At 35.9% G+C, this 135,248-nt stretch overlaps 2 protein-coding genes and 1 pseudogene across 32 annotated transcripts; 2 read left to right on the top strand and 1 right to left on the bottom strand.

Annotated features, from left to right (window-relative positions):
- The first annotated feature begins 35,717 nt into the window (after positions 1-35,717).
- On the top strand, positions 35,718-80,910 carry MEE44 (Nucleotidyltransferase family protein). Of its 29 annotated transcripts, none has more exons than XM_039028657.2 (24): positions 35,719-36,700; positions 42,900-43,436; positions 43,514-43,639; positions 43,756-45,729; positions 45,809-45,922; positions 46,029-46,211; positions 54,182-54,244; positions 55,913-55,984; positions 56,076-56,339; positions 59,804-59,923; positions 61,561-61,620; positions 61,891-61,931; positions 62,121-62,198; positions 62,333-62,417; positions 63,004-63,158; positions 66,882-67,014; positions 74,084-74,490; positions 74,771-74,862; positions 74,967-75,057; positions 75,151-75,197; positions 75,358-75,398; positions 79,845-79,888; positions 80,024-80,151; positions 80,429-80,910. In XM_039028657.2, exons 1-15 carry the CDS (start codon positions 35,885-35,887, stop codon positions 63,124-63,126), a joined length of 4,656 nt encoding a protein of 1,551 aa, XP_038884585.1. In that variant the 5' UTR covers positions 35,719-35,884; the 3' UTR covers positions 63,127-63,158; positions 66,882-67,014; positions 74,084-74,490; positions 74,771-74,862; positions 74,967-75,057; positions 75,151-75,197; positions 75,358-75,398; positions 79,845-79,888; positions 80,024-80,151; positions 80,429-80,910. The 29 variants fall into 29 exon arrangements, with proteins under 29 accessions (XP_090172304.1, XP_038884585.1, XP_038884577.1 ...); XM_039028649.2 differs by having other exon boundaries at positions 79,842-79,888; XM_039028663.2 differs by having other exon boundaries at positions 79,842-79,915.
- Positions 47,587-51,081, top strand: LOC150038239 (uncharacterized; annotated as a pseudogene).
- Positions 80,911-83,253: 2,343 nt separating the features above from the next.
- On the bottom strand, positions 83,254-90,638 carry LOC120081985 (Polynucleotidyl transferase, ribonuclease H-like superfamily protein). Of its 3 annotated transcripts, none has more exons than XM_039037193.2 (6): positions 90,223-90,638; positions 89,764-89,823; positions 89,544-89,656; positions 89,404-89,472; positions 84,037-84,096; positions 83,254-83,924 (listed from the first exon to the last, which is right to left on the bottom strand). In XM_039037193.2, coding segments are annotated over exons 1-6 (594 nt in total). In that variant the 5' UTR covers positions 90,514-90,638; the 3' UTR covers positions 83,254-83,923. The 3 variants fall into 3 exon arrangements, with proteins under 3 accessions (XP_038893121.1, XP_038893103.1, XP_038893111.1); XM_039037175.2 differs by having other exon boundaries at positions 84,045-84,096; positions 90,223-90,636; XM_039037183.2 differs by lacking the exon at positions 89,404-89,472 and having other exon boundaries at positions 84,045-84,096.
- Between the last annotated feature and the right edge of the window lie 44,610 nt (positions 90,639-135,248).

The raw sequence follows: 135,248 nt of genomic DNA, 5'->3' as shown, positions 1-135,248 counted from the left end.
GATGCTCGTAAGTACAGCTGGGCCAATTTACCGTTTTGCCCCTGTAGTTACATTTCACTCCTTAAGTACCACTAATTCCTCTAATGAACAATACAAAATAGTCCAACTATGTGTGAACACCTCTTGGGCCAAGAGAAGGTGTGTGGTGCCACATGTTTCAAGCCCTGGAATCAGCCCTTTAAGGAGCTATCTATCTACTTACCACTGCCTTGGGAAAGGAGTGAATTTCATCTTGTGTAGCTGAGTTCCCAGCTCCCAAATCAGACGAATCCTCAAAATGGTAGGTTTGAATTGGCGACCTGGCCACTCGTACCCATACAAATCAAAAGACCTCCCTCAATGGCAGGAGTTCTCAACTCACTTAGGATTGAGGTCATGTTACCTCTGGTCATCCTAGTGAAGTGAAGTATCAGTCATGAACAGTGTTATATAACGAGACGTTAACACTTCGTGGTAAAGTCTTATAAAAACTCTTTGTATAGGACGCCCCCGCTCGCATGTTCCAAACATGAATGATTAAGATCAGACCATCTACGATAAGTCACAACACTTGTGACCATTCCACAAAGCGGGCTGCATCCGCAGCGTTACCAGGATAAGGTTTCCCTCCTATATTCATATACTACAGACTATTTTGGTTATCACTCAAGACATGATCTACTTGTATATCACCACATACATGCTTGATTTACATATAGATAACCAGGGATTTTGAGTTTATTGGTTTGTGGTAAAGCAAATAAAACATGTAACTGAGCAAAAAACAAGATGTGAAGTAAATATCATATATTATATAACACAAGCATTCGTACAAGCTGTTTACAAACTACAGGACACGAGACTTTAGGGCATTAACCCCAACATTTTCAACTTTAGCCTTATACTCCTTGAATTTGTGAAGAGCTTCAGACTTACGTTGCATTAGATAGAGATACCCATACCTTGAATAATAATCTATGGAAGAGATGAAATATTCATACCCATCTCAAGCTCTAACACTTATCGGACCACAGAGGTCGGAATGTATAAGCTCCAAGGCTTCCTTGGCTCTATAACTTTTTCTACTAAAAGGTCGTTTGGTCATCTTGCCTTCAAGGCATGATTCACACACCGACAAGGAGTTTTCTTTTAAACTCTTTAGAAATCCACATTTCACCAACTATTCAATCCTATTGAGGTTGATGTGACCTAACCTTAGATGCCAAAGATGGATTTTTTCTTTCGGAGAAACATTTAGTCTCTTAGCTGTTGCCGCCGTACTGAACATTTCAGTATTAAACAAGGCTTTTATGACTAACGGCCTTAGTACATACAAGTTATTTTCCATTGAACCAAAACCAATCTCTATACCATTATTGAAAATAAACCCTTTACTCTCAGAAAGAAGTCAGTATAGCCTTGTTCAATGATACAAAAAACCAAGATTAAGTTCCTCTTGATATGAGGAACTACAAAAACATCCAGTAGCAGGTAGCATTTCTTGTCCAAAAATAACTTCAGCCTTCCCACAGCAACAGCTGAAACAACCTCATCAGTACTAGCTCGAAGAGTCAACTCTTCTTGTGGCAATCTTTTCCAGGAACTAAATCCTTGGTAAGAAGAACTAACGTGGTTAGTAGTACCTGAATCAACTATCTAGGCAAAATTATCATTATCTACCAAACACGTCTCTAAGACAAATAAATCACATTTACTGTCATTAGACTTCCTCTTCTTTTGGAGAGTAGTGGGATCAGTATCAGAACCTAAATAATTTCCAAGCTCCATTTTAGAGAACACTTCTCGTCAATGAACTTCAACAGAGTCAGCAACACTTACTTTCTCTTCCTGGAAGTTATCTTGGAAACTGACACTACTAGTTTCTTTGTCATCCATTCCTCTGTTCTAAAAAATTTAGAACTAATGTTCAAACAATTCTTGCAACGAGTGCATGATCTCACATGCAATGACCATGTTCTCAACCCTTTTGGCCAAAACATTAGGTATTCTAGCCAATATGTGAAGTCGAGCCAATGAATTAGCCTTCATTCACACCTCATATGCATTACGAATACTTCGCGATGCATCAAGGGTTGGGACTTGAGGACACTCCTCAACCATGACAAACTCGAGGCGTTTACCATGAAATATGTTTTAACAGACTATTTCTATTGTATGAAATCGATCAAACTAGAGGAATTTAACGAAAAAACATTCATGTTGCTGAAAAAGAAACACATCGACCTATGTTAAGTTTTAAGCAAATACTCGTTGAAAAACATACAATATTCAATACAGTCTAGCAAAACTGAAATGAACCCCGTGTGACATCTAGTTTTGCAATGACACTTCAAAGGTTTAGGATAAAAGCTGCCGAAGGGTGGTCAATTTATCCCTCCTCTAAATTGAGACGATCTCAACCAGTCATTAATACCATAACAACTCTTGCTCCTATAATGACTAGCCATCATTGATTTGGTCAAGAAATCATTAACTTGCTTAAAAATTTCCCATAAGTGTGACCCGCCACTTTAGGCCCTAGAGTTTCTCCCCAAGCAGTCAATCCAAAGGGAAAAAATCGAATTGGGGCAAAAACTAAAGTAACCTTATCCATTTTTAAAATTCACCTAGATATTGACCAACTACACAAAACCCATCCGAAGGGGGATGCTCATAGGGCGCCACGAGGGAGTGCAAGAATGATCTCACGGTGCAAACCAATGAAGGAGATTGCAGGACGTATTGATACAAACCCTTCACCCACTTACTATAAATACACTCTCCGTCCACCTTGATATTGACTCATGCAAACACCATTCGAAGGGGGATGCTCTCAGAGCACTATGAGGCCAAACATGATTCTAACGATGTGAACATTCAAGGAGAAACATGAGTGGAATCATTGACATATCATATACATCTCTTCCTCCCACTGAGTATTTTATAACCTAGGGTTTAGTTTACTTAGAAAAAACACGACTAAGGATTTTAACTAAGTGACTTTTTAGGTTTGCCCAAGAGTAACTTTTACCTTGGAAAGTTGAATAGCTTTTGACCATCATTCATTAAACTCTTTAACGAAGTCTTTGATCAACTATCGTATGCTTGCAGAAAATCTATTTAATTCACCTTTCCAGGTAGGTGTATTTTGTTTCCGTCAGCTTAAGTACCCCATTAGACAGAACCCGCATTAGACGAGAGGTCCCTTATAGATAGATTTAATATAAATTTAATCTTTTATGCCAATCAATTTAATTCTATTAAACCGATTCAAAAGATTAAACTTAGGTTGCTAATCTTATTAGAATCTTGAACTTAGGTCTATCTCAATTCAATTTTAAAACATGAGTTCACCTAAGTCTACATGCAACTCTTTCTTATTGATTTTAGTTCTAATTTCCATTATAACGCTTATAACTGGAAACAACCAAAACCATACACAATGCGAAGCTACACATACAAGGCATTCATAACGCTTATAAATTAGCCTAAGTGTCATGTTTCATGCATTGTTCATTCATTGCTACTTTTATATAAGACTTATACAACCAAGCAATGAACAAAGCAAACATGCTTCCATTCACCCTTATACTATAATGCTTATAATTTGAGGATGATGCAGGAATATACTTACTGCATGCATAAATATAAATTTTATATTTCTTGATGCATGCGCATGCACTATTGTAATTTCATCATGCCAAAAACTATGTTATAACACTTATAATATATAATACATGAATAATTGCATAACTTAAGGTGGGTTTCAAATCTATGTGTTATACATTATGGCATATAAACCAACATGCATCACATGTATATTAAATAAAAGTTGATGAACCGGGATAATTAGCCTCAAATCCTCAAAAAAAAAAAAAAAAAGCTAACTATTACAAATAGCAAAGAGTCTTTGGTTCAAACACGCGAACCGGGTCTTGAACTGTCTGGGCGAAGAAACACGTCTCCTTGATCGTGTACCAAATCTGAGTGATCGCCTACACGATAGAGTAAACTACTTACTCAATCGTTTACCAACGCTTCCTGAGCTAAACGATCGTGTACCTTTATTATGCGATGAAGCATGAGGTACACGATAGTGCAGCACGCAACAAGCAACGCAAGCCTTAAGCGATCGACTAAACGACAACGATGTGGTGAAGCACAATCGTCTAAACTATCGTTGAGCAAACGTGAGGTATCGTATACCAGGGGATCGTGTAGTTAGTGACTAAGCGATAAAGCATGCTAACTACACGATCATTTACTGCGCACGCCTTTTATTAAACGATGGGCATCATATGTTATACGCGATCATTTACCTCCAGCGTCCACGTGATCGAGCAATTAACGCTATGCGATAGAGTAAACGCTTTACCCCATCGTTTAGCATTAGTTAAACGATTATTTAGTAAATACTACACGATCACGTAGAACTTTTCTACACGATCGTGTAGCCAAATGTCAACTATCGTTTACCTTAGGCTACACGATACGACCAACCTTTGGTCTTCTTCCTCGATGAGAACTACATCTCCATGCTTCGAAACTATAATCACGAACGACTCAACAAACTTAAACACTTTGAATTACAGACTCGTTACTTATTAATTATACCAAAAAACGCATGAGCCCTTATAAATTAACACTTTGTAACCTTTAAGAAAGCTTTAAACATAGGCAATTAACCCGTAAATATTTATCAACACATCCACAAACACATTTAACTCTTAAACGTAATACAAAAACTTTAAAACCCACCACAAATATAAAAGAAGTTCAAAAATGAATTGGGATTTGGAATATCAGAACAACCTGGCTCTGATACCAATTAAAGGAAATTAAACATGAGAATTTCCACGAGCAGCAGAAGGATCGTTCCAAATTCCATTGAAGTTGAACAAAAAAAATTACACTACAAGAACAATAACTAATAGGTCATGCACAACAAGAAGTTACAGCATGCTAACAAGAGTATCAAAGGATAGGGTATGCATACCTTTGAAGAAACACTCTTCACGAATCCCTCGATCAATCTCCAAGCGTCCAAGATCAGCAACGCTCGAACACAACGACCGGTGCACAGTACAATCAATACACCTTGGATCTTTGTTTATTGGATATGAGTAAATGCAAATAAAATAACTCTTATTTTATTAATAACAATGTGTACAAAGATTACAAACTACGAGACTACGGGAGAATTAGGACATCAATTCCAACAAATAGATGTTTCCCCAATAGGTTGTTGATGGCATGCAGAAATGCATATCATCTTAGGTCTTTTATTTAGAATTATGAAGGCTATTAAGCACAATATGCGGCAATTATGTTAGGAATTTATGAGAAAATGAGCTTGCGGCGTTCAACATTGAGAATCTCAGCTAACCCGTTATTATGCGCTTAATTATCTGTTTTTGTAGCTAATGCAGGAGGTGGACGAAAACGTGGAAGTCGGACTACCGCATAGACAACCGCATGCGGAGAAAATCTCCCTCGCAAAGGCGAACGCATTTGATCGACGCATGGATGTTGCGGTAATCAGCTGCATGCGTCCATCGCATAGGAGTTGCAATCGTCAAGCGGTTGCGGTCGTCATGTAAAAGTTGCAGTATTAAACGAATGCGATCACTACATGATTGCGGCTACACGATAACGCATAATAAAGGGATCACGCAAGGTTGGTGGAATGAACGCATTAGCACATATCTCAAGGAAATCAAAAGATGATGTTGACATTTCACCTACCACGCCGTTAACAGCAGAGATTCAGAAAAGGACTAACGCGCTGCGAATGTCGGAATCAGAGCAGTCCATTAATGTTGTCGACGATCCAAGCTCTATATAAGGAAGCTGATGAGCAGAATTTCAACTTATCTGGGGTTTTCACCTGAGCTTCGCCTTAGGGCAGATCCAGGGTTATCCCTATGATCCAGACAAATGTGTGAGAAGAAAGCTTGAGAGTTCTTCATCTCCCTCATCCATTCCGAGTGACGACTGGAGCCTTCGATCGGAGCTAGATCTCGGGAGAGTCAGCTCCATCACCCATCAATGGCACCACCGGCAGCCTTGACGCACATCCGCTAGAAGTAAGTCATTGCTTCCAGCTGGTCATTTCATTTTCTTTTCTTTTCTTATGTTGTATTGTATTACATTTTGTCATTAAGGAATTAATACATTATGTGTTCAATGCATTTCTGTGTTTCATTTAACAACCTTTGTAAGATGGAGTAATGGTTGCTCATCCTCACTACTGTCGTCATCTGTCATTTGGGTTGTCAGATCCATACTAAATGATTTTGCAAATCTCCACGATGTTCTCCATAAGGCAATCAGATTGTTGTCGTTCAATTGCATATTGGGGTACACTACGAGGTTTTGTACATTTGTTTTTGTTTACTACAACTTTCTCTTTAAGCAAACCCTGAAACAAAACAATTAAATAATATTATACATTGATCTTTTTCCTAAAAGAAGAAAAAAGAAATGTTTGAAAGACAACTTACATATTTGTTTTTAGTGCTTTAAATCCTAAATTGTTGGTCCAAAAAATGCAACTTGAAATTTTTTTTTTTTTTTAAAAAAAACACTAAATTGCATTGCAACAGTCAGAGTCAATATAAAAATAATATCCATATATGTGATATAAATATTTAAGCAAATTCTCACAAGTATATTCATATGAGTACAAATTCACAAACATGGCCACATATGATACATTTGTGCAAATACATACATATACAAATACATATTGTGCACTACGTTAGTGCAAATTTACATAAAGGCCACTAATTCTATGTTAGTACGAATTCAAAAAATGGCCACAAAGAGTATATTGATGTACAAAAAAAAAATGCCTACATCATGCTATGGCAGTGTAAATCAAAAAATCAATAATCATAAATCCTATATATAATTAGTGCATACTCCAAAAAATCCTACTAATTATACGTTATCACAATGATATGCCTTCACAATCATCTCGTGCATAGTTACGATGTTCAAACTCCTCATCAATTTCAACAAACGTTATGAATTAGCCTCCAGCCTCAAACTTTGTATCCACATCCCCATCATAATTTTCTAATTCATGAAATCCTTTAGGGAGTGCTTTTAATAAAACATACTAGTTCAAAGTGTCATATTCTCTTGCATAAAATACTTGTTTCGCTTGTGATGCATGAATATATGACTCATTCTCACATTGACTTTGATTTTGATGTAGATTAACAAGCGTAAATCCATCTCCAAATTTGACACCATTATAAACATTTGCTCGATCACACTTGAACAATGGGATTCGATGGATGTAGCAATCTAATAATATTATTTCAGTTAAGACTCCATAATGTGTAACCATATTAACAATTGGAACTCCATCTTTAGCACCTGATCTACAAGTAGTCACATCAATAGAAATACCACTGTTTTGAGTTGTCTTTTCAACACTTTTAGTATGGAACCTGTGACCATTTATAATGTACCCTGAATATGACATTGCAATCTTGCAAGGTCCATTTGCAAGCCATTTTAGCAAATTCGAGTGGTTTGTGTTAGAAGAATCTAGCTGAATTTGTTCGATTAAATAAAAGACATACTTTAGATTAATCAGTGATGCATATTATTTATGTAAGTCTCTATAGAATTATCACCTTGTCTTTCAACCAATGTGAAATTTGTTCAGTGTGAATCTTCATTAAAAGATCATTATCACTTGAAAGTCTTCTATTTGAGAGCAACAACTCATTTTTATGCATCCTGAATGACAGATGTATTATGAATAACATTTGAAACTTAATTTGTCAAAAATATGCATCCAGTCAAATAAAGTACTCACTCTATATATGCTTCCACCTCAGTCGTGTTAAACAATACATATTGATGTGCTAGTGCGAGTACGTCGTCGGATATTGTAACAAACTGCCCATATGATATGGGATGACCTTCAAGAATAACATCATTGTTGAACTCATCATTTCAAGCACCTTTGGTATCAAATCCAATTATTGAATCTTGAACAAAATTCTTATAAAAGTGAATGCATTCGTCAGCCAAATAACGTTCTGCAATGCACACTTCCGGCAGTGATTGATTATTGATATATCCTTTTAAGATTTTCATGTATCTATAGACATAATAAGAATTTGTAAGAATTTTTAACAATTTAATCTAAATATCCCTAAAAGTATACAATATGATAATTTGGATACCTTTCAAATGAGTACTTCCAATGAAATTGAACTGGTCCACATAAGCGAACTTCACATCCCAAATGAACAACTAAATGTGTCATGACGTCAAAGAAAGAAGGAGGAAAAAATCACTCAAACAGGCACAATATATCAATTACTTTTTTCTCAACTTCTAACATGTTTTCTCGATCAAATACACATTGGCAAATTTTATTAAAAGATGTGCATAATTGTGTTATTGAATGTCTTGGGCCCTTCAAAAGCATTACTCTAATGACACCAAGTAAAATTTGTTGCATTAACACATGATAGTCATGAAACTTTAAATCCATTATCTTGCATTCTTCCAATGATACACAATTTGAAATATTTGAACTGTAACCATTAGGTAACTTCAAATCATACAATCTCTTGCAAAATAATTGCTTTTCAGATCTTGATAAAGTATGTGGGGCTGAAGGAAGGTAAACTCGACCTGTACGCTCTTCAGGGTGCAGATCATGTTGTATATTCATGTCTTATAAATCTTTACGCGCATTGTGTCCATCTTTTTACTTCATATTAAGGTCTAACAATGTACCTATGGTACTTGATAACGTAGAAATACAAGTTACTTATGCTGCCTTATTCAGATATTGCGGCCAAAAGAGAAGGAATATGCATCGATTGTATAAAAATTAGCTCATAAATACAATAAATATAAATTGTCACAATCACACCCATTAACATCATTAAGATGATAGAAGAGGATATTTATACTCTGTTTTGCAAGAAACCAAGTCACCGCTTGAGATCAAGGTTTAACGAGAAACTGAACAACGCATCTCTATTACATTGCACCCGTCAATCAACAATGAAGAGACGATTAACGCAATGACGGCATAATGCGACAATCGATCCCGAGCTGAATTTCAACCGCATGTGATAATAAAAACAACACCGCATGCGAGCAACCGATCGAAAGATGCAGCTGAGCAACGCAAACACGGAGGATTGTGACATGTGTATAACTAACCGTTGTGCAGATTTGACGGTCTGATTGCATAACAGAAGGAATATTTATTCCTCCATCTTCAGAATTTCCATAACAAGAAGTGAGGTCCACAAGCCAAAAGTCAAAGCTTTTCACCTATAAATACCCCCATAGAATTCAGAGAAGATATACTTGATACGAGGGCTAATTGATGCTAGATCATTGAGAGAGAGGCTGAGCTGAGTATTGATTGGAAGAAATCCGAGAAGAGAAGCGACAAGGCCGAGAGGTAAGTCTCAGTGTGATTCTGCCAGATCCCCGCCGTGAAGCTCTGTGCTTAGATCCCTGCTACCGGTTGAGCAAGCCTGAGAGAGAAGCTCATCCTTCCGTACGATCCATCCACGCCGGCAAGCAAATCTCCATACAAATCGGCGGTAAGATGTTGGCATTTATTTATATTTGTTTCTAACTCTATTTCATCAATTGTATTTCATTCTCATAATCTCTTCATTCACAAATCATGTATCAGACGTTAAATAGATTTATTGAATGTCTCGATCACTTTCATTTCCACTTCTCTGTCTATTTCCGTTCCTCCATTAATCGTTTTCTCCATGAAGTTTTCTTAATACCTTGGTAATTAATATGGATTAAACGAGTAACTTAATTTGTGCTAAAAAGATAAATGCGTTTAGTTAAGGCATGCTAGACGACATCTTCACTTGTGAGAGCAGAAGTGAATATGTCTTTCTGATCTGTTGAGAGAAGGTTAGAAGAATGCCTTAACTAAAGCAAGTAGTACTTCCAGAGATGGAAGTAACCTTGCATTCATTATGTTCGTCACTGTTTCACCACAGAGATGTGGGAACGCGGTCAATCACCGAGAGGTGTATGCCAAGGGAAAAGAGGAACCGTACTTATATCTTTAACGCAATTAAGGAACTTGCGATGTTTGTATTATATAACACCATTCATGACTGAGACTTCACTTCACTAGGATGACCATAGGTAACATGACCTCAATCCTAAGTGAGTTGGGAACTCCTACCATTGAGGGTGGTCCTTTGATTTATATAGGTGCGAGTGGCCAGGTCGCCGACTCAAACCTACCATTTTGGGGATTCATCAGATTTGGGAGCTAGGAACTCAACTTCACAAGATGGAATTCACTATTTCCCCGAAGTAGGGGCAAGTAGATAGTAGCTCCCTTAACGGCTGATTCAAGGGCTTGAACGATGTGGCGCCATACACCTTCTCTTAGCCCGAGAGATTTTCACACATAGTTGGACTGTGTTGTAGTATTCATTAGAAGAATCAGTGGTACTTAAGGAGTGAGATGTAACTACAGGGGCAAAATAGTAAATTGGCCCAGCTGTACTAACGAGCATCTATGAAAGGTCATCGTACTCATGATTGGTTATATCTGATGGACACAGAAATATATCTGTGGTAAGAAGAGTTCAGTTGTTGGTCTTTAGTGGAATGTCTAGCAGTTAATGGATGGTGGATCTCGTGGCTAAAGAGTTTAGTCAGCTATTCACGTACCATTGGAGCTTCGAGCCACAGGTCCATAAGGTCCCCTAGGTAGCTTGGATAAAGTCGAGAATAAGTTTTTAGGTCAGTTTGAAATCTTCAAATTGACAAGAGGGATTTCGATTATATATGATGTAATCGAACTGGTTAATTATATATGATATAATTGACTAAATATATGAGATACATTATTTTGGAGGAAATTAGATATAAATATGATTTATATCAAGTGGGGGAGAAATTACTATCGTAGATATATGATATCAAACTATAGGGTAAGAATATAATATGATTGTATTCATTTATTAATTAATTGGTTAATTATGTGATAATTGGACGGAAACTTCTCCTCAATCGTGTGTTATTGGGAAAATATTATTTGGTTATTGTAACTGAAGAATAAAATGAAAATTTATTTCATTTTGTAAAGAGTTCGAAAAAATTGCTCAAGGTGTGAAAATGTTTCGATCGCTTAGTTGATAGCCTATACGATAGTGCCCTATCACCTAAACGATCGCACGCCTCGCATACTAAACGATCGCATGCATTGTCTAAACGATGCTCAGCTTTTCTAAACGATCGCTTAGCATGCCGAGTTTTCTAAACAATCACGTACTACTTACTAGGCGATCGCTTAATAAAACCTACACGATCGTGTAGCTTTCTCTAAACGATAAGAATCCGCTATACAATAGCGTTCTCCCACTTGCTTGTCGTTCTACACGATCATACCCTTCCTCCTTCCTCTACCAAATCCAACAAAGACCACTCTTTAGATTCTCACTCCGAGAATACCAAGAGCTCTGAGTGGTGGTGTCGTCCTCGCTCCTGCTTGTTCGTGCGTTATCGTTCGTGTAGACGATCCTGTTGCTGGTAGTCAACTGTTTGTTGAGCGATAAAGAACGTAGAGGGTTGTTTCCGCTAGGTTGAGTTCATTGTGAAGACAATCTTCAACTGGTATGTGAACTCAATCTCTTGTTATTTATTTGTGAAAGCATAGCTATAATTAGTGCTAAGTTGCATAGCAGTTTGTTAGAATGTGTATGTGGTAATTCAGTCACAATGAAATAGAAAAGATCCGAACACGCTCATGGATACTCTTGTTTAAGAGTTCCTACAATGACAACAGTGAAAAATTGTATACCTTCCAATATGGCAAGTCAAAGAAGATTGGTTGTTTCTTCCACATTTCATTTTTCCCTTTATGTTTTATTCTCTTTTTCTTCTTAAATTTTCCCCAACAGTTTTGGAATTCCTTAAGTCGAGCATAGATTGCATTTCCATTCACGACTCTATGACTTTGTCATTCTTTAGTTTTACAATCGAACCATGACTTATTCCTTCTATATAGATATGATGGTGGTAAAAATCGTCTATGACTCATATATGCCAATTTCTTGCTATGATACAACCATTGGGAAGTTCTGTACTCCCCACAAATGGGACTTGCCCTTTTCCTTATGTTGTGCAGCCAACAAGATTTTCGTAAGTAGGAAAATCATTGATTTTCCACATAAGCAAAGCTCCCACTAAAATTTGATTTGCTTACTGCATCATGAACTTCCACCCCATTCCACAAATATTTCAAGTCATCAATTAATGGTTGTAAATAGATGTCAATATCATTATTACTTGGTTGTTTACGACCAGGAATCAATAGTGTTAACATTGTATTTCCGTTTGCCATACACAACCATGGAAGTAAATTGTACGTCACAAACATGACTAGCCAACAACTATATCTACTACTAAGGTTAGAAAATGCGTTAAAACCATCTATAGCAAGACCAAATCTTTATGTTACGTGGATCGCTAGAAAAATCTAGACACTTTGCATCAATAGACTCCCATGAAACACAATCAACTAGATGATGCATCTTTCCGTCAGTACTTTTATGGTATGCATGCCATCTTAGTAGTTTAGATATCTCTTGGCATTTGAAACATTCTTCTCGGCCTCAAAATGAGTGAAAAATATCTCAAAACTTTTGTAGGAACACCTCGCTTCATTCGTTTGGTTTGTTTATCCACCTTCCGTCGAGAATGTGCACAAATAGAACAACTCTCCAAGTCTTTGTTCTCTTTCGTAAATTAACAACAATCATTTACACAAGCATGAATTTTTTCATATCCTAAATCAAATACTTTTAGAAACTTCTTTACTTCATATATAGATCTTGGGATGAAGTATTCAAGTGGCAGCATTTCAAGTAAAATCTCTAAAAGACTTATGAAGCTTTTGTCGGTCCAATCATTAGTAGCCTTAATCTTGTATAATGATACAATGCCTGACATTTTTGTATATTTTGTACATTGTGGATACAACAAAGTTTTGCATTCATAACCTCATCGCTTAGCTCCCACAGGAAGCTACACGATCGTGTAGTCCCATTGCATAGCAATACAACATATCGCTTAGCTCCCGCAGGTACACGATCGTCTAGCGCCCAAAACCTAAACAATCAACACCCGAAGCTACACGATCATTTAGCTTTTGTTCACATCGTCTAAGGCATGAAGCTAAACGATCGCTTAGCTACTGAAGTTCAATGACGATATGAACATAGGCTGATTTTCCGGAATCTGCAACTCAACCTCTTCACTTGTTTCTTCAAATTACAGCTTAATTTCAACTCTAATGACTCCAAATAAATTAAAAACTCTTGGGAAGACATATAAGTTCATCAAACAAGAGCCAATTACAAATTTAATTGAGAAATTAAAGAGAAATTAAAGGCCAAATCCCTTTGAAGCATGCTAAAACAGAGTATAGTGGGTTTAAAGAACATACCTTTGAAGAACCGTTGAAATCTCTATTTCCAGCTGCAAAATACTCAAAATCTTTGCATAGACCACCACAATATCTTCCCTACTATTCTCTTGATACTCTAGATTGAGTTGTGGGACTCAAAATAAGCTGAAATCAAAGGGAATTTGGAGAAAGCTCACAACAACAACCCATATGAAGAACATCTTCTTCATCCGAATTTTTCAAAAAAAATCATCCGGTTGCCTCAACTCAACTTCACTCCAATCTCTTCAATATATTGCAGACTATCATGCAAAGAGATTTGCTGCATGAGATGCAGTTCATGCTTGGAGTTAATGAAGGTTGAAGAGGTGGGTTCTTTGTAAGCTAGTTGAAGATGAAGATGAAAAACGATTTTTTCCTTTTTTGTGTAATTTTTCTATTTCCAAAATCTATTTTGATTTTAAAATCATATTTTATTTCTGAAATAAAAATTTATTAATTTTAATAATTAATTTCATAAATTAGTTTTTTAATAAAATTAATAAATAATTATTTAAACAATTTAAATAATTCTAATTAATTTAATATCTAATATTAAATCATATTTTACACAAATTAATCTTCATGTATTTAAATTATATTTAAATATATATTCTCCAATTCTGTTTAATTCTAATTTGAACGTTTCAAATTAACTTATCACGCTACTCTAGAGCTAATCAATTTTCGAGCTATTAGGGGGACCTTGTAGACCTACAGATCATGGGTTCCAACGATCCGAGATTAATCGACTAAACTCACTAGACCGATCTAACCCCATTTGTTAACTAATGGGCCACTCCACGAAAATAGTTGAACTCCCCTCACTGTAGATATATTATGTCCACTCGATGTAACCATGATTAGTAAGTCAATCCTTCACAGGTTGTTCTTAATAACGGCTGGGTCAAATCTATGTTTTACCCAAAAAATCACCTCTTATTCCTTAAGTTCCCACTAATTCCCTAATGAACAATTGTTTTGTGATCCAATCAACAAAACCGAGTTCCCCTGAAATGGGAGTTTGTAATCCCCTAAAGTGGGTAGGAGTGAATTCCATCTTGCACCCTATGTCCCCAATTATTTATCTAGTCTTACCCCTGAAATGGGAGTCTTATTAAGTTAACCCTGTTGAACCAACCCTCACCCATACAAATCTAAGGATAGTTACAAATAAACGAGAGTTTATAGTTAGCTCAGGATTAAGGTCAAGTTACCTAGGTCGTCGTTTTGAAATAGTCCATCTTAAATAGTAAACAGTGTTGTAAAGTAAGAGTAACTCATTTGTGGTCCGATCTCGTACAAGCCCTTTTGCACAATGACACCCCCACTCCTCATGTTCAACATGAATGAATTAGGATCACTTTGTTCGTAGCACTTTACAACTTCTTGTAATAACTACAGAGCAGACCGCATCCAATAGTGTTACCAGAATAAGGTACCCAACCTTATTCATATACTATAGATCATTTTGACTATTTACAAGAACCTGATCCACTTTTATGTCTCCACATAAAGTTCAAGTACTCATTCAATAGTCAAGGGACTTTCAAGTTTATTAGATTTCTGTTTAAACAAAACATCTATTCAATAACACCTTTATTGAATTTTTCAGAATAAGTTCTATTGTTTACATACCACGAGTTTTAGGACATAAAACACAACAAACTCCCACTTGGACTAAAACTCCAGTGGTAACTTATATATCCGATATATAAGGCTGAGTTTCTAAGTTTTATAGAGAAATGCAATAAATAGGGCATCTCATACCCATCTTTTACCATTCGATATCTTTATACCCGATATTTCTCCCACTTGCCCTAGGTTATCTGGTATTCCTAGTCCTACTAGGTAATTCTCAAACACTTTAGTCGAGAGAATCATTGTAAACATTGTTTAGTATACAATAGGATTTTGAATAAACTATATGGGGATTGTATCTTTTTTCTCAATAATGGCTAGGAAGTACAGTTTCCTCCCACTACATTGAGGTACTCTCAACTCTTTGAGTAAAGCGCATCTGACTTGTTTCCACGACTCTTTGTTAATAATCAGATCTAAAAATCTTGTAAACTTTCTATACTTTGATCTAGCCATTTAAATATCTGAATATTTATAAATGATTTTTAACAATTTGATTATTAACAGAAGTTGCTAGAACAAACATAATTTTTGAAAATGAACATTTCATTTATCACAAAATTATATATAATTTGTTCTTTACAAGATTTACATTAACAGTTAACATCAAGCAGTAACTTCTCCTACTGGATGAGCTGAGCAAATGGTCCCAGGGATAAGTTAGTCTGATTACCTTTCTCTGCTCTCTTTTCGACCAGATACTGAGGGCATTATCTCCTCCAGTGCCCTTCTTCGTTGCAGTGGAAACATTTCCCTTTGCAGCGTTATCTTTGCCTTTATTTCCAGTAGGTATATTTTTCCCTTTCCCTTTACCCTTCTTCACAGGAATACTTTTATTCTTTGAAGAGAAGGGAACACCAGGCTTAGAGGAAATTCCTCTCTTCTCAGTAGTAGTAACATTTATTTCTGGCACTAGACCCTTTGTTCACAACATTGTCTGGTAAGCCTATAGCTCATTCAGTAGAGTAGTCATGTTGTATTCAATTTTATTCATTAATGCATTCGTACAGAATTGCAGAGAACTCTTCGGAAGAGATTCTAGAATAAAACCAACTGGATTTCTCTTATCTATGATAACATCGTTTACTTCTGCCACATTAAAGTAGATCATCATGTCCAGGACATGTTCACGGACATTGGTCCCCTCTTTCATGTGACTGTTGTAAACGTACTAGATGGCATCACGCGTCAGAGTGAATGACAGTTGTCCAAACATCCCTCGTAGAGATTCCATAATCTCTTTACTAGTACTCATATCCTATTTAACAACACATCAGATAAACAGGCAAGGATATAAGCACAGGCTTTATCATTAGCTCTGACCCATCTGTCATATACATCCCGAACATTTCAGTTTGTGCTAGAGCTAGAAATGGGAGGACAATCCTCAGTTAAGACAAACTGCAAATTGTCAGTCCTAAGTATCATGTTCAAATTTGATTTCTAATTCACATAATTATCCCCGACGAGTTTATCCGATGCCAACACTTATATTATTGAAATCGTCATTCTGAAATTTTAAATCCAATCAAGTTTTAGCAATTTTAATAATGTACCCAAGATTATTCTTTTGTAACGATACTACATCAAGAAATTCTTGACTAAATACTACCTCCAGAATAACTCATATTACGATAGTCATTTAGATACCACTTTTGGTCAGAGATTATTAACACTTAATAATTCGGTAAGTGTAGACCCGCCGTTTTCAGACGTCAGAGGCCACTAAGACCAAAGAAATCCTACCCATTTCTGGAGTTTAAGTTGTTTTGAATCCTATGTTGCAACCCTCCGAGGGGATAGCCATCGTTAAACGACTAGCAAAGGGCCGTTTAAAGCTAACCAGCAGACGCAACATAGGAATCTCATGGTCCAAACTAACGGAAGAGACCGCAGGATACGTTGATACATCTCCTTCACCCACTTACTATAAACTACTTCCTTCGTTCACCTTGATATTGACTCATACAAGACACTTTCCGAAGGGTGGTCACTCCCAGGGTGACAGAAGCGTTATATGAATCTCACGGTGTGAACTTTGTGGAGACGTGGCAGTTGAAATTATAAACTTGATTTCTGTTCGAACAATTTCCCCTTATTCACCATAGTCTAAATTTAAGTTAAAAAATACTTTCCGAAGGAGGTCACTTCCAGGGTGACACAAAGTACTGCTTAAATCCAGACTGTGAACTCTTAGGGATGCGAGAGCTAAGAATAATATATATGTATGTTATTAATCTCCCGCTAAAGTTTTCTAATAACTCTATCATATAGAAGTTATTGACTACCACTGAAGTGTTCTAATTTTTGGGTAAAATTATACTTAGGTTATTTTTCGGCTAATAAAAACAACCTCAAGTCTATGTGGTTTATCCAAATATAACTCTTATAAATGGACTTAAACTTACAATGTCTGGGTGATAAACCCTTTTATTACCTCACATCGGTCAGGAATACTCATAAAACTGGTTACCAACGCTCAATTATTTGACCATGATCCTCAGGTAAGAGGTGTTCTGTAGACCGTCAACTTAAATACCCCCAGCCTTCGACAGGATTATATGTTGGTTGAGTTTGTAACCCTAGTTTTACAAGTTTAACGACCTATTTTAACTATTAAAAAAGTGGTTAACCTACGTGAGCATGCAACTGTTCTTCATTATGAATTTTAAATGTCTAACTCAATTTTATAACAATTTCTAAAACTTTAGACATGCTAAACGTCCACAACATACAAGCATTCAATATTTAATATAACACTTATATTAAATACAAGAAACCCTAACATGTATACTATATATTATAACAAGTTATAACATACTTTCAATGCATGTTGCATGCTTCCTATGGTGGGATTTTAAATCTAAATGGAATACTGTATGCACATACAATGTTTATTTAATTATAACATACATCTAATGCATAAATAATTAAACACAGACTGATATGGTTTTAGTTTTGGCAAAAACAAGCAAGCAAAAGCCTAACTATTACAAAAACAACTTCAACACTGCCCAAACTTCTCCAAACCGCTTGAACCGGACCATTAGAAACTGAATCGGACCACCCAAAACTATTTGAGGCTGCACCGGACAGACCTCAAGAGAACCGGTCGAACCAATTGCACTTGCTCTCGCTCAAAATCTCGCTAAGGCTGGTCATTTAGCATTGACAACCATCGTCATGCGTTTTGCCTGATCGTTTAGCAACCAACGCATATCGCTTAACAAAGCTACACGATCGTGTAGTGTTTGCCTTCTATCATATAGAGTCATCGTCTAGTGTCAGAGGATGCTACACTATCGCGCAACTCCATCGTTTAGCACAGACAATTTACTACACGATCGTTTAGCACCATCGTTTAGCATCGCGTCTTGATCGTTTAACGCGCACACAAGGTAAGCGATCGCATAATGCTATCGCATAGCTCTCGACGCATCGCCCAACTATTGCTCAGAGGTAAACGATCGCTTAATGCTATCACTTAGCATTTCAACACATTGCTTAGTTGCCGCATAGAGGTAAACGATCGATTAGTGCTATCGCTTAGCATTTCAATGCATCACTTAACTCGCAATCAAAGGTAAATGATCATGGTAAGCGATCGCTCAGCGCTAACGTATAGATTTTCACCTCATCGCTTAGCTCCCACCCAAAACTACACGATCGTGTAATGTCATTGCATAGCAATACAACGCATTGCTTAGCTCCCGCAGGTACATGATCGTCTAGCGCCCAACACCTAAACGATCAATGCCCGAAACTATACAATCGTTTAGCTTTTCTTCACATCGTCTAATGCATGAAGATAAACGGTCGCTTAGCTACTGAAGCTCAATGATGATATGAACATAGGTCGATTTTCCGAAATCTACTACTCAGCCTATTCGCTTGTTTCTTCAAATTACAGCTTAATTTCAACTATAATGACTCGAAATAAATTACAAGCTCTTGGGAAGACATATAAGCTCATGAAACAAGAGCCAATTACAAATTTAATCGAGAAATTAAAGAGAAATTAAAGGCCAAAACCTAGAAAACTATATCACTACAATAGTATCATATTTTCATATAAAACACCCATCAAACCAAAATTAAACCGAATTGAATGCTTATGTGATGCTCTGATACCAATTGTTGGATCGATACCAGCACGCAGTGGAAGAAAATAGGATCCATTAGCACTCTAATTGATTAATTTTGGCATAACATAAACATGCTAAAACAGAGTATAGTGGGTTTCAAGAACATACCTTTGAAGAACCATTGAAATCTCTATTTTCGGCTGCAAAATCCTCCAAATCTTTGTGCAGACCACCATAAGATTTTTCCTACTATTCTCTTGATACTCTAGCTTGAGTTGTGGGACTCAAAATAAATTGAAATCAAAGAGAATTTGGAGAAACCTCACTACAACAACCCATATGAAGAACATCTTCTTCATCCGAATTTTTCAGAAAAATTCATCCGGTTGCCTCGACTCAACTTCACTCCAATCTCTTCAATATATTGCAGACTATCATGCAAAGAGATTTGTTGCATGAGATGCAACTCATGCTTGGAGTTAATGAAGGTTGAAGATGTGGGTTGTTTGTAAGTTAGTTGAAGATGAAGATGAAAATGAAAAAATGATTTTTTTCCTTTTTGTGTATCCAAAATCTATTTTGATTTTAAAATCATATTTTATTTCTAAAATCAAAATTTATTAATTTTACAAATTAATTTCATAAATTTATTTTCTAATAAAATTAATAAATAATTATTTAAATAATTTGAACAATTCTAATTAATTTAATATCCAATATTAAATCAATTTTTACACAAATTAATCTTCATATATTTAAATTATATTTATCTCCAATTCAGTTTAATTCTAATTTGAACATTTCAAATTAACTTATCACGCTACTTTAGAGCTAATCAATTTCCGAGTTAGTAGGGGGACCTTGTAGACATACAGATCATGGGCTCCAACGATCCGAGATTAATCGACTAAACTCACTAGATCGATCTAACCCCATTCGTTAACTAATGGGTCACTCCACGAAAGCCCATAGTTGAACTCCCCTCACTGTAGATATATTATGTCCACTCGATGTAACCATGATTAGTAAGTCAACCCTTCACAGGTTGTTCGTAATAACGACTGGGTCTAATCTCTGTTTTACCCCCAAAATTACTTATTGTTCCTTAAATTCCCACTGATCTGTTAATGAACAAATTTTTTGTGATCCAATCAATAAAACCGAGTCCCTCTCGGGCCAATGAAAGGACAGGGCCCCTTGTTCAGGACCTAGAATCAGCACTTAAGGGAACAACCTCTCTACTATCCCTAAAGCGGGTAGGAGTGAATTCCATCTTGCACCTTATGTCCCTAGCTATCTATCCAGTGTTACCCCTGAAATGGGAGTCATATGGAGCCGGCGCTGTTGAGTCAGCTCTATCTTATGTAAATCTAAGGGTAATTCCAAATAAACAGGAGTTCATAGTTAGCTCAAGATTAAGGTCAAGTTACCTAAGTTATCTCTTTGAAATAGTAAGTCTTAAATAATAAACAGCGTTATAAAGTAAGAATGACTCATTTCGTGGTTCGATCTTGTACAAACCCTTTTGCACATGGACACCCCCACTCCTCATGTCCAACATGAACGAATTAGGATCACTTCGTTTGTAGCACTTTATAACTCCTTGTAATAACTACAGAGAAGGCCGCATCCAATAGTGTTACCAGAATAAGGTACCCAACCTTATTCATATACTATAGATCATTTTGTCTATTTACTCAAACCTGATCCACTTATATGTCTCCACATAAAGTCCAAGTACTCATCCAATAGTCAAGGGACTTTTAAGTTTATTGGATTTCTGTTTAAACAAAACACCTATTCAATAACACCTTTATTGAATTTTCAGAATAAGTTTCATTGTTTACAAACCACGAGTTTTAGGACATAAAACACAACAAGATCCATGTTATTTATAACCAGATGTTCGTAAACGATACCAAAGTTTTGATGATTCATGTTTCTACATTTCTTGCATGGACATGGAATTTTGTCTACCTTAACCAACTTGCTCTCAACTTGTTTGACAAAGTTCCATGATCCTTTCAAATATTCGGTAACTCTATCAAAGAATCAAACGCAACCAATTAATGTTTGACATACTCATGCTGCCTATTTAAGCTAGTAAATAACTATCATCTCAACCTAGTATTAAATTTCATTTTTAACATACTCATACATGTTCAGGTAAATCCAATCTTTCTCAAACATTCTTTTCAAAACTATTGCTATGGGTAAGCAAAGTTTGTTTGTTTGGTGAATTTTACTAGAACTAAAGCATCGACAACCAATAATTAATGTTCACACAGTAACTTAAAAGACTAAAAACAAGACATAAAGTAAGACGTGAAACTTCAATGGTTAGCATTTACCAAACCGAATTTAAAAAAAAAAAGAAAAAAAAAAAAAAGAAAAAAAAAGTTAAGTCGAGAAAAAGGAACTTTGTCAACCCCTATCTCTAACAAAGGAGAATTCGAAAAGGAAAAAAATAACATAAAAAGTTCCTAAAAGGTATCTAATTAACACTTTGACACTCAAAACAATCTAAAAATGTGTAAGTATCACTTTCACTCTCAAAACCAACCTAAAGGTTTCTAAGCAACACTTTGACTATCAAAACAACCAAAAAATGCTTAAATGCCAGTTTGATTCCAAAAGCCAACATAAAAAGTTCCTAACAAATGTATAAGTGACACTGAGTCTCAAAATAACCTAAAAAATTACTAAAAGTCATTTGGGCTCTCAAAATCAACATAAAAATTTTCAAAAAGATTGTTAGTGACACTTCAACTCTCATACCAATCTAAAAATGTCTATGTGCCACTTTAATTCTAAAAAAAACTCTTAAGATTGACATCATTGAAACCATTGATCATAAGAACCATTGAAATCATCTAAAAATGCCTACATGCCGCTTCAACTCTGATAAGATTATACCATTAAAACTATCGATCAAATTTCAAGTCTAGTCTCTTAAATTTTCAAAACTTTCATCATTATCATGAGAACCAAGTCTACAAAAACAATGTTCTGCACCAAAAAACATTTAATGAGATTCCCATCATTGTTTCTATTGAATGTTTATTCTTATGCATTCAGCAGATATTAAAATTCGAAACTGCTGTAAATCAATTTTATATGCATAAATCATCAATAAATTTTTTTTGTTCTAAATATTAAGTTACCCCCAGTTTAACAAATAAAATACTTACTTGAAAGATAAAATGTTTCTCTTTTGCTCTGAACAACCACCATACATGTCCAAACACACTATTAAAGTCTATCTTTCTATAGTGACAATGAAGAAATTTCAATCTAGATGAAAAAATTAAAGCAACTGAGAATTTTGATTGAAGAGAGAGTGGGTTAATGAGTGGGAGATCAATGGACATCAAAGGGCAGCTTGAAAGGAGGTGGGAAAAAAGTGACAGATGTGACATTTGGGCATCAATTTCATAAAAATTAAAAAGAGACAGAGGGAGAAACTTATGCATTTTTTTTTCAAATTTTTTTAATAAATTTTTCACTTAAAAGCTATAAACAAAAAGAAAAAACTATTAAAAGTTCTATTGCTTGTAGTGCGCACCTAACATATCTGCACAAGAAAATAATGTGCAACGAGAAGTGCCTAGGACTCATAAAAATCTCAATTACATGGTGATTTTGCGATTTTTTTTTTTTAAATAATGTTATTTTAATATTTATTTATAAAAATATGACTGATTTGAAACCATCGATAAAAATAGGGTTATAAAATCGTGGATGGATCCACAAGTTTTGAGTCAGCAATTAATAGTGTACCCTGTCCACTATTTAAGGTTATATATTTTTTTTCACATCTTCCCACAACTTCTATTTCTTCTTTTATTTTTTTAGCATTTTTTCATCTTTGGATAATATGTGAAATTTAAATTTTCAAAAGCCTAACGTAAAATAAAAATTGAATCAAATTTATTACCACGAATTAAGGCTATTTTTTTTTTCACATTTTCTCTTTTCTTTTCTTTTATTTTTAGTATTTTTTGTATTTTCGGATAATCTTTTACTGTGAAATTCAAAATTTTAAAGGTAAAATAAAAATTGAATCAAATTTCTAGCAACGAATTAAGGCTAAATCTTTTTTTTTTTTTCACATTTTCCCCAACTTGTGTCTTCTTCTTTATTTTTATTTTTATTATTATTATTTTTTTTTTGTATTTTTGGAGAATTTTTTATTGTGAATTTCAAATTTTTAAAGGCCTACGCTAAAATAAAAATTGAATCAAATTTTTAGTCACGAATTAAGGCTAAATCTATTTTTTTTCACATAGATTTGTTTTACCGTAGATTTTTTTCACATAAATTTGTTTTACCATATATTTTTTCACATAAATTTGTTTTACCATATATTTTTTCACATAAATTTGTTTTACCATATATTTTTTCACATAAATTTGTTTTAAGGTGAAATTCAAATAGATTTGTTCCACTTTGTATCTAATTAAATCGAAAAGCAATAAAAAAAATAATAATAATTTGGAACTCGTAGACCCTCCACGAGTTCGGTAGTATGGTCATATGCTAACATGGAGGTTTAACAAAAAAAATCGTCTATCGGGTACATGATGTACATGATTTTGCTACCTTATATTTGTTAATACTTTCTCATTCCACCTTACTTTTGTAATTATTTTCTATATATCTTATTTTTATCATTATTTTTAAAAAATACATTATTCTTGAACTTACTCTGATTTCGCCAAATTCATAGCAAACATAACTAAGCAATTAAAGAACAATATATATAAAAAAACACCAATGAAAAAAGATATCTTCAATTGTAAAGTTAGTCATACAATTTAAAACGCTTAAAATGATTAGATATAACAAAAGAAATATACATTCATCAACATTTGTACAAAACTAGTGTAACTTACAGGATGGTTAAGATCAACATGCATGGATAAAAACTCTTTTAATTATCCAATGATTGCCAAGCCTATAATTATCCATGAAGACAATGCAAAATATCAACAAAACTTAACAGTTAATGATTACAAGTTGCTTTGCTTTCAAGCTTCTTGTTTTTCTATACCAAGTATTAAGTTGGTGATCTCAGATTAACAAACAAAAATACTTCAAAAATAAAAGTTTTCTTGTTTGCTTTGAAAAACTACCATTCCTATCCAAATACATAATTAAAAGTCATCACTAATTCTTACAGTAGACCCTTTTGGCCTTACACTTTTGGAGATAAAACCTTCATTAAAAAACATACAATCACTCTTCACAATTTAAAATGAATACTTCATTTTGAGCATTGAGAAACTAAATCTATTCAACGCTTCAACTATAAAACCTTCAAATTTTTGTTTCCTTATCGTCATTAACTTCGAGAAGGAAAAAAAGTAAGTAAAAAAAAAATGCCTACTCTACCATCGAGAAAATAACAAGAAGTTTTCTCCTATGGGGTTATACCAACAAGTCCAGATGATCAAATGTAGAGGAAAGTCAAATCAAATCAAAGGAAACATTTAAAGATCGTTTAAAGTAGAATTGATAACTTGTAGAAATACAAGTTATTTATACCGTTTTATTTAGATTATGCGATAAAAAGAAGGAAAAGTTGTGTCGACCACACGAAAATTGTAAAGTGTCATAAGCACACCTGCTAACCCCATTGCGATGGTAAAATAGAATGTTCAAGTCTTTGTTTTGCAGGAAAATAGGTCACCGCATGCGACAACCGCTCGAGGACAAAAATGAACAACACATCCATATTGCATGTGGCAATCGATTAAGAACGAAAAAGAACAACGCAATTGTAGCACATGCGACGATCGATCATGGACTCAAATGATCAACACATTTCCACCGCATGCGGAAATCGATAAAAGATCAAACCAATCACACCGCATGCGGCGATCGATCGAAGATGTAAAGAGCAACGCATTCGCAAGGACTTCTGATATTGTACAGCTTTTCTGTGTACGATTCTGATAAAGTGAACGTGGAGCAGAGCGGACATTTCCACTATGCCATGGTAGGAATTATCAATTTTTCAGAGTGGGACCACTAATGCAGAAGGAACCAAGATCTATAAATAGCTACCTCGAATTCAATGAAAGGAGGCTGGTCTGAAGAGACAATTTAGGAAAAATCCGGGAGAAAGATGAGACGAGACAAGACCGAGAGGTACGCCTCTGGAGCAAGCAACTATTTCCATTTCCGAAGAAGAAGCTCTGTGCAAAAGGTCACTTCTACTTGGAAAGCAAGCCTAGAGGGAAGCTTTCCACTCTATTTCTACCACATGTCGGCAAGCAAATCGTCTCCGACCGGGATCCGTGTTAAGACATTGACACTCTTTCCGTATTTGTTCTTATTTTCTATTCATCTACTGTGTTCATCTCTAATCTTTCATTCACCATCTGTAATAAACGCTTATCCTTAGATTTTAATATCATTATCGTATTCATCGTCATTTCTCTGCTCTTCTCCATACATTAATCATCAATTTTCTTCATCATGTGTAATTAATCCCCAGGGTAAAGGGGAAGGATTAAGTGAGTAAATTAATCTTTGTTGAAGAAATCGGCTAAGTTTAGCTAACGCGTGCTCAACGGCATCTTCACCTGTAAGAGCAGAAGTGAAGATGTTATTCCACCTCTCGAAAGAAGGTTGGAAGAATGCATTAACTAAAGCGAGAAGTATTTCCATTTCCAGAGATGGAAACAATCTTGCGTTCATCACGTTCATCCATGTTTCACCATAGACATATGGGAACGCGATCGTGCACTGAGAGGTGTAAGCCAAGGGAAAGAGGAACCTTAGTTGTATCCTCAACGAGATTGACGAACTTGCGATATCCTTTCCCTCAACCCGTTCTCTTTCCGACTCATTTCACAAGACTTGCCAACGCATTCATCAGATTATTTTGTACAACTTCACAGCCAGTTCTCAACTTGTATATTTAAATGTTTATTCATTTACTTTATTACCACAATTTTATCTATCACCGCAATTTATTTTATCATTGCTTTATTTTTATTATCGCAATTTACTCCTTACCACATTTTACTTTCAAAACCCAATTTATTATTCTTTATGTTTAACCAGTCGCATATACCACATTAGTATCGCATTAATCACAACAATCCCCGTGTTGACCTCAGATCATCTGAGAAACTTGCATTTGAATTATACTTGGTTCCAGCATAAGAAAACTTGTGACACGCGTACTACACGAATGCATACTACGAAGCATATCATTATCGTCGCATACATTTAGAATGTAGTATCGCATAATATTATTGTCGCAAAGTGCATATACATACACATACATATATATACTTCGTCAGCAACCTAACGAGTTGTTGACAATAAATTATTTATAACAAGTTTTTGGTGCCGTTGCCGGGGACGAAAACTTGAGTCATAGCGCATAATAAATTTTCCCTTACAAGAATCATAAGACCAAGCTCCATAAATATTTATTTCCATCTTGAATCATATAGAGAAGAAAATGGTAGTGAGAAATCACCTCGCTCTCTTCCTTTCTCTCATTTTTCTCTATTCTCCTTCACTTTATTAAGGTGAAGAAGATAAGCAAGTGGATTAAGATATCAAAGTACTAGCAACAAAACAAATATGTTCCCTTTAAAACTACAACTCTATGTGCTAACATAAGAAACAATCTCGTGAACGTCAATCACCATAGCAAATTAATAATCCATAACCAACAATTCTAGAACACTAGGTCACTCACATACAAATCCAAATACCTGCTGAAATTTTGAACTCCAGTAGATGTATTCAAGTGCATTAATCAACGCTCTAAGCTCCTCTCGATCTACATTGACATGATAACCAAATTATAGCCACACACCAAAAATAACTTGAAAACAAAAGACCAATTAAGCTAACAATTTACTTTAGTGATTGAAATACAAATTGTGTCACGATAGTCTATAAGAAACTTCTTATCATCTCGAAGATCTAACTAATGAAACATCAACGTCATTGTGATAAGTTAATCCGATGGTTTATAGGAATTCAAATCCATAGTGGTCGTCTAGAGGAAGAAGAAGAAAACTTGTCATCTAAAATCATGTCATCAGCCTCACAAGGAATACATAAATCATTAAAGACCAGTTGCTTGCAATAACAAAAGAGAATGAGCTACACTTGGAAGACTTTTTGAATAAATCTTGTTAGTTTGAGCAATGGTAATCTAAACCAATCAAGCAAAGAAACTTATCATCTTGAACCAATAGTATGTATTGACATGAATTAGACTTCAAAAATCACAAGACTTCTCTAGCTACTTAGAAATTTTCCTTTTATTCCTAACTCATTGCTTCAAAAAACAAAAACAAAAGAAAAAAAGAAAAGAAAAAGAGGTAGGCTATTAAAGAATCCATCATTCCTCTATCTTCAAACATATAGAGCAGGACACCTCCTATTGTACTAGTGAGTCAGTTTGAATTAATGTTATATTGCATCATCTCACTTTCATCCAAAGATCTAGAGTGCTAGCAAACCCAGAAAATGATTGTTTTGGGGAGGATGTTTTAGATGCAGAGCTTGCTGCATTGACGAGGAAATTTTCATCTCAATTGTTGTTCTAACCAACTAATGTATATTCATGTATGTGGAGCATATTGTGTTGTCATTACATTAAACCAAGAGATTTGGCCACCAACTATTTAAGAAGTTCAAGCTTTCTAAAAAGAATTTCAAGGCATGTCGTTGTTCAAGCCATCTGTGGAAATCATAAAGTAACTAATCAATGTATGAATCAATCCATTTTGGTTCAATTTTAGAGACAATCAACTTCTCAAACTAAAAACAATATTGGACATATAAACTATCACGAGGCTCGTCATTCTAATCTTACAATCAACCTGTTATGTTCTAAATAATAAATAACATTTTGCAGCACAAAGTAAAGAAAAAGGTTGATATTGAACAATTATCCTAAACAGTTTTGATTTGGGTTTATACTAGCAAAAGAGAAAGAAACTATTGGGAAAATAAGGTTATTCATAGTATACATGGAAAATAAGCAATGATCTCGCAATCTCTCCAACAACGAATAAATAGACAACTATAGACTCAACAAAGGAAAAAAACTGAAAAGGAAAAACAAAACTAAATAAGAAAGAGATACAAGAAAAATAATATCTGGCATAAACCCAAATTAACTTTAAAAAACGCGTTGAAGCTTGAATTATGTAGTCAATTATACATAGAAACTAATTACAAAAACTTGTGAGTATGTAGTTGAGAATAATCCAAGTAGTAGGTCATAGGATTAACAAACTCTGCAATCAAATCAAAATATGCAAACTACCAATCTACGAGGCAAATGCACTAAGTCAAGTTTAGAAAATGATCTTTTAATTTCTTTCTGAAGAAGACTAAAAATTATAACTCAAATCATCAAATAAGAAACGACTATGAAACTAAGAATGGAAGACTAATGTTTTCTTCTCAACTGGATTATTGAGCTACTGCCCAAACCATTTAGAGCGAAGCAGGTAAATTATACTTCTAGTTTTGAACTGTAGCTAGGCACATCCAATTCAAACAGAGCAACTAACCATTTCCAACCATTAGATTAATGAGATGGATCTATGTTGAACTTCTCAAAGTTTAGTCAAAACAACAAAATTGAAGCAAAATCAATGTTCTTCTGTTCCTTATCAAACCCAAAACCCATTTCCAATCATAGATATATATCATCACAGAGCCACGAACAAGAACAAGAACAAAAATACAAACAAAAAATAAAACACTAATTAATCTATCACAACGTGTATATTATGATATATGAAAATTTCTTACCCCACAAATTTTTCTCTCTTAAATCGGGTTTGGGAATGTCCTAAAACTCACCGTTCGTAATTTGGGAAACATATTCTATTTATCAATAAAAGTAATATTGAAATTGCATTCTGTTATAAAATCCAATCAATGAACCTATGGAAATACTTTAACTTTATGTAGAGACATAAAAGATTATCAAGTTATAGTATATAGCCTAAAAGATCTATAAGTATATGGATGAGATTTGGGTACCTCGTCCTAGGGATACTATGGATGCAACCCACTTTGTATATTGATACAAACGATGTGATCCCGAAATCGTTCATGTGGAGACATGCGAGTGGGGGCATCCTATGCCAAAGATGTTTGTATAAGACCGGACCATGAAATAGTCACTTTTCTTTATAACGATTGTTTACTGTTAAAAACTGATGATTTCAATTCGATGACCTAGGATAACTCGATCTTAATCCTGAGATAACTATGAACTATTATTTGTTCGGGATTATCCTTTCATCTGCATAGGTGAGAGTAGTTCAACAACACTACTCAATAAGTCTCCCATTTTGGGGATAAGACCAGATAGATAGTTGGGGACATAGTCCTGCAAGATGGAATTCACTCCTACCGTTTTAGGTCTAGTAGATAGGTTGTTCCCTTAAGTACTGATTTCTGGTCTTAAACAAAGGGCCCCATCCTCTCATGGCCGAGAGGGATAGCGTTTATTAGTTGGACTATAAACCAATTGTTCAATAGATGATCAGTGGTGACTTAAGGAGCAAAATGTATTTACAAGGTGAAATGATAATTTTGACCTAGTTGTAAATACGAACGACCTGTGAATGATCGACTTACTAATCATGGTTAAATCAAATGGACAGAAATATATCTAAAGTAAGGATAGTGCAACTATCGAGTTATAGTGGTATGTCTCGGTAGTTAACGAATATCGATTATTTTGGATTAAAGAGTTTAACCAATTAATCTCAAATCGTTGAAGCAACCGATTAATCTCAAATCATCAAAGCTCGTGATTTGTAGTCTCTCTACTAGCTCGTAAAAGATTAAACCTTGGATTAGAAGATCGAGTGAAAGTGAAGTGTTCAATTTTCAATTTAGGGTTTGAGTTTGAAATGTTCGATTTCAATTTAGGGTTTGAATAGTTATATTCGATATAATTAACATTTAATTTTGTTGAAATTAAACGTAATTGGAGAGTTCAAAATATTTAAATATTGATTACATGAATGGGATTCATGTTTGAAATTAGATGTTTTATTAATTTAATATTTGATATTAAATTGTTTAAATTAATTAATAAATTTCTCTAATTAATTAATTAAAATTAAATCAAAATTTTCAATTTTAAATTCAATTTACTGAAATTTAATTTACTCTTAAATTAAATCCTTTTAAATTGAAAAATTGGCATGATAGTGGATTTATCCCAAAAATGGGATTTTTAGTGGATTAATCCATATTTTAACACCTTGTCCATTATCTAAGTACTAATCGAAGTGTCAATTAGCTAAACGAGTAAGTGCTTGCATCAATAACTTGATAAATACTCCATTTTCAGAGTATTGAGTGGATAAAATATGAAATTTGTGAAATTTCTGCAAAAACTTTCATCGACTCCCAAACTCTCTCAAACCCATCTAAATCCCTCTCAATTCAGAGTTCCATGACTCAAATCCAAGGTTGAGAATAATAGAGAAGATTCTCTTGGTGGTCTATTGAAGATTTGAAGGTCAAATTCGTGGAAATAAGCAAGAATCTGAAGGATTCTACAAAGGTTGTAAAGCTGAAACCCTTTTATTTTAAAACCTGTTTTTATATCATGTCCTATACTCAAATTAAGTGTAATTAGAATGCTTAATGATTCTGTTAGCTTCTGTTTTATGAATATTTACCCTATCGGAGTGGAGCACCATTTGAAGAAATAAAGCTTGTTGGAATGATGAAGAGACCTGGAATGGAAGATTTGGAGGAGGAGAGGCTTAAATATCGAAAGAGAACAATGTTGGACGGTTCGAATATATGATTCTGAAATGGTTTTGGTAATGGAAGCCAGAGAGAGTCGATGCTGCCCTTAGAAAGTGAAGGAATGGAAGAATATAGGGAAAATTGAAGAGTTAGCCAAGTGAAGCCATCAACGAGTTACTCTCCTTTTTCATACCCAATCTCTCTTAGTTTCAAGGGCGAGAAGGTGAGAGCAAAAATGGATAGAAAACCTAGAGATAAGAGAAAAACAAAAGAAGAAGACAGACTAGTTAACTTACTTGGTTGGGAACTCCAATTTGTTGTCTTCTTGCAACTATACGCTAGGGTTTTCGCCTATTGATTTAGAGAGAAAAAGACGAGGGAAACGCGTGAAGTGGTAAGACGAAGGAGACGAGAGAAAAAAAGACACTGGGATGACAATTCAACTTTGGAGGTTTCCGCCGTTTTTTCCAAAAAAAAATTCACTTTTTTCTCCAAACTGTTCTCTGCCCTTTTCCATTTTTTTTTATAGTTACTTTTGAAAAACACTATCTTCAAGGGCTAAAAAAGTAGGGTTTCTTGTAGTGAGCTGTTGGTCTTTATCGGAGTGACTGACAGTTAATGGATGTTGGATAATTTAATTAAAGAGTTTGAGTAATTAAATTATCCAAGTGTCATTGGAGCTTCGATCTACGGGTCCACAAGATCCCCTCTATAATTCAACAGAGGTTATTGAGAATTAATTTTAGATTAATTTGAATTGTTCAAATTAATTGAGGGAATTAATTATATGTGATATGGTTAAATTAATTATGTATGTGATATAATTAATATATTGTATTTGATACATTATAATATAAAGTTTATTTGAGAGAAAATAAATATTTGATTATGATTCGAATATTAATTATATGGATTGGACTCATATAATTAAATTTAGTATAAATATAATTTATATTAAATACCACAAATTAATGAGGGAATTAAAAACTATAGGTTATATTGTATTTTATAAAAACAGTAAGTTATATGTTATAACTGATATAACATATAGTAAGGGAGGGAGTCAACTCCCTTCCCTTAATTCTCGTGATCAATGTGGAAGTGGGAAGTTTTTTCACGCATGATGATTTTGTTCGCTTTATCTATCATCTTCTTCACAAACTTTTCCAAGAAAAACTCTCGCTGAATTTTTTCGAGAATCCTCTCTTCCTCTCTCAAAAATTATTTTCTTCCATCTTCTAAAATCTCAGAGCTCACACCCTCATGAGATAATCTCATCCCAAAAGAGAATATAGAGATCTAACTTGTGGTGGTGTCTTTTTTTTTGGATCGTGGTTGATCATCCGTGGAGATGGGGATTTCGTGAAGAAAAATTTAATTCATCAAGGGTATGAAATTCTTATATTCTTCTCTTAAAGCATGCTTTGAATTTTTCTGTTGTAATGAATAATTTAGGTTCTGTAAATTTTGTATTTTGTGAAAATTAATTTGGGGGACCGATTCCCGCTTCCGTGGTGGATCTTAGGATTCCTTCAATTGGCATCAGAGCGTGGTTTTGGTCCCAATTTTTTATTTTTCCATATTGATTTTACATAATTGGTGGATTGCATACTGAATTTTTTCATATGATGAATGGATGTTAATTGTATTACAATTTTTGGATCTTTCGGGATTGGATTTTGGTTTTATTGCTTTATTTTTACAAATTTTGATTTGTAAGGGCCTGATGTTTTAGGCAAGATTAAAGTTATAGAGTCGATATCAATGTCATGTGTCATTCTTGTAGTTATGGTGAATTTCGGGAGAAAACGAGGCCAAATTCGGAGGAGTTTCGAAGGAATTCACAATTGTATAGTGGCTTATGTATAGTAGCATTACAATGCTACAAAAGGCGGACAAAATGTTCTTAGCATTGCAACGCTCTAAGACGGAAATAATGAACCGGTTTACGCGTGGTTCAGTCAGTTTGTGTCCGGCTTGCTGGTTTGAGTAGTTCATGGTCAGTTTAGGTGTTGGACGATCCGGTTCGTGCGGTTCAAAACCTGGTTTACTTTTTTTGAACCCGTTGACTACTAGTTTTGTAATAGTTAGTTGTTTTAAATTAATTAAATTAATATAATTGTTATATTAATTTAATTATTTAGGAGTTCAATCCCAATCCAATAATTGTTTTTAAATTATGCATATAATGTATGATTTATTTTATATATTTATATGTCATAATGTATGCCATGTAGTTAAATCCCAACATAAGTTATGCATTATCCATGCATCATTTATATTATAAATATTATAATATATAGTTGCATGATTTAATTTATAACGCATCATATAATATAAATGTTATAATATGTGGTTGCATGCATTAATAACATAGTCATGCATAATTTATATTATGAGTGTTATAATATATAGTTTTAATGTATGGATGAATATATATTATTAATAATTTCATTACTTTATTATATAAGTGTTATGTATGTTGAGTAATGAAATGAAGTTGCATGAAGCATGTCACTACTTTGTGTTAATTTATAATTGTTATAATTTACCTAAATATGCGTGCACATGCAATAATTGATTTTAAGTCATTTAATTCATTTTATAAAAGTTATAATTAAATGAAATCAGAATTAAAATCAATAATTCAAAATTACTTGCAAACCTTAGGTTATTTATTTATTTATTTTTAAATAGCTTTAAAGCATGATTCACATAGACATGAGATCACATTTCTAATGAGATTATAAATTAGTTTACACAAATTCATCTTCGTATATTTAAATCATATTTAAATATATATTCTCAAATTCCGTTTGATTCTAATTTGAACATTTCAAATTAACTCATCACGCTACTCTAAAGCTAATCTATTTTCGAAGAAGTAGGGGGACCCCGTGGACCTACAAATCATGGACTCCAACGATCCGAGATTAATTGGCTAAACTCATTAGACCGATCTAAGCCCCATTCGTTTAATGGGTCACTTCATCAAAGCCCGTAGTTGAACTCCCTCACTGTAGATATATTATGTCCGCCCGATATAAACCATGATTAGTAAGTCAACCCTTCACAGATTGTTCGTAATAACGATTAGGTCGAATCCCTGTTTTACCCCCGAAATTACCTTTTGTTTCTTAAGTCTCCACCGATCTCCTAATGGACAATTATTTTGTGATCTAATCAACAAAATTGAGTCCCTAACGGGCCAGTGAGAGGATGAGGCCCCTTGTTCAAGACCCATGATTAGCACTTAAGGGAACAACCTTTCTACTATCCCTAAAAGCGGGTAGGAGTGAATTCCATTTTGCACCTTATGTCCCTAACTATCTATCCAGTCTTACCCCTGAAATGAGAGTTTATTGAGTTGGCGTTGTTTAGCCAACCCTTACCTATACAAATCTAAGGATGATCCCAAATAAACAGGAGTTCATAGTTAGCTCGGGATTAAGGTCAAGTTACCTAGGTCATCGCTTTGAAATATTCAGTCTTAAACAGTAAACAACGTTATAAAGTAAGAGTGACTGATTTAGTTGTCCGATCTTGTATAAACCTTTCTGCACAAGGACACCCCCACTCCTTATATCCCAACATGAACGAATTAGGATCACTTCGTTTGTAGCACTTTACAACTTTTTGTAACAATTACAGAGCAGCCCACATCCAATAGTGTTACCAGAATAAGGCACCCAACTTGATTCATATACTATAGATCATTTTGACTATTTACTCGAACCTAATCCACCTTTATGTCTCCACATAAAGTTCAAGTACTCATCAAATAGTCAAGGGACCTTTTAGATTTATTGGAGTTCATCGAACAAAACATCTATTCAACAACACATTATTAAATTTTTTAGAATAAGTTTCATTCTTTTATAAACCACGAGTTCTATGACATAAAACCCAACAAAAGGAAGGTTCCATGCATATTTCTAATGATTAATCGACACATCGCAAATGCCATGCCTCATCCCGCCACTTCCCTCGTGTCAGAGGTTCATTGGTTTTGCCACAAACTTTTCACATCAGCAACCAACTTGATATTTGTTATTTGACATCCACCACCCAAGTGTCTATTGTATTTCTAATCATATTATCTCACCACGTGGAACTATGCGATACTAAGTTATGCGTCAACTTAAGTTCTATGTGTTTGCAGCTGCGACTTGCTTCTTTTCTCGGTTTTCTTCATTCTTGATAGAATCATGCGTCCAACAAGTGACAATTCTTATAATTTTCAAGGATTAACCATTTCGTAGGCATGTAATTGCAGGATATTATTAATTGCATGATTTTTCCATCAAGATAATGCATTTTTCTCATAATTTTCTTAATTGTTCTCAATAAAAAGGTTAAATAACTTATATTTCTACAAATTATCAGCTTCGAAACATCATATCATCCCATCTCATGTTGGACCCCCAAAGAGCCCTTTAACAAGACTAAATCATAAGTTCGAGAACTAATCGAATAAAAATATTCAAACTAAATAGTTCGAGAGTTTTGTTTGTTTATTTAATGGATGTAATGGATATTTGAATGAAAATAATAGGGCAAACTTTGCATTAATGGTCGGAATAAAAAGACTTAAAAAAATTCAGTTACAAGACTTGCATACCAAAGATGGGGGAATTTTGGCATATGGCCAACTTTCACAGTAAATTCCAATAAACTAGAAATGTACAGCAGAGCGATGACGTAAATATTTTTAAGACCCCACAAGGCCGCAACCCGCGAAAATTGCAATCTGCCCGCTATTTCTCAATTCTCACCTCCGTCACTCTCGTCTTCTGTTTGTCTCTGGCTCTACAATAGACAAAAGAAGAAAAGAAAAGAAAAGAAAAGAAGAGAAGAGAAAGAAGAACGGAGGAATCGATCGCATCCAGTTACCGCCGGTGAGTACCTTCCCTACTCGATCATGGCTCAGAACCAGCTTATCGACTCTCTCACCTCCCATATCTCCCTCTACCATTCTACATCCGTTCCCGTCAACCGCGATACCAATTCCAATCCTAGGTCCTCGATCCTTAAATGGTTCTCTTCTCTCAGCGTCCACCAACGCCAAGCTCATCTCACGGTGGTTGACTTCAAATTCGTCCAAATCCTCATCCAAATGGTGGCCGAAGTTCGCAGACGAGGGCATGGTTTCTTTATCCTCCTGCCCGACATTCCTTCCTGCGACCCTCTGCACCTACCCAGCATATGCTTTAAGAAGTCCCGCGGACTATTGTCTCGTGTCTCCGAGTCCAACGAGTCCGAAAGGATGATTTTTGAGTCCAGTCGATTATTCGGTTCCAGGGAAGGCGACAAGCTCGAGGAATGTTCTTGTTCATTAAAGAACATCGATTCTATAACTGTAAGCGAGGATTTTGTATCAAATGTGGATAAATTTGTCGAGGCAATGGATGGAGTTTCAAATGGGGCGTTTTTGAGAGGCGAAGGGGGTGACCTGGCGTCCAATTGGGCCGAATTAAATTGGTTAAAAGCGAAAGGATACTACAGTATCGAGGCCTTTGTGGCGAATAAGTTGGAGGTGGCTTTGAGATTGTCATGGATGAACTTGAATAATGGAAAAAAACGATCGGTTAAGTTCAAAGAGAAGGCTACCGCAACTGGCATGGCGACAAACGTGTTTTGGAGGAAGAAGGGATGCGTGGACTGGTGGGATAAATTGGATGCTTCGTCAAGGGAAAAAATTTTGACTGCAATTCTGGGGAAATCAGCAAAAAACTTGGTAATGCTGGGAACATTTACATGCTGTCCATCTTGTGTGCTTATTTAGTTGAAGTCGTTACATATTTTTTAAGAATACTCGGGTTGCTGGTGCTTAATCCTTTCATTTCTTTACTTAATGTTTGTTGAAGTTTCTGTATCTTCTATTTTACATACTTAATCCTTACTCAAAACATTTAGGTTGATACACATATATACGTACATACATATATACATATACATCCATCCATCCATCCATATACATACATCCATCCATCCATCCATATACATATATACATACATACATATATATATATATATATAATGCACAAGTCAAATGAAGATATTGGTTCTGGAGTTGTCTTAGGATGGTTAGATACTCTATCGTTTTTTAATTGTAATTCGTGAGATAGGATTCTTGGATTGTCCCCTTCATCTTCTTGTTGGTTGGAAGATATTCCGGGTATAATTATATCAAGGGAAGTGGAAAGTGACATACTTGAGGGGTTTCAGGTTGAGAGGGATTATATTTCCTTGTTTTATCTCTAAGCAGTTTGCTACAACAGTCTCTTCTTTTGCTTGGTGAGCTGTGAGGTAGGTTCCTTTCCTTTATTCTACTTTTTTGGATCTTGTTGTGGAAAAATTTCAGAAATGCCTATCCTCTTGCAAGAGAAACCATTTCACCAAGGGAGGCAAACTCACTTTGACATTGCTAGTTTTGAATGCAATTGCGACTTATTTTCTCCCTTTGCTTAGGGTTCACGTGTCGGGGAAGGGTTTGATGTGAGGAAGAGTTCTTATTTGGGCTTGTGGGATGTGGTTTGGTGACCAAGCTATTGGATCTTATGGGTCTAGGCACATGTAATTTAAGGGCACAAAAGAAGGCATTGTTGGCTAAATGGTTGCAGCAATTTCTTAGAGAGTATGACACCTTATGACATAAGCTATTGTAAGTGAACATGTCTTCATTATTTTGAGTAGATCCCTTAGGTGAGGTTTCAAAAGGTACTACTAAAAACCTTTAGAACTCAAGGACACAGTTGTACAACCTATAGAACAAATCCTATTCAAGAAAGGTCGTACTAGAACTCTATGGGAAATAGAAGATATGTGGCCCTTTTATCACTACTAGGAGATTTTTCTATCATTGTAGGGAGAAAAGATTGTTTTATGGTAAATCTCTCTCCCTTCAACCTCTCACACTTGTTGGGGAAGGTTAAAATTCTTAAGAAGGGCAAATTCTTTGTGCAACAGGTCCTCCATAGTAGAGTTAATGCCCGTGATGAAGTCGTTACGTCGAACAGAGCAATTATGTTGTGTATTGTGCAACAGTGTAGCTGTGCATCTTAACCATCTCCCATGGACTTGTGATTAGGATTGCTCGACATGGAGGTATTGTTTGTCATTCTTCTTCTAAGGATGTCTCTTGCCCCTATGATTACGATGAGGACTCGGTTGTTAGTGTAAGTAGCGAAGAATTGGATCTTCATCATTTGGACCCAGTTTTTGAGGATCCATTTTTAGTAGAAGTGTAGAACATATAGGGGAAGCTTTTGATATTTTGTTTCTCAAAGAGATAAGGAAAAACAATGTGTTCAAGATACAAGGTTGAGTACTTCTTCTTTGTCTCCCTCCCAGATAACATTCAATTTTTCTTCACTTGTAGAAAAGCTTGTAGTCTTCAATTGTGTAAGTGGGTTAAATCTGTGGCCTTTCAAAAGGCTCCTTTGTACTTTGTTTCGATTATAGTTCTTTGGGTTGAAGCTACACTTTCAAGGAATATCTCTTTTCGAAGATTGTCGAAGGTTGTTGATGCATCTTTTAGGTTCTTCATTTTCCAGCTTTCTGCCCTCTTTATTCGGTCATTTGCATAGTCTTGCAACATATATTTTTTGTATGCATTTTCTCAAGCTTAGTTGGCGTTTAAGTTCTTTGGTTAAATCTTTGGTTTGAAAGAGTTCATTGTTTTTTTTTGGATAAGTCTCTGATAGACCCTCGGTTATTAGGAGGTATATGAGAAAAAGAAAGAGAAATGGAGAAGGAAATGTAAATGGCGTAAATTGTTGCAAAAGGAATATTAGTTAGTTATGGGTGATAACAGATTGGAAGTGGGCCTGAGGGGAAAGATCCGTTTTGTTAGATTGTTGTTGGGGGGGGTGGTGATATTTAGTCTGTAAAGCTCAAAGAGGGGAGTCTTGTCTTCCTTGGCATTTGATGTAAAAAACAGTGAATATATAATCCGAGTTCTATCATTTTGGTATCAGAGTTGTTGTTCCTCGGGGGATGGTGAAAAAAATGGAGGCTCGAATGTAAGTGATTGAAAAACAACTTACTCTGCTACAGGTGGGAATGGAGGCCAGGATGGATCAACGGTTTGTTGAGTTGCAACAGCTGACGGAGCTCCATGGCAGCCTGATTTGAAGCTATGGGGGAGACTGTGGAATAGAAGATGCTATCAGCGCTTGAGGCGTGGTCAAGGAGAGGAGGCACAATAGAAGATGGAAGTAAATCATCGTCGTCTGAACGCATAGTGACCGATAAGGTAAACAACCAGTAGTGGAGAAAGCTGAACGGTTGGGGAGCACATCTGAGAAGGAGAAGAGAGAGGTATCCTTGTTTGATATGCGATTAAGAAAGCTTGAAATCCCGATTTTCAAGGGTGAAGTAGGGGACGATCCCTTTGGCTGGTTCCATCGAGTGGAGCAATATTTTGTGGTTAATTGATTGTTAGAGAAAGATAAAATTGATGTTGCAGTGCTTTGCTTGGAAGGAGAGGCGTTGGAATGGCATCTTTGGGAAGAAGAAAAAACGCCAATGGATACATGGGCAAAATTTAAGGAGCAACCGTTGTTCCGATTTTTGCCGACGAAGGAGGAGGATCGTCGAGCGCAACTCCTTAATCTGAAACAAGAAGGGACGGTAAGGGCTTAACTCCTTAACCTTTGCCCATGCCAGAGATGATATGCTGCCTATGCCTTTGCTTTTCTTTCTGCTGATGCCTATAGCTTTCCCCCTGCGCAGGGTGGTATCGCTCTCTAAATACTGGGTCTACTGTTGTTGAAACTACTTGTTCAGGGAAGCGCGAAGAGTAATTTATCAGATTCGTGGACTCACTAGCCGATGTCATTTTCAATTGACATAGAAAAGTATGGAGATTTTAAGTAGCAAGAAGTTTCTTTACGATACAGATTTATTTTCAATTTCCCAGGTCGAGGCAGATCCCTTTTTTTTTAATTTAGGGAGGCTCCTATCCGATTGACAAGAGATGCTTGCTTTTAAAGGAGTATGTTGGCAAAGTAGGCTGATGGGCAAGACCCTTCCCAATCGAAGCAATCCTGAGATCGTATGGCATAGCGCAAAGTCGACATCTTCGTGATTCTCGGTCTGAAAATGCGGGGATGATATTTCTATGGACTTCATTGATGGTTTGCCCAAATCTGATGTATATAACTCCATATTGGTACGATCGTCAAAATACGCTCATTTTTTTCAGCTGAAACACCCATATACAGCCACCATAATGGTTGCGATATTCCTCAAGGAGATTGTGTGACTTCATGGGGCACCAAAAGTATCGTAAGCTTGTTTTGGGAGGAATCGGATGGGCACTCAACTGAAGAGGAGTACGGCCTACCACCTTTAAACCGACGACCAAACAGAGGTAGTGAATCGGGGATTGGAAGAATACTTACGATGCTTTGCAATGGACTCGCTGACAAAGTGGGCTTAATGGTTAGCGTGGGTTTAATACAACTACAACACATCTTACCATACTTCAATAGAGAAGCCCCCCCTACGAAGTAGTTTATGGCAAGCCAGTGCCAAAATTTGTTTCATATGAAGCAAGAACAGCTGCGGTAGGGATAGTCGATGTCCTTTTAAAGGAGCGTGATGAAATGTTGAAGAAGTTGAAGGCTACATTGGAACACACACAACAAAGGATGAGGCCTTTAGCAAATGCTAAACGGAGAGAGGTGGAGTTTGCCATTACAAATTAGGTATATATTAAGCTCCGACCTTATAGACAGAGTACAATGTGCAACCACAAACACCCATAACTCGCACCTCGATTCATTGGACCTTTTCAGATTATCGAATGCGTCGGTCCAGTGGCCTATAAATTGGATATGCCAACCAATGTCAATATTCATCCGGTCTTTCATGTGTCCCAGCTACGTAAGGCAATTGGTTTTGTTTTGTCGACACTTACAACTCCTTCCTTGCTGCAACCTAATGGATCAATGTCCATACGACCAGCTTCTGCATTGGGCATCCGCAAAATCGGAGCTACCGTGGTGTCCCTACTGATTTTGAGGTGCTCATTCAGTGGGACAAGATGTCATCTGACGATGCTACATGGGAAAATGGACTGCATATTATCGATCAATTCCCAGACTTTCACATTGAGGACAAGGTGATTTTTGGGGGGCGGGTAGTGATAGGCCCCTAGTTATTAGGAGGTATATGAGAAAAAAAAGAGAAATGGAGAATGAAATGTAAATGACGTAAATCGTTGCAAAAGGAATAGTAGTTAGTTATGGGTAATAACAGATTGGGAGTGGGCCTGAGGGGAAAGATGTGTTTTGTTAGGTTTTTGGGGGGGGGTGGCGGCTATATTTTGTTTGTGAGGGGAGAGTGATGGATTTTCATTTTGCATTGTATTGAGTAAAGCTCGGAGAGCTTGATGAGAGGGGGGAGTCTCGGCTTCCTTGGTATTTTATGTCAGGCAGATAATTAATTTGAGTTCTATCAGTCTCTTCCTTGGATTGCTCTCTTTGTTTCAGCTTAGGTTCAAACCTCTTCATGTTCGATCTGAATCAATTTGATTTCTTCTGCTTAGTCCTTTTCTTTTCTTTGTATTCATTTTCGCATTTTTCATATTTTTGTTTGAGAAAATGAAAAGAAACTAATGCTACAAAATACTTGAACCCCAAATGGGACACAAGAATAATAAAGTAGTATTTGAATATCAAATCAGAACATCTGAACATAAGTGAATTAGAAGGGAAATGTAAAAGCATTTTAGTTAAAGACAAATATTCTAAATAGAGTATCCTGTGAAGCCTTTAGAAAGAGAACATCAAGAAGAGGCATTTAGACGAGCCGAACCAAAACGATCATCGCAAAGGAGAGTTTTGTTATGGAAAACCCTCTGATTGCGCTTTTACCATAATTAGGAAAATAAATCTTTCACTTCACTAGACCACAAAACTTCGGACTTTGACACCATAGCTGATCAACAATTGAAAGATATTCTCCTTAAATGGATTAAGGAAAACCCACTAGATGTTGAAGAGTGAGAAGAGTTTCCACCAACATTACCCGACGAATGACCAACTTCAAGAGTCTGGGTTATCAATCAAGTTCTATCTGAAAGAAGCTGCTGAAAATCAGAAATCATCATTCACTCTCAGCCTGAAAATCAGAAATCTCATCATTTACTCATCAACCAAAAATCCAAGAAGCTGGAATTGGATTCTCCAGTTACTCTTCAAAGGAAATTTCCAAGTCATTCACTCTCGACTTCAATTTGTCCTCTTTGTTCTGTGGATATCGAAGACCCTCCACATTTTCTTTGAAGTTTGGCTCTCATGAAAACGTTGGAGGCTTTTCTAAATCTTCAGTAGGCTTTAAGTGTGGTTAGTCCAATGTTATCCTGATTTTATTTAGTAGGCTTTTCTAAATCTTCAGTAGGATTCAGTAGGCTTTAAGTGTGGTTAGTCCAAGTTTGAGTTTTATGTTTTCTTTCCTCTTTTGTACTTCGAGCATTAGTCACATTTCATTAATTCAATGAAAATTCTGTTTCCGTTAAAAAAAAAAAAAATCTCATAATCTTTAAAGAATCTTCGAAAGCCTTTGTAATTTAATATTATTTCTCTGTTTTTTCTCTGGTATATTTTGAGCTTTGACTTCTTTCATTACATCAATGAAAAATTTGGTTTCCTCCAAAAAAAAAAAAAGAAAAAAAAAAAAGAAAAAAAGGAAAAAAAGAAGATCAAACTACGTTTGGTAACTTATTAACTAAGTTAGCTGACAAGGTACTAAAACTAATTTATTAATGAACCTGCTAATTAAAGTAATTACAAAGATACCCCAAACAAGCTTACATCGTTCTTCTTCCCTGAAAAATTTAACTCACTTTTAATTTTGATTTATGTACAGCAGGTTTGAGATCTATCACCATATTTTGGCTAACTTCCAGTCACTTTTTGAGTTTTCAGATACATGAGATTCTGAGGTGGACAAGTGGACTTGCGGAGCATGAGATGGGGCTCTTTAGTGCTGAATGGAATAGACCATTTAGGTACAATTGTACTATATCTCCACCAGGGTCCATGTTAACAGCCCAAGCGGACCTGCATATTGACTTCAACATAATTCCAGCTACCCATTCCGGAAAACCTTATTTATTAACCAACATCTTTAGAAATTTGCTTGTGCTTCAGGATATTGTTACGATCGTATCGTCGTGTCTTCATGATGAATACTATAAGAGTAATCTATTTTATAGCACTTTGGGTTCTATCTGTGCCATCCCTGATTGTATATTAAGAAAATTGCGTGAATTTCTTATGTTTATTTCACTTGATTGCACGAAATTTGAGCTTCTAGGAGAGGGGGATAGTAAGTCCTTTCCAAGTAAATCAAGAGAGCATGTAGGTGCTTCCAGTAGAAGGAAAAAGGGAAAGAGCCGGAAATCACAGAATCCTGTGATGAGGGCATGCGTAGATGATTTATCATGCCATAAATTTACGAAGGTAAATTTGGTTTGAAGCATAAGAAATGTTATATTATGGACTTATCTGCATGATATGAATTTAATTTTTTGACGTAGGCTCAGGAATGTGACAAGGAGTGTGCTCACAAAGGGAGAGAAGTTATGACGGAACCCACAACAATGTCTATTATGTCCAAGGGAAATGAGACTTGCAGAGAAATCCCAGCAGATATATCTAAAACGGTTGATTTGATTTTTATTTATTATTTTACTAGTCTTTTTTTCCCTTTCTTTCTTTTTAAAATTTGTATCATATATTTAATGGCTTGATTGCATTGTAACCAGTAGCCTGTCACCAGGTACATGACCATAAAATGAGTGTTGGAAAAGATCAAGGCACTGCAAGGAAGAAGAAAAAACACAAGAGTAAAAACTCTGGTGGGAACAGCAGATTAGTTGAAATAAGACCTTCAGTTGGGCCAGCCGTTAAATTTTCCTCGCCATCTTTTAGTTCTCAGGATCAGGTAGCAGAGTTGGACAATATATTCATAAAACCTTCCATCTCAAATATCAAGAATGATACTGCAAATAATGATGACAGTTCAGCATTAAACTCAAATCCTCTGGTTCTCTCTAATGCACCAAATAGAGAGTATGACAGTAGCCAAAATATTGAAATGCATGAAGTTTCTGGGTTAACGAAATCTGTCTGTCAAATTAGTCCTGGAGAATCTCAGTTCCCAAAAGGAATAATTGAAAATCAACGCTTATCATCTACTTTGGAATCGTCTACATCTTTTATTGATTGCAGTGCAGTACCTTCTCATTTGCCTTCAATGGAGCTAAAGAATATTGTCAAAAGTGATGTCAATGTGAAGGGTTCTGTGCGAACTTGTGAATTAGGAGATAAATCATGTTTGTTGGATAAACTTCCGAGAATCATTGATGTAAAGGAGAAATCATGCTTATCTCGAAATCAATTTAGTGGTGATACTTGTAATACTAGGACCTTGAATCCCTTGGAACATTCTCCCTATGAATGGCATGGTGTAGCTTCTTTGTATATCCCATCATTCAATTCACATCTCCCACCTGCTACTGATAGATTACATTTAGATGTTGGTCATAATTGGCACAATCATTTCCGTCGGTCTTTCACACCTGCAATGCCTCAATCAAGAAATTCTTCTGTTAAAGGTGGTTGTAATCCCATTCTGACTCGACCACTGTTAATGAGTCTAGATTGGCCCCCAGTCTTACGAAGTGCTTCTGGCTTGGCTTCTACAATGACGTCAAATCAAGATATTGGGTTTCTTTCTAGGAGACAATCTACTTTTTGTCAGGGGTTCCCTAATAACAGCAGTCAAATTAGTACAGAAGATGAGAAGTACTCTAAAAATCTCACGGATTTTCCTGATTTGTCAAATAATCAAGATTTAGCTGATGAGTGTGATGGAAACTGGATATCGGAGGAAGAACTGGAAATGCATGCAGTTTCTGGGATAGACTACAATCAGTATTTTGGTGGTGGTGTTATGTACTGGAATCCTTCTGATCACCATGGGACAGGATTCTCTCGACCTCCTTCGCTTAGTTCTGATGATAGTTCATGGGCTTGGCGTGAAGCTGACATGAACAGGACTGTTGATGATATGGTTGCTTTCTCTTCTTCTTACAGTAATGGGTTGACTTCCCCAACTGCTACTTCATTCTGTTCTCCTTTTGATCCACTGGGTTCTGGAAAGCAGGCTCTTGGTTATGTGGTGCAAGGAACTGATCTACCCAACAACATGATCCATTCCTCACCAACTATGAAAGACACGGTAACAGAGGAAGATGGTCCTAGATCTTCGCCAAATTTGTCTAGTGATGTTGAAGGGAAAACAGGAGACTCACATTCATTTCCAATCTTGCGCCCTATTGTTATTCCAAGTGTGTCGAGGGAAAGATCAAGATCTGAGTTCTGTCATGGTTATGATCATAAAAGCCCATGTATCCCTCCTACTAGGAGAGAGCAATCTCGTGTAAAGCGTCCACCATCTCCAGTAGTTCTTTGTGTTCCACGGGCTCCAATACCACCTCCACCTTCTCCTGTAAGTGACTCCAGGAAGCACAGGGGGTTTCCAACTGTTAGATCTGGTAGCTCAAGTCCAAGGCATTGGGGTGTAAAGGGTTGGTATCCTGATGGAACTAATTTGGAAGAAGCATGCTTACGTATTGATGGTGCTGAAGTTGTATGGCCTAATTGGAGAAATAAAAGTAATTCTAATTGCTCGACAGTTCAACCTTTGTCATTAATAGCTATGTCCCAGATAGCTCTCGATCAAGAACATGTGAGTATGCAACTGCAATCCAAATATTTGAGCTATATACTGTGTCTGAAGTTCCCTTATGATTAATTTTCTTTTGCAGCCAGATGTTGCATTTCCTCTCTTTCCACCTACGATTAGCTGTTCTGTAAAAAAAGAATCTCTTTCTTTGATGCATAGCCGCCTACATGATGAGATTGACTCTTTCTGCAAGCATGTAAGAGCTCTCATTGTTGCTTTTTGTGTAGTATTTCCTAGTTGGAATTTATGTAAACGATTTTCATCACTGAGAAATGCTATTCATGTGATATATGCCATACTAGGTTGCTGCAGAAAATATGACTAAGAAGCCTTACATCACTTGGGCGGTTAAACGGGTTACACGGTCCCTTCAAGTCTTATGGCCCAGGTCCAGGACAAACATTTTTGGTTCAAATGCAACTGGTTTGTCCCTTCCCACGAGTGATGTGGATCTTGTGGTTTGTCTGCCCCCAGTGAGAAATCTGGTTAGTTCATTACTTTTACTGGATCCATCATGCCTATATCCCATTGATTATTTCCTTTATTGTGAAATACTCTATTTTATTTATTGTATTATATTTGCTGTTTTTTATTCTTTCCTTACTTTTAATTGGGTATTTCTTCTATTTAAGAAACCCTTTCCTCCTTAGCAAAATAAGAGAAATAATGTTTTTCAGCATGGTATCAGAGCTTCAAAGGTTTTGAAATCCTAAAAACCCAGAAAACCTCCAATTTTAAAAACCTAAAAAAACCCTACCTTCTGTCGTCGCCGCCGCTGCCGATCAATCTCCGTTCGTTCGCCACTACCGTCGGTCACTTGAAGCATCGCTGGAAAATGTCGCATCTCCGCTAGACTTCGTCACATCTTCATCGAACGTGTTTTTTGGTCGCTTTCCCCCCTCCCGTTTTAACACTTGTCCATTGGTTGTCTTCGCCGTCTGACTTTGTCTGTGTTGCCAACTGTCGTTTTTGTTGCTCAGTGCCGCCCATCGCCGCCGTCCGCTGGTTGTCTCATCAAGTTGCTGGTTTGTTTAGCCTCTGTTTGTTGTTTTTTCTTTCCTCCAGATCTATTGGTTTTATTTTTTGGGTTTTTGTTTCTTCAACAATATGTTAGACACTAGCCACTCATCTTTGCAAAGCCCTTCCAATCAATAAATCTTTAAGACAAGCTCTTTGGAAGTCTAAAAGCCCGAGGAGAATAAATATAGTCCTATGGATAATGTTTTTTGGAACCGCTCAAGTGTGCTGCAAAAGAAGCTGGCCTCCCATTATCTTTCTCCCAATAGATGTACTTTGTGTAAAAGGAATTGGGAAGACCTTCAACACCTTTTCGATTGCGTTTATGCTCAAAACTGCTGGTTCTCACTATTCAAGACTTTCAACTTAAGCTGGGCTTTTGGGGAAGCATTCAGAGATAACGTCCAACAGCTGTTAGTAGGTCCAAGCCTTATGAAATTTCAACAGATTTTGTGGGTCAATGCTGTTAAGGCAGTGCTGGCAGATTTGTGGTTTGAACGGAATCAAAGAGTCTTCCAAGATAAGGAAACTCCTTGGTTCGCAAGATTTGAAGCAACCAAACTTAATGCCTCTTTGTGGATTTCTCTCACTAGTACCTTCGCAGATTACTCATGTCAAGAAATTAGTTTGAATTGGCATGCCTTCCTTTCACTAGATTTTTGAAGCTACCCTCCCACAGGATTTTTGGCTAGCTGTGTTTTATTTTGTTCTTAGGCTGTCTCACTTTTATTTTGTTGTCCAAGTATTGAAAGTTTCTCTTTGTACTGTTATGAAACCTTTTATATATTCTTGCTTTTTGTCTTTGAAAACGATGAGGATGCTATGGGGGTGTCAATCTAGTTGAGCTGTCCTGGTGTACCTGCTGATCCATTTCGTATTCTTGTATTCTGAGCATTAGTCTCACTTCATTTTCTTAATGAATAAAGAGATCTGTTTCCTTTTCAAAAAAAAAAAAAAAACATAATATGTCAGACACTAAAGCACCCATCACTAGAGTTTGTGACAATTGTGTCCTTTCGACCAGTCCCACTGTCCAAATAACTACCATTTGACTTAATGGGGATAATTTTCTTCGTTGGTCCCAAAGTGTTCAGATGTATATTCATGGACAAGGGAAGATTGGTTACATCAAGGGAGAAAAAACCACCCCTAGTCCAGATGACCCTTCATTCGTCGGGTGGGACGTTGAAAACTCCATGGTTATGACTTGGCTTGTCAATTCCACGGTTGAAGGTATTAGCTGTAACTACATGTGTTACTCTACTGCTAAGGAATTATGGGATAGTGTAACTCAGATGTATTTTTGATTTGGGCAACCGGTCATAAATGTTTGAGTTAAACTTGAAATTTGGTGATATACGACAAGAAACTAACTCAGTTACACAATACTTTCACTCCTTTAAAAGGATTTGGCAAGACCTTGACCTCTTTGATACGTATTAGTGGAAGTCTACAGAGGACCAAAAGTACAATAGGAAAACTGTTGAAAATGGTCGTATTTACAAATTCCTTGCCGGCCTCAATGTTGAGTTTGCTGAAGTTAGTGGTAGAATACTTGGAAAAACTACTCTTCCAACTATTAATGATGTTTTTTCTGAAGTTCGCAGGAAAGAAAATCACAGGAATGTTATGATTTGCAAAAAACCTATTGATTTTGTTGAATGCTTTGCGTTGGTCACTGAAAATATTGTAATGAAGGCTTATGATCAATCCAACTAGCCATATGAAAAGCCTCGTGTCTGGTGCGATCATTGTAATAAACCTCGACATATGCGTGAAACTTGTTGGAAACTTCATGGAATGTAACGAGCCGAGTTTAGGAGGGAGATATGAATGAACCGAGACCACATTCGAATGAGAGGGATCCTGAGGACATGGAAGTATAGTTAAGAAAGGCTTAAAAGAATTGAAAGTTATTACCTATACCAACAAGGTGCACCTTCCTTTTTGGTGGCTCAATCATAGGAACTCCAAAGTTAAGTGTGCTTAGCTTGGAGCAATCCTATGTTGGGTGACCTCATGGGAATTTTCCTAGAATGTATGTGAGTGAGGACAAAGCATGCTGAAAGGACCAGTGTTGGTTTGTGGGGATAACCTTCACTCTTAGAAGCATGCTTAGTGTCACAATCTGATTTTGAGATAGTAGATTGTGACCCCACTTGTGTAGACAGTGCAGTGGTGACATGTGAGTGTTGACACATCTGGCAAAGACAGAGGGCCAAGAGAAGTGCCATGATGCGACCGAGGAGGACAGTGCATCATCTAACACACCAACATAAGTGGGCAAGCATGCTATGTTGAACATTAAGCAAAAAGAAAAGCAACCGTGTTGTCGATGGTGTCAGTGACAAGCTCCGTGGGGAGTTAGATGCATATTGATAAGATATGCAAGCACGTCGAATTTCATGTCAATTGGAGTTCAGATGAGCGCTCTACGTTGGTGAGTGACAGTTTGCCACATTTGATATGCATGGATAGCAAAGAGGAAAATGTTCAAAATGTACTATAAGGGGAGGCATGGTGTCAGCTCTCCACCACCTCTGGGCCTTGTGGCCTAAGTGAGCTACCCTATCATGGCGTGGGCGAGTGTTACACGATAAGTGTCTTGGGTCTCTTCCATCGAGAATGAGATCTCATGGACGGTGTCGGACGACACGAGTGTGCCGACATTGCGTCCCTTCCCATGTTTGATGTAGTACTCGGTATGCCGTTTTGATTCGACAAGGACTCGAAAAGGCCTAAGTCTCGATTATGTCCGGATGGATGGATGTCCGGGAAGTCCCGAGTTGGATTGTTGCCCGTTGATGATGGTTCTCGATAAGCATGCTCGATCAGGAGAGAGAAAGCTGATGACATCCCGACACTCGGGATGACATCTTAAAGCATCAGTGGGACTCGATAGTTCTCGGTTGGCCCGATACTTGCTCGAGTTGTCCCAGTAAGCAGGTAATGGCCTAGTAGAGCCCGGTAGGCAACCATTAGGCCGGTAGAAGCTCAGTAGGCGCCGAAGTAGGCCGATAGAGCCCGGTAAGCATTGTTATGTCCTGAAAAACCCCGATAAGTGTCCGAATCACTCGGTAAGCCACGGTAAAGGGTTATAAGCCTGTTTTGGCCCAATGAAAGGTTATAACTCATACCGATGAAGTTTCGAAGTGATATAGAAGTATGAGGGACGTGTTGTTGGGAACCAAGATGGCGGAGAGAGATGCGACGTTGTATTTTGGTGACCTTAGCCTCGTATATGGGCAAGGTTGAGCCTCAAGACTTGACCTAGAGTAGAGGCAAGTTAGCTAGTCACACATGAGGGAAAATACACGTACGGGCAATGTGTATATGACCGAATGAAGTTCAGTTCGGTTGAGGATGGAATAACCTCGCCTAAGGTCCGACAAAACTTCAAAGAGTCGAGCAAAAAGTGAATTGGGACTTGAGCATCCCTTAAGGCTGTCCATGATCACGGGTGAATCATGGTGCCGCATGGTTAGAAAAGCACGACCGTGACACTTAGCTTGGAGCAATCCTATCTTGGGTGACCTCCTTGGAATTTTCCTAGGATACATGTGAGTGAGGACAAAACATGCTGAAAGAGGACCAATGTTGGTTTGTGGGGACAACCTTTACTCTTAGAAGCATCGAGACAAGCAAGGATGACGTAGCCATGTTGTAGGGGATGCAAGGGAATGCCGAGGTCATCAGGTGCCGAATCTAGATTCCGGATCCTGGGCCCTGGGTTGATATATGGAAAACCTGCAAATTGGAAAAGTTCTCAACAAGGTGGGCGAAATTCTCATCAGCATACCTCTAATGCTAATGTTGTTGACTCCAGCCCGTTTAATAAAGAGCAAATTGATCAAATTCTGAAGCTGCTAAAGAACAATTCATCATCTGGTAATCCTAGTGTTTCCTTGACACAATCAGGTACTTGTCCTCAAGCTCTCTCTTGCCTTGATTCATCTTCATGGATTATAGATTCTAGAGCCTCTGATCATATGACCATTTCCTCTTGTTTATTTGAATCATATTCTCTTGTGTCTTGCAATGAAAAAACTCGCATTGCTGATGGTAGCTTCACCTCTATTGCAGTGAAAGGAACTATTCCTTTGACTACAAAACTTACGTTACGTTCTGTCCTTCTTGTTCCAAAATTAGCTTGTAATTTATTGTCTGTTAGTAAAATCTATATGGATGCTAATTGTCAAGTTATCTTTTGTGAAACTCATTGTATCTTTTAGGATCAGGACTTGGGGAGATGATTGGGCGTGCTAGGATGATTGATGGTCTCTATTACTTTGATGAAGTTTCTGCTAGTCATAAAAAAGTTAAGGGCTTGAGTAGTGTCAGTTCTCCTTCTGTTAAAGAAACTATAATGCTTCATTATAGATTAGGGCATCCAAATTTCTTCTATTTAAAGTATATGTTTCCCAATTTATTTAAAGGATTTGATTGTTCAGTTTTTCAATGTGAAAGTTGCGTTTTTGCCAAACATCATCAATCCACCTATTTGCCTAAACCGTACAAGGCCTCATCACCTTTTTCCTTAATTCATACTGATGTTTGGGGTTCGTCTAAAATCTTGACTCATAGTGATAAGCGTTGGTTTGTTACCTTTATAGATGACCACACTCGTTTAACTTGACTTTATTTGTTAACAAAAGCGAGGTAAAAGAGGTTTTTGTTCGGTTTTACAATATGATTGAGACTCAATTTCAAACTAAAATTCGCATTCTTCACTCTGATAATGACATTGAATATTTCAATGAACAATTAACCAATTTTTTGCAAGATAAGGATATTTTTCATCAAGCTACGTGTCGTGACATGCCTCAGCAGAATGACATTGCTGAGTGAAAGAATAGACACTTACTTGAAGTTGTTTGTGCCCTTATGTTCTCTATGAACGTTCCAAAATATATGTGGGACGATGCCATTCTTACAACTACATATCTGATCAATCGGATGCTGTCTAAGGTTCTAAATTTTAAAACTCCTCTGAATCACTTCAACGAGTTTTTTCCTAATAATCGGCCGTTCTCTGATTTACCAATTAAATTGTTTGGGTGTACTGCTTATGTCCATACTCCTCCTTTTCTCGAACTAAACTTGATCCTCGAGCCATTAAATGCATTTTTGTAGGCTATGTCTCTCATAAGAAGGCTTACAAATGTTTTGATCCTTTGTTTTGAGAGTATGGATGTGTCCTTTTTGGAAAATCAACATTTTTTCGGCCCAAATTCTCTTCAGGGGGAGACATCCAACCTTGAAGATAGTTTTTGGAACACTTCATCTCTCCCAAACATCAGTGGTCTTGAAATTATAAGTTCTAGTCCTTCGATGCGAAGTATGGAGAGTTCTTCTTTAGGGAGAGAAACACTACAAAATGACTCTACAAGTTGAAATCCTGAACTTCAGGTTTATACTAGAAGAAACTTGACTCAAAAAGTTCGAGATCAGATGGTTGACTTATCATAGGACCAATCAAATACTCCGATGAATGATCCTGAAGATCCAGGTATTTGACATCTACTCCTATTTCTCTTAGTTCTTCATCTCCTTCTAATCCTTTACTTGATGTCTCTGATCTTGATATTCTAATTGCCAATAGGAAAGGTACTCGTAAATGCACTAAATATCCCATTGCAAACTATCTTTCTTATCATAAATTATCCGACTATTATAAAGCCTTCACATCCAAAATAACCAACCTATTTGTTCTAAGGAATATACAGGAAGCCCTAAATGATTTGAATTGGAAATTAGCAGTGATGGAAGAGATTAATGTGCTGAAACAAAATTGCACATGGGACATAGTCGAACTACCAAACGGTAAGAAAACAGTGGGATGCAAATGGTGTTCACTGTAAAATGTAAAGCTGATGGTAGTATTGAAAGGTACAATGCCAGATTGGTTTCCAAAGGGTTCACTCAAACCTATAGCATTGATTATCAAGAAACATTTGCTCCAATAACTAAAATTAATTCTATTAGAATGCTGTTGTCTGTTGTAGTTAATTTTGATTGGCCTCTTTATCAACTTGATGTTAAGAATGTCTTTCTCAATGGGGATCTTGAAGAAGAGGTTTTCATAGACTTTCCACTTGGTTTTAAGGTGGATCTCGGGATTAACAAAGTGTGCAAGTCAAAGAAATCATTGTACGGGTTTAAACAATTTCCCAGAGCATGGTTTGAACGGTTTGGAAAGACAGTCACAAGCTATGGATTCAGTCAAAGTCAAGCTGATCATATTATGTTCTATAAACATACTGGAAGTGGTAAGTTAGTTGTTTTAATAGTGTATGTTGATGATATCATTCTTATAGGTAATGATAAGATAGGACTGAATATCCCGAAGAAAAACCTTACTAATGATTTTCAAATCAAGGACCTGGGAACCTTAAAGTATTTCCTAGGCATGGAGTTTGCCAGGTCTAAAAGTGGCATTCTTGTCAACTAGAGGAAGTATATTCTTGACCTACTGAGACAGGTTTACTTGGTTGCAAGCTAGCAGAAACTCCCATTGAGCAAAATTTAAAATTGGTAGCTGCAACTGAAAAAGAGGTAAAAAAAAAAAAAAAAAGGAAAGTACCAGAGACTTGTGGGGAGACTCATATACCTCTCTCTCACATACGTCCTGACATTGCTTTCGTAGTTAATGTGGTAAGTCAGTTCATGCATGCTCTCAAGTCATTTCACTTTGAAGTAGTTTATAAAATCTTGAGATATTTGAAAGGTACTCCGGGAAAAGGTATACTATTTAAGAAGCATAGTCACTTACATGTCGAAATTTACATTGATGCTGATTGGGCAAGCAATATGATTGATTGAAAATCCACTTCGGGTTATTGTTCTTTTGTTGGAGGAAATCTAGTTACTTGGAGAAGTAAAAAACAAAGTGTGGTTGCTAGAAGTAGCGCTGAAGCGGAATTTAGGGCGCTAGCCCATGGTATTTTTGAGGGCATATGGATAAAAAAACTATTGGAAGAATTGAAATTTTCTCAGCAATGCCCATACGCGTTTATTGTGATAACAAGTCAACAATTTCTGTTGCCCACAATCCAATTCTTCATGATAGAACGAAACATATTGAAGTAGATAAACACTTCATTAGGGAGAAGATTGATGCAGGAATAATATGCAGTCTCTTTCTTCTGACAACAGAGCAAATTGTAGATGTGTTAACTAAAGGTCTTCCAAAGTGCCAATTCAACAAGTTGATTGATAAATTGGCCATGAATGATATCATCAAACCAGCTTGAGGGGGAGTGTTGATTATTTCCTTTATTGTGAAATTCTCTATTGTATTTATTGTATTATATTTGCTTCTTTCATTCTTTCCATATTTCTAATTGGGTATTTCTTCAATTTAAGAAATCCTTTCCTCCTAAGAAAAAATGTTTTTCAGCAAGTACTTTAAACCAGGCTTGTTGCTCTTATCTTTTAGGAACCTATCAAAGAAGCTGGGATCTTAGAGGGACGTAATGGTATCAAAGAAACCTGCCTTCAGGTATGTTTATTCTTATCTCAAGTAATAGAATATGAGATTGCAGCTCATAATTTTTTTGTGTTTACTCCAGTTATTGCTGATTATTCCTTCTGAAGGATACATTTTTTTTGGCTAAAAGAGAAAGAGAAAAAAAGAAAAAAAGAAGGGTAGTTGTTTTAAATGGCAAAACTGTTATATTTTTAAATATATCAAAATGATAGACATTGATAGACAGTGTCTATGACATTTTACTATATTTGTAAATAAGTTGGCTCATTTGAAAACAACCTAAAAAAGAATGATCATTTTTTTAAAAAAAAATTATAGTAAAAGGAAATCCAATCTTAGTTGTTTGTAAAAGTTAAGTGGTATCAATATGATGGTTATTCCTTTCTCTTTTTGCATTGGAGTTTCTAATACCCTAGAGCTTTCCATGTTTTCCTTTGTTGATTTAGATTAGTTTAAGAAGGTGTTTTGTTCTCTCCATGACATGAGATTGGGATTCCCGTCTCTTGTATTGTATCGATTTCTTACCAAATGAACAAAAAGAAATCAGTTGTCTCATTATCTAGAACATGTCGAAGTAAGTGTTATGTTTATTTATGCTTTCAAGATAAGTGAGATTTATGCCTTGTTTTTTTGAGAAATAGAAAATTCTCTCTCCAAAAACCACATGGTATTAGAGCAACTCTAATCACACAAAACCCTAACCTACACTTCCAGCGAGCGACTTCCTTTGCCAACCCCCTTTTTCTTTTTTCCTTTTCCCCTTTTTAAAAAGGCAATAGGACCGCTCATTGATTTATGAAAAGAGACTAATGTTCCAAACTACAAAATTTTTAAGGAAATAAGAAAAGTAAGAGAGAAGATTAAAACTAACTATGAGTACAAGTCAAATAAGACGAAATGTCTAAGACTAAGAAGCACTAAAAGCTTGGATAGAGAGACCCTGTTTTTGTTGGATCAGATTGTTTTTCTTGGGTTTTAATTTTCTGTTTTGTTTTGTTATTGTTTTGTTTGTTTCATTGGTGGTCAGCTCTTGGTATTATTTGGGAGTTTTGAAGCAGCTATCGATTTTTAGTGTTTAGTGGAGGGCTTGTTCATATTTACTTCATTCTTTTGCAAGTGCTCAGAGTCTCAGTCAAAGATTTTGTCAAAGATTTTGGAATATTTTTTTGGCTCTTTTTTTGTTTATTTTCTTTGGATGATCTCTTTATGGTTTTATTTGTTATTCATATATATTTTTTAATTTTCTTTTTCACCCCTTTTGGGAGTTTGTATCCCTTGAACATCTTTTCCTTTTCGTTATACCAATGATAAGTTGTTTTTTGTTGAAAAAATACTACTCAACCTGGTTGAGTATTGTTAGCAATGAATAGTTAAATCTATGCCACAAAAATCCAGCCAGCCGCCAAGCAGGATACACTATCTCAATACATGAATTAAAAATTTATGAAGATGCGTTTGGTTGCAGAAGCTGTTCAGTTGTTGCTGTACCATACGCAATGATGATATCCTTAAGGCTTGTAAAAATAAAAAAGTTGTAGCTTTACCATAAAGAAGCGCATTCTCAATCTCACATGGATCACATTCATGTTATTTCATTTCTCTTTGTTACAATTCGCTTGGCAGAGGTTATGATTTTATTTTTGTAAGTGTAGAAGTTTAATAAATATTTTGGTTTTTCAGCATGCAGCCAGATATCTTTCCAATCAGGAATGGGTAAAAAGCGATTCATTAAAGACGGTGGAAAATACTGCTGTAACTGTCTTCTCTATCAACTATTTAATTAATTCTTTCAATAATAGATATTATTCCGTAGATTTGCTCATCAGTTTCTTTTTCGGGTCAGATACCTATTATCATGCTTGTTGTTGAAGTTCCTCATGATCTCATTACTTCGTCTACTTCAAATATGCAATCACCCAAGGAGGAGTCCTCTGCTGTATCTGGAGAACAAGATGCCAACAATCTCAATGATATGGCTAGTTTAGAAGATTCTGTATTGCCAAAATGTTTGGAGGTGAATTATGATTCCTCAGTTAGCACAAAGTCAGTTCGCATTGACATCAGTTTCAAGACTCCATCGCACACGGGACTCCAAACTTCTGAGCTGGTAATCCATATTTGGAGCATAGCATACTTCACTTTCTGAAATTTATCATAGTTTTTTTTTTTTTTTTTTTTTTTTTTTGTGAATTTTTTAACTTTCTTTTAAAGTTGTTTTTCTTACAAAAACAAGAAAAGACACAGAACCTGGTATCCATATATATATATATATATATTTTAAGGAAATAGAACTTTTTATTGAAATGATGAAAAGAGACTAATGCTCAAGATAAAAAAAATATAGACATAAGACGACAAATCCTTTTACAGCAAAGTGTAAGAACTACGCAAAAAAGTGAAACAAACTAAAAAAACAAGAGAAGGCAAACCTCTAGGCAAACTCAAACTTAAAAACTAAGAAAGCGATTAATCTTGAGAAGCTTGAAGAATTCTTCCAAAGTGAAACTCCTCGTGGAAATCTATCATAGCAAGTAAACAAAACAACTAAGGAAAAACTTCTTAAATACCCAATCAAACTGGTAACAGTTGGCCTTAATCAAGCTGTCAAAAATCCTGTTTGTTTCACAGGTTTTTCCATTTAATATCCTTGTTTGTTTCATAGAATTTCAGTTTTTAAAACTCAAGATATTATTATCCAGTGAACTTCAAAACCCATCTGACATAGGTTTTTTATTACACTACAAAAGTGTGGGTTTTTATACGTGGGATATGACCAGTAAAAATATAGCTTAATTAATTTAATTAATAAATTAATATCAAATACTCATTATTATTAATTTTAATTTATTATTAAATATAAATATATTAATTAGACTTAATAAATTTCAACTAATATCTTTACGATTACTATTTTATGTTATCTTAACTATTTAATATAAATTATTATTATTATGATGATTATCAGTATTTTAATTAATTTATAACAATTGAATTATTTTTAGTAATTATTTTAAATGAATTAATTATGTTAATAAAGGTTTAATATAAAAGTATTCATTTATTTTTATTTTTATTGATTAAATAATGCTAAATTTATTTGATGACTACAATAATTAGTCTCTTGTATTTAATTAATGGTTTGTTTTCAAATATAGGAAAATGAACTAAAATATTTACAACTAATAACAAACTATCATATTCTATTTGTGATAGACCACGATAGACAACGATTGACTGCTATCCGTGTCTATCTGTGATTGTGATATTTTGCTATTAGTTATAAATATTTTTAGCAGTTTTGTCATTTAAAGTAATTTTCTTTATTTAATTTTGGTTTCTATATACAAAATTGGTAAATTGAATCCACATATTTAACTTCCAGACATTAATTATCTTGCATGTCTAAACACAGACATTTAAAATCTAGACAGTCAAATCCCAGATATTTAATATCTATACCCAAAAAATAATGTTTGCGATCCAAACGGGCCCGTAAAGTTTGTGTCCTAATTTTCTCAAAGAAGCAGGATGTGACTTAGCCAAGTATCATAATTATAAAGCCTTTAGCAGTATCATCTTTAGTGGAATCTACCGTTTCTTATCCAAAACTAAAACAACCTTTGGCTGGAAGTTAAACTGACAGGTTTTACTCGAATTAACGAATGATCTTTTCCCATAGGAGTTCGTGCATATGGGATTCTATTTAGTAATATCATAATGAGATGGACTTCTCGTAGATCCATCATAAGCTTCACAATTGACAATTCTCTTTCACCTCTAAAGGAGGTAGACATACAATTATTCAGTCAACACTTCCAAATACACCTTTTCTTTCTCGCATTACATCAATGAGAAGTTGTTTCTTGTTAAAAGGAAAATTCTTTTGTTTCTTTTTATCCACACATACCATAATCGGCTCTCATAAGAGGATATGAAGGCCTCACTGACCAAATTAGGAGGGACAAGATTAATGATGGAGGTCTGAGAAAAGCTTCTACCAAATTTCCATTGTGAAATGAACGGACACTTCATGAACAAATGCTTAACATTTTCCACATACAAATTGGAACGGCTACCCTGGCTTAGTTGGAAGAACAATTGGGATGTTTTTATTCAATATTCTCATTAGTATTCAGGCCATATTTTAGCAAAATCCAACAGAAACTTGAATTGTTATCAGGTAACAGCCCTTCCAGAAAAGCTTTGAAGTGAGATCCGTGGGGATAGTGTCTTCACATTGGAATAACACTGGAAAGGTCTTGCTAGAAAAGGAGGGAGAATGATAGACAGCTCTGGTGTGTTCTCTGTCAAATCAGCTACGGAAGTAAGTTTTGCTTCCGAAAAGAACAGTGATTGATGAAGACCTTTGCTTACAAATCTGGGATGGTCCTTCCCTAATAGAGTGAAATTCTTTTTGTGTACCATAGCGCAAACAATATCAACACGATGGACGTGGTTCAAAGAAGACTTCCCACTTTGCGTTGCTCCTCTAATATGTGGGTTATGTGTTGCAAAAGTGGAGGTTCTATCACCATTTGCTCCTGCATCGTGAATTTTCTGCTCAAGTGTGGAATTGCTTTATGAAGAGTTTTGGTCTTCATGGGTGCATGCTAGGCTCAATTTGTTTGTGGATGGAGGAAGCTCTTATGAGTTGGCCTAGGGGTTTTTGGAAGAATATTGTTAGAGTCATTCCGTGGCTCCTTTGGAAAGAATGAAACGCGAGGTTCTTCCTCGATAAGTCCTCTTCGCTTTATTCTTTTCGTGATCTGCTGCAGTTTACAACCTCTAGTTGGAGTGCTTAACCTCTGTTTTTGTAATCATTCCTGGGCAGGGGATGCCTTATCCCTGTATCCCTTAGGTTGTCTCGATGATGGTGTAGCCTAGAAGATAAAAGGAGAACTTTCTCTAAGAATCAAATCAAAGTCTTTATTATCAATTCAAAGTTATCAATACTAGAAGACAATTTCTCTATTTATAGAGAATTGTAAATCGAACTAATCCTAATCCTAATTAATCAAGGAAACTAATCCTAATCTTAATTAATAAAGGAAACTAATCCCAATCCTATTCAAACAAGGATTTGACCAAAATACTTTTATTTACCTTAATCCTACTACATCAGATGAGGCTTTGCTGTCTTAATAACATCTCTTGTTTCTCATCAGAAAAATATATATCAGAGCTGCTCCGCCATTTCTTAACCTGATAAATTCCTTCAGAAATGAAAAGAGCAAAAATCTTCCTATTCCATCTGGCTGCTGCTTCACCATTGCCTATCTGGAATTAGTGTTAGCAATTTTCTTTCTTTATTTATTTTTACTAACAAGAAACTTTTTATTGATTAGTGAAGTAATAGAAAATCTTTTAGTGGAGGGGTTTCCAATTTTCTACGGTCTGTCCGGAATTTGACTCTTCTACTGCGTGCATATTGAATCTTGTGTCTTTTCTCAGAAATAAATATTGTTGGTCTGCTTTTTCACACTTTATTTCTCAGTAAAGTTTCACAGATGGCTGTTATTATACAAATATTTTCTTGTGTTTGTATTTGATTCTGTGCAATGACAATTGCAGGTTAAGGAGCTGACTGAACAATTTCCAGCCACTATACCTTTGGCTTTGGTGCTAAAGAAATTTTTGGCAGATCGGAGTCTTGATCAGTCCTATTCTGGTGGCTTAAGTTCTTACTGTTTGGTAAGTTGTCCCAACCTCTAACTGTAGCATACTGTAATCAAAATACTCTGAGCTTTTGACGTGTTCAGTGATTCAGTGAAATATATTTTTTTAAAGATATGATTTCATTAAAGTGAAATGATTACGACAGAAAAGGGGAGATTGAGGAACATATCTTATTATTAATGTTATTATTTGATCAGAAACAGGGCATATTTAAGGAAAAAAAGGGCATAACCTTGGACTCAGGATAAAGAAAACCCTCACCAGGAGAATACTATTACAAGAAACATCTTCAATCTGAATTTATCAAAGAAAATTAAAGAACTGCTTTGAAGGGCATTCTAACAAGAGGCCGTATACTGTACAATATCACAAGAAAAGTGCTAAGGTTTCTCTATCTTGGAAGATCATTTGCAAAGCTTATATTTTGTTCAAAAAGGAAAAACAAAAAGAAAGCACTCTCTGCGCACTTTAAAAGCATTTTGTTTTTCAGCCACCAGCCAAGGAGGACTTCAAGGGATCCAAACATCTAAATTTTGAGGAAAGATTGTGGTGGCATAAAAAACTTGCATTATAAACGATCACCCTTTGGTAAATGGCAATCAAAAAGCAAATGATTAAGGGTTTCTTCTTGAAGACAAACAGCAGGGGAAATGAACCACCTGGGATTTTTCTTTTGAATCTTGTCGTGAGTGTTGAGGTGTTCATAGGCAACGAACCACATTATCATTATCATTATCATTTGTTTGGCAATGTTCTTCGGGATTTACTCTCTAGAGTCTAATTGACTAAAATATCTAACTTCAATAGGCAACTAACATCCAGGTTTTCCATAAGACAGTGGTGGTATTTGCAAGATTTCAGCAGAGAGGACCACTCTCTGTTAGCAATAGGACCCAAAACAAATGAACAAGATCCTTTTCTTCTTGAAGACAAACAGCAAGCATGATGGGGGATGAATCAGCTGGTATTTTTTTTTGGGGAACTTGTCACGAGTGATTAGGCTTCCATATGCAACAGACAACAATTTTTCTTTTTAGTTAATCTGTTCTAAACCTTCTTTGGGATTTACCCTCCCAAATCCGGATTGACTCGAAGCATCTTCAAATTAATTGAAATTGGGAGGAGGTTCATAGAAGTTATTCAACTTTGCAGTTCACCAACTTCTTTAGGGGTCAGACCACCCCATTTATGGAGGATCCAAGTCTCACCGCCTTTCTCCTATCTCAGATAAATTGTATTGATGAGATGTCTGGCACCTAGTTGGCACGTTGGCAGCCACTTTGATTTTAATTTTTCAGGACCACACCTGGAGATCGCTGCATTTTTAATTTTTTCCATCCGACTCTTCTGGGGCAAGCTGTTAGTTCTTTTTTGATTGCTTCGGAATGTCTTCTTAGCTCTCTTTGCTTGTATTACATTACTAGCATGTTTTGTAATTGATACAGCTCGAAGGCGTTACCTTTTCTATTAACAGATGGAATCTAGTGGTCATGCATTTAAAACTTTTTAGCAGCTTTGATATGGTGAAATGTATACAAATGGTCCTGTCATGAGTTACAAGAATCTAGTTCATTGTGTAATGAGAGTAGATAACCTGTAATGAGGTTTTTTGTGATGAGGTTTTTAAATTTCTCGCTGTAACTCTTTTACAGGTACTATTGATCATACGCTTTCTTCAGCATGAACATCATCTTGGCCGTCCTATCAACCAAGTAAATTCCCATTATCTTTTTGTAAGAGTTGATTTGAGAAGTGGACTAACTGCTTTGCAAACTTAATTGGATGATCTCCGAGAAATTCAATCTTCAATGCCGTGATATAAAATTTCATGTCTTTAATTAAATGCAGTGTATATGTTAAAATCCCGAGGTCTGTTTTAATTTTTTAACCATTGTTATTGGTGTTGCTTTCTCTCCCTGGGCAATGGTTATATCTAATGGTGTTTCTGAATTTGAACTTTTCCAAATTCAATGTTCATGCAGAACTTTGGGAGCCTTTTGATGGACTTCCTTTACTTCTTTGGGTAAGTTTGAATTATTTATTATTATCATTATTATTTCTTTTCAAAAAACTAATTTCACTAACATTTCCGCTGTAAAATGGAAAAGATAACTGAAGTTAAGTTTCTAATTTCAGTTCTTTTTGCACTGCAATAGTGGACTGCAACTTTAATGTATATATTTTAATGTAGAATCGTTTACTTTTAATTCAGGAATGTATTTGATCCTCGCCAAATGCGCATTTCAATACAGGGGAGTGGAGTCTATATAAAGAGGGAAAGGGGATATAGGTAATTTGTTAATTCCAAATTGGTTATCACATGGTTATTTTGACGCCATTTCTTAGTACTATCTATGGCGATGCCTATTTTTACTATTTTTGGGTTAGTTATAACTGTTAACCACGTTCCATTTTTGTATGTAGCATTGATCCTTTACATATTGATGATCCACTTTTCCCCATGAATAATGTTGGACGAAATTGTTTTCGTATTCATCAATGTATCAAGGTGAGGTGTCTGTCCTGGTAGCATTATTTACTTTGATGGCGTGGATAGGAAGTACTTTACGGCTTGATATGGTACACAATTTGTAAATCACTTCATGATGCAATCTTGATTGCTGGGAAAAAGAAAGAGTCATTATGTCCATGTAAAACCAAATATCTCTATTTCAATTTTGCCCTTTGAAGTTAAGATCACAAGAAGCTCATTCAGACACTATTCCTGACGTCTTTAACACAGTTATGATATGGTTGGTTTGGTCTTATCTTTTGGGATGCAACTACTTTCTTGTAGGTGGTCGACAATTCCTTTCGTGGACTTGTTTGTAAATTCTTTCATTTTTCTCAAAGCTTCATTTCTTTGAAAAAAGAAGTATACATAGATTTAACTTATATCAGATTCATGACTAACTATTTTTATTTTTATGGTTCATTTATTTGAAAAAAGAAGTGTACAAAGTTTTATTTACTTACTATTTTTTTCCCCTCTATAACTGTATTTTTTATGGTTGTTCCTATAAAAAATATTTAACTGTGGTTATAACTCTCCCTCTCTCTCGAGTTCTCTAATTATTCAAAATTTTTGTTTGTAGGCCTTTTCTGAAGCTTATTCTATTATGGAGAGTGTGCTGATATCCCTTCATGATGGTGACACGAGTTCGGATGCAGCTAATAGGGTGCTGCAGAAAATAATTCCTAGCATTGATTTATCATAAGGGCTTGATCTATTACCTTTATGTGCATGGAGGTATTTAAGCTACTCAGTTTATATTATTATTATTATTATTTTCTTTAAAATGAAAAACTACGAAGTCTATGAAAGGTTTAATTGGTTGGAACTCAATGTCAATGCTTTTGAAGTGTTGATGTGTAGTCAAATGTTTTATCTAATACTGACAGTACCCAAAGGTTAGTGTTATTTCCAATGGTCATGGTTCACATTGCTTTCTCCATTTCACTTTTTCCTTATCATTCAAAGGAACGAACACAGAGTTATAAAAAGAAAGCAATTGCTTGTCAACCCCATTTTAGCAAGGGAAGTTGACTTTGAAGAGAACTTATTGGAGGAGTCGAATGACCAAACCACCTTATCTTGACCCTCAAATCGAGGAAATAAGGCCAAATTAAGGAGTTTTCTCTTAAGCTTGTCTTAAGAATTAAGGCTTTTTGTTCAATAGTAGTCTTAATATTTAAGAAGTTATAGGAGTCCAGAGATATAGTTTTAGAAAAAGAATGGAAAAAATGCTCTCCCCTCCCACCTCTCTCCCCTTTCCTCCTTCATCCCTCCTAGCCTCCTCCCTCGCTTCTACTGAAACTTTTCCGGTCATTTAGGCTTGTTGGAGATTTTTTAAAATAAAAAAAAAAATAGAAACAATTGCTTTCATTCAGGAAAAAATGAAAGAATACACAAGTGTACAAAAAACCAAGCCCACAAAATACCCCCCTACAGAAAGGATTTCCAACTAAGTAAGATATTGCGTAGGGAATAATTACAAAAGTCTTTGTTACCGAAGGCCAAAGAGAAATATGAAACCTCACTAGGGTCTCGCTCCACCACGGAACACTCGGTTGTTCCTCCCCTCCTCCAAAGATCCCACAATAAAGCACACACTCTAGCAAAGCAAAGAAAGCGATATTTTTCTTTGAAAGGCGGATGAAGGAGGAACTCCTCGATTATCGACCGAACACCTATCTGACAAGTAATAGTATAATTGAACTCCTGAAAGAAGTCATTCCACACAGATTTTGCAAACTGACACTCCCAAAGTAGGTGATCCAAGTTTTCCTCCGCCTTCCGATAAAAGATTCAACAAAAAAGGTCCCATTAACGAAGGCATAACTTTCTTAGGAATCTTAATCCTCCATAAAGTGTTAAAGACCAACTCAACAATGGGAGAGGGATCCTATAACAACCTAAAGAACGACTTACAAGAGAATCCCTCTGGAGGGAAGGCTTGTTGGAATGATGTGGAGGCATTCCCACCCTCCTCCTCCCACCTTCACCATTGATAGGAAGACCTTTTCTTTAGAAATGTCTCATGGAATTAGGATCACTGAAGCATCTAGGGAAAATTCTTTACTCTCTTTCTTAAGAAGTAATCCCTAGCTTGGTTACACTCCAACTTTTCTTCCTTGATTGAAGCCCCATTGAACTAGAAAATTTTCAACAAGTCTCGTTTGGTTGAATATGATGTTTGGGTGGTAAACATCTCAAATTGGAAAGGCCATGTTGTAGAGATAACCAAGCTTGGTGTTAATGGAGGTTTAAATAAACTTATCTTGCTCGGTGGAACCAACAGAAGCGGCTGGAAAGGTTTCTTTGCTCTTCTTAAGGATCCACACGCACCACCTACCTTCAAACCACATAACAACCCTAGTACCACAACTCTTTCTTACAAAGATGCTCTCCACAAACAAAAGGTGACTTGTGATTGGTTGATTGGCCCACCTTGTCCTACAGACTTTGCCACACTCCCTTCACCCGCTTCCCAATCTTGAGTTTGCTGCATTCTACCCATACAAATTCATCATCTTAAGACAAAACTTCACCGACGATTGGTATGAGATTCTTCGGGCTCTTCAACTAAATAAATTCATTTTAACTGTTGAAAACAAAGAACAAGGCATGAGTTTATGCAACATTAGAGACTGGTATAAGGTTGGCAATTTCAAAGTGAAGTTTGAACATGCTCTTCTTCTTCTGAAAGTATTTCCGTCCACATTTATCCATCTTTTTAAGCTCTTCATACCTTTTTAGTAAATTATTGAAGACAGGCGTTTTGAATTTCTCATGCATCTAGCCACCTTTTGCTTATTCTTTTATCCACTAGACCATTAAAGCTTAGGAGCAAGTTGTCATTCTCATCCTACTCACTGATATGGCCAGTTGAGAAGATTCTGCTTTGATGTTTTATTTCTAGAGATGTTTTTGATTAAGCATCAAGCCAGTCAGTTTGATTTGGCTTCATTTTCAAGCTTCATTCGCAGTCAAAAGCTCTAAGACCTTTGAGTTACAAATTTTGCCCTCTGCTGGAAGTCTCTTCGGTTGGAAGGATCTTTTGTCTCCTGAAATTTTGAAGTGGTGTTAGAATCTCAGTTTCTGAAGTCTTGGCCTCTCTTTGTCATTTTGCGTTGCCCTTATTGTTCTTGTATTGTTCTATGTATCTTCTACCTTACTTATTATTGTTTCCTTGTATTAGTTTCTTTTTATTTCTTCAATGAAAAGTTTTGTTTCTGTTTTTTAAAAAAAAAAAAAAAAAAATCCTTGCTTATCATTGTTTCCTTGTATTTTGAGCATCAATTTCTTATGCTCTCTTTCCAAGTCATTTGGAAGTTTTCTATTCAAGGTGTATGCTTTAATTGGAATTATCGTTCTTAATCTGTGTTTTTCAAGTTGTATTGTTATGCTTTTATAGTAATCAATACAAAGAGGAAAGCATATGAAGTTCTTTATTTTCATAAATGGGAGAGAGAGAACAGTAAAAGGAATTAGGCAGACCTTTAAGGTAAGGTGACCTCTTTATCCAAAGTGGTAACTGATATCTCACTGATGACTCTAGCGGCTGGCCCATCAAGAGGGCCTTCTTCACCGTCCCTTCTTACTTCTTTTAGTTGGTGATGTATTAAGTAGTCTTATTGAGAATGACATTTGAAAAGGATTGTATTGGGAGCTTTAAAATCTCTCTGTATCGAACCTTTTTCTCTTGCAAGCCTTTTGGTAGAACAGTATAATTCTCAAAGATCTTTTGGACAGTGTTAAGTATGTGATGACAATTACAACGTAAAGTAAAGCAGCTTGCAGGGGTCAAGAAATGAGATTTCAATAAATAAAGTAGGGTTGAGAAATATTTCTACTAACATTTCCCAAGCAATGCATAAGCCACACGTTCATGCAAATTACTCATAAATTATAAACTTCACCTCCAGTGCTTTGAGCCGCAATACCCTATCTCTAGGATGTATGCGATGAATATTTCATGTAGAAGATTAACTTTATTTCTAAAGCTACGTCTCTTGTTTAATGAGTTCTAAAATCCCTTACTTTTTCAAGCAGTGATTAATTCTATCGAGAGCAATCTCTCGATTTGATCTAAAACAGTTTATGAAGCATACACGAAACAAAATGAACGCTTATATATTACTTAGTAACATGTTAGTTTTATCCTTCCCAACCCATTATGAATTTAGCTACTCATGCTAGATGGAAGAATATAATGGCAATGATATTGATAACGAGAGTTTTTCAATCTCAATAGAATAATACAAATGCTAATGATGAGAAGAATGAAATAAAAGACAAGGGTGGAGAGTGTCAAGTCGCGGGCTGCAATTTTCATTGTATACATCCTAGTTGCTTTAGTTTTTTCAGTTTTATAAGTGTATTTTAATTAATATTCAAGTTATAGTTTGCATCGGTTTCAGAAAAAATTATCCTATATTGCATTCATGAACAATTTGCATTTGTTTTCAGTTGATGCTCGGACTTGATTGCAGAACATATGCTTCAAGGATGGCCTTTTCTTTTCCCCTAACCAGACATCAAGACAAGAATGTGCTCGAACTCAGTAAAGCCCATCATAGCATGAAAATCATCGGATATGATGGTAAATTTTTAAACTTTTTTTTTTTTTTGACATACAAGCACGTTTCATATTACTTGGTATTTCACCATTGTTTTAAGTTGGCTGCCAAGCTGCATGCAGTAAATAGTCAGAGTTGCAGTGCCAATCTATTATTATGTTATTCTAAGTTTGAATTGTGCCAGTGCCAATCTATTATTATGTTATTCTAAGTTTGAATTGTGCCAGAAACTAATTTTTCATGGCCACCACACATTGTAAGTATACTCAATAGTTTTAGAGAGAATAATAATCTTATTCAATTAATCAGGCTAAATATACATATATATAGATAACTAAGAAACCCTGATCAAGGAGATATAAAATTACAATAAAGGACAACTAATTATAATTACAAAATAAATACATATCATAACACTCCTCCTCAAGCTGGAGCAAATTTGTCAATCATGCTCAGTTTATTGCATAGATAGCTTATTCTTGCTCAATTTATTGCTTTAGTAAGGATATCTCCCAATTGTTCTCCAGTCTCCACATATCCTGTAGATATCAACCTTTGTATTTTCTCGCGAATAAAATGACAGTCCACTTCAATATGTTTAGTTTGTTCATGAAATGCTGGGTTGGATGCAATATAGAGAGTAGCTTGATTATCACACCATAGTCTAGCTGGCACAGTAACACTGAAGCCCATTTTTGACAAAAGTTGATTTATCTACACTATTTCACACATAGATTGTACCATAGCTCTATATTCTGACTTGGCACTCAAACGGGAAACTACATTCTGTTTCTTACTTTTTCACGACACCAAGTTTCCTCCTACAAAAACACAATATCCAGAAGTTGATCTCCTATCTTCTCGAGATCCAGTCCAATCGGCATCTGAAAAACATTCAACCCTTGTATGACCATGATCTTCTCACGTCCAGGTGTAGCTTTTAGATAACATAGAATTTTCAACTGCAACCCAATGATCCACAGTCGAGGAAGACATAAACTGACTCACAATACTCACAGAATAAGCAGTGTCATGTCGTGTCACTGTTAAATTGTTCAACTTTCTAACTAATCTTCTATATCTCTTAGGATCTTTAAACAATTCTCCATCCTTAGCAAGTTGCAAATTTGGTATCATAGGAACACTACATGGTTTAACACCTAGTTTACCTATCTCAAACAATAAATCAAGTACGTATTTCCGTTGGGATAGGTAAATACCTTTCTTACTTCTCATTACTTCAATACCCAAGAAATACTTCAATGGCCCCAAATCATTGGTATGAAATTGACCCTGGAGAAAAGTCTTAAGAGAAGATATACCTGATACATCATTTCCAGTGATAATGATATTATCAACATGTACAATTAGCAAAGTAATTCCATTGTCAGATTGTCGATAGAATACAGAATGATCAGACGTACTTTTCTTCGTACCAAAACATTTGAGTGCTTGACTAAACTTACCAAACCATGCACGAGGACTTTGTTTTAGTCCATACAAAGATTTTCGAAGCTGACATACTTTATCATTCTCCCCTTGAGCAACAAACCTAAGTGATTGCTCCATATAGACTTCCTCTTGAAGATCACCATGAAGAAAAGCATTTTTAATGTCAAGTTGATGCAAACGCCAATTGTGAATAGCAACTATTGATATAAATAGTCGAATGGAAGTTAATTTAGCAACAGGAGAAAATGTGTCCGAATAATCAGTCCCATAAATTTAGGCATAACCTTTGGCAACAAGACAAGTTTTCAACCAAGCCACTGTTCCATCGGGATTAACCTTTATAGCGAACACCTATTTACACCCAATAGCCTTCTTTCCAGTTGGACGCGAAACAAGATCCCAAGTACCATTATCATCCAAAGCAGTCATCTCCTCAATCATTGCACTACGCTACTCGGGATGAGATAAAGCTTCATTGACAGAGTTAGAGATAGGTGGAATCAAAAGATGTAATAAAGGAATAAGTGGGAGAAAATAACTAGTTATACGAAACAAATGAAGAAATAGGGTAAGTAGACTCGAAGAAGCTAGTGATGGAGGACATAGGTCTGAAGGTGGTTGTGGAGGACGCCTGGAGTAGATTCGAGTAACTGGAGGGTCAGAAGGAAGAGACACAGAGGAAGGTGAAGGAGAAGATGTAATCTCATAGAAAAAAAAATCTCATCTTTCCTCTGACACGGACTCAACGGTGATGGACTAAAGGGTATATCTTCGAAGAATGTAACATTAGGAGATATGAAATTTCTGTTCAAAGTAGGACAATAACAATGATAACCCTTTTGAACACGCAAATAGCCTAAGAAAATGCATTTCAAAGATTTCGGATCTAATTTGGTATGATTTGGACGAATATCTCGAACAAAACAAGCACAACCAAAGATCTTAGGAGCAACTGGAAACAAAGATTTCGTAGGAAAAAGAGTACAATAAGAAATCTCTCTATTTAGGACAGAGGAAGGCATTTTATTAATCAAGAAGCAAGCAGTAGACACAGCATTTGAAAGGAAAAATGCTTTAGAACATGCATTTGAAAGGATAAGGCGCGGGCTGTTTCAAGGAGGTGTCTATTCTTTCTTTCAGCAACTCCATTTTGAGATGGAGTATCTGTGCAAAAGGATTGATGAATGATGCCATGATCACATAAGTAAGATCCAAGTACATGAGAAAAATATTCACCAACATTATCAGTACGCTAGGTTTTGATAGAGACATTAAATTGATTTCGAATTTCAGCAAGAAAAGCACAAAAATGAGACAATAACTCAGAACGATTTTTCATTAAATATAACCAAGACACCAGAATAATCGTCAACAAAAGTAACAAAATAACGAAAACCTGTTTGAGACACAACTGGACAAGATCCAATATAATAATGAACTAATTCAAATGGAGCGTTGGCTCGTTTATGGACTCTAGGACTAGAACTAAGACGATGAAATTTAGAAAACTGACACGAATCACAATTCAAAGACGACAAAGAACGAAATTCAAGATAAATTTTCTTCAACATGGACAAAGAAGGATGACCCAGACGATAGTGAACTGTAAACGGGGATGTAATGCTAGAGCAAGCTACAACTTTTGGTATCTGGTGGTAAAAAATGTAAAGGCTCCCCGACTCATGTCCTCTACCAATAATCTTCTTCATCAGACGATCCTGAAACAAGCTATAACCAGGAGAAAACAAGACACAACAATTAAGGTCGTGTGTAAACTGGCTAATAGAAATCAAATTAAAAGGAAACTGAGGCAAATGTAATACAGAGGACAAAGAAAGAGATGGGGTGAGAGGAATGGTGTCGGATACAAGAACAGAGGAGGTGGATCCATCTGCCAAAGTGGCAGATGGGGATGGGACAGGGGGACAAAGGTGTAGAAAATAAGTTAGAATTACCTGTCTATGAGCGTGGCACCTGAGTCTATGACCCACTTGGTAGATGATGTAAGGAGGCATTTTGAATTACCTGTCTTAGCAATGGTGGTAGTAGGGTTCGATGAAGAACATGCCTGCAAGGATTCTTGAAATTTAGCAAAATCGTCAACAGAGATGGTAATAGATTTTTCGGCCATATCACTGGTGGAAGCTACTGAGCATGTTGAGATCGTTGAGCCTTGTACAACAATTTTCGACAATCACGTTTCAGATGACTTGGCTTATGACAATAGTGATAAACAATCTCCTAAGAATCTGATTTTCGATTATCATAACTAGGCTTCTGAAAATTGTCGGTCATTCCTGGAGTAATCCGAGAGTTATTATTCTTGCTTAAAAGAGTACTACTAGGATGAGAAATAGACGAACCAGATTGAGAGCTCTCAATACGAAGAACATGACTGAAGACCTCCTTTAACAATGGAATCTTAGAATCAGAAAGAATCTGTGTTTTAGCCATTCCAAATTCAGGTGAAAGTCCATTCAGAAATATCATAACAGCCATCTTTTCTCGTTGGGATTGTTGAACTTTGACATCTAGGCTAAAAAGTAACAATAAGGCAAGTTCAATAGCTGTCTTTTTAAGCCCCATAAATAGCTTGTAACAGATTCTGCTTTCTGTTCGGCTCGAAAGAATTGCATAAAACTTCAAACATTTGATGGACATGTTCTTTTCCCAAGTACAAAAATTCTAAGAACTCTAAGAGTTCCTTAACAGAATTACATTGATTTACCAAATCAACAGCCTGACTTTCAATTGAATTCTTAATCTGAAGATAAAGTCGAACGTCATACGAAGCCAAGCCTTTTTCATATCATCTTGTGGTAGATTCTCAGTCACATGATCATCCATATCACTACTAAGTAAATAAAAATGAATAGTGCGATGCCAATCATAGTAATTAGCTCCATTCAACTTATGTTCTACTATCTTTGATGCTAAAGGAATTACATCGGATACAACCATAGGCTCCATCTCATCCATTATGAACCAACACACGATCCCACAAGGGAATTAAACAAATTAGAATCAAAAGCAAGGTAAATCAAAGAGCAAAACAGTCCCAAATGAGAGCAAAACAGTCACAAACCTTAGGAACAAAAGGGTATTTTCCAAACCGCCTTACACTCGAGTAGATGTTGGTAGAACTAAAGGCACAGATGGATTGGAAAGGCTAACCCGAGACGAACCCAACTGACGGAAGCAAAGAAGACGTCCTCACGCACTCCCACGTGCCGACACGTGGCGACGGAGCGATCCGAATTGGTGGTGCGTGTGACTCACATGCGGATGTTTCGGTGAATGGCGACGGTAAACTGAGTCGGACGGCAGCAACGCTCCTCTTGAGGTGGGCGGTGTCATCAAATGACCAATAGAAGTGATAGACCCAAATTCAAATCCTAACTCACAAAGCCTTCAAAGAATATTCTAAACCCCAAAACAAAGAATGACTCTGATACCATGTACTCTGTACTTTTGGAGAATGAATTTCTTATCATTTAGTTAGATAAAAGGTACATATATATAGGAGAATGAGAAACCCTGATCTAGGATATACAAAATTACAATAAAGGACGACTATAATTTAAATATATCTTATAACATGTGGATCGATGACTTTTTGCAAAAATGCAATTTCTACAGTGAAGAGAAGAATAATCCATATTCTTTTAACAAATTTGGAAACATGTGTTTAAGATAGTGAAAATAGGGATGTCCTAATTTACGATGTCAAAGTATGATTTGTTCATGATCCGAAAGAGAACTAATACTACTAAGGCCTTGAGTTATTTTATTACTTAAAAAAACCTCGATCAAAGTAGTAGAGACCATCAAGCATCCTAGTACCCCCAATTTGCTGTCCTAACTCCTGATGTTGAAAGATACAATGAGAATCAAAGAAAATAACATGATAGTTAGAATCTCGACAAAGTTCATTAATAGATAACATGTTACATGCTAGTTTAGGAACATGGAGAACGGACTGCAAAGAAAGAGTATCAATCAATTTAATGGTTCATTTTCCCACAGTAGAAAAGAAATTGCCATCGGCAATTTTAATTTTTTAATTTTTATGAGAAATAGAGTACAAATCAAAAAGGTGAGATAAACCAGTCATGTGATCAGTGGCTTTTGGATCAATGATCTAAGGGGATGAACTATTGCTAGAAAAGGCTGGAAGATAGTTACCTACATGTGCCAAGGAAACACAAAGATTATGAGATGAAAAAATGGTTTGCGACAGTGTAAGAGTTTTGATGAATTTGTTCTATAATGAGGTAACTTAAGTAAGCAACCAACAACTTGAAATTAGAATAGAATAATTCACTCACACTAGAAAAAACTTTGAATTGAACCACAAATGTGAATAGAACCAAACCAGACTTGAACCAAATTGAGGCAAACCGGATGAACTGACCAGACCAAACCAGTTTAAAATAAACCAGAAATTAACCAGCTATAATTGAGGCAGACCAAACCAGCTATAATTGAACCAAGCCAACTTGATCTAACCGAATCAGAGCAATCACCCGTTTTAAATTGCCAATTGATCTACGAGCACATATCTCTCTAAGCCCGAAAACTATGATTAGAGACGCAAAACAATCGAATGGGCATACACCCTTCAAGCGATTGGCGACCGACGATGAATGCGACAACGTTCGGCGGAGCGATGGCCGGTACGATGGCTGTCAGTGACTCGGCAGTGGCTAGGATGGCTTTTGACGATGAACCCACGAGAGAAAGGACAAACAACCACGACTAAATCGGTCGTGAACACACTCAAATCGGCTTAAAGGAATAGAAGCTGCCTAACATGGAGAAAGTGTCGAAAGTAGATTTCCATTTTAGGATGACAGCTAGGGTTTCGACCTGGTTGCCAGCAGTGCCTAGGGTTTCTAAAGGTTGGTTTTCTTTTTCCTTCTGCTCTGATACCAAGTAGAAATTAGAAGAGAATAGTGTAAGTTATTCTTCTTTGTTATGAATCAAATACAAGGTCTTCTTATATAGAAGAAAGACGATCAACCAATAAAGAAAAAAAGTATTACAGAATATTACAAACATAAATGATAAATGTATACATAATAACCATCTAATATTACAAGAGAAAAGAAAGAAAATCAAACAATAACCAAGCCTTGGTTAACGATGGTTCGAAGGTAGAAGCTGAAATCTGCGTTCTAAAGATGAGAAGAAACCTAAAGGATGCTCAAATTGAAGAATGATCTAACCTAATGCCTTCCTTACTGAATCCTTGCTGGAAGCTTGATAGCAACGGATTCTTCTCTACTAAATTCTTAATGGCATCGGCTTGAAAAGTGAATTTTAACATTCTATACAAATCTATATGGAATATGGAGTGACCACCCCAAAAAGATGAAGTTCTATTAGTGATGTAGTTTATTTGGTTGTTAATTACTTTTCTTATTTTTTTTATTTTTTACCGCTGGTTTATGTTTTACTGTGAGGGTCTATTTGTTTTAGTTGGAAGGCTGTTTTGTTTTAGGTATATTTTGTTCGTGGTTTTTCTCCCATATAAAGGACGCCATTTGTTGAAAGGAACTCATTGAATAATATTGATTTCTCTGCAATATTTGGTTTACACCACCGAGTCATTAACACCTTTGAATAGCTTCAATGCAGATGTCTAATATGTCCATTTCCCCACAATGGCGTTTGCTGTGCAAGAAGAGTGCAGAGTCACAGAGCCATATTTTCCTCTCTTGTAGCTTTGCAAACTTGTTTTGTAAGGAAAATCTTTCATCCTGAAGATGGGCTATACAGTTCTACCAAATGACCTAGGGATCTTCCTTTATCTTTGATGGGTCAACCTTTTAAAACGAAAAAGAAGATTGTTTGGATACTCTTCATCAAAGTGTTTTTATGGGCTACATCAATTGAAGGAGATCAAAAGCATCTTAGGAAGTACTTATGAATTGTAGGATAATGTGTGTCCCATGGAATCTTATCTTATCATTCAATTAGGACCTATGTAATGATGGGTTTGTTCACTTGTCAACTAGGTCGAAGTGCTGCTCCATGTCAGTAGGGTATGTGCTAAATTCTGTGGCTTTCTCCGAGATTACCATTAATTTTTTTAGTCTCCATGGTCCACTATTTCATAGTAACTTCCTATATAATGTTCAGTTATGTGATCATCATTTGGGTCCCCACTTCGAATTCTTTAGTGGGAATTCATTTGGATCAAACTTTCAAGATGCCTGTAAAATTTACACTTTCAAAGGAGAGAATACTAGAACCCTCTTGTGTGCAATTTTTGTTTTACTGAAAAAGATCATTAAGAACTTATGCTTGTCTGATCATACGTAGGATCAAACCTAGCTACTCTGGAGGACCTAAGAAGTGGTGAGGGTTCGTCCACTTGCTTACTTGGCAGTAAGTTTATGTCTGCGACAATTGAGGTACAAACAAAGTTCTATTACTTCAAGATTGAGCACGTGTTTATCATTTATTTAGATTTTTTTGGCAGAGTTCATTTTCGTTCTAACTGTTTAATGTCATTCAGTTGGCAATCATCATTTGGTCCCCGCTAAAGTCTTTTCTTTGATCGTGGTTGTCATCTCAATGAGGAGATGATGGTTATCCCTTTACCGTGGGTAAGGAAACTCATCCTTTCTTACTTGTTGAGATCCAAAACAGTTTATTGACATATCTTTTGTTTTCGTTTTGTCAAATTTGTCTCCATTTAGGATCATTTCCGATTCTTTATTACATTTGTACTTTGTACCAAGCAATCGTAAGTTCTCATAATTTTGCAGTTCTGATGCATGTACATACCAACAATATTAAAATCTTGAGGCTTGTATTAATTTTTTAAATCGGTGTTGTTTTCTCTCCTTGGGCATATCTAATGGAGGTTATGAATTTAAACTTTCCCTAATTCAATGTCCCTGCAGAACTTTGGGAACCTTTTGATGGACTTCCTTTACTTCTTTGGGTAAGTTTGACTTTATTTGTTATTATCATTATTATTTCTTAAAAAAAAAGAAAAAACAGATATCACTATCTTCAACTCTATTGTTGAGGGCAATTGAAATAAGGCAAGTTAGGAAGATGTAAGGCTCCAGGTCTGGATGAATTTACGATGGAATTTACTCTTAGATTTTGGAATGTATTCATTTTCTTGTACCGAAAAAGTAGAAAGCGTGGATGGTGAAGGAATCGACTAGTTGACTGGTGAAGGAATCGACTAGTTGACCTCATCACTTATAAAATTCTTGCCAAAATATTATGGGAAATACTGAGATATTGTGTCATACTAATTCTTCTAATTAAAATGAAGTTTCTTCTAATGAAAATGCATTCAATGAGAAAAGACAAATTTTAGTCAACTTTAGTGGAAAATGTAGCTAAAATGAAGCTACAGAAGATTATAGAGTAGGAAATAAGAAAGGGTGGATCTTCGAACTAAACTCAGAAAATACATACAATGGAGTGGACTTGGAGTCTTTGTGATGTAAGAAGATGGAGCTAATTGGGTAATTGGGTAAAAGTCTTGGTTAATTCACTTTTTACCCCACTTCTATTAAAACTCTTTGAATAGGAGTCAATTCCCTCATGTATGAACAACTAATGAATAATATTTCTTTTTAAAAAATTCTTCCAAATTCGTGGTCTACATCAAATTGGTTATGTCTTGGACTTTTTTCATAACATTTTTGTTTAAGATGTAGGAGGTTGGTTTGACCCTACTCTGTTGAATGAGTTTATTTTATTTCTTGATTGATTCATTTTTTTTAAACTCGAGAATGAGTTTTCTCTTTGGAGGGGTAGAATGATGTAAGAAGAGTGGGCCTAATTGGGTAATTGGGTAAAAGTCTAGGTTAATTCCCTTTTTACCTCATTTGTATGAAAACTCTATAAATAGGAGTCGTTCCCTCATGTATGAACAACTAATGAATAATATTTCTACTCTAAGAATTCTCCAAAATTCGTAGTCTGCATCACTTTGGGAGAAATTATGGAGGGAAAAGGGTTTGGTAACAAATGTGTTTTGGTGGTGGCATATGAAGTGTAGAAATTGGAGGAATAGAAATATTAATCTCCTTTTTCTTATTGAATATGTGCAGATTAGGTCTTCTTATATAGAAGGAAGATCTTTTACAAATATAGAAAGAAAAAATGTGAATCCTGTGCCTTGTTTTTCCTACTTAAGTATGCTGATTAATATGTTAAGAATGGTTAACTTATGTTAAGTATTACTGATGTAGGGAAAAGGCTTGAGAATGGTAAGGGATGAAGAAAATATTCGAAGTGTTGAAGTATAGGGCTCTCGGGTAAAGGAAGCGTGTGTGCCTTGTAGGAAGAAGAATGTGGCTAAGTATGGGCCATACGTTGGGGCTAAGTAGGCTTGATGACCAAGGTGGGTGTGCGGCAACCATATGCATCTAACAAGGTTAGGAGGGGCGTAAGACATGAGTTGAGGCAAGGCTCTGTAGAGGCAAGGTCTAAGTGTGCATTGGCTAAGTGATGACTAAGAATGAAGCCATGTGACGGCCACTAGTCTAGGCGTTGGCATGAGGAGGCATTGAAGCATGCGCTGAGGTTAGAGAGGTGCGTGCCTCAAGTGCTGATGGAGCAAGCACATGCATTGGTCGAGCTGGGCATGCAATCAAGTGAGCCATGCACGGATGGGAGGTGAAGGAAAAGTCATGCGTTGGTGAGCTAGTGAAAGATTTTAGCTTAATCACTCACCTTGGTGGGCCAGCTGTCGAGGTTAGGGAAATTAATCCCACTTAGTGGGCTAGCTGACACCTTAAGCTTGATTTGAGGCATGCATCCTTAACTATAAAAAGAAAGAAGTAGAAGAAGCTCTCGGTTTGGCCTTTTGACTCGTGCGAAGTGGGAAGTTCTTGAGCTGATTTGAAGTTCGAAGTGTGTGAATGATGACTTTGGGCTGCCAGAAGCAATTTCCCAAGAAACTGAGTTGAAATCGGAAGTTTCCCCAAGTAGTTCAAGCTCTCGAGTGATCGTTAGCAAGGTGTGAAGTTTGAAGGTTTCTGGGCTGATAAGGAGGAATTTGAAGCTCAAATTTTAAGGTAAGAGAATGAAGACATTTATAAACAAGTTTGTAGAAGGAGGAATCTGAAGCTCAAATTGTGGAATCGAGTAGCGAGTATAGCAAGTATTTAACAGTTACCTATTTTCCTAAATGCTCACTTTTTGTATTGTTTTTCTTGAATGATGGATAAATATATATTCTTACGTTATGGTGGTATATGGGATGACACATAAGAATGCTATACTAGAGGCCGTTTGAAGGGTTTGCTAGTTCCAAGTATATTGACATACAATGAGCTGGTAAATCTTGTATATGATATCATGCAAGTTAGTTCGACAGAGTTCAAGATTATAATGAGGGTGAAATATAAGATGGATATCGATTCTCCTCCAGTATGCTTAATGGACGATGCTGATGTTAAATTTCTCCTCTCAGAGTACGATCGTACTAGACTGCAAGTATTTGTAAGTCTTGAGGAAATCGAAAAAATTCATCGCGGGAAAATTTGATTACCCAGAGAAATCAGACCAACCCATGTGTGAAGGTGATGTAAATGAGCATGATGTTTGTCCGTTGGTTGTCTCACTGGAAAACGAAAACATTGATGTTAATATAGCGAATGTATTGCATCCGAATGTGACAATAAAAGATGTTGGGACATGTGTAAATGAGAATGCGATGATAGAAGAGGAAGAGGTTAGGAATGAGTCCCGCGATGAATTTTTCGATTTCCTCAAGACTTACAAATACTTGCAGTCTAGTACGATCGTACTCTGAGAGGAGAAATTTAACATCAGCATCGTCCATTAAGCATACTGGAGGAGAATCGATATCCCTCTTATATTTCACCCTCATTATAATCTTGAACTCTGTCGAACTAACTTGCATGATATCATATACAAGATTTACCAGCTCATTGTACGTCAATGTGCTTGGAACTAGCACACCCTTTAAATGGCCTCCAGTATAGCATTCTTTTATGTTGTCCCACATACCACCATAACGTAAGAATATATACTTATCCATCCTTCAAGAAAAACAATACAAAAAATGAGCATTTAGGAAAATAGGTAATTGTTAAATACTCGATGTTCGGTATTCTCAACTCGATGCTTATTGTTTTATAGCTCTCTCCCCTCATCTTCACTCCACTGAGAGCTACTTGCATGTATCAGTACACACTCACTCGTTCTCTTCACTACGTTTGTATGTCTCCCAAATCGTCAGAAAAGTTAAAAAAAAAAAATGAGCAGGAAAAAGCACATTTACTTATTTGAGGTGAGACAATATAGTGAAATGATCTCAATGCCTTTATAACTTGATCTTCGTCAAGAAAATTAGGTTTTATGAAGGGAAAGTGATCCCGACTTTATCTTTTGTGTTTTAGTTTTGTTTGTTCTTAGTTAATTAAAAAAAATTACTTCACATCTCAGGAAATCGATTTGAAATTCACCATGTATATGGTCAGAAAATTTCCCAATTTGTGCATATTCGTATATAAGCATTAACTACAAAACAGGTTCCGTATCGAGTGGCATGGATAATTCAAAATAATTGAGTATAAAGTAAATTGAGCATCGAGTATGACGTTAATATGATCGAGTATACACGTATCGATTGCAGTCGTATCGAGTGACCATGAAGCTAGGTATTGAGTGACCGTACATCGAGAAACATGTGATGAGCCATCAAGGATCGAGTAAATTCATATTGACAGGTGCGAGGGGTGCATCTCAGGGGCGAATTGGTAAAATCGCATGCTTATGATGCAAGTAGAAGGCCACTTTCCATTACTTTCTCTCCAGGAGGCCATTTTTCATTTGGGCCTCCCAAATGAAGTCATCCGTACAAAAAACCCAAGAATCCTCCTGTTTCTGAACCTCCATTTTGTCACATTTGGGGACATTTCTCATACAGCTGTTTTTTTATATAAAGAAAACTATCCTGATTGTTACAAGCCAGCTTAACAGGATTGCCAAAATATTGGCTGGTCATTAAACTTCTTCCTCTATCTGTTAATGTGGGGATTAAAACGAACCTCTTTCATAATTTCTACAATCTTTGGTCCTATTGGGTTCTGCTTTTGTATTGTATACGGGAAACATCCCTTTTGGTATATTCCTATTGTACTCTTTGGATAATCATTCGTCGACGAAATTATTTCTGATCCAAAAAAACATTTCTACAATCTTTAGGTGAGGCTAACCCCAGAATTTGCTATCATGTGCACCAGATATGAAAACCAAATTGGAATTCTAATTTAATTGTGCTTTCTTTTATTTCTAGTTGGTCATTTTCCGGGAATCTTTGTTAGTGTTACCCTTTACTGGAGTCTTTTCAATGTTTTACAACTTACTGTTAAAAGTTTAAACTATCCAGCAGGGTTTGAACTTGGGAGCTTTTTTCTATCAGGCAGGCAAGCCAATGTATACATCCTAGTTGCTTTTTGTTTGGTCAGTTTTATAGGTGTATATTAGTTCATGTTCAAATTATAGTTGGCATCTGTTTCAGAAAAAAATGATCCTATATTGCATTCGTTAACAATTTGCATCTGTTTTCAGTTGAAGCTGGGACTTGATTGCCAATATGTGCCTCAAAGATGGGCTTTTCTTTTTCATGGAACATACATTGAAACAAGAATACCCTCGAACTCAGACCCATTATAGCATGAAAATCGTTCGATCTTATGGTAAATTGAATTTTTTTTTTGACATCAATTATGTTTCGTGTTATTTGGTATCTCACCATTGTTTTAAGCTGGATGCCAAGCTGCATGCAGTAAATAGTTGGTTACGGTGCCAATGTATTATTATGCTATTCTAATTTTGTATTTGTTCCTTTTTCTTTAATATTTAATTTTTTTGGGGAAGATGTTGAAATTTGAGTCCGAGACTAATCTTTTATGCCCACCACACACTTTAAGAACCCTTATAATGCTCATTGACATTTTATTTGCTCTACTACAGATATTTTTGCTGAACGAGTTCAAAGATATTTCGGGAATGGTTTTCACACATCTTTTTGCCATACTCCTAGTTGAATTGTGGGGTTATTGCTATGGTTTTTCCAAGACTTTTATGGTCGTACACTTGCCCCGATGTTACAATCCCACTTGGAATAGTTCACAAGTTGCTTGGGACTTGGGGTCTTCACCAAAATCTATGATTTGGAGGTCTAAATGGTCCAGTCTTACCCACCTTTCGCCTATCATTTTAAGGTCCATGAACAACTCTTGGATATGGCCTCCTGACCCACTAAAGTTACAATTAAAAGTCTCATGGGCAATGTCACCCATGAATTAGTCGTAGTCCGAACAATTTTTATTTGGTGATTTGGATGGATGATTACCCGAAGAGAAATAACATTTTTCCTATGTGATATCAGTCTTGTTGAACTTTGTAAAATTACTATAGGCCGTTGATACAAAGGAGAATGCCACAGTTCACCCTGTCCTCCATGTTGTGTGATGTGTTTTTCTAACTCAGTATCCTAGCCATCTCTTTGTACAATGCCCTTTTACTTTTTTGGTATTCGTCGTACATTTCCCTTTTCTGGTATTTGTGTGATGTTTTTTTCTAATTCAGAACATCATTTCCATCTTTTTGTACATTGCCCTTTTGCTTCTCAAACAGCGCTTGAAGCTTATGCTTGGCCCATGGTTTTGGTGAACGACGTATCCACTATTCTGGCTTAAGTTATTTGTGGTTCACCCTTTCCATGGTGTGGGCAAAATTTTCTGACTGGCTATAAACCAGGTTTTCTTCTAGCATCTCTGGTGCGAGAGGAATGGAAGAATAATTCAGAGAAATTTTCTCAACCTTTGATAACCTTTTATAATTGATAATTTTATTAAAAGCTTTGTAGTTTGGTTGTAGAAGCCCTCCAAATTCTTCTCTTGTAGAAATAGTGGAACTAGGTCGAATCAATCAAATTAGTTTTTAACAGTTGAATCAAATTTTGTAAACATGAAAAAAGGGTTTTTGAGTTGTAATCACAACTAAAATTAAACTGAGTAAATGGACGAGTGTAAAAATTAACAAGCTTCCAATTTCTTATCCACGTGTAATTTCAATCACAGATTTACCTAGAGCAAACAACTTTTCAATTGCTCGGTAAAGCCATGTGTATATTCTCCTATTTTATTTTATTTTAACAAATTATTTAAATCAAATCCTTATCATCTAATTAGCTGAGGTAGGAACGTCATGGATAATGAGAATGACCGATCAAAGATCAAAGTAATCGATAGCTGCAACTAATCAACTATCTCTTCGAGGATTGTTTAGATTATTGTTTATGAAGTAGTTCTCTCAATAAAATTTGCCATCAGTATGAGACCTTGTAAAAATGGCATCCATCTTAAAAACACGGGGACTTGTTCAGAAGTCAAAGGTGAGTCAACCTTGACTATAACAGTCGTGAAGGGTTTTCAATGAGTAATGGGAATTTAACAATATATTGAAAGGGGAAGAGCGAGCTAACAATGCAACTATTATTCGTCAATATGAACTGTGAAAACCGTACTAGAAATCATCGCTCTTAGACTTATTAGTTTGGAGGTTAAACATAATGCAATTGTGTGAATAGAAAGAAAGCAAACCCTTGTCTCCAAGATGACACTTATAACACAAACATTGATGACACTTGTAACACAAACGTTGCACATGTTTGTTTTTTAAAATAACATTTTAAAAAATCTTTAAAAAAAAAGTTTGTATGAGATTATTTCTAGCATTTCTTTTATCTTTACAAATTTAACTATCAACTTTTGAAATGGTAATTAGTACTTCTAGCTATGTTCAATTTGACCATTCCTACCATGTTTTTTACCATAAACAAAGCCCCAAGCTTAGGTTTAGATAGTTTTACACTGGGCATTATCTTAAACACAAAGGGCCTTCACCAAAATGGAGACTGGGGTATCATAGAGTGTACATCACAATTTGGCAGAAAATCACGAGATTTCTATAGCTTTGTTCCCCTGCAAGAGGATATAAAGAAAAGAAAAATATTTTCTTGGAAGTTCCGATATGATTTCCTGGCTAATTTTGAATGTCGCATTCTTAGAAGAGTGAAAAGTCCCCTCATGAAAAACATTGCCTATGCTTATGTACTTGACAAATTCCAACTTTCTGGACAGACTGTAAAAGGTACAGCCATCTAGACTGAGTCGTATATGTACTGTCCATTATTGTTAAGATTCTACATCCTATGTTCAATGCCAAAACATAAGAACAAATCCAGGACAGTGAGCAAAGATATCCAATCCTTGTGCTGTCATTAAATTATATGTAAATTGTTCAAAGCAGTACCCATTTGTTAAATCCCAAGCCTCTGTAACAGTGAGAAGCTTCCTGGAAGAGAGATATTGAAGAACGGATGTCTTTCCATGAGTGATACCCTCCCCTCCAAAGGTAAACTAGAAAAGGATACTAGAGCCATGATTAACTTTAACGCAGGAGGGATGAAGAATTTTCAAGCACAAAGATACCAACCCAAGGACTCTCAAAGGTCGGGTTTGTAATAGGTTGTAATCCAAACCTATGTTTGGATTGAAGGCTTTAGACTCAGTTTGTAATTTCTATTATATTTCATCCCACCATTTTCAACTTGATGCTCTTTCCTACCGTTTTTACACTTCAAGATCTCATTCCAATACTGGTTTTAACATTTCATCGCAATTCTGATTACATGCCAACTTCCTATACAGGTCTAAATGCAGTGAGAATCTTTTCCATAGTATTAACTAGCAAAGCACAATTTTAAAATTTCATTATGACGGGCACATCTCTAATCAAGGAGTAGATTAATTTATTTGTTAAGAAAATTTTCAACCAATACATATGAGATTCGTCAGCACCCTTTTTTCCGCTACTTTTCTGATCAAGGACAGGCACAAGTGCAAAGGTGCCTATAGTAATAGAAAGGACCAAAGAAAATCCTGCCCTTAACTAACCGAAGTCTAAATGAATTCAATGTGTGAGGAGATTCTGAAAAGGTTGTAAAGATATAACATCAAATGTACCATCTCACGACCATCACTCACTACCTTCGAATGAACCTTCATAAGGAAGGTATCTCTTTCACCTAACTCCGTGACCATGTTTTGAGGAAGTACCCTCGTCTCAATGTACCATCTATTTCTATGTCGTTAGTGCCATAGCGGCTCTCTTCCACTTCAACAGAAATAAAATACCTTTGTTTGATAGCAGTAGTGTTTTCTCTCAAGAAAACCATCAGTAATTTCCCGACTTTTGACCGAGGGCCTCTCCCAGTTTATTTTTTCCTTGTCTGATGCACATCCTCAATCCTTAAAGTCAGGGCCTGTAGGTGGTATCCTCAATCCTTAAAGTCAGGGTCTGTAGGTGGTCCCTCGATAAGTTTATCTTGTAAGATTAGACTCTTAGGCACTACAAGTTCGGTTCCCTCGCCCGACATGAAAAAATATCTCTCTAGTACCATCTGCGTCAAATAACGTAAAACGTGAGAAAATAATTTTTCTAAAAAAAGCGCCTGAAATGGATTGTTGCATTTATTATCGTCCAATGCTAAAAAAACATATGAGAATATTCACCACTTTACCATTGCAGCATAGGCATCAATCTTCTTCTGCCGAGTAGATTTATTGAGCCCCCTGAAGAAAAAATCGAAAGGTCAATTTTCCATATTCATATCTTCTTTGATTGGTATACGTGATATATGTGACCAACCCATATAGAAAAGTATAGATCTATTGATACAAAGAGGATAATCAACCAATTTCATAGACTATTGAAACTACAAAGTGGAGGAAAGCCAACTCCAAGTTTAAAAGATTACATAGAGTTCTTCCATTTGATGCAACAAACAGTCTAACCATAATTGTTGAACGGACAGGGTTTGGGAGAGATGCGATTTTACTGTGAGAGAGAACCGTATTTTCTATACTAGTGGAATAACAATTTATTTTTTCTTATGTGAACAATGCATCTAAATTTGCATAATGAAAATCTAAAAATACCCGCAAGGCCCATTTTAAATGAAAATTGTTCCATTCTACTCTTCCATTAAGGAGCCGTTTGGTTTAAGGTTCAATAGATGTCTGAAAATAAATGATGCCTAAAAATAGAATGTCTAAAAATGTGATGTCTGGATTCAAAGGTGACTGTGTTTAGTTGTGCATGAAAAATGCTATCAAAATTTTATGAACAAAGATTATGTTTATATTCAATTTATTTAATTAAGTATTACAATCTTATATCATTGCAATAAATTAATTAACTAAATAATAAATATCATTCAATATATTGATAAAAATTAATTAATTAAGAATCAATAAAAATTTTAATTATAAATATTTGAAAATTGAGTATTTATAATTAAAACTAATCAATTATATATTTAATTAAAGTCAGATTAATTACAATTTAATACTTAATCATTTTTGTAATTAATTAAGTTCATCATTAGTAATTTAATTTTAGTAAGAATATATATTTTAATAAACGCAGAAGAAATTGAAGAAATGGAAATAGGAAATAACAGATGAAGAGGGAATGAAAAATAACAAATTGAAAAAAGAAATTAAGAAAATGAAGAGAAACCAAATGATGCCTGGGTTTTAACAAAACCCATCTTTTTCAAGGGGATGGAAAAACCCTCCCTTACCTTGTTAAGTGATGCCTGGGAAAACCCTTTTCCTAGGAATAAATTTCATCATCTTCAAACAAACATGGGCATGGTCATCCCAAGTCCATTTCCATCCTCAATGCCCTCAAACCAAACGGGCTGTAAGTACAATAAACCAAACGGAAACTGATAACATCAATGACTACAGGGGACAAAAATGTGTCACTATCCATGCAACACCCCTCACAAGGAACAAGTCAATTCTCCATTAGTTTCATATAGAAGTTCGCATGAGTATCAGAATTCCTAGTCATTGACTAGGTTCTCCATCATTCACGTCATTCAACAGATGATCTCAATAGCATTCAGTGGAGACAAATGTCCGGTGAAAATATTAGAGTAGAACAAATGTCTGCAAGTTTATCTTTTCTTTTGAAGTTTGGTAACCTCAAAACTGGGGACCAAAGTTGGCTGGTGCAACTTTGAACACGGATCCTTATGGTCCTCCAATCTCCATATGAAATCTTCTTTCCTTAAGCATCATATGTATTTCTCTCTCTCTCTTTTTCTTTTTTAAATACGAAACAAACATTTCATTGTTATGAAGAAATCTCACACACAAAGAAAAAAGATTGTGGACTACTAACGATAGGATTACAAAAACCTATTCCAATGAGCTAGAAGGGATGATAAACTATAATTACAAATGGAGAATCTAATTTACACCAAGAGAGATGTATATAATTGAAGAGAGGAGAGATTGAGAATCATGCTATTCATCTGTGAAGATGTGAGAATTCATTTCAAGCCATATGGACACCACAAAATAGCCCGAATGATGTTTAGCCAAAGGATTTTTTTTGCCCCTCGCTAATGGGATGCCAATAAGCGTGATGGAGAGATCTCAAATGTGAAAAGGGATGGCAGGGTTCCAACCAAAAGTCTTCAGGAAAAAAACATTGCATATGGATCTGGCCAAGGGCCATGTGCTGAAACTTGTGTTTCTGCATCATTTTTGCAGAGGACAACAGCTTGGAGAGATGATCAAACATGGGGATCTTCGTTGGAGCTGATCCCCGATAATTAAGCAGTGGAGACTGAGTTCCCAAAAAAAGAATTATACCTTCTTTCAGTATTTTCATTTCCAGACGGTGTTAAACCTCAGATAGTCTGGCCCAGTCCTCGATTTCCAATTCTGTCAGGTTTCTTCTAGGCCAAATGGTTCAAGAAGCCCAGGGGAATTCCACAATTCAGTAATAGATGTTTCCTTCTTTAAGGAGATCACATATATAGAAAGCAAGCTCTGCTCTAATTCACTACTTGGACTAGAAAAGCTCTGCTCTAATTCACTACTTGGACTAGAAAAGCTCTGCTCTAATTCACTACTTGGACTAGAAAAGCTCTGCTCTAATTTCAATGTGCTTTTGGAAAGATGGAGGATCTAGAGACCTTTGTTCTTCCAAAAAAATTGAGGGTAGCTAGGGTCTTCTGGAGATTAGTTTTCATATAAGAGACAGTCAAAGGTGGAGGAGTTCCATGCTTAAAGAGCCAACTTACAACCTTTGAGCTTCGGTAGAAGACTATGACCACAACCACTAATAGGGTTGTTATGCCACCAATTCTCCAGAAAAGAAGCAAAGGACGGAGATTGCAGCAAAAGATGAACTATAAGATGTTTTAACATCTATTTTCTCGATTGCAATAAAAAAAAATCCAGCTTTCCATCAAAGGTATTCATTTCCTCTTACACAATGCTTTAAAAGCCTTCTCAAGTGCTACGTGAGGCTCACAAAATAAAGCGTGCACCTTTTGTGAAGCCCTAAGCAAAAAGCTCTAGGCCTGGGGGATTTTAAAAATAATAATAATTAAGGTTTTCCTTCTTTATAAACTAAAAAAATCAAATTTACCAAGCCTAAATGCAAAATTCCTTGTGTTTAGGGTTTTTTTTTTCATATTTCCACTTCAACTATGTTTTCTCTTCTTTATCTAAAAATCTGCACTTTTCTTTGCATCTTGTGCTTAAGCTCCATATGATTATTGCACTTTATTGAGCCTCAAGCTTTAAAAAACACGGCTATTACAGATTTTGTTTGCCTTTGTCAAATTCTCTTCTCCTCTTCTTTTTATAATAGGAAACAGTGAACTCCAATTGATTGGAAGAGTGCACCAAAGACAGTGAGGCATCCTCCAGCCGAGCCAAAGAGATTCCACAACGGTTTCAAACTAGTTGTAGATAGAAAATCAGAGTAATTAAAAAGGAAAAAAAAAGGATTGTGTAAAGAGATGGAGATCCAAGAGGATGCACTAAATCCAACAAATCTGTTCACTCCTCATATTTCTCTTAAAAAATCCCGTTGTTCTTTTCCAGCCATAAATATCAAAGGAGTGCTTTGCAAGCATCAAGCCACAGAGTAAGAGCTATGATCAACAAGTCTATACCACAAACACTAGATCATTGCATCCCATTGCCTCTTGGTAAAATTCAGGCCTCATAAATCCTTGGGAGTTGGTTCAACACTAGTCTGCAACTAAACGTTTTATTTTGTGCACTTAAAACAGAATGTGGTCACCACCACCTCCTTGACTATTGAATCCTCAAGCCATATATTAAATTTTGGGATAAGCTTTTCCTACCTTCTTATCTCAGTGTTCATCTCCTCCCTTTCTACCTATCCCAATCTAAGAAGCACGGACACTTTAGTTTGGTTAGTGTATCCTATGTCGGACATTTGGACACTCCAACGCTTGTTGGACACGTATCAGACACTTTTTAGGACAATCCATGTGTTAGACACTAGTTGTATAAATTCAAAATAGGACCAACATTTGGTAGACATGCATCAAACAGTTCTTACATATACTAAGTCAACACATATATGACAAAAATAATAAAATTTGAGAGCGAAATACATCAAACTAATTTTTTAAGCATGGAAATACACTCATTGACTTTGAATTTCCTTCTTATTTAAAAATGGTATATATTTCTAAAAAAATATATGTTTTAGTAAGTGTGTCCTTGCCGTGCCCATGTCTTAAATTTTTAGAAAATGACGTGTTGTCGTGTCGGTGTCATGTCGTATCCGTGTCTCATATCCATATTTGTGCTTCTTAAATCCCAATAATACATTATACCATAGCAATTAACAACCAATTTGTCTGCATCACCTTGATAAATTCATGAAGTTAATGCCAAAATATGGTAGAGAATAGATATTAACATCAGCTTTAGTTCGTCACTAGTCTAAGAATCTTCACATGGTAGTCTATCATTTCTACAAACCCCTAAAATCAATGTCATCAAAACCCTCAAAGAAAATGAATAAATCAATAGGGGACTATGTTGAATAACAATCCATTAAGTGGAATATAGTTTACAGGCTACAGAATCCACACTAACTATAATTGTATGTCAGAAAATATTAGTTATTGGTTTTAATTTTTGTTAAGTCTGTTAGTCAGTTTTATTAATTCTGCTGTGTAAGTGTGAGTTTCTATAAATACTCACCCAAATAGTTATTTCTAAATTAATGAGGAAAATATTCTTTCACTAGTTTTATATGAAAGATTTCATGGTATCAGAGCTTCTTCTTCGACTCCCGTCATTTTCGATCCTCCATCCTTCAATCACCATGGCTGGAAGTTCTTCCTCCAAAGATCTCTGTTCTCCTTCGTTCTTACACAAATATTTCAAACCCAATCTCAATCCGTCTAGCTTCTACAAATTAATTATACACTCAGGAAGTTTCAATCTGTTCCAATGCTGAAGGCTCACAAGGAAGTTTCAATCTGTTCCAATGCTGAAGGCTCACAAACTTTATGGATTCACCAATGGCTCGATATCTCCTCCATCGAAAACGATGTATGCTCAAGCGCAATCTTCAAGCCAAGAAATCTAATGAATCGATTGATTATTTGATAGTATGGAGTTCCATCTCAAAACCAATTGGCTATGGGAGGAGTAGTCCATCTATCTTATGAAGAGTGTGAGGTCCTTTGGTTTTTCCAACGTGGGATTCTCAACATGCCCTCTCAAGATGGTGTCTCTTTTGGGTTCACCATTCTTGATCGGATCTCTTTTTTTTTTTTTTTATTAGACCGAATACCCGTATGGGCTTTATGGGCTCTGATACCGTATTTGATAATATGGGGTTTCATCTCAAAACCAATTGGCTATGGAAGGAGTAGTGAAGAGTGAGGTCCCTTGATTTTTTCCGATGTGGGATTCTCTAACAATACTAATAAAGGAGATATATGAAATTTTATAGGAGAGAATCCATGGAAACAATATTAAACAAAAAACAACATAAGTAAGTGTTCAGGACAACAATACTTGGAAATCATATGGCTTTCTGCTTCTGCTGTTGTCCCATGTTCATCATGCAAGTAAACTCTCCAGCCCCTAAACTAAAAGCAGTATCAGAACAGAAAGGAAGACATAGGAGGGACAAACAACCATTCGGTGTATTTCACCTTTCAGCTGCCCGGGTTGCCACCCTTCCGGCAATACTTCGAATTTTGTTTGACTGAGGTGTCTCTTTTCCGTCGCATGATTTAGGAAGTCCAATAATAAATTCATCAGCCTCCTACAGTTTTTTCCATCAATTAATGTGCAAGTAAAGAGAAGAAATATAATTCCAACATGTTGATAACATTTCATTAGCAAGATCGTCAGAGAGGGCGAGATACATACTTCCTGTTCAGCAATCTCAATAAGCTTAACCTCAAGCTTTTGACCTCGCAACTCCAGAACCTAAGCCAGCTAAAGAAATCATGAGTCCCAAACGTATGATAACACACAACACTGAGTTAAATGCCGGAAACCGTTTACAATTTCAATATACATGTATAACAAAAAACCAGCCCGGTAAAAAGAGCGTGGTGGAGTGTGTACAACATAATTGAAAATATAATAGCAGTCTGCCGTTCGCCACATTATAAACACTAATGTCCCAGAAGACATGAAATTCAATAAGAACATCGATCATCATTGGGTTAATAACGCTAAATTTAGGAGCAGAAAGACCGAAAAATCAAAAGCAGGCATCTAGGAAAGCAGTCGAGAGGTTTAATGTGCTGAAATTACAAGCTAGAGAAAAACGCAGAGAGGGAAAATTGAAACAAAATAAAGTGTAATTAGCAGAAAAATTACACCAAGAGGACGAGTGGAGAAGCCTTTACTAAGAGCGAGTCCAGTGCGAGACGTTCCGAGGTCGACCCCTAGACTGAAACCACCTCTCCACTGAGGGTCGAGCTTGCGGCGAAGGGCGTTGGGAGGAAGATCGATAGAGGAAATCGCCTTCTGGCATTTGCAAATTAGGGTTGGAGATGGAGGCAGAGGAGCAAGGGAAGGGATTCGTGGAAGACAGAAAATGGTGGGACAGTGAACTTTGTGGCTTTGCAGCGGAAAGGGTTGGAATTCTTGGAAACGTTGCGCACACATTGTTTCCAAGCAACACAATAGAAGAACTAGAAGAAGCTCCACCCGGTCACGGTGGCGTTGTTTCGCATATCACAACCCGCGCCAAAACATTCTCTTTTTGGATTACTTCTGTCTTCTTTATATTAAACAAAAAACATCCTTCAATAAATAAAACCCAATCAATCGATTGTTTCAATTAAAAAAAAAATAAAAAATGAAATAATTAAAAAAAACCACTCCCTTTAATTATTTTTAAGCAATTTTCCCATTAAAGGTTTTGCTTTTAACTGGGTGGTTGTTAACAACATTAAATTTTTATAATCTATTTGTTTTTAGTTTTAAAATCTATAAAAAAAAAATAGTAATAAATCTTAAGATAATTGATGTGACATCTATCTCTTATAAAGTTATAAACTTATTTATGATAATAGATGCTCATATTAGTCTCCATTGACCATGTGTCATGCTCCCATTCTTCGAAGCGTTGTCCATGTGTCTCAACATTATGTGTCCATGTAATCCACCTTTTGCTAAATTGCCTTAGTGGCATTTGATGGGTTTTGAAAAATACACCATGGGCAAAATCCAAAAAGATTGGAGAAAAGAGAGAAATCCATTTTTTTTAATTTATTTCATATATTTATATATTGTGTTTAATTTATTTATCATTTATTTATTTTATTATTATATTATATTTTTTTAGTATTCGTGTTTTTGTTGTGCTTCTTAAGTTCACAACATGTTATCAACACGAACTCTTATCGTTTTCCTTGCTAAATATATGCCCTGGAGGTATATCAATTTTTCTCTTTTCGTTATAATTAATAAATTAATATTGTTTTACATGTTTGATATATATTAAATTTATAATATAAATATAATATTTTGTAATAATGTTACTAAAATTAGAATTTGTAGCATCTGATATTAATGGTAATAATTATTTTTCATTAGTGCTTGATGCCAAAATACACCTAGATGCCATAAAAATGTGATAATCAGAAAATAATTTTTCTTCCTACAACTTGTCGTAAATAGTTGCACTTGAGACTCCAAAATTTTAAATAAATATGTTAGAGAAGACATTTTTCTACATTTCAGATATGCTCCTACAATAGCAATATCGAGAGAAATATTTTAAAAGTATTTTGCACTCATTTAATGTCTTCTTGTGGTCGAATGAAATAACGAGTTATTGATTAAAAAAAATGAATCGCAGACAACTAGAGCAACAACATTCCTTGAAGTGAATGTTGTAAATTTTAATAATCGTGGATGAAAAATCTGAAGGAACCCTAATGATAGGATCCTTGAGCGGAAGCGAGATCGTCCTAAAATTCCAATTCTTTACAGAATCATAATTTTACAGAAAAGAAGAAAATTATGCATTTAAAGGAAAAACATACAACATGCTTGAAATAAAATAAAAGGTTACAGTAAACCTCACCTTTGAAGACAATCTTCACGAATCACTTCTTTGTGAAATTCATAAATAGAAACCAAAATTGGTCAATTGGACACTAGCAGTTGGAGACCTCGATATTCTCTAGCAGAGAACCGAAGAGGTATAGGCTCTGGCTATTTGGGATTTAGGGGGGAAATTTTTTAGAGGAAGAGAGAGCTTTTCTTGCAGAGAAGTCACAGAACTATATCGTTCTTTTTATAGGATGAAGAAGAACCACTTGAAATTCTGTCAACCACCCACATTAAGCATGGGTGGAGAGAAAAAAGGGAGTGAAATTATTTGTCTCCCATTAATTCAAAATAAAAAATAAAATAAATTTAAATTAATATAATATAATTATATATATAATAACTAATTTATTATACATATAACTATATGTTATATCACATATAACATATAACCTATAGTTTCTATATTGTATCAAATACAATATAGTCTATAGTTTCAATTCTTCTCCCATCAATAGCTTTTAATATAAATCACATTTATATTAAATTTAACTATATGAATCCAAATCATATAATTAATATTTGAATCACATTCAAATATTTACTTACTCTCATAAATACTTAATATTATAATGTATCAAATACATTATAGTAATTATATCGTATATTATTAAAATTAAATTAATTATATCATATATAATTAATTCCCTCAATTAATTTGAATAATTCAAAAATTAATCTAAAAATTGATTCTCATTAAACTCGTTGAGCTAACAAGGGGATCTCATGGACTTGTAGCTTGAAACTCCAACGGTACGTGAATAATTAATTAAACCCTTTAATTAAATTATTCAACATCCGTTAACTGTCGGACACTCTACTAAAGACCGACAGCTGCACTCTTCACACTATAGATATATTTTCATGTCCATTGGATATAACCAATCAACAGTACGATGATTAATGAAAAATGGAGAGTAAATATGTGTACATCTTATGATATGCGTTGATCTCCATGCATTGATGGTCATGCGTTGGACTAAGAAATATGCAATATGCGTTTAAGAATATATGCGATGACCATGCGTTCCTGCCACAAATTTTCTTGCTTTCTCGCCAAGTATAACTAGAACGCAAGTTTCTCAGGGTGATCCGAGGTCGAATTCAGGGACTTGTAACTAAATGTTGTGAAGTAATGTGTTTGCGGCGATGAATAAAAGAATAAGGGAGTTAAAAGACTATGCGCTACTCCTACTCCTAACTAAACAGATTAAGTAATGGAAGTATGACTATGAGAGTTGGTAGAGACGCGACAACTGTTAACGCGTAATAAGATGTATGGAAAAATAGATAAAATAGTGGAGGGGATAAATTCACTACATCATTAAGCTTGATCGCAAGGGTAATCCCAACCAGCACAAGTTATGCGATCATGCTATACACAAATATACGCATGCGATGTATGAAAATGTCGATAGAACTTATGTTTAAGTCTCTATTCTTGCTTATGCGTTCTAACACACATAAGACAAGGTGACTACATACCACCATATCCTATTTCTAGAGCGCATGCGATGTGTAAATAGCAGATAGAACTTATTCCTAAGTTTCTACTCTTGCTTATGTGATCCAATTTAACTCCCCCAAGCCTAGATTTTGCCTTTAGACTACTCTCCCAAGTATGTCCAAATGATGAATGATGCACTCATAAGACAAGATGATCACATAAAGCATGGTTGAATATAAGATTATTCCTATCTCTAGGAACACTGCTTACTTTGCTTAGTGAGTTCCCCTACTTACCCTCTCGAGCAGTTAGTCGCCACTGATCAGCTCATAGACAAGCATTGCGACCACTCATAGACAAGTGTTACTACAGCCTCACACTAAGAAAAGAGGATTTACTTACAATACTCGCGCAATGCACACCTCTCAATGGTTTGCTACATGCTTCATATGTCTATGCTGCATGATTGAGTATGCGATACTCTTGCAGTCTTACTTAGTTCGTTGTAATGAAAGTAAGGGATGATAAAGAACAAGTTAATGAAGATGGAGTCGAAGAAAATAAAGAAATGCATTTCTTACAAAATGTATTAATGTCTTAAGCCAAAATGTAATACAATACAAAGATAGAAGAGAGATGGAGGGCTACATGTAAGCAATCTCTTGCTTTCATCAAATGTGTGTCAAGGCTGCCAGTGGTGCCATGGAAGGGCGATGAAGTAGTCTCTCTCGAGATCTATCTCCGACAAAGCTCCAGTCGTCACTCGGAATAGGTGAAGGAATGAAGAACTCTCAAAGAATGTCTTCTCACGCTCTCATCTGTGATCACAAGGATCTGCCTTAAGGCAGAAGCTTAGATACTTTGAATTTGGGCACTAAGGCTCTATTTATAGAGCTCAATCGCTGATAGCATTAATGGTCCCTCTCTGAATCTCTGCTACTAACGACATGATGGTCCTACTTTGAACCTCTGCCACTAACGGTGCGGTAGGTGAAATGTCAACATCATCTTTTTGGTACTCCCAAGATATGCGTTCATGCTTGTTTTTGCCGAAGTACCGTCGCATTCCACCAACTTTGCAATCATTCTTCTATCATGGTTATTACTTTGTAGCCGCAACATCCATGCGATGAACGTATGCAATCACCCTTGCGATGGTCTGGGATTCACCGCATGCGATTGATTCCTACGATAGCTACAAAATAGACATTTTGACACAAAATAACGCATAATATTGAACTAGCCAAGATTTTCAATGTTGATCGATACAAGCTCACTTTTCACATGAATTCTTAGTATAATCACCACATATTCTACTTGTTAACCCTCATAATTCTAAATAAAAGGCTACAATAACTTGTATTTCTACCAGCTACCAATGATCCTTCACAAATTGCTTGTAAGTATAGTTAGGCCAAAATTATCGTTTTGCCCCTGTAGTTACATCTAACTTCTTAAGTACAACTAATCCCTTTCATGAACAATAAATTATAGTCCAACTATGATCAAACCCCTCTCGGGCCAGGAGAGAACGGCGCCACATTGTTCAAGCCCTAGAATCAGCCCTTAAGGGAGCAATTTATCTACTTGCCCCAACATTGGGGAATGAGTGAATTCCATCTTGTGTAGTTATATTTCCAACTCTCCAATCAAACAAATTCTCAAAATGGTAGGCTTGTTGAGTCAGTGATCTGACTACTTTCACCCATACAAATCAAAGGATCACCCTCATAGGCAGGAGCTCACAACTCACTCAGGATTCAGGTCATATTACCTATGGTCATCCTGGTAAAATGTAAGTCTATTATGAATGGTGTTATATAATGAGACTAAACATTTCGTGGTCCGGTCTTATACAAACTCCTCTGTATAGAATATCCTCGCCCACATGTCCCCATATGAATAATTAGGCTTATATCATTTGTAGCACTTTATAACAATTGTAACAGTTACAAAACGGGTCATACTCATAGTGTCACCAGGATAAGGTATTCAGCCTTATCCATCTACTATAGACCATTTGGGTTATCACTTAAACATGATCCACCCGTATGTCTCTATATACATGTTTAAGCTATAAGATAACCTTGGATATTACTTTATTGGTTTATGGTTAATGCAACTAATTTTGAAATAAAACATCAAATATTTTATTACATAAATAAAATGTTTGTACATTACAATTAAAAACTATAGGACCCTATGAGATTTAGGGCATCAACCCCAACAATCTTTCGCTTGACCTAAAGCTAGTAGGGTGTACGGTGTAAAAGTCAAACTATAATACAAAGTACACAAAACAATAAACTAGGGCTCAAACTGCCCAGTACAAAATCTCCCACTTGCCCTGGTATAAACTGGCATGTTCCATATTCCTGCTCCTCCGTTAAAAGTGAACACTGATCCCGATATAGATTTTCTAGAATCCTTATCAGTCTAAAAATCATAGTTTATGTATCTAGTAAGGATAAGATCCTCAGAACCATACACGAGCATGTAGTCCATCGTACTCCGTATATACTTGAGGATATTTTTAACAGCGGTCCCGTGATTAAATCCTGGATTAGATCAATATCTACTGACTATCCCCACCGCATAGCAGATGTCAGGTCTGGTATATAACATCTCATATATAAGGCTGCCAATAGCCGATGCATAAGGGATCCGTCTTATTTTCTTAACCTCTTGAGGTGTCTTAGGACACTGTTCCTTAGACAATATCACTCCATGCCTGAAAGGCAATAGGCCTATCTTAGAGTTTTACATCGAATACTTGACAAGCATCTTGTCAATATACGATACTTGAGACAGAGCTAGCGTCTTATTCTTTCGATCTCGAAAAATTTGAATTCCCAAAACAAACTGAGCCTCTCCTAAATCTTTAATTTGGAATTGTGTCGCTACCCAGTTCTTAACTTCAATCAATATACCTACATCATTTCCAATGAGTAGGATATCATTTACATATAACACTAAGAAAGCTACTGAACTATTGATGATCCTCTTCTATACACAACGCTCATCAACATTTTGATCAAAGTCATAAGATTTGATCGCATTATCAAACCTTATGTTCTAAGATTGAGAAGCTTGCTTCAGTCCATAAATGGACCGATTAAGCCTGTAAACCTTTTGCTCTTGACATTGGGTTACGAATCCCTCGGGCTGCTCCATATAAATGGTCTCTTCAAGATTTTCATTCAGAAAGGCAGTATTGACGTCCATTTGCCAAATCTCATAGTCATAATATGAGGCAATAGACAGGAGGATTCTGATAGATTTCAGCATGGCAATAGGTGAGAAAGTCTCCTCATAGTCGACTCCCTCAATCTGGTTATAACCATTTGCCACCAATCTAGCCTTGAAAGTTTGCACCTTCCCATCTGCACCCCGTTTTCTCTTGTAGGACATTTTCAACCTATAGGTTTTACCCCATCAGGTTGATCTACAAGATCTCATACTGAATTGAAGTACATTGACTCCATTTCGAGATCCATAGCTTTGATCCACTTATCTTTGTCAACATCCTCCATTGCCTTCTTGTAAGACAATAGATCCTCAACATCTTCTTCAGCTACCATAGCTAGGATTTCAGTTAAACCCATGTAATGGACAGGTGGGTTTGCAACCCTCCCACTGCATCGAGGTTCCTTCAACACTTGAGGTAGATTTGACCTATTAGATGATCCAACTTCAACAACTCTTGTTAAGGTGTTGGGTTCTTCAACAACTCTTGTTGAAGGTTAGTAATTTCTTTGGAAAGTTCATTCAACACAACCTTACTGCGGGGCTTGTGTTCCCTTATGTGGTCTTCTTCAAGAAAAGTAGCATTTGTTGATACAAATAATTTGTTTTCTTTTGGTTCAAAGAAGTGACCACCTTTCGTTCCTTTAGGATAGCCTACAAATAGGCATAAAATTTTGAACGAGATTCTAGTTTCTTAGGATTAGCTTCAAGCACATGTGCTGGACAACCCCAAATTCTAAAATGACATAAAATAGCTTTACGTCCATTCCATAACTCCAAAGCTGTTATGGTAACACTCTTGGATGGAACACAGTTCAAAATATACGTTGCAGTCTCCACTACATAGCCCCAAAATGAGTCATGTAAGGAAGCGTAACTCATCTTATACCGAACTATGTTCAACAGGGTTCGATTTCTTCTTTCTGATACACCATTCTGCTGAGGTGTACCAGGTGCTGAGAGTTGGGATACAGTTCCATGTTCCACCAAATGGTTTTGGAATGTCAGATCTATAAACTCTCTACCTCGATCAGATCGAAATGTCTCTATTGTTTTATTTAAGGTATATTCAACTTCAGCTTTAAATTCTTTGAACTTTATCCTAGTCTTAGGTGCCAAAGTTGGGAATTTTCTTTAGGAGAAATTTTAAGTCTTTTATTTTGAGTTACTACAGTTTTAAATATCTCACTGTTATGGAGGGCTTTAGTAGCTAACGGCCTTAGCACATATACATTATTTTCAAATTCAGCTGAACAAAATATTGACATCATTCTTAGAAATAAACACTTTATTTGCAAGAAAATTAATACAATATGATTGTTCTAGCAAACACTTTACAAAAATTAAATTCCTCTTTAAACCAGGAACTATATATACATTTTCTAATAAAATGAATTTATTCTGTAAAGTCAACTGGAGACCTCCTACTGCCACAATAGAGACGACGTGCCCATTTCCAACCCGCATCGTCATCTCACCATATTAAGTTATCGCTAGGAACTAATTCCCGAAATGAAGAACAAACTTGGTTAGTGGCGCCATAATCTAGAATCCAGGCAAAATCAACATTCTTCACTAAACATGTTTCCAATACAAGCAAATCAAATTTACCTTGCTTGACCTTATTCTTTTCTGCCAAGTATTTGAGGCAGTTTCTTTTCCAATGCCCATTTTGGTTACAATGGAAACAGATTCCTTTTGCAACCTTGGCTTTCTTTTGAGCAACGGTTGGTGGCTTAGCTTTCCCATTTCCACATTTTTTCTTCTTCTTCCACTTTTTATTGCTGAAGGAAGAAGGTACAGACTTTTTCCCAGAGGTCGAACCTCTGTGAAACTTCTTAGAGAATGAAGCAACATTTGCATACGGGCATTGAAGATGTGTTTGAGAGCGTCATGCTTGAGCTGTGCAGATGGTTGTTCGAACATTCCCTTCAGAGACTCCAAGATCTCAAGGGCTGTGAGCATGGGCTCATGCTTCTAGGTCGAGACTTCAGAAAGACTAGTCAAAATGTATGCTTGGGCCTTTTCGTTTTCCGTGTCCATTGCTTGTATGCTTCTCGAACATTTCGAGCAACATTGGGAGCTGAAATAGGAGGGCAGTCCTCCATCAGGATGAAACGAAGGTCATCGATCATTAAAATTGTGTTGATCGTGTTTTTCCATGATATGTAGTTTTTGCCAGTTAATTTATTAGCGACAAGCAAATTTAAAGTAGCGGTAGCCATTAAAATAAATTTGCAGAAACGTATAAATTATTTATAATTAGTTTATTTTCATTAAACCACTAAGACAACCAAACGGTTTTAGCAAAAAAAGTATAATGTACCCTAAGTGACATCTAATTTGCAATGATGTTTCAGTGAGGCAGGACAAAAGTCACCATAGGGTGATCAAGTGCCCCTTCACTGAGATGAGATATTTTCAACCATTAGACAGAAAAAACACCTTGTCACTATAACTAACAGTCACCATTGTTCGGTCTAGAATTTATTAACTTGCTTAACAATTCTTGTAAGTGTAACCCCTCATTTTAGGTTCAAAAGTTCTGCCCTAATGAGCCAACTATAGGGAAAAATCGATTGAAACATGACACTAAAGCAACCCTATCTATTTCTAGAGATCGAATAAAGTGTTATGCAAAAAATGCCATCCTTTAGGGGGACACCCACGGTGCTGGAGGCCATGCACGAAACTTTACTTCAACCTAATGAGAGAGATCAAGGGAAGTGTTGTCACATGTCCCACTCCCACTTTACTTCAACCTAATGAGAGAGATCAAGGGATGTGTTGTCACATGTCCCACTCCCACTCAATACATTCTCTCCATTCACCTTGATATTGATCTATATAAATGCCACCCATAGGGGGGACATCCATGGTGCCTCGAGGCCGAGTATAGACTTCACGGTGTGAATTTTAAGAGAGAAACGTAAAGAGAATAAAATGAAGTATCATATACTCCATTTTTCTCCCACTGAGTGTTTTACCTAGGGTTAATTAATCTAGAAAAATTCGGCTAATGATTTTATCTAAGTGAATGTTTAATTTGTTAAAAAAAACAACATTTGTTTTTGGATAGTTAAACAATATTGATCAAGGTTTATTAAACTCTTTAATAAACTTTAATCAAACTTGCATGCATGTAACAAATCTATCTAATTCACTTTTCTAGGTAAGTTCCTAAGTAGGAGTGTTAAATTTCCATCAACTTAAATACCCCAGCCTGCACAAAACTCGCCTTAGACAAAAGGTCCCTTATAGATATATTTGTTACATTGTTAATCTTTTATTAAGATCAATTTAATCCTATTAAACTGATTAAAAGATTAAACTAATATTTCTAACCTCATTAGAAACGTGATCTTAAGTCTATGTGAATCATATTTTAAAATAATTTTAAAAGATGATTAAAACCTAAGGTTTGCATGCAACCCTTAATTATTGATTTTAATTTCTAATTCTATTTTGTTGTAACAATTATAAACAAAAGAAATAAATTAAAATTATACATTGCATGCTTTGACAAACTTTAGTAAATTATAACATTTATAAATTAACCTAAACTAGTGTCATGCTTGATGCAATTTTATTTCATTACTAACATATATAACATTTATATAATAAAGTAATGAAACATACAATAGCATAAATCCATACATACATTGAACTATATATTATAACACTTATAATATAAATGATACATGGATATGCTATGAATGCATGCATGCATATATTATAACATTTATACTATATGATGCATGAGCATGCTATATAATTTAAATCATGCATATACATATATTATAACACTTATAACATAAAATGATGCATGAAATTAAATGCATAACCTATGGTTGGATTTTATACTATATGACATATATATAAAAAAATCAAAACATACATCACATGTATAATTAATAAACAAAAATTATTGGACCAGGATTAGACACTAAACAATTAATTAAATTAATATAACATTTATATTAATTTAATTAACCAAACTTCTAACTATTACAAAAAAATATTTCAACCGATTCAAATACAAGCAAACCGGGCCTTGAACCGCTCGAACCGATCCAACCAGCCATCGAACCGAACCCGAATCGATCGAAATAACTGAAGTGCAGTCGAACCAAATGAACCACGAACTGAACTGGATCAGAACTGGTTGGTTCTTTCCACATCGCAGTGTTGCAATGCTAAGGAAAGAATACAACGTTGTTCTGCAACGCTGCGGTATAGTCCTGACTGTACTATTGCGAATTCCATCAATTCTCCGCCAAACTTGGTCTCGATTTCTCCAGATCCGCACTAGAAAAGCCAGGAACGACTCAAGAACTAACAAATAGACTCGATTGCATAGAATATGCCCTAAAACATGGGCCTTACATACCAAAAAGTAAATTAAAGCAATAAAACGGTACTAATCCCCCCCCATCCCCCCCCCCCCCCCCCCCCCCCCCCCAAAAAAAAAAAAAAAAAAAAATCCAACAATTTCAAAAACATACATTCCTTAGACAATCATCACATGAAAATTACAGAATGCACATACCCACCATAAATTGTTAAATCAATTAAAAAAAATTGAAATTTGGGATCATAAACCATGCTCTGATACCAATTGAAGGAACCCTAACGATAGGATCCTTCCTAAAATTCCAATTCTTTTTAGAATCACAATTTTACAAAGAAGAAGAAAATTATGCATTTAAAGGAAAAACATACAACATGCTTGGGGAAAAAAAAAAGGTTACAGTAAACCTCACCTTTGAAGACTATCTTCACGAATCCCTTCTCTGTGAAATTCACAAACAGAAACCAAAATTGGCCAATTGGACACCACCAGTTAGAGATCTTGATTTATCTGGCAGAGAACCTAGGAGTTGTGGGCTCTAATTATTTTGGATTTAGGGGAAAAATTGAGAAGAAGGGAGAGCTTTTCTTGCAGAGAAGTCACAGAACTATATCGTTCTTTTTGCAAGATGAAGAAGAAAAATCACTTGAACTTCTGTCAATCACCCACATTAAACATGGGTGGAGAGAAAAAAACGGAAAGAAGTTATTTTCCTCCCACTAATTCAAATTAAAAAAAAAACAAAATTAATTTAAATTATTATAATATAATTATATATATAATTGAAGGAACTCTTATAAAAGAGAACCTATGAGTGGAAGCACGATCGATCCAAATTTATTGTAACAGAATTACAAGCATTCACATACATACAAACTAGTTATGCATCTCAGAACAAATTAAGGCATGCTTTCATAAATAAATACAAAGGGAACGAGAGCCATACCTTTGAAGAACTCTTCCTCTAATGGCCTCTCGCTCTTGTGCAGACTTGGACCAGCAACCTCTCACTGTCGCTACAATCGTCTACCCAAATCTCTCGCTGTCGCTTAGATCATGAACAGTCTTCTCCACGAACGAGTAACCTCTCGGACACCACCATTCAGTAACTTTGGTATTCTCGGAGTGAAAATCCAGGAGGTGTGGGCTCCGTTGGATTTTGTAGAGGTTTGGAGGAAACAACGATCGAACTCAATGACCAAGCAAGTGGGAGAGTATAATGTCTATCGTATAAAATTTTTGCTTGATCTTTTAGTAAAATTTTAGCAGGTACATGATCGTTTAGAAAATCAGGTGTGATCGTTTACACAATCGTTTAGTGAAGCTCGCTTGCCATATGATCGCTTAGTAAAAAGCTACATGATCGATTAGAGAATGGCGCGTGTACACGATCGTTTAGACAAACACTTGAAGCTGTCATGTAGTCTCTCGTGAGATTGACAGTGTACTTAATGAAGCGATTCTTTGCAAAATGATTTTTTTTTTCATTTTATCCTTCAGTTATGAAAACTGAATATAACCACCCACTTTCACACATGGTTAAGGAGAAACTACCAATAATTATCTCATAATTAAATATAAATAAATATAATAACTAATTTATCATATTGTATTTATAACCTATAGTTTTAATATCACATCATATGTAACATTTAAACCATAGTCCCTTTCTCCTTTACTTATTATAAATCATATTTATATCATTTTCCTCAAATTAATTTATCTCATATATCATGTCAATTATATCACATATAATTGAACCAGTTTAATCATATCATATATAATTAAACTCCTTCTTGTCAATTTGAACTCAAACTGACCCAAAAACTGGTTCTCAACTTGAATCCATTGAGCTACCAAGAGAACCTTATGGACCTGTAGCTTGAAGCTCCAAAGGTACGTGAATAGCTGACTAAACTCTTTAGTCACGAGATCCACCATCTGTTAACTAGCGGGCACTCCATTAAAGACCAACAGCTGCATTCTTCTCACTACAAATATATTTCTGTGTCCATCAGATATAACCAGTCAATAGTACGATAACTCTTCAAAGATGCTCGTAAGTACAGTTGGGCCAATTTACCGTTTTGCCCCTATAGTTACATCTAACTCTTTAAGTACCACTGATCCCTCTAATGAACAATACATCATAGTTCTACTATGAGTGGACACCTCTCGGGCCATGAGAAGGTGTGTGGCGCCACATCGTTCAAGTCCCGGAATCAATCCTTAAGGGAGCAATCTATCTACTTACCCTTGCTTCGAGGAAGGAGTGAATTTCATCTTGTGTAGCTGAGTTCCTAGCTCCCAATCAGACAAATCCTCGAAGTGGTAGGTTTGAGTCGGCAATCTGGCCACTTGTACCCATGTAAATCAAAGGACCGCCTTCAAAGACAGGAGTTCCCAACTCACTCAAGATTAAGGTCATGTTACCTATGGTCATCCTAATAAAGTGAAGTCTCTATCATGAACGACGTTATATAACGAGACTATACACTTCGTGGTCTGATCTTATACAAACTCCTTTGTATAGGTGACCCCACTTGCATGTCTCCACATGAATGATTAGGATCAGACCATTTGTAGCACGTCACAACACTTGTAACTATTTACAAAGCGGGCCGCATCCGTAGTGTCACAAGGATAAGGTTTCCCTCCTATATCCATATACTACAGACCATTTTGGTTATCACTTAAGACATAATCCACTTGTGTGTCACCACATACATGCTTAAGTTACAACGACAACCGGGGATCTTAGTTTATTGGTTTGTGGTAAATGCAAATAAAACATCTCATGTTTCATAGATAACAGTGAAGAAAATATCTCATATTATTACATCACAAGCATTTGTTCATACAAGTGTTTACAAACTACAGAACCCTACAAGAGTTTAGGGCATCAACCCCAACAATAATAACTAATTTATTATACATATAACTATATGTTATTGAAGGATCTCTTACCGAAGAGTTCCATGAGCACGTTCAGATCGCTCCAATTTTACAGTGACCGAAATACATCAAATACATTCAAACGCACAGTTATACAAACGAACAGTCAATTAAAGTCATGCTTTGAACAAGAAATTACAAGGGAGAGAGTTGCCATACCAGTTGAAGATGGTCTTCAAACTTCGGAACTCAATGTAGCAACCTCTACCCGATCTACCAACGCCCAGCAGATGCGTCGACTGCAGCAACACGAACAACCACAAACTCACGAACGCCGCGGGGACGACACCACTAGAAAAGAGCCCCAGGTATTCTCGAAGTGAGAACACAAAGCGTGGTCTTTGGTGAATCTGGTAGAGGAAGGAAGAAGAACATATCGTGTAGGCGATAAGCAAGTGGGAGGGAAGACGCTATCGTATAGCAAGATGCTTATTGTTTAGAAGAAACTACACGATCGTGTAGATTTTATTGAACGATCGTTTAGAAAAAGGTATACGATCATTTAACAAACTCAACACACTATACGATCGTTTAGGGAAGCTATCTGATCGTTTAGGAACTAGCGTGCGATCATTTAGGCGCGAGGTGGACGATCGTTTAGGTGCAAATCGACTATCGTATAGGCTCTCGAGATTAAGCGATCGATTACGATTTCACCAACGCGCGACTTCGATCTCTTTTTGGATTATCATTCAAAATGAAAACAAATTTCATTTTAATTCATCGGTTACAATAACCAATGCATTCCCACTAATGCACGTCCGAACGTGATTTTGGGTTAATTATCATATAATTAATCAATTAAAATATTAATAAATATAATTATATTATATTTTTAACATATAGTTTTGATATCACATATCTACTATAGTTCTTTCTCCTCTACTTGATATAAATCATATTTATATCTAATTTCCTCCAAAATAATGTATCTCATACATTTAGCCAATTATATCATATATAATTAACTAGTCCAATTATATCATCTATAATCGAACTTCCTCTTGTCAATTTGAACATTTCAAATTAACTCAAACTGATTCTCAACTTTATCCAAGCTACCCAGGGAACCTAATGGACCTGTGGCTCGAAGCTCCAACGGTCTGTGAATAACTGACTAAACTCTTTAGCCACGAGATCCACTATTCGTTAACTGTCAGGAATTCTACTAAAGACCAACAGCTGGACTCTTCTTACCACAAATATATTTATGTGTCCATCGGATATAACCAATCATGAGTACGATGATCCTTCACAGATGCTCGTTAGTATAACGGGACCAAATTACCATTTTGCCCCTGTAGTTACATTTCACTCTTTAAGTACCATTGATTCCTCTAATGAACAATACAACATAGTCCAACTATGTGTGAACACCTCTCGGGCCAAGAGAAAGTATGTGGTGCCATATCGTTCAAGCCTTGGAATCAACCCTTAAGGGAGCTATCTATCTACTTACCCCTGCCTCGGAGAAGGAGTGAATTCCATCTTGTGTAGTTGAGTTCCCAGCTCCCAAATCAGACGAATCCCCAAAATGGTAGGTTTGAATCGGCGACCTGGCCACTCACACCCATACAAATCAAAAGACCGCCCTCAATGGCAGGAGTTCCCAACTCACTCAAGATTGAGGTCATGTTACCTATGGTCATCCTAGTGAAGTGAAGTCTCTATCATGAACGGTGTTATATAACGAGACGTAACACTGCATGGTCAGGTCTTATATAAACTCTTTATATAGGATGCCCTCGCTCGCATGTCCCTAACACGAATGTTCAGGATTAGACTATCTGTAACAAGTTACAACACTTGTGACCATTCCACAAAGCAAGCCAAATCCGTAGCATTACCAGGATAAGGTTTCCCTTCTATATCCATATACTATAGACCATTTTGGTTATCACTCAAGACATGATCCACTTGTATGTCACTACATACATGCTTGAATCACACACAGATAATCAGGGATTTTATGTTTATTGGTCTGTGGTAAAGCAAATAAAACAAGCAATTGAGCAAAATACAAGATGTGAAGTAAATATCATGTATATAACACAAACGTTCATACAAACTATTTACAAACTATAGGATACGAGACTTTAGGGCATCAACCCCAACAATCTCCCACTTGTCCTAAAGTGAAATGAGGTGACAATAAACTAGTAAAAAACAATAAACTGGGGCATAAAAGCCTAGTAATAGAAAATAACCTTGCTCTAATACCAATTGAATGATCTCTTACCGAAGAGTTCCATGAGCGCGTTCGGATCGCTCCAATTTCACAGTGATCGAAATACATCAAATACGTTCAAACGCACAGTTATGCAAACGAACAGTCAATTAAAGGCATGCTTTGAACAAGAAATTACAAGGGAGAGAGTTGCCATACCAGTTGAAGATGGTCTTCAAACTTCGTAACTCAACTCAGCGAAAACCTCTACTCGATCTACCAACGCCCAGCAGATGCGTCGACTGCAGCAGCACGAACAATCGTAAACTCACGAACGCCGCGAGGATGACACCACTAGAAAAGAGCCCTTCTTGGAGTGAGAACACAAAGCGTGGTCTTTGGTGAATCTAGTAGAGGAAGGAGGAAGAATAAATCGTGTAGGCGATAAGCAAGTGGGAGGGAAAAAGATGCTATCGTATAGCAAGATGCTTATCGTTTAGGAGAAACTACACGATCGTGTAGATTTTACTGAACGATTGTTTAGGAAAAGGTATATGATCATTTAGCAAACTCAGCACACTATACCATCGTTTAGGAAAGTTATTCAATCGTTAAGGAACTAGCATGCGATCGTTTAGGCACGAGGTGGACGATCGTTTAGGTGCAGAGCGACTATCGTATAGGCTTTCAAGATTAAGCGATCGATTACGATTTCACCAACGCGCGACTTCGATCTCTTTTCGGACAATCATTCAAAATGAAAACAAATATCATTTTAATTCATTGGTTACAATAATCGATGCATTCCCACTAACACACGTCCGAATGTGATTTTGGGTTAATTATCATATAATTAATCAATTAAAATATTAATAAATATAATCATATTATATTTTTAACCTATAGTTTTGATATCACATATCTACTATAGTTATTTCTCCTCTATTTGATATAAATCATATTTATATCTAATTTCCTCCAAAATAATATATCTCATACATTAGCCAATTATTTCATATATAATTAACTAGTCCAATTATATCATATATAATCAAACTTCCTCTTGGCAATTTGAACATTTCAAATTAACCCAACACACTAATTTTCGACTTTATCCAAGCTACCCAGGGGACCTAATGGACCTGTGGCTCGAAGCTTGAACGATCCGTGAATAGTTGACTAAACTCTTTAACCACGAGATCCACCATCCGTTAACTATCAAACATTCCACTAAAGATCAACAGTTGAACTCTTCTTACCACATATATATTTCTGTGTCCATCGGATATAACCAATCATGAGTACGAGGACCCTTCACAGATGCTCGTAAGTACAGCTGGCCAAATTATCATTTTGCCCCTGTAGTTACATGTCACTCCTTAAGTACCACTGATTCCTCTAATGAACAATACAACATAGTCCAACTATGTGTGAACACCTCTCGGGTCAAGAGAAGGTGTGTGGTGCCAGATCGTTCAAGCCCTAGAATCAACCCTTAAGGGAATTATCTATCTACTTACCCATGCCTCGGGGAAGGAGTGAATTCCATTTTGTGTAGTTGAGTTCCCAGCTCCCAAATCAGACAAATCCCTAAAATGGTAGGTTTGAATCGGCGACCTGGCCACTCGAACCCATACAAATCAAAGGACCGCCCTCAATGGCAGGAGTTCCCAACTCACTCAGGATTGAGGTCATGTTACCTATGGTCATCCTAGTGAAGTGAAGTCTTTGTGCTGAATGGTGTTATATAACGAGATGTTAACACTTCGTGGTCAGGTCTTATACAAACTCTTTGTATAGGATGCCCCCGCTTGCATGTCCCCAACACGAATGATTAGAATCAGGCCATTTGTGACAAGTCACAACACTTGTGACCATTCCACAAAGCGGGACGCATCCGTAGCGTTACCAGGATAATGTTTCCCTCCTATATCCATATACTACAGATCATTTTGGTTATCACTCAAGACATGATCCACTTGTATGTCATCACATACTCGCTTGAGTCACATACAGATAACCAGGAATTTTATATTTATTGGTTTGTGGTAAAGCAAATAAAACAAGCAACTGAGCAAAATACAAGATGTGAAGTAAATATCATATATTATACAACACAAGCGTTCGTATAAACTGTTTACAAACTACAAGACACGAGATTTTAGGGCATCAACACCAACAATCTCCCACTTATCCTAAAGCGAAGTGGGGTGTACGATAAACTAGTACAAAAAAATAAACTATGGCATAAAAGCTAATACAAGAGTTATATCACATATAACATATAACCTATAGTTTCTATATTGTATCAAATACAATATAGCCTATAGTTTCAATTCTTCTCTCACTAATGACTTTTATTATCAATCACATTTATATTAAATTTAACTATATGAATCCAAATCAATATAATTAATATTTGAATCACATTCAAATATTTATTTTCTCTCATAAATACTTAATATTATAATGTATCAAATACAATATAGTCATTATATGAATTTATTATATCATATATAATTCATTTCCTCAATTAAAATTAAATTAAAGGAGTTCACAACTCACTTAGGATTTAGGTCATGTTATCTATAATCATCCTGGTGAAACGTAAGTCTCTATTATGAGTGGTGTTATATAATGAGACTAAATATTTCATGGTCCGATCTTATACAAACTCTTTTGTATAGAATATCCCTGCCCACATGTCCCTACATGAATAATCAGGATCATATCATTAGTAGCACTTTATAACAATTGTAATAGTTACAAAGTGGGTCGTACTCGTAGTGTCAGCAGGATAAAGTATCCAGCCTTATCTATCTACTACATACCATTTAGGTTATCACTTAAACTTGATCCACCCGTATGTCTCAACATATATGTTTAAGCTACAAGATAACCCGGGATGTTAGTTTATTGGTTTGTGGTTAATGCAACTAATTTTGAAATAAAACATCAAATATTAAATAAATAAAATGTTTGTATATTACAATTAAAAACTATAGAACCCTACGAGATTTATGGCATCAACCTGAACAAAATCATGAATCTTGATGAATTAGAATGACACCATTCTCTGAAGTGAATGCTATGAATTTTAATAATAATCGTGGTCGAGGTCGTGACCGTTGATAACATGTAAAAATACAAGTTATTATATCTCTTTTATTTAAAATAATAAGGCAAATGCATGTAATTTAGATATATTTTGCCAATACATCTATACAAAAAGCAAAGCATGAGATCACATACTTTTAACGCATAACATATTTGAATTTCAGACTATTTCGCTACTTCTGTGCAGTATATCCTTCAAAAGTCTGATGATCGCATGATCGCATGCCCATTAGTGCGTTCAAAGCAAGAGGTGGCATGAGAAGGAAATGAAGACAATCGCATAAGCTACAAGCGTTGAGGAATGACATGACATGGGTGGTGGGTGTCACATCACAAGTTGCGTTGGTGGCCGATAAGAAAGCTGTGTTGAAGATTCGATGAACCACTGACACATTGTAGTCGGCGCGGCAGAATATGGAATTTAATGCGCCCCATCAACGCAATCATGAGCTTAAGAAAAGAAGTGCTACGCCTATAAATACCCATGCAAATGTCATGCAGAAGAAGTTTGGAGTTCTTAGTGCTTAGTTCTTAGTTCTAAGTTTTTAGAATATACATCGTGACATAGCTTGAGGATACATTGTGGGAGACAAGAAGAACACCCTGAGAAGGGATTCTGCTTGAAACCCTTATCATTCTTCCATAGAAACTTCTTGGTGAGAGCTTAGGATTCTAAGGAAAGAAGAAGATAACACTGCTCGATTATTTGAGGAAGCAACTGTAAGACAAGGCGGAGAAAGCAAGACATTGCGAACCACAACTTGACTCTCTGACCCGTTCTCTTTCTTTGTGTATTTATATTGTATTTCTTATATTGACAAATTCAGAATTGCAGCATGAATACATATTTATTATACATCTTGTCTATCTTTCTCACCAATATCATACATAGATAAATCGCTTCATGAGTTGAGAAGATTGTAGCTAACACGACTAAATAACTGGAGAAATCATGCGATCAACTTGTTTTATGCATGCTTATATTTGTTGCTTGAATCAATTGAGAAATTGTTCTAAGTAAAGCTAATCTAAGTTTGAGAGAATTTAGATTAAGACCTCATAAAATGAGAGAAAAGGTTCCTTAGAAATAAGTACATTTCTTCTCATATTACACTTATCGCATGCATCTTAAAGATAAGATAATGTGGCAAAAAACATTGAGAAGTGCTAGTAGTAACATTGAGTGTATAGCTTGATCGTATATTTCATGTAGTTGTTTAGAAAATGTTAGTGAAAGTTCTTCTCAACCCTCCTATCGCATAACTGTTATCCAACTCACATTACTTCACTTTAGACATAATCCCCATCACATATTTAGTTTAATTTTACTTATTTGATCACTCATTTGAACATTTTAACTCACGCCAAGATCATATTTTTAGTTTCATCGCATACTTACAAACAATCCCTGCGTTTGACCCTGGACTCACCAGGATCTTTGGTCAAATTTGTACTTGGGTTTGAGTAAAGAAAACTAAACATTAAATCTCATTAACATTATTTTTTCATCGCATGTACATAACACATCATGTTTTGACGTCATTGCCAGGGATTGCAGTAACTAAGTGTGCTAAAGCTATTTTTATTGATCTTTGCAGACCTCGACTTTCTGGTGTATTGCACCTTGACTGCGAGAAAGGCACAAACGCTGTATAAGCGAAGGAAATACTGCTGAGCTTGTATACAACCCAAAAATAAAGAGAACTTTTTGCAGAAGACAGAGAGCCAACTGAAGAAGAAGACAAAATAGAGCTCGTAGGATGGCCGGACAGCATAACAACCTTGAAGAACTACGAGAAGAAAATAATCGCAATGAAGTAATTGCCAACCCAATTTTGTTGGCAAATATCGCAATAGACCCATCAAGGACTATGCGTCACCCAACTTGTATGATTTCTCTCCAGGAATCATGCGACCAACCTTGGTTGGAACAAGATTTGAAATGAAGCCCGTAATGCTTCAAATGATTCAAGTGGCCGGTCAATTTAGGGGAAGACACAGTGAAGATCCCCATGCTCACCTGAGGAGTTTTGTCGAAATATGCAACACCTTTGTATTTCCAAACATCAATCGTGGGAGAGGAAGAAATAATTATTATTTTGTGGTGGTCGTTCTAATCATTCAAATTTCAAAAAAACCACACAAAATAATGATCACAAAGAAAAAACTCCACAACATAAGAGTTAAAAAAGAATTGATGAAACATCGAATATTTCCTTTGACTTTGAAGATATTTTGATGTAATGTTAATTTTTTATTCATCTCCATGTTTTTTTTCCTTTCTTATTCTATTTATTTTATTTTAATGAACCTGGATAATTTTTATATGTTGGGTGACTTAAAAATGAATAAAGAAGATCTATGTCTGGCAGACAGTGCAATACACATATAATATTTATAAGTCGAAAATATTTTTCTAAATTGACAATGTTGGAAGAAAAAGGCAATACAATATCAGGTTCTACAAAACTGATTGAAGGATTTAGAAAAATAAATATTATTTTGCCTAGAGGAACAAAATTGACAATTGACAATGCATTGTTCTCTAGTCAATCAAAGAGAAATCTACTTAGTTTTAAAGATATACATTGCAATGGTTATCATATGAGATTGATAGAAAGAATAATATTGAGTATCTTTATATCACATCTACTGTCTCATATGAAAAACGTATACTGGAAGAGCTGTTTGCTTTATCTTCTGGATTATATTGTACTTATGTACGAGTAATTGAAACATATGCAATAATGAACCTATCATGAATCCCGACATATTCACAATTTAGCATGACCGATTAGGTCATCCGGGATCCATAATGAGGAGGAGAATTATTGAGAATTCAAATGGACGCCATAGAGGAACTAGAAGATTCTTTATTTAATGAATTGTCATGTGATGCTTGCCTCAAGGCAAACTAATCATTAGACCATCACAAGTCAAAGTGAGGACTGAATCACTTGCATTTTTAGGACGAATTCATGATAATATATGTGGATCTATTAACCCACCAAGTGGACCATTTAGATATTTTATGGTATTATTAGACGCATCTAGCAGATGGACGTGTGCTTATTATTAAGTCGAAATCTTGCATTTATAAGATTACTTATTCAAATAATTAAGTTAATAGCAAAATTTCCTGATTATACAGTTATGACTATTCGTCTTGATAATACTGGTGAATTTACATCCCAAGTTTTAATAATTATTGTATGTCAATTGGGATAAGTGTTGAACATCTTGTAGTTCATGTTCATATGCAAAATAGTTTTGTAGAATCATTCATAAAACGTTTGTAGTTAATTGCTATACCATTGCTTATAAGATCTAAGCTTTCTACATTTGTATGGGGACATGCTATTTTGCGTGCAATATCACTTGTACGCATTAAGCCAGTAGCGTATTATAAGTACCCAACATTATAATTAGCTTATAGCCATGAGCCAAATATTTCCCATAAAAGAATTTTTGGATGTGTAGTATATGTTCCAATTGCTCCACCACAATGCACTAAGATGGGTCCTCAAAAGAGGTTAGGAATATATATTGGATATGATTTCCCATCAATTATTAAATATCTTGAACCTCTGACAGGTAATGTATTTACTGCACGATTTACTAATTGTCATTCTAATGAGACAAAATTTCAAGCATTAGGCAGATGAATTAAAAAGTTGAAAAAAGAAATTACATGGAATGCATCGTTATATCTCATTTAGATCATCATACAGATCAATGTGTACAAGAAGTTCATAAGATAATTCATTTGCAAAATATAGAAAATTAGTTACCAGATGCTCGTGATGGGAAATTAGACGTCAATTTTACTCGACAACTAAAATCCCTTGGACACGACATGCGATGCATGTTCTTAAGGTATGTGTTGATAGTCATGCGTTGGAATGGCAATGCGTTAACGAATGTATGTGATGACCATGCGTCCTGTCACAATTTTTCTTGCGTTTATGCCAAGTATAACACGAACGTAAGTTTCTCGACTGATCTGAGGTCGAACACGGGGATTGTAGTGAAATGAATGCGGTAATGTGCATGCGACGGTTTGAATAAAAGAAAGGAAAAGGGGTTGCTAAGTTAATCCTACTCCTTTTCCTAATTAACAGACAGTGCAATGAGAATATGAATGAAAGGTAAAGACATGACAACTTTTGACATGAAATAAATGAATGGGAAAGTAGATAAAACGTGGAGAAGATTTCATTGCAACCTTAAGAGTGACCGCAAGGGCAACCTTAATTAACGCAAGCCATGCAATCATGCTACACACACGTGAACCTAATTCTAGGACATATGTGGTGTATCTGCGATATTACTGAAAAGCCTATGCCTGCCTAGACTTCCATAACCTGCTCACTAGCTCTCGCCGCATGAGCGTGGTTGCCGCATAACACCTTATCCTACTTCCTGGATGCATGCAATATCCTATCTATAGGGCGCATACGCTGTGTGATAGCAAACGAAGCTTATCCTTAAGTTCCCCATTCTTGCCTATGCGTTCCAATCCGCTCTCCCGAGTCTTAGATTTGGGTTTTAGACTACTCTCCCAAATATGCCTAAATGATGAATGAAGCGCTCATAGGACAAGGTAACCACATGAACTCTGCGGACCTAAGATTATTACTATCTCTAGTGAACAATGTATACATTGCTTAATGCAACCGACCACTTACCCTCCCAGGCAATTGGTTGTTACTGACTTTACTCATGGACAAGCAATGCGTTAGCCTATAGACAGGCGTTGCCACAGTTTCACACTAAGCAAATAAAGTTACTCACATACTCACGCAACATACACCTCTCGATGGGTTGCTACATGCTTCATATCCCTAATCCACATGACTAAGTATGCGATACTCGAGCAATCTCACTAAGTGTTGCAATGAAAGTAAAGATGCTAAGCAGAGAAGATGGAGATGGAGTTGAAGGAAACAGAGAAATGCATTGAAACAAATTGCATTAATTCTTTAATCACAAAATGTCATACAATACAATATAAGAAAAGAAAGGAAAAGGAAATGACCGGCTGGAAGCAAAGACTTGCTTCCAGCGGATGTGCGTCAAGGCTGCCGATGGTGCCATAGATGGGCGGTGGAGCTGACTCTCCCAAGATCTAGCTCCAATCGAAGGCTCCGGTCGTCACTCGGAATGGATGATGGAGGTGAAGAACTCTCAAGCGTCTCCTCACGCATTTTGTCTGGATCTGACATTCAGCGCGTTTAGTTTTTTCTGAACCTCTATCGCTAACGGCGTGGTAGATGAAATGTCAATATCATCTTTTGATTTTCCCAAGGTAGATGCGTTCATTCCACCAACCTTGCATTGATCCCTTTACCATGCGTTATCGTGTAGCTGCAATCATTCGGTGTCAGCATTCACTTAATACTGCAACACTACACGATGATTGCAATCGCTTGACGAGCGCAACTCCTATGCGATGGACGCATGCGGCTGATTACCGCAACATCCATGGATTGATCGAATGCACTCGCCTTTGCGATGGAGTGTTTCTCCATATGCGGTGGTCTGGTTTTCGCGTTTGCGTCCACTTCCTGTATTAGCTACAAAATAGAACATTGAACACATAATAACGCATAATAACGGGTTAGCCGAGATTCATCATGCTGAACGACGCAAGCTCACTTTTCTCATGGATTCCTAGCACAATTGTCGCATATTCTGCTTAACAACCTTCATAATTCTAAGTAAAAGACCTAAGATGACATGCATTTCTGCATGTCATCAGATGCATTTACAGATGTAAAGAAAGTAACCAAGTCACATATACCAGTTGCAAATGTTCCCTTGAAAATTGATATCCTAACATAGCAAGTTATCACCAATGAGTCTAGAACATGCTAGAAGCGTGGTAAACTAGTGGGTTCTAAAGATAAAAATCCTCAAAAAAGAAAAATAATTGATAGTAAAAAAGACTTGGTGTAGGATGTGAATACCCATAAAAAAATCCTTGACGTGACTAGTGAGAAAGGTGATATACCTAAAGATAATAATGAGATTTCAATAAACTATGTCATGCAGGAAAAAGATAGAACCGAACTCATGTAATTATTGACAACATTTTTGCGTATAATGTTGCTTTTAATATTATATATGAAAATGAGAATTTTGAACCAAAATCTATTGCAGAATGTCGATAGAATAAAGATTGGCTTCAGTCGAAAGAAGTAATTGAGACGGAATTAAACTCACTTTCAAAACATCAAATTTTTTTACTAGTAGTCTGAACACCAGAAGGTGTCAAACCTGTGGGATACAAATGGGTATTTGTGAGAAAAAAAAATGAAAAATAATATAGCCACAAGATATAAAGCAAGACTAGTCATACAAGGTTTTTAAAAAATACCTGGTATTGATTATGAGGAGACATATTCTCCGGTTATGGATGCAATTACATTTAGATATTTATTTAGTCTGACCATGTATGAAAATCCGGACATGCATCTTATGGATGTAGTCACAACATATTTATATGGATATCTTGATAATGATATTTATATGAGAATTTCAGAAGGATTTAAGGTACTTGAACATATAAATCAAATTCTTGGGAATTATATTCAATAAAGTTACGGTGATCATTATATGGATTGAACCAATCAGGATGAATGTGGTACAATCACCTGAGTGGATATTTATTGAAAGAAAGATACCACAACAATCCAATATGTCCATGTTTTTATAGAGAAATCACAGTCAGGATTTTCTATTATAACTGTATATGTTGATGATTTAAATATTATTGGAACTCTTGAAGAGCTTTAAAAGACAGTAGAATATCTTAAGAAAGAATTTGAGATGAAAGGTCTCGAAAAAACAACATTTTATCTTAGTTTGCAAATTAAGTATTTAGCAGATGAGATATTTGTTCATCAGTCAACTTATATAGGAAAAATTTTGAAAAGATTTTATATGGATAAAACACATCCATTGAACATTTCAATGGAAGTTCGTTCATTAGATACGAGAAAAGATATATTTCAGCCTCGAAATGATAATAAAGAACTACTTGGTTTTGAAGTATCATATCTTAGTGCAATTGGTGCACTTATTGATGAAGTTGACATTCAACAAATGGAAGCCATTAGGATCATAAGCACTCCAACTACATCAATTATAGTGGATTAACATGCATGTTTATGGTTTTTCAGAATTTTAGGGTTTATAGAAGTTACCTTTGAAGAACTCTTGAATTGCTCCAATTCTTGATAACGTGCAGAAATGCACGTTATTACAGTGCTAATTTATTAAACTATGCAGGTTTGCGTTGATAAAATATATAAGATTGCGTCCAAAAAGCATGAAGTTCACAATATTGCGGTCGCATGCGTCCATCGCATGAAAACAGTTAACTTATGTATTTTTGTGCAGAATATGCATTGACGCAAGGCGGAAAATGCGATCACAAGAAATCAACGGCCGAGCCATTAAGAGATTGCGTTAACGCAAGGCTATGCGATCACTTACGCTCGCGAATATCTACACAAGAAGGTTACCGTATAGAGTTGGTGCAACTTTGGTGGGCGCATCTAGGTGAAAAAGCGTAATTAATCACGATGGGATAGAAAGCTGATGATAGTCGATTCCGAATTAAGTTGACAAGCCGTTAACGAACTACTGTAGCAAGTACACTCAACTTTTTGGTGACAAATATTCGGCGCATCAGACAGAGAATTAATGCCATCCCATCAGTGCAATCATAAGAGAGAAGAATCCTTTCACCACGAAGCTCTATAAATACCAGAGGCCACCTTCAGTGAAGGAGTTTGACAGTTAGATAATTTTTCCTCCATAGTTAGAAGTAGCCTTGTTCTTAGTTTTTCTTTTATTTAGAAGGCGGAAGCGAGGTAAGTGAGATTGTACTGAGAGATCGTTTCGGTGAACTCGGAAGAGTTTCGGAAGCATCGAGATCAGAGAGAGGGCCAACTTCTGCGGAAGCATGAACATCTTTTGAGTAGAATATAGTTAACAGTGTAAAAGCCTCGGGAAGCAAGGCATTGCTACCAGGCTCTCTATCCTTATCTTTCATTGTCATTTTGTACTCTGAACTTATCTATAGAAATGGAATTTACATCTTTATATCTGTTCACTCTCTGTACATTACGCATGAGTAGCTAAATTTGTCGAATGGGTTGAGAAGCACTTAGCTAAGGATAGAATCTAGGATAGAATGGGGATTTTCATTCTATGCGATTATCTTGTATTATGTATGTGTCATATGTCCATTAGAGATACTCGGGAGGGTAGTCTAAGGATAGAATCCAGGCTTGGAAAAGTCAAGTTAGAATCTAGGCTCGGGAGAGTCAGATTAGAAACGCATAATCAAAAGATAGGAGCTTAGGAATAAGCACTGTTTGCTATTAACACATCACATGCTTCCTAGAGATAGGTTATGATTGTATGCGGTCACCTTGTCTTTGTGTGCATCTTGCATCATCGCATAGGCAAGAAGTAGAGACTTAGGAATAAGCTCTATGGACATTATCGCATTCATTGCATGCATTCTAGAATTAGGAGTTACCGCATTTGCATTGGAAAATGATTTCTTGTCGCATGAGTGCAGCATGATCGCATAGTTTGAACGCATCCTCGGGAAACGCTAGCTAAAGACTTTCTCAACCCGTTCCTCCACATATTCAGTGTATCTACCGCATAATCAATCTTTTCTCAAATCTGTCGCATACTTTTTACACTTCAAACAACAAACCAACCAACCATTAATTTATTTGTTACCGCAAAACGATCTTAAAAATTATCACCGCATATTGTTTTCCTGTCCTTGAGTTCAACCCTGGACTTACCAGAAAACTCAGTAGGATTTATACTTGGATTATACTGAGAAAACTTGTTGCACAATGCATTTCCATCACCATAATTCCCTTCATTAATTCACCGTATAAAATAATGTACCAATTCTCCATAAAATTCTTCTTGTACACTTGAAGTAGACTGCCACAAGATCTTCACCACTAAACTTTTGGCCTTAGATTGGGTGGTGGTATCCAAATTGAGAGGGATTTGGGATGATTTTTTGGTTTGGAGAGAATTTTGACAGAAAACTTATTTTTCTAACAAAATCTGATTTTTGCATGAATATTTTTAAAGAAATTCAAACCTGTATTTATTGAATTTGATCATGCATTTAGATTTAATAGGAAATTGGCACTCAATTTCCCACTAAATTCTTTGATTAGGTGTTAATTGAAGTGGAAAAGATGAGAAAATTCCACTTTCCATCATTTAATCATTTTTCTTTTAATTTAATTTTAATTAAATCAAAAAAAGGAAAACTAATTAAATATTTTGATTTTCATAAAATCAAAATTCAATAAGATTAATTTGATTAAATAAATAATTAACTAAATAATTTAATTAATTAATTTTAAATTAATTTATTATCAAATATTAAATTAATAAAACACCTAATTAAAAAATGAACCACTAAAATATTTAAATCATATTTAAATATTTTCAGCTTTCCAAAAACATAATGTTTAATTTGATAATTAAACCTTGATTATATCTAATATAATAATCCAAACCCGAAACTAAATTTGAACATTTCAAATTCTCTCAACATGCTATTCTGGTTTAATCCGTTTACGGCTAGTAGAGAGACCTAATGGACCTACAGATCATGAGCTCCAATGATTTGAGATTACTTGGCTAAACTCCTTTAACCGAATTAATGATATTCGTAAACTACCGAGGCATACCACTATAGCTCAATAATTGCACTCTTCTCACTATAGATATATTTCTGTCCACTTGATTTAGCCATAATCAGTAAGTTAATCCTTCATAGGTCTTTTGTATATACAGCTGGGTCAAAATTACCGTTTAATCCTTGTAATACATCTTACTCCTTAAGTCTCAATTGATCTACTAATGAACAATTGGTTTATGGTCCTACCAATAAATTGAGTCCCTCCTAGTCATAGAGAGGGTAGGGTCCCTTTGTTCAAGACTAGGAGTCAATACTTAAGGGAATAACCTATATGCTAACCCTAAAATGGGTATGAGTGAAATTCATATTGCAGGAATATATCCCCAGCTATCTACTCGATATTACCTATAAAATGGGAGGCTTATTGAGCGACGATGTTAAGCCACTCTCACCCATGCAGATTAAAGGATAATCTTGAATAAACAGAAGTTCATAGTTAGTTCAGGATTGAGATCGAGTTACCTTAGGTTATCAAATTGAAATAGTCAGTTTTAACAGCAAACGACGTTATAAAGAAAAGTGACTATTTCATGGTCCGGTCTTATGCAAACATCTTTTGCATATGATACCCTCACTCGTATGTCTCTACATGAATGACTTTGGGATCACATCATTTGTATCGATATACAAAATAGGTCGCATGCATAGTATCCCTAGGATAAAGTACCCAACCCTATCCAAATCTTATAGACTGTTTTGGCTGTATACTTATACTTGATCATCTTTTATGTCTCTACATAAAGTTTAAGTATTCATGTTATAGCCATGGGTTCGTTAATTGGATTTAGAAATCTATAAATGTTATTTATATGTTCAATAACAACTTTATTGAATAAACCTCAATAATAATTTTATTGTAAATAGAATATATTTAAAGTTTACAAATGGTGCGTATTAAGACATATATCCCAACGCTCATGTATCTTGCTAATAATGCAAGATCATATTCTGCATTTTCAGTAAATTTATTAGCAAGATATACTTCATCTCCAACAAAAAAGACATTGGAACAGAATTAAGCATATACTCTTTATCTCCGAGGAATAATTGATATGAGTTTGTTTTATTCAAATAAATAAAAAAAATTGATCTAGTTAGTTATACAGATTCTGGATATTTATTTGATTCACACAAAGATAGATCTCAAATAGGTTATCTATTCACATGTGGAGAAACTGCTATATCGTGGCGGTAAGTGAAACAGACCATAACGACTACTTCTTCAAATCATACTGAAATTCTTGCAATTAATGAGGCTAGTCAAGAATGTGTATGGCTAAGATCAGTGATTCAACACATTTGTGAAACATGTGGTTTGTCTTCTAATAAAAATCTTCCAACAATATTGTACGAAGACAACATTGTTGAATATGGAAAGCCCTCTCTTACCTTGTCCATATGAAATTTCTTCCCTGTAATTTGGATTTATTTTTATTCTTAGCATATGTACAATTTTTTACTGTTATAAGTTTTTCCATAATTGGCTATCATAGTTGTATATATAAGGGATGCTCCCTCTTGTAAAAAAAATATCATAAGAAATATAGAGAAAAGTTCAGAATTACAACATGGTATCAGAGCCAATTCTATGAATCTTTTTTTATAGGTTTCAAGTCTGAAACCCTAAACAGAAAATCTCAAACATACCTATTTGCTTGAAGCAGTGCACCAGAGAAACCTCCATCGATTCCTTGCGTGGAGCTTCACGTGCGAAAAGAAACACATCAAATCGCGTCGAACTAGTGGATCGCAAATAATCTGAAGCATCCACAGCCAAAACACATTCTTCGACCGATGAACACGAACACATTCATCAATCGAAAGTCATCGACCGTGGGTGCCGATTCCCGAAAGCCTAGTCTCTGATTGTGGGTGGAGATTGCCGAAAACGTCGAGGGTTGTTCAATCGCTTCAACCGAGTCTGTGCCTTGTGGGTCGGATAGGGTCAAGTCGCGGGTCTAGAGTAAACGAAATCGGGTCTAGAACTTGGAGCTGGGTCTGCGTCTTGTGGGTCGGATCGTGTTAGTCACGGGTTTGGAGCAAACAAAATCAGGTCTGGAGTCGGGCTAGAGCATGAGCCGGGTCTAGAAGTAATTTTTTTGATAAGTTTTTTTCTTTTTTTTCCTTTTTCTTATTTCCTTCTTAATTAATTATTTTGCCAATCAACAATTTTTTATGGCACCCATAAATTCTAACAATACTGATGGGACCATACTTCTAATTACTAATCACAAATTAAATAGAAGGAATTATCTACGTTGGTCACAATCAGTTATGATGTTCATATGTGGAAAAGGAAAGGAAGATTACCTATCAAGCAAAAATCCTATCCAGACCAAGCTGATCAAAGATACAAGACATGAAAAGCGGAAAATAATATGGTTATGTCATGGCTAATAAACTCCATGACGACAGAGATTGGTGAAGGCTTTTTACTCTTCTCAACTGCAAGAGAAATCTGGGAAGTAGCTCGTGAAACTTATTCTGACCAAGAAAATACTACAGAATCATTTGAAATTGAAGGAAAAATTCATGAGCTAGGGAAAGAGGATATGCAAGTCACTCACTATTTCACTCAACTATCTCGCCTTTGGCAGCAACTTGACGTATTTGAAAGCCATAAGTGGGAATGCACTGCAGATGAAGCTACATTAAAAAAGATAGTTGAAAAGAAACGAGTGTTCAAATTTCTGCTTGGCCTTAATAAAGAACTCGATAATGTATGTGGTAGAATCTTAGCTATTAAACCATTACCTAACATCAGAGAAATTTTTGCAGAAGTGAGAAGAGAAGAAAGTAGGAAGAAACTAATGTTTGGAGTGACTGCCAGTTCTGAATCTGAAGGATCAGCCTTATTTGCTCAAAACCTTGGTAATGAGGTATGTACAAATACTCATGATAACCATTACAATCGAAACCAGAACTACACAAGAACTGAGAATCGGCAACGAGAACCAAGACCATGATGTGAACACTGTAAAAAACCATGACACACTAAAGAAGTGTGTTGGGATATTCATGGTAAACCTCCAGATTGGAAGCCCAATAAGGGTACAAGAGACAGACGTGGAAAGGCCTATCAAGCAAGTACATCATCATAAGGTAACTTCAACCCTAATTATAATGTGTTTACTAAGGAGCAGTTGGACCTTCTCCAAAAACTATTTGGCCAACCGAAACCTACTAAAAAAACATCAGAAACCAGCATAGCAACAATGGCACAATCAGTTAACTTTCTTTGGGCCCATAATGCAACCAAAGAAAATTGTAGTACTTGGATTATTGACTCTGGTGCATCAAATCACATGACAGGTGACATCTCACTTTTAATTAACTACACACACTATAACAGTCAAATTACTATAAAGATTAATGATGGTATCTATTCTAAAGTAATGGGAATTAGCAATGTGTTTGTATCTAAAGATCGAGTGTTAGAGAATGTGTTGCATGTCCCAAATCTTAGAAGCAATCTCCTTTCCATAAGCAAACTAACGTTTATGAAAAACTGCAGTACAATTTTCTACTCACATAATTGCATATTTTAGGATTTGAATTCAGGGAAGATGATTGGCAATGCTAAGGCAACCTCGGGTCTCTACATACTAAATGCTCTTAAGCCCAAGTCAAGGAGTTAGGTCTTAGTAAATCTATTTTTATTTTTAAAGACATTATGATAGTACATTTACTTTTGTTGCCTCTAAAGATAATTATATTAGTATATCTACTTTTGTTGCTTCTAAAGACAATTATGATAGTACAATAATGTTATGGCATAATCGTTTAGGACATCCCAATTTTCTATATTTGAAACGAATGTTTCCAGATATTTTCAATAAAACTTCTCAGGTGTTTCAATGTGAGTCTTGTGAAATGGAAAAGTTGGCTCGATCTTCATATCCGGTAAGTGCATATAAACTCTTTTATCCCTTTTCTTTGATGCATAATGATGTTTGGGGATCTAGTAGAGTTTAGAATGTAATAGGAGTTAAATGGTTTGTTTCATTTATTGATGATCACACTAGACTTACATGGGTGTTTTTAATGAAAGAAAAATCTGAAGTTACTTCCATATTCTAGAATTTTTTTTCCATGATTCTCAATCTATTTAACACCAAAATCCAATTACTTCACATGACAATGCTAAGGATTATTTTAACACTTCCTTGAAAAAATTTCTAAACGAAAAAGGTATTGCCCACCTAAGTACCTGTCCTAACACTCCCCTAGCAAAATGGAATTGCGGAGAGAAAAAACAGACATCTCCTAGAAGTTTCTAAAGCTTTAATGTCTCACGCTAATACCCCCCCCCCCCCACTTTTTTTGGGGAGAAGCCGTTCTAATAGCCACCTACCTTATTAATAGAATGCACTCTCAAATATTAGGCTTCAAAACTCCCTTACGAAAACTTAAGGAAGTATTTCCACATGCTAGATTATTTTCTCCAGTCCCTTTAAAAATATTTGGTTGCACAGTCTTCGTCCAAGATCATAGACCCAATAGGAGTAAGTTAGATCCTATCTTTTTCGATTATGCTCCAAGTCAAAAGGGATACAAATGCTACTCACCAACTACAAAAAGATTCTATACATCCATGGATGTAACCTTCTTTGAAACTGAACCTTACTTCCAAAAGCAAGACACCATTGAACCTTCCACTCTCATAGAAAACAAAAAACGAAGGAAAACGAAGGAAACCAAAAACTAGATCTCATTAAAGAGAGTGCTCCGTGTGTTCCTTATATACATGAAATCAATATTCCCAATCAAGGCCTACCAGAAAGTAGGAAAGATCCTATAGTCTATACTAGAAGGAAGAACACCCTTGAACGTAAACCAGTACTGAATTAGAACCCAATCGAAATACAGGAAAATCATGTCTCCAACTCCACAACAGAAATATTTACTGAAGACATTGATTTTCCCATTGCAAAATGGAAAGGGGTAAGAACCTGTATGATGCATCCCATCCAAAACTACTTGTCCTACAAAAATCTCTCTCCCAAGTTCAAAGCATTCACAATTACACTATCCCAAGTACACATTCTGAACAATGTCTATGAAGCTCTCAAGGATATTAATTGGAAGCAAGCTATATTAGACGAAATAAAGGCCTTGGAAAAGAACAACAAATTGAAAATAACAGACTTACCTCCAAGAAAGAAAATAGTAGGATGCAAATGGATCTTCACCATCAAATACAAAGCTAATGGAGAAATAGATAGGTTCAAAGTTAGACTCGTCGCCATGGGTTCACCCAGTCTTATGGCATTGACTATCAAGAAACATTTGCCCTGGTGGCAAAATTAAATACTATCCGTGTCTTTTATTCCCTAGTTGTGAATAATGATTGGATTCTTCACCAATTAGACATAAAAAATGCCTTTCTTAATGGAGACTTAAAAAAAGAAGTGTATATGGATATACTGGCCGGTGTAGAATATACTCAAACCATAAATAAGGTATGTAAACTCAAAAAATCCCTATATGGCCTAAAACAATCTCCTAGGGCGTGGTTTGATAAATTCTTAAGAGTGGTAAAGGAAAACGGGTACTCTGTTGGGTTTTATATCCTAAAACTCGTGGTATGTAAACAATGGAACTTAAGAAATCACAAAACAATTATTCATTGGATCACAAAACAATTGTTCATTAGGGGATCAGTGGGGACTTAAGGAATAAAGGTAATTTCGGGGGTAAAACAGAGATTTGACCCAGCCGTTATTACGAACAAACTATGAAGGGTTAACTTACTAATCATCATTATATCGAGTGGACATAATATATCTACAGTGGAGAGTTCAATTATAGGCTTTAGTGGAGTGACCCATTAGTTAGCGAATGGGGGTTAGATTGGTCTAATGAGTTTAGCCGATTAATCTCGGATCGTTGGAGCCCATGATCTGTAGGTCCATGAGGTCCCCCTACTAGCTTGGAAATGGATTAGCTCTAGGGTAGCGTGATAAGTTAATTTGAAACGTTCAAATTAGAATCAGACGGAATTGGAAAAAATATATTTAAATGTGATTTAAATATATGAAGATGAATTTGTGTAAAAATAATTTAATATTGGATGTTCAATTAATTAGAATTATTTAAATTGTTTAAATAATTATTTATTAATTTTATTAGAAAATTATTTTTTGAAATTAATTTGTAAAATTTATAAATTTTTATTTTAGAAATAAAATATAATTTTATAATCAAAATAGATTTTGGAAATTGAAAACTTACACCAAATTGGAAAATGGGTTTTTCATGTTCATTTTCAACTAGCTTACAAGAAACTCACCTTTTCCTTAATTTACTCCAAGCATGAGCTGCATCCCATGTAGCACATCTCTTTGCATGATAGTTTGCAATATATTGAAGAGATTGGAGTGAAGAAAAGATTGACGAACCAATTGAATTTTTGTTGAAAAATTCGGATAAAGAAGCTGTTCTTCAATGGGTTCATTTAGTGAGCTTTCTCCATATTCCCTTTAATTCCAGCTTATTTTGAGTCCCACAACTCAATCTAGAGTACCAAGAGGATAGTAGGGAAGATCTTGTGGTGGTCTACACAAGGATTTAGAGGATTTAGCAGTTGAAAATAGAGATTTCAATGATTCGGCCAAGGTATGTTCTTGAAACCCATTAAACTCTGTTTTAGCATGTTTCTTTTCTGCCAAAATTAATCAATTAGACTGCTTATGGATCCTGAACTCTTTCGCTACGTGCTGGTGTTGATTCAACAATTGTACAAGAGCATCTTATAAGCATTCAATTCGGATTAATTCTGGTTTGGTGGGTGTTTTGTATGAAAATATGAAACTGTTGTATTGATATGGTTTTTTAAGTTTTGGCCTTTAATTTCTCTTTAATTTTTCATTTAAATTTGTAATTGGCTCTTGTTTAATGAGCTTTAATGTGTTCCCAAGAGTCTGTAATTTATTTGGAGTCATTAGAGTTGAAATTAAGCTGTAATTCGAAGAAACAAGCAAAGAGGTTGAGTTGCAGATTCCAGATGATCAGCCTCTGTTCATATCGTTGTTGAGCTTCAGTAGCTAAGCGATCATTTAGCTTCATGCGTTAGACGAGGTGAAGAAAAAGCTAAACGATCGTGTAGCTTTGGGTGTTGATCGTTTAGGTGTTGTGAGCTAGGCGATCGTCTACTTATGGAGCTAAGCGATGCATTGTATTGCTATACGATGCACTACACGATCGTGTAGCTTCGGGTGGGAGCTAACCGATGTGTTGTATTGCTATACAATGGCGCTACACGATCACGTAGCTTCTTTTGGGATCTATGCGATATGTTGTATTGCTATACGATGGCATTGAGCGATTGCTTATCATGATCGTTTACCTTTGATCGGGAACTAAGCAATCCGTTGAGTTGCTATGCGATAACACTAAGAAATCGTTTACCTCCATATAGTATCTAAGCAATGCGTTGAAATGCTAAGTGATTATTTACTTATGAGTGGCAACTAGGCGATGCGTTGAAAAACTAAGCGATAGCATTAAGCGATCGTTTACCTTTGAGCGGCAGCTGGGCGATACGTCGAGAGCTATGCGATAGCATTAGGCGATCGCTTACCTCGTGTGCGTGCTAAACGATCAAGACGCGATGCTAAATGATGGGAGCTAAATGATCGTGTAGTAAATTGTCCGTGCTAAACGATGGAGTTGCGCGATAGTGTTTGACACTAAGCGATCCTGTAGTGGCCTTCGACACTAAATGATGGCACTATACGATAAAAGGCAAATACTACACGATCGTGTAGCTTTGTTAAGCAATGAGCATTAGTTGTTAAACGATCAATCAAACGCTAAACGATAATGTCAAATGCATGATGATGGTCATCATTGTTAAACGATTAGCCTTGGCAAGATGTTGGGCGAGAGCAAGAGAAGCCGGTTCGGTCGGTTCTCTTGAGGTTTGGTTTGGTTCAGCTTCAAATGGTTTGTGGTTGGTCCGGTTCAGACTCTGCTGTCCGGTTTAGATGGTTCAGGTCAGGTTCAAGCAGTTTGGAGCTGTTCGAGTGATGTTGAAGCTATTTTTGTAATAGTTAGGCTTTTGTTTGCTTTTTTTGCCAAAACTAAAACCATATCAGTATGTGTTTAATTATTTATGCATTGGATGTATATTATAATTAAATAAATCTTGTATGTGCGTATAGTATGCTATTTATATTTAAAATTTCACCATAGGAAGCATGCAACATGCATTGAAAGTATGTTATAATTTGTTATAATATATAGTATGCTTGTTAGAGTTTCTTGTATTTAATATAACTATTATATTAGATATTGAATGCTTGTATGTTGTGGATGTTTAGCATGTCTAAAGTTTTATAAGCTGTTATAAAATTGGGTTAGACATTTAAAATTCATAACTAAGAACAGCTGCATGCTCACATAGGTTAACCACTTGTCTTAAATAGTTAAAATAGGTCGTTAAACTTGTAAAACTAGGGTTACAAACTCAACCGATATATAATCCTGTCAAAGGTTGGGGGTATTTAAGTTGGCAGTCTACGAAACACCTCCTACCTGGGGATTATGGCCGAATAATTGAGCATTGATAACCAGTTTTATGAGTATTCGTGAGCGATGTGAGGTAATAAAAGCGTTTATCACCTAGACATCATAGGTTTAAGTCCAATTATAAGAGGTATACTTGGATAAACCACATAGACTTAGGGGTTTTTTTATTAGTCGGAAAAGAACCTAAGTATATTTTTACCCAAACATTAGAACACTTCAGTGGTGGTGAATAACTTCTATATGATAGAGTTATTAGAAAACTTCAGCGGGAGATTAATAACTTACTCAGTATGTTATTCTTAGCTCTTGCATCCGTAAGAGTTCACAGTTTGGATTTAAGCGGTACTTCGTGTCACCCTGGAAGTGACCTCCCTACGGAGAATATATTTTAGCATAAATTTAGACTTTGGTGAATAAGGGGAAGTTGTTCGAATAGAAATCCAATGTATGATTTCAATTGCCATGTCTCCGCATAGTTCACACCGTGAGATTCATATGACGCTTTGTGTCATCCTGGAAGTGACCTCCCTACGGAGAGCAGATGTATGCGGCAATATCAAGGTGAACGGAGGAAGTAGTTCATAGTAAATAGGTGAAGGAAATGTGTCAACATATCCTGCGGTCTTCTCCATTAGTCTGAACTGTGAGATTTTTATGTTGCATCTGCTGGTTCGCTTTAAGCGGCCCTTTGCTAGTCGTTTAACGACGGCTATCCCTACGGAGGGTTGTAACATGGGATTCGGAACAACCCAAGCTTAATAAAATGAATAAGGTCTTATAGTTCCGTCTTGGGTATTATTTTCTATTTCGGAGCGATACTCATACCGTTCTATAAGATCCGAAAATGGCGGGTCTACACTTCCAGAATTATTAAGTGTTAATAATGTCTAACCAAAAGCGGTACCTAAATGACTATCAAAATATGAGTTATTCTGGAGGTAGTATTTAGTCAAGAAAGTCTTGATGTAGTATCGTTGCAAAAGAATAATCTTGGGTACATTATTAATTGCTAAAACTTGATTTGATTTAAATTTCAGAATGATAAGTTCACTAATATAAATGTTGGTGTCAGATAAATTCATAGGGGATAATTATGTGAATTGGAAATAAAATTTGAACACGATACTTGTGATATACGATTTGCGGTTCGTCTTAACTGAGGATTGTCCTCCCATTCCTAGCTCTAACACAAACTGAAATGTTCAGGATTTATGACAGATGGGTCAGGGCTAATGATATAGCCCATGCTTATATCCTCACCATCTTATCTGATGTGTTGACAAAAGAAGCATGAGGATATGAGTACTGCCAAAGAGATTATGGAATCTCTGCAAGGGATGTCATTAAGTACATTTACAATAGTCGCATCAAAGTTGGGACCAATGTTCATGAACATATCTTGGACATGATGGTCTACTTTAATGTGGCAGAAGTAAATGGTGTTGTCATGGATAAGAGAAGTCTAGTTGCTTTTATTCTAGAATCTCTTCCAAAGAGTTTTCAGCAATTCTGAATGCATTAAAGAATAAAATTGAATACAACTTGACCACTCTGCTGAATGAGCTATAGGCTTACCAGACAATGTTGAGAACAAAGGGTCTGGAGTCAGAAGTAAATGTTACTACTGTCGAGAAAAGTGGAATGTCTTCCAAGCCTGAATTTTCTCCTCTTCCAAGAATAAGAGTATTCCTAAGAAGAAAGGCAAAGGGAAAGGGAAAAAGAAGCCTATTGGAAAGATAACGTCGTAGATAAAGGGAAATTTTTCTACTATAATGAAGAAGGATACTGAAGGAGACACTGCCCTTAATATCTTGTCAAGAAGAGAACAGAGAAAGGTAGCCAGGCTAACTTGACCCTAGGACCATTTGCTCAGCTCATCCAATGGGAGAAGTTGCTGCATGATGTTACTACTTTTGTAAATCTTGTTGAGAACAATTGTATATATATTTTTTTTCAAAAATTATGTTTGTTCTAGCAACCTCTGTTAATTATCAAATTGTTAAAAATTATTTGTAAATATTCAGATATTTAAATGACTAGATCAAAGTATAGAAAGTTTAAAAGATTTCTAGATCTGACTGTTAACAAAGAGTTGTTGAGACAGACCAAATGTATCTTACTCAAAGAGTTGAGAGTACCTTAATGTAGTGGGAGGAAAGTGTGCTTCCTGGCCATTATTGAGATTAAGATACCATCCCTATATAGTTTTATCAACAACCTATTGTATACTAACATGTTTACAATAATTCTCTTGACCAAAGTGTTTGAGAATTACTTAGTTGATGGAACTCGAGACATACGCAACAGAATTAAGATCTAATTACACTCTAATTTCTTTTTAAATTAAAGAAAAATAACATGTAATTTAAGGAAAAAAAACAGTAAATAAAAGTGGATAGGAAACAACCTTTGTAGCTTCCGAACACCACTTTTCCTCGCTGAATCTCGATCCGAACTCTTTCGGACCACCACTAGAGTTGACCTACTATCCTCTGGACTAAGAACCGGGTTGTGGGACCTAGTGGATGAAGAAAACCGAGAGAGAGAAAAGAGATGAAAAATAAGAATGAATTTGGGTTTTGGTTTTTATTTCACTCAAAGAAAAGAGAATTTTCCAGCCCAAATTTAGAAAACTCTTTTGGAAAAATGGCAAAAAAATTTCAACTAATGAAAAAGCCCAATTTATAGAAAAAAGCCATGCAACAATTGCATGAACCAAATCCATAAAATCCTAACACCTATAATCCACTATCTTAGTGGGTTTAATGTCTCCACTATAAGCCAACACCTAGCCCACTATTTTGTTAGTGGAATTATCCAACAAAAGTTTGGATTTTCCCACTAACTTTAGTCAAAGGGCAAAATAGTCATTTGGTCAAAGTCAAACTTTGACCAAAAAGTCAACATTTTGACTTTTTATGATTTTTTTCGCGTTGACTAATTTTGACCTCCTGAGCATGAATCCACATTCATTTTCTTGAAATTCAAATCACATTTGAATATAAAGTCGGTCAAAGTTTGACTTTTCAAAATCAAAAATCAACTTTTTTACTTTTTACATTTTTGACCATTTTCATTATTTTCAAGCTTCCGAATATGAACGTATTCATATTCTTGATATTTAAATCATATTTAAATATTAAAGCTGTATCTCTAACTAAAAAACCCGACCACTATATCACATATACTTGTCGGTTTCTCTCTCTTCACCTAATTCGAACAATTCAAATTATTCTATCATACTGTTCTAAGTTTATTCCATATGAGCTAGTAGGGGAACCTAATGGACCTATAGATCATGGGCTCCAACGATCCGATATTAGCTAGCTAAACTCTTTAGATGGAGCTAATCAACATTCATTAACTAATGGGTCATTCCACTATAGTCCCGTAGTTACACTCCCCTCACTATAGATATATTTGTGTCCATTTGATATAACCATGATTAGTAAGCTAATTCTTCACAGGTTGTTCGTAATCTCGGCTGGTCATCAAAATTGTTTTACCCCCAAGATTACATCATGTTCCTTAAGTTCCACTGATCCTCTAATGAACAATTGGTTTAAGGTCCAACCTATAAACTGAATCCCTTTCGGGCCAAGGAGAGGGTGGGGCCCCTTGTTTAAGACCTGGATTCAGTACTAAAGGGAACAACCTATCTACTATCCCTATAACGGGTAGGAGTGAATTCCATCTTGCACCCTAGCTATCCACCCAATCTTACCCTTGAAATGGGAGGCTTATTGGGCCAGCGATGATGAGCTGCCCTCACCTATGCAGATCTAAGGATAATTCCAAGTGAACAGGAGTTCATAGTTAGCTTAAATGTTGACGAGCCTTGTGTTTACAAGAAGATCGTCAATTCTACTATAGCGTTCTTAGTTTTATATGTTGACGATATTCTACTCATTGGGAATGAAGTAGGTTACCTAATTGAAATCAAGAAATGGCTAGCAACGCAGTTCCAAATGAAAGATTTAGGAAATGCGCAGTATGTTCTCAGGATTCAGATTATTCAGAACCGCAAGAACAGAACACTAGCCATGTCTCAAGCAACTTATATAGACAAAATGTTGTCTAGGTATAAGATGCAGAATTCCAAAAGAGGTCTATTACCTTACAGATATGGAATTCATTTGTCAAAGGATCAATGTCCTAAGACACCTCAAGAGGTTAAGGATATGAGATGCATTCCCTATGCTTCCACAGTAGGGAGCCTGATGTATGCAATGTTATGTACTAGACCTGACATATGCTACATGGTAGGGATAGTCAGTAGGTATCAGTCCAATCTTGGATATGATCATTGGACTGCCGTTAAAAATATCCTCAAGTATCTTAGGAGAATGAGGAACTACATACTCGTGTATGGTACTAAGGATTTGATCCTTACTGGATACACTGACTCTGATTTTCAAACCGATAAAGATGCCACATTCATTAACTAATGGGCTCTTTAGACGATCCGAGAACCTAATGAACCTATAGATCATGGGCTCCAACGATCCGAGATTAGCTAGCTAAACTCTTTAGACGGAGCTAATCAACATTCATTAACTAATGGGTTATTCCACTATAGTCTCGTAGTTGCACTCCCCTCATTGTAGATATATTTGTATCCATTTGATATAACCATGATTAGTATGCTAATCCTTCACAGGTTGTTCGTAATCTCGGCTGGGTCATAAAAATCGTTTTGCCCCCAAAACTACATCTTGTTCCTTAAGTTCCACTAATCCTCTAATGAACAATTGGTTTAAGGTTCAACCTATAAACCGAATCCCTCTCGAGCCAAGGAGAGGGTGGGGCCCCTTGTTCAAGACCTGGATTCAGTACTAAAAGGGACAACCTATCTACTATCCTTATAACGGGTAGAAGTGAATTCCGTCTTGCACCCTATGTTCCTAGCTATCCACCCGATCTTACCCCTGAAATGGGAGGCTTATTGGGCCAACGATGATGAGCTTCCCTCACCTATGCAGATCTAAGGATAATTCCAAGTGAACAGGAGTTCATAGTTAGCTCAGGATTAAGATTAAGTTACCTAGGTCATCAATTAACGAGATAGTCAGTTTTATACTTAAAACGGCATTTAGAATGTAAAAAGTGACTATTTCATGGTTCAGTCTTATGCAAACTCATTGCATAGGATGCCTTCATTAACATATCTCTATATGAACGATTCAGGATCACATCGTTTGTACTAACTACAAAGTGAGCCACATCCATAATGTCCCTAGAATAAGGCGCCCAACCTTATTCATATACTATAGACCATTTTGGCTATATATTTGAACTTGATCCACATTTATGTCACTACATAAAGCTCAAACTACATTAAATAGCCTCAGGACCTTAGTTTATTGGATTCATGATTACAATTTCAATAACAACTTTATCGAAAAACAAAACGGAACATGTTTATTAATTTACAAACGACGAGTTTTAGGACATAAAATCCAACACTAGTGGGACTAGGAATACCAGATAACCTAGGGCAAGTGACAAAAATATCAGGTATGGAGATACCGAATGATAAAAGATGGGTATGGGATGTCCTAGTTTATTGTATTTCTCTATAAAACTCAGAAACTTAGTCTTATATATCGGATGTATAAGTTACCCCTGGAGTTTTAGTCCAAGTGGGAGTTTGTTGAGTTTTATGTCCTAAAACTCGTGGTATGTAAACAATAGAGCTTATTCTGGAAATTCAATAAAGGTGTTATTGAATAGATCTATTGCTTGAATAGAAATCCAATAAATCTAAAAGTCCCTTGACTATTGGATGAGTACTTGAACTTTATGTGAGGTTTGAGTAAATAGTCAAAATGATCTATAGTATATGGATAAGGTTGGGTACCTTATTCTGGTAACACTATTGGATGCGGCCTGCTCTGTAGTTGTTACAAGGAGTTGTAAAGTGCTACAAACGAAATGATCCTAATTCGTTCATGTTGGACATGAGGAGTGGGGGTATCCTTGTGCAAAAAAGTTTATACAAGATCGGACCACGAAATGAGTCACTCTTACTTTATAACGTTGTTTACTGTTTAAGACTGACTATTTCAAAGGGATGACCTAGGTAACTTAACCTTAATCCTGAGCTAACCATGAACTCTTGTTTATCTGGAATTACCCTTAGATTTGCATAGGTGAGGATTGGCTCAACAGCGTCGACTCAATAAGACTCCCATTTCAGGGGTAAGACCAGATAGATAGCTGGGGACATAGGGTACAAGAGGGAATTCACTCCTACCCGCTTTAGGGATAGTAGAGAGTTTGTTTCCTTAAATGCTGATTTTGGGGCTTGAATAAGGGATCTTGCCCTCTCATTTGGCATGAGAGGGACTCGGTTTTGTTGATTAGATCACAAAACAATTGTTCATTAGGGGATCGGTGGGGACTTAAGGAATTAGAGGTAATTTTGGGGGAAAACAGAGATTTGACCCAGCCGTTATTAGGAACAAACTGTGAAGGGTTAACTTACTAATCATGGTTATATCGAGTGAACATAATATATCTACAGTGAGGGGAGTTCAACTATGGGCTTTAGTAGAGTGACCCATTAGTTAACGAATGGGGGTTAGATCGGTCTAATGAGTTTGGCCGATTAATCTCGGATCATTGGAGCCAATGATCTATAGGTCCATGAGGTCCCCCTACTAGCTCGAAAATAGATTAGCTCTAGAGTAACGTGACAAGTTAATTTGAAACATTCAAATTAGAATCAGACAGAATTGGAGAAAATATATTTAAATATGATTTAAATATATGAAGATGAATTTGTGTAAAAATTAATTAATAGTGGATATTAATTTAATTAGAATTATTTAAATTGTTTAAATAATTATGTATTAATTTTATTAGAAAATTAATTTATGAAATTAATTTGTAAAACTAATAAATTTTAATTTTAGAAATAAAATATGATTTTAAAATCAAAATAGATTTTGGAAATTGAAAAATTACACAAAATTGTAAAATAGGTTTTTCATGTTCATCTTCAACTAGCTTACAAGAAACCCACCTCTTCCTTGATTTACTCCAAGCATGAGCTGCTGATGTGTGTAAATTGTGATGTGTTATGGTGTAAGTTTTCGTTGATGTGTGCTATGCGGTGATCATGCAAGTTTTCCCAACAAAGCCCAAGTATAAGCCTCCTCAGGTTTCCTAGTAAGTCCAAGGTCAAACACAGGGACTACTAAGTAAATATGCGACAAGATCTTCGATTCTATTGCGGTGGTAAACAAATGAAGTGGATAGTGTTGAGTGAGATTTTTTCTATGCGAAGGAGTTGAACGCAGGGTTGATGAAAGCATGGAGTTACAATGAGTATGCGATGAAAGGGTTGAGAAGGGGTTTAGCTAACATTTCCTAAGATTGTGCACAAGTTATGCGATCATGCTACACACAAATATTACTACTACATTTCTCAATGCAGAATGCCATTATTCCTATTTCTAAGACGCATGCGATATGTATACGAAACAGTCGATAGGACTTATTTCTAAGCCTCTACTCTTGTCTATGCGATGATGAATGATGCACACATAAAACAAGGTGATTGCATACAATCATTCCTATGTCTAAGTCTCTATTTCTTGCTTATGCGATTCTAATCCGACTCTCTCAAGCCTAGAGTCTAATCTGACTCATTCAAACCTAGATTCTATCTTTAGACTACTCTCTCAAGTATGTCTAAATGATA

This window comes from Benincasa hispida, chromosome 1 (genome assembly GCF_027475165.1).
Source record: "Benincasa hispida cultivar pf3 chromosome 1, pf3_genome.v1.1, whole genome shotgun sequence".
NCBI lineage: Eukaryota > Viridiplantae > Streptophyta > Magnoliopsida > Cucurbitales > Cucurbitaceae > Benincasa > Benincasa hispida.
The sequence above is the reverse complement of the archived record's forward strand: the minus strand, read 5'-3'. Positions and strand labels throughout refer to the sequence as shown.

Excerpts from the sequence above, each read along its gene's own strand:
- LOC120081985 (XM_039037175.2), bottom strand. The coding sequence starts at position 90,513 with ATGTGTGCGCAACGTTTCCAAGAATTCCAACCCTTTCCGCTGCAAAGC. Across the intron at positions 89,824-90,222 it reads TCTCCACTCGTCCTCTTGGT|GTTCTGGAGTTGCGAGGTCA; the intron begins GTAATTTTTCTG and ends TAGCTGGCTTAG. Across the intron at positions 83,925-84,044 it reads TTGATGCCTATGCTGCAATG|ATGGTACTAGAGAGATATTT; the intron begins GTAAAGTGGTGA and ends TATTTGACGCAG.
- MEE44 (XM_090316178.1), top strand. The coding sequence starts at position 35,885 with ATGGCTCAGAACCAGCTTATCGACTCTCTCACCTCCCATATCTCCCTC. Across the intron at positions 46,212-54,181 it reads TGCCCCCAGTGAGAAATCTG|GAACCTATCAAAGAAGCTGG; the intron begins GTTAGTTCATTA and ends CTTATCTTTTAG. Across the intron at positions 56,340-59,803 it reads GACTCCAAACTTCTGAGCTG|GTTAAGGAGCTGACTGAACA; the intron begins GTAATCCATATT and ends TGACAATTGCAG.